General features: G+C 42.2%; 7 protein-coding genes across 12 annotated transcripts; 1 reads left to right on the top strand and 6 right to left on the bottom strand.

Annotated features, from left to right (window-relative positions):
- Positions 1 to 2,153: 2,153 nt before the first annotated feature.
- pgap6 (post-glycosylphosphatidylinositol attachment to proteins 6) lies at positions 2,154 to 13,299 on the bottom strand. Its single transcript, XM_030074670.1, has 13 exons — positions 13,236 to 13,299; positions 12,703 to 12,886; positions 12,172 to 12,373; positions 11,501 to 11,628; positions 11,083 to 11,348; positions 10,637 to 10,980; positions 10,396 to 10,492; positions 9,789 to 9,903; positions 8,579 to 8,721; positions 7,551 to 7,729; positions 6,178 to 6,324; positions 5,936 to 6,052; positions 2,154 to 5,220 (listed from the first exon to the last, which is right to left on the bottom strand). Exons 1-13 carry the CDS (start codon positions 13,297 to 13,299, stop codon positions 4,903 to 4,905), a joined length of 2,304 nt encoding a protein of 767 aa, XP_029930530.1. The 3' UTR covers positions 2,154 to 4,902.
- Positions 13,300 to 14,230: 931 nt separating this feature from the next.
- LOC115375441 (leucine rich adaptor protein 1-like) lies at positions 14,231 to 17,554 on the bottom strand. Its single transcript, XM_030074829.1, has 3 exons — positions 16,969 to 17,554; positions 16,082 to 16,266; positions 14,231 to 15,323 (listed from the first exon to the last, which is right to left on the bottom strand). Exons 1-3 carry the CDS (start codon positions 17,179 to 17,181, stop codon positions 14,771 to 14,773), a joined length of 951 nt encoding a protein of 316 aa, XP_029930689.1. The 5' UTR covers positions 17,182 to 17,554; the 3' UTR covers positions 14,231 to 14,770.
- A 12,608-nt stretch (positions 17,555 to 30,162) lies between these two features.
- LOC115375546 (phospholipid phosphatase 3-like) lies at positions 30,163 to 45,314 on the bottom strand. Of its 2 annotated transcripts, none has more exons than XM_030074987.1 (6): positions 44,856 to 45,314; positions 38,592 to 38,746; positions 34,016 to 34,296; positions 33,738 to 33,795; positions 33,439 to 33,615; positions 30,163 to 32,666 (listed from the first exon to the last, which is right to left on the bottom strand). In XM_030074987.1, the coding sequence occupies exons 1-6, from the start codon at positions 44,995 to 44,997 to the stop codon at positions 32,538 to 32,540; spliced, it is 942 nt and encodes a 313-aa protein (XP_029930847.1). In that variant the 5' UTR covers positions 44,998 to 45,314; the 3' UTR covers positions 30,163 to 32,537. The 2 variants fall into 2 exon arrangements, with proteins under 2 accessions (XP_029930847.1, XP_029930846.1); XM_030074986.1 differs by lacking the exon at positions 38,592 to 38,746 and adding an exon at positions 37,936 to 38,093 and having other exon boundaries at positions 44,856 to 45,305.
- Positions 45,315 to 46,034: 720 nt separating this feature from the next.
- Positions 46,035 to 55,589, bottom strand: LOC115374572 (FYN-binding protein 1). 2 transcript variants are annotated; one of them, XM_030073546.1, is made up of 20 exons: positions 55,411 to 55,589; positions 54,174 to 55,113; positions 53,804 to 53,995; positions 53,018 to 53,546; positions 52,785 to 52,897; positions 52,656 to 52,681; positions 52,469 to 52,509; positions 52,311 to 52,361; positions 51,954 to 52,071; positions 51,126 to 51,285; positions 49,938 to 50,061; positions 49,796 to 49,827; positions 49,291 to 49,354; positions 49,064 to 49,098; positions 48,737 to 48,800; positions 47,166 to 47,255; positions 46,986 to 46,999; positions 46,676 to 46,709; positions 46,419 to 46,510; positions 46,035 to 46,333 (listed from the first exon to the last, which is right to left on the bottom strand). In XM_030073546.1, exons 1-19 carry the CDS (start codon positions 55,417 to 55,419, stop codon positions 46,441 to 46,443), a joined length of 2,706 nt encoding a protein of 901 aa, XP_029929406.1. In that variant the 5' UTR covers positions 55,420 to 55,589; the 3' UTR covers positions 46,035 to 46,333; positions 46,419 to 46,440. The 2 variants fall into 2 exon arrangements, with proteins under 2 accessions (XP_029929406.1, XP_029929405.1); XM_030073545.1 differs by having other exon boundaries at positions 49,064 to 49,101.
- c8a (complement component 8, alpha polypeptide) lies at positions 55,149 to 60,792 on the top strand. Of its 2 annotated transcripts, XM_030073548.1 has the most exons (12): positions 55,149 to 55,158; positions 56,105 to 56,138; positions 56,236 to 56,350; positions 56,846 to 56,993; positions 57,092 to 57,239; positions 57,671 to 57,860; positions 57,946 to 58,128; positions 58,363 to 58,603; positions 58,760 to 58,891; positions 59,209 to 59,366; positions 59,614 to 59,839; positions 60,379 to 60,792. In XM_030073548.1, the coding sequence occupies exons 3-12, from the start codon at positions 56,252 to 56,254 to the stop codon at positions 60,528 to 60,530; spliced, it is 1,677 nt and encodes a 558-aa protein (XP_029929408.1). In that variant the 5' UTR covers positions 55,149 to 55,158; positions 56,105 to 56,138; positions 56,236 to 56,251; the 3' UTR covers positions 60,531 to 60,792. The 2 variants fall into 2 exon arrangements, with proteins under 2 accessions (XP_029929408.1, XP_029929407.1); XM_030073547.1 differs by lacking the exon at positions 55,149 to 55,158 and having other exon boundaries at positions 55,611 to 56,138.
- Positions 60,793 to 61,160: 368 nt separating this feature from the next.
- On the bottom strand, positions 61,161 to 70,802 carry c8b (complement component 8, beta polypeptide). The gene is made up of 12 exons (XM_030074715.1): positions 70,720 to 70,802; positions 70,202 to 70,349; positions 69,041 to 69,188; positions 67,269 to 67,410; positions 64,982 to 65,114; positions 64,610 to 64,807; positions 64,108 to 64,348; positions 63,411 to 63,539; positions 63,095 to 63,258; positions 62,266 to 62,419; positions 61,717 to 61,788; positions 61,161 to 61,484 (listed from the first exon to the last, which is right to left on the bottom strand). Exons 1-12 carry the CDS (start codon positions 70,800 to 70,802, stop codon positions 61,330 to 61,332), a joined length of 1,767 nt encoding a protein of 588 aa, XP_029930575.1. The 3' UTR covers positions 61,161 to 61,329.
- Positions 70,803 to 72,940: 2,138 nt separating this feature from the next.
- On the bottom strand, positions 72,941 to 114,029 carry dab1b (DAB adaptor protein 1b). Of its 3 annotated transcripts, none has more exons than XM_030075261.1 (15): positions 113,711 to 114,029; positions 97,694 to 98,308; positions 90,895 to 91,034; positions 87,452 to 87,550; positions 85,137 to 85,268; positions 84,456 to 84,575; positions 83,853 to 83,891; positions 82,668 to 82,733; positions 81,371 to 81,430; positions 79,290 to 79,337; positions 78,822 to 78,930; positions 76,763 to 77,422; positions 75,918 to 76,045; positions 75,206 to 75,312; positions 72,941 to 74,696 (listed from the first exon to the last, which is right to left on the bottom strand). In XM_030075261.1, the coding sequence occupies exons 2-14, from the start codon at positions 97,761 to 97,763 to the stop codon at positions 75,223 to 75,225; spliced, it is 1,761 nt and encodes a 586-aa protein (XP_029931121.1). In that variant the 5' UTR covers positions 97,764 to 98,308; positions 113,711 to 114,029; the 3' UTR covers positions 72,941 to 74,696; positions 75,206 to 75,222. The 3 variants fall into 3 exon arrangements, with proteins under 3 accessions (XP_029931121.1, XP_029931120.1, XP_029931122.1); XM_030075260.1 differs by having other exon boundaries at positions 73,471 to 74,696; positions 75,210 to 75,312; XM_030075262.1 differs by lacking the exons at positions 81,371 to 81,430; positions 82,668 to 82,733 and having other exon boundaries at positions 73,471 to 74,696; positions 75,210 to 75,312.
- Between the last annotated feature and the right edge of the window lie 15,785 nt (positions 114,030 to 129,814).

Raw genomic sequence — 129,814 nt, forward strand, 5'->3', positions numbered from 1 at the left:
AAGACTTAATGGACAGACAGACAGACATGGGCAACTTTTGGATCTTTCCCACAGTGCAGAACCTGTTATCCCTCTCCAAACACACCCAGCTGCACTTCCTTACATCCCAGTCCTGATCAATAATTTAGCTGATCCTGATGGCTTGTTTATCCCTGGTGTTTGGGTTATAAAGGAAAGTCTGGAACTTTTCCTCACTATTTCATGAGGTTTGCCAAAGACAACAGTCGACATTTATGGGATTCTCCAAAATGTGGTTATGGTAACATTTGTGCATAGTGTAGGGACGCAATTGTTTTAGGCTGTGTCAGCATTCACCATCCCAAAGTCTTTTAATTACCAGTCACTCAATCTGCTTTGTCTTCCAACAGGGATGGCCTCTAATTGTGGGCCAAATGAAAAAGCGTAATGAAACAGCACTGTGGCCCATTCCTCACCGATAACAAATGGACGGTGGCCACAGAGAGGGAAAGAGAGTGCAAGGTGTTGAAAATATTCCATTCTTTGGCTTGAGTGGCAGTTATGATTTGTCAGTGATTTCTGCTCAGATTCTAGTGGTTATTTCTCTTTAAGAAGACCGGAAGCATTAAAAAGCCAGTGACTGGGAAAATCAGTATGGCCCGACTGACTATACAGGCATGAAAATGAATTCTGCTGCAGAGATAATTGAACAATTTTGACATAATCTGGAATCTCCTCTTCACACAGTTGCTTCTTGGGGTACAATCAGAAAAACAGTGCCTGACGAGTGTGTGTTTATGTTGCAGTGAAGACAGATTTGACAGGCTGTGTGACCTGCCAGTGGTGGACAGATACGTGTGTTTGAGCGTCCAGAAGACAATGGTTTAGGAGGCTCCTGGATGACTGAGGCCTCCCAAATTAGATCAGATGTTATTGTAAGTGTGAGGACCTGGCTATAATTCAGTTTGGAGAGAACATCAGGCCTGCATCACCCAGGGAAAGTTCACGCTTGGCATTCTGGTTCGCATGAGGCAAACAATATCAGTGTGTAGGACGTACAATGATATTATATATACAGATTATATTCTAATGTCATGTTTTTTGTCCCCTGCTACAATCCTCACAGCAGAGTCTGCAAACCTTGATCACTTGATCACCCACATTTTGCTGCCACCGTCTGGCTGTGTTTAGAGGGGGATGTTTGTGGTGGTGATGGTGTCTTTTTTGTGCTGGTTGGTGGCTACAGTTAAAAAGGAGCTGCTGCCTGAAGGCCTTGTCCAGCAGCCTGAGAGCCTTCCTGTCCTCGTGGTTGACAGGCAGGTAAGCCCACAACCCCCCTCTCTGTTCTCCAGTTCACAATGACAAAATGTATTTTCTAAACGTGATTTTCTGGAGAAGTCTCATAGACCTCTATTCATTTTACTCCAATAAGTCCAGTTTTAACACTCATAGATGCCTCTTGGAGGTGGCCTGAGATGTTTTTATATGTGGACTACCTCCATAAATGAACTTTGGGTAAAACTGACTCGAATTGTACCAGTGTCAAGTTTAATATTATTGTGCAAATTAGGCCTTTTGCTGATGCTCACAACCTAACAAGGTCACCATTCTTTAGGTGGGCTGTTCACCACTCTGCACATACAGCCTGTGACAGAGTTGTGTGAAGCCTTTGCTTTATTTTATGGGGTCATGAAAAAGTTGGAAAATCACTGCACAAAGCTACCCTGTTGCACAAAATGACATCCCAGCTAGACTGTCTGCGTCTCATCAGAGCATTTTAAACTTTGGATCTAGATTTCCTCACCCTGAACTCAGAAAAAGATACTGCCACTCGTGTAGCCTTTTAGTCTACTGAAATGTCAAGCACACATAACAGTAATAAGCAGTTGGCTTGATGTTGTGTGACCTGTAGCACTCAGCTTTGCAGGACCCGAGAGACCAACAAATTTACTAATAGTGGTAAGCAGCATGTGGGGACAGAGATTCACAAACACACACACATGCACACAGGGATATGTGTATTTGAACACTCAGGATGAGCACTTTGTATATTTCTGAGGATTATGATAATCCGCTTCCATATCCTCTCTCACATGTAGCTGTGTTCGTGCGTGTGTGTGTGAGGAAAGAGGGACAGAGCGAGATTGTTTGTGTGCACACAAACTCCACCGACAATATTAGACAAAAACCTCCTCTCTATATACCACAGATTTATTTTTGGTATGATAAATTTTGTTTGGATTTTGAACAGATTTCAAAGTAATTGTACATTATATCGATGTATAATAGAGTAATCTAACAAACATCTCTAAGTCCCTCTGCTCATGGAGTGCTGAGTTCTAGTTTGTTCAGCAATGCCTTTTCAGACACCAAAGTACAGTGCTACAACAAAATAAGACAGAAAAGACTCTCCCACACACACAGGATAAAACAATATTTCAACAATTAACAGAGGGCTAACAATAGCAAAATCTGTAGTTGTGCAAAATCACAGAGAGAGAAAGAAAAAAATCAGAACGGTGCTGGATATGGAAATCACAGACAGCATTAGCAGCTCAACTACAACATGAGTCTTAAATAAAACAAGGGATGTGCAGTAGCTTTACTGGTACGAGAGATGACACACACACACACACACACCCACAAACAGTTAACGCTCATACATGCATTCACAAAAAGACATAAGAGGAGGAGGCACTGGACACAGTGATCTGAATATACATTCATCAAGTGCCCATTCACACACATATGGGCTATGCACATTACATTACATAAGTGGAAAATGTTTTTCTAGTGATCAATACTTAATCACATAAGCGCTTTCACAACAAATCATGGTAAGAATTGGTAAGGTTTACAACATAAGCTCAAGTGCCATTTCAACTGAACGGAATTAAAGGAACAGTTAATATAAAATACAAATACAAATAATAACGATGGTAATGCTAAAAAAATCCCACTCATGACTAGTGCAATCTGAATTGGGGATGGTAGATACAGTTCCAAAGAAGCTATGAATTATGTATGGTATCTGTCATTGTTTTTGGAAAGAACTGTTGCTGTTGAGGTTTTTTTTTTTTTTTTTTTCATGTACAGTTTGACTGTTTGAGCCGTACAAACAAATACAAGTGTGTTGGTGTGTGTGCTGAGAGACAGGGAAGACTGTGGCAGACGGAGAACCGTCACAAAATCACATCGAAACTATCAGGATGGACAGACTATACTAGCAATAAGTGGGGATTATATATATATATATATATATATATATATATATAGATATATATATATATATATATAGATATATATATATATATATATAGAGTGGACTGTTCCTTTAATGTAATGCCAGCAGTGAAAAACCAGTGGTCCTTTTAAAGGAATGAAGAGGCACCCTGCATCCCAACCCAGTATACTTTCACTTGTACACTTCTTTATGTGCACATTTGACTAAAAGCCACTTAATTGCAGTGGGTCTGGGTGCAGTTTACAGTCATAGGAAAGAAATGTACTTTGAACTTTACAAAACAGACTTTGGCAAAAGACTTGTCAACATGTTTCAAATAGTTGATGTTTTCTTTTGAGTTGAACATAATTATTTAACTCTACTGGACATTTTATAGTTAGGTTTGGGCGGTATCAAGATATTTCGATATACTAGAGTATTGAGAAATCCTGTAGGTATGATTTTCAATTCAGTAAAAACAGACACATTTTTCTATTAAACTGATACAGAGATGCTGCATTGAGGTGATGTATTATAGTGCAGTCCTGATGATAAAGGTGATTCAGTCAACACAGACGAAGCTGTGTGCACAATTTGCCTCAAAAACGTTGCAGCTAACACGTCGGACCTCCACTCACACCTCAAAGTGCATCACCAAATCCAAATCCATCATCCAACTACAAAACCAGTTTATTAGCCACATGATTTCATTCAACTGCCACCACCAGTTACCATTCATCTCTGTTCAGCCTGCTGATTTGCTGGTATATGCTGAAACACAAATATAATGTCATATACCATATATCCTGGTGAAATGTCAGAGGTCTGAAAAAATTGATACCACCCAAGCCTAATTACAGTCAGTGAGCTTTGCACTGAAGGCTGTTTCACATATCTGCCAGGTAAAAATCAAACACACCTCAAATGGGTCATTGGTTGAAAACATTGTCAACCTTTGCCCAGGCCTGTATGGATAAGGAAAAGAAAAAAAACATAAAAACAAACAGGACATAACAATGAGGAATATTTACATCTACTATAAATATAGTATCCCTTATCAGTAGACTCAATAAGAGACTCAGTATAAAGATTTAAAATAGCTCCGTATAGCTTAGCATTCTTTATAAATATGCGTGACATTCATATCCTATCCAAGTACAATATGTACAAAGTCCTGGTATTCCATCATGAGGTCAAAGGTAAAGTGGTCTGCTACCAGGAAGTAATGCTGTTCACACCTGAGCTGGCATATAAGGTAGTGCAACGGGCCACCTTGGAAGTTCAACTGGATTGGTTTGGGTCAAAGATGTGTGGATGTGGGCGTGTGACTTTCAGGGTGTCTGCAATTTTCCTCATGTGAAATTTAAAATTTTTGAAGACCTCTCTTCATGTCACTTAAAATTAAATATAATGCCAATTTCACAATTGAAAAAAAAATGTTAAAATGAAAACAGGTCTGCTTGACTGGGCTGATTTCTCACTGGAAAAAACAGCACACCAAGAAACCACAGAATGTCTAATACAAAAATGCAATATTTAACTGTATTCACCTTGATTCTAAATAACATGAGCTCTGTCAGGAGCAGCAGACACCCTGTGCTTGTGTATGTCTTTAACAGATGTGCATGTCTGCAGTGTTTATATAAATGTCCAGCCCACAATGCCCAGTCATTTTTCTTCTCTTTAGCATCCCAGTCCATCATTTCCATGTGTGTGTCCTACTACGTGACAGTGTAGAGCTCATCCTTGCTGCTCTGACACAGTGTGTATCCACACACTCTGGGGCTCCAGCTCAGGCTCCAGCCCCTGGTCCAGCTCCACGTCTCCCTGTTCTTTTCCTTGGGCGGCAGCAGGAACACCACGCTGCTGGCCACCAGAACGTGCCACAGCGAGTGTGTGTAGTAGTAATTATCCTCTGTCTCAGCAAAAATGTAAACACACACCCCGATAAGGGCGCATGTTATTCCTGGGATCAAGTAGAAAACCCAACGCTGCCAGGAGGGTGGGTAGCAATGCCGCCGCTTCACACCGCGGTACACCTGTGCACAGAAGAGAGGAGGTGAAGGTGGTCAGAAGATAAAGGGATCTGATCAACTCCAAGTCAACAGTTCTTCTGTTTCTCTTATCCTAGCTTGGGCTTTAGTTGCACACTTTTAATTAGATGTGTGGATGATCAGAAATAACTTCCAAAACTGAGACATACTTGATGCCACAAAGCATCACATTTTCACATATACAAATTATATGCGACACCGACGGGGAAATTTCAGGATCTCACATGCTACCCTTCTAAATGCATTCCAATCAAGAAAAATGCAGACCAAATAATGCATAACACAATGTAATGATAATGCAAAAACAAGCCTATTTTATCAGTCTGCTATTCTGGGGGTGAAACAGATGTGCTCCTTTCCACCAGATTTATCCTATTTGACCAAATTAAATGGTAGTGTTAAGTCTGGACATAAAAAAAACTTCAGAGTGAAATACAAACACAGTCCAGAGAAAGCTGGCCATTTGGTATTTGTTCCAAAAGTGACACAGACTGGTAAACCTATATGTTTTGTGTGCAGTTTACTAATGCTACATGACAAGATTTCTCTTCTTTTTTCAAACAGTTATGTCTCACTGCCATTTATAGCTTGCCAGTAGGCCAAGTTATTTAGCATAGTGTTAAATACACAAATTCTGTAGCAGATACACCATAGGACTGCAATTTATTCAATCGCTGTATGATCGCGGCATGTCTCTTACCCAGACAGTGACCATGCCCAGAACTGCACAGAGGACGGGGCCCAGCATGTTCCACAGGCCTCTGCGGTCCAGCTGCATCGACATGGCTATCAGCAGGGCCCCGAGCATGAACAGAGTCTACACAAGGAAAGTACAAGGAAAGTACACGGAAACCAACGTGCACAGAGAAAACACAATTAAACAAACAGCAGTGACATTAAACATCTAATAATTTGTGCTTCATCAGGAAGTCAGTGTCTTACATATTTGAAGACGTCTTTGACGCGGGCCATGCACAGAATGGTGACCCAGATGGAGCAGACTGAACCCAGGAAGTCACAGTACTGCAGGGTATCGTAGTCCATGATGCATAGCACTGCTACACCCGGCTGGTCACACGCATGGTAGAACTACACATGGGAACAAACACACAGAGATTGTCTATTTAAAGATGAATCACTCAATGCACAATAGTGGCCTACCTTCCAGTCTGTTAAAGTGAACACTGATCCTCATGCATGTGCTACTGTCCTCTACTACTGGCATACCCATACCTGTTTCCATAGTGATGGATCAGGTAAATTTTTGTAATTAGCAGTTGCTGGGGATAACACCTTTGCTTTTTTTTTTTTTTTTTAAAGGAATAGTCCAACCAAAATACACAAAAAGTTATTATCCTATATACCCCTTGTGCAATCTACTGCATCCATCCAGAGGAGCAACAGCAAGCTTTGAGGTTTGAGGTCCACAAACAAATAATCAACCATCCCCATTGTACTGATGTTAATGGAGGGAAAGGAAAACCATGACAGGCTGGAAAATGTTCAAATGTAATCTTGTAAAATTTTGTTTTTGGAGAGAAACTTGGACATAATCAGTTTGAGGGAGAAACTGATTTTTGCTTTCACACAGAGAGGGAATTCTGACCAGTTTAACTCCCTAACACTAATTCTGAAGATTATTTTTTGGCATTTCTGTATTATTTTATGGGGACAATGGAGAGAGACAGGAAAGGTAGGTGAGAGAGAGGGGATAACGTGCAGTAAAGGGCCGGATTCAAACCCAAGACGCTGTGGTAGGGACATAACCTTGATATATGGTATATGCTCTACCAGGTGAGCTACCAGGGCACGCTTAAAACAAACCAGTATCTCTTAATAAGTGAATGCATTAACCAGGTTTTGTCTGGAAAGAGAATGTTTTGTATCATTAAAATATACAATAAAAAAAAATGACGTCTGAACCGAACCATGAATTTGGAGAATCATTACATTTCTACTTGCCAACACTTGTCAACACACATAGAGGGGACCAGAGGGAGAGCTTTGGGGTTTCATCAGTCAGTGCAGCTGTGAGGTCGGCTGGGCTCACTGGAAATATGTTAACACAATCTAAAACTTGCTAGCTTTGCACTCTCTAGTGTTCAAACAATGTAAAACAGAAATGACCCTACAGAATATCTTTATTTTCATATATCTGGCTGCAGCTGAAAACAGAGTATTAGCATGCAGGAGTACTAACAGTTCACCATGGGTCTAATTTTTGAACACCTTACTAGTATAATGTTGGTTATCTAGCTTTTTTCACACTGTCAGCACATACAGTCTGTAAGAAAGTGTGTGTTTCTGTGTGTTACCGTGGAGAAGAACATGGTGAAGAGGTAGACGGAGGCCTCAGTGATGTAGCAGCGTTTGACAGCCACCACAATGGGAGGCAGGAAGAGCAGGTTACTGAGTGTGAGCAGCAGAGCGGCTGTCACCTGGCGACCATACGACTGAGCTGTGGAGTCATCGGTGCAGCCCCACCCACTCCAGCCTACACACACACACACACACACACACACACACACACACACACACACAGAGAGAGAGAGAGAGAGAAAGCAAAACATGCAAATGAAGATGTGACAGAAAGAATGAACCAGTTACTATGAAAAAAGAATGCAGACTGCACTGAGGAGGACATAATATAGAAAACAAATTTAGATGCATAAATAAAGATATTTAAAAGGTCTTTTTATGAGCATACTTTTAAAAATGTGTCTGTCTACTATCATAAAATCCAAGTGTTATGACTTGAGAAAGACTTTATTTTTTAAAATCATTCAAGAAATATCATGAAAGGTCATGAAGCATCTCATTATTCTCATATGCTGGCAACTTGTACATTTGAAAATAAACTATGATAATGATACAAGACATTGTAATCTGATTAAAGGGTAGAAAAAAATGTTCACACAGTAATCTGGCTTCCATACAAAAAATTAATCAGGGTTCTTACAAATCTACATTTCAAAATGGTGCATACCTCCTCATGCAGACCTTAATATTTTAGTTGGGATTTAGGATAATATATAATGTTTTTCACTTCTTTTTTCTTACTTTTCAAATCATTTCATATATTTTTTCCCAAACTTTCTCTATCCACTGAAACATACACAGTGACAGTGGCGGAGATGTCAGTCCCTCGCTGCATACTGTATTCAACAATGCTATAAAATAAGTGGTGTGATTAATTTTTTTATAGGCACTGGGGCATTTTTAGAGTGAGCTGTGGTTTAGGGTCTGATCACTGTTTGAAATCTTGTGGAAGTAATGTAAATTGAAGGAAGGTCGTCAACAGTGCAGTAATATCTGTGTGCGCCTGTGTGTGTCTGTTACGCACCAGCCTTGCAGACACAGGCAGAGTAGAGGTAGCTGTAGGATCTCAGTAGTCTACATTCCCCGTATGTCCCACAATCCTCCACACAGGCACTGATATACACCTCTGGTACCACAGAGACTACTGACACATTACCACAGTCACTGCTGCACGACACACACACACACACACACACACACACACACACACACACACACACACACACACACACACACACACACACACACACATGCACACACACATACACACCCAGGTAAAACAACCACACAAAACAGTGAACAAGACAAAGAAATCTGATCAGATCAAAGTCCAGGTCAAATAGGATAATAAGATCAGATGAAAGTTTAATCACCCTTGAGAGGAAATTGGGTAATTGGAGCAAGAAAACTAATAGGATACAGTAATATCAATAAATAGATATATACATAAAAACTGATTATAAAAATATGAGATTGTAAAAATACACAAATGAAAATTTTAACACATTGTAAATGCTGTAAAAATTAGGCAGCTAAATATAAAACAAATGCTTTATATTTGTATGTGTATATTAAGTGTCTGGAAACATAACATTACATAAAATGTAACATTACAAATATTGTTAATACATGATAAATCCGTTGTGAAACACAAATGAATATGTAGTATGTAATATGTAATAAGAAGACTGATAGAGGAATTTATAATACATATGGTCTGCAAATGTGCATGGTGTTTATATTAATAAATCTACAGATGGGCATTGTACAGATAGTGCTAGGGCATGTACATATGCACTGCAAAAAGGTGCATTACTGTGTGCACAGTATTGGCATCAACACAGAAAGAGGTAGCAATGTTACAGAAAATGGAAAAATCTGAATGTGACCACTATGTATAGATGAATTTATATGCAGCAGTAATAGAAGTTAAGAAACTGTGCACTGCTCTCTACTTGCTGTGACTTTTATTCATTGCTCTTATTCATTCCAAACTACAGTATATTGCTGTCAGGTGTGTTGAAATGCTGCGGTGTGATGTACACAGTTCCAGGAAGAACAGAGTGCTGTGCAACTTGATCACTTTTTCAGTTTATTTCCTGACAGTCACTTCATTGCATGTCAGTGTGTTCTACTGTTTTCTCCACATGTACATTCCAATGTGTGTTTGTGTGTGTGTGTGTGTGTGTGTGTGTGTCTGTTTGTGTGTGTGTGTGTGTGTCTGTCTGTGTTACCTGTTGCAGGTGAGCTGTAGTGTGAGGTACCATGTTGTTGAATGAGGAAAAGGCAGCCTGATCACAGCCTTAGGAACGCTGGTGTTCACATGAACACCATAGCCTAAGAACAAAGCTACAAGAATGCACAATGAGCACATGCGCATGTGCATGCACACACACACACAGTTTCTCCAAATTTTGTTGATATGACACCAAGCGTTGTGCATACATTTGCTGTGCACCAATGAACTGCTATGTGAAATGATATGTCTCTTAAAGGCTCTTAAACCCGCTTTAAAAAAGAGAATTCATTGCAAAATATCAAGATACTAACAGTCGGTCAAGTCTACTCATGTCTGTCCTTATGGTAAATGTCACTGTAACTTATAATGCTTCTCTACTGGATAATATTTATCCAGTAGAGAGGCATTATGTAATACTGTAGAATTAGGCAAAGCCAATTTGAAACCTATGAGGTAATTAAATATTGCATTGAATTAACTGTTTCTACTAAGGTACATTCTGCAAGACAAATTACCTACATTAAACAAATTAATGAAATTAAAAGCAAAAATTCCCTAATGACCTGTAGATATGAATATATGATACCAGTTATCTGTGCTACCTGTGCGGCAGGGCTGAGAATGGTTGAGGCCAAGGACTGGAGCCCAGGGAGAGAGACAGGCCACCACGCTGCTGCTGTTCCCCAGGGTTATATTAGTCTACATGCACGCACATGCGCACACACACACACACACACACACACACACACAAAAGCATGATGTCAAAATTACAGCTTTGAGATGTTGAGCTCTGATGAGATGTTGTGAGAATATTTGGTATATTTGTAATTTGGTATTCCTCACAGTGTTGAGGGTCAGCTGTAGGTTGAGTGTGCCACCGCTGGCGTGTGAGTGCACGGGGTAACTCAGCAAGGTGGGGTGGATGTGTGTAACGCTGACATTGGGCCCGTTGACAGGGGTGAAGCGGAGTGACAGAACATCCAGCTCCTCAGAGAGCACCGGGACGCTCCACACACACCCCGGCGACAACACAGGTGTTAACAATGATGTTGATGAGTTGCTAAGGTCAACCACCTCTGTAATCACTGAGCTGTTGTCTGCTGACATTGAGTTGCTGCTGCTGTTACCACGGAGCACTTTGAGGTCATCGTCTCCTTTAAGGCCAACACTCTTTGGCTTGCAGTCCACTGAGGCAGACACACACACAGCATATAAAAATATGGCAGACACAGTTAAGCATTACAGCAAAGAGAAAACATGTATATGCAGCCATGTGTTTCATTGCTCACCTATGCTGTCTGATGTGATAGTGAAGGTCACAGTATAGTTATCATGGTTGCTCTCCACGACGACTCGTACCCAGGTCTCCCATGGTGGGGGAGAGAGAGTCGCAGAGCAGCTAACACCTGAGCAATTCACTGTCAATGGGCCGTCCCGCAGAGAGGAGGAGCCAACCCTCAGCACTAATGAACAGCTTCCACTCTCTGGTTCCTCCCTCGACGAGCAGTCAGTCAAAGAAATGGAGAGAGAAGACGCAAACGCTGGAACAAACACCCTAGGCATACAAAGACATGAACACATTTATTGTACTTGTGTAAGCTTACGTGGATTCCCGCCAACTACTGATTAAAGGAGATAACATACAAAGCACAAAAGGCGCTTTATAAAATGCATGCACAAACACGTCCATGCATTTATATTTCTTACTTTAGGCGTACAGCTCTGTCAGGGGCTGCAGTCTGTGAGAGGGGTATGCCCTGCTGTAGAACAGGTGTGTCCACAGCTCTCCTGACTGACAGCTGGGGCTGGAAGAAATAGGAGCAGGATGGAAACCCCTGTTTCAAAGGGAGTGAGAAAGAAAGAAAGAAAGAGAGAGGGTTTGAAAGCCAGCCTTTGGTAAACAACAACGAACAGGGAGTCATAAAAGATAAGCAACAGAGCAATGTGGTCAGGCAACTTTACATAAAATTCAAACAACCTTAACTACCTCTACTCCAGGGGAACAGGTTAGGCTAAACTGCACACTGACAATAATAGCAGCAGCTGCAATCTGTTGACACTATATCTTGGCCGTTCAAAGCAAAATAATGTTCTAATTCAAACATATTGGATATGACTGCATACAATGCAGAAAGCAGAAAGGTAGCCGCTGTTTGCAAGCTATTTACTATTTACACATTGAAAATACTTGTGTCAAGTTTGCCTCAAAACAACCCTTAAACCTAGTTAGTAATCAGCAAAGAAATTGTTTTAACATTAGTCATAAATACTGAGATTGTGAATGACATCTTACCGATGCATGTGCCCACATGCATATCAAAAACAGGAATTATTACTGAGTTAGGACCAATGATATGGTGCGACAGTGCCACACCAACCTTCTGTTCTATGCGCCCGTCATCTCGAGGCAAATGGGCAGCGAGGTACCAGTCTCCAGGTGCAGGGTTGGACAGGTTAAAGGTCATGGAGCTGTGTGATGTCACCATTAGCGTCAGAGACAGAGGGTGGCTCCACAGTGTTGCATTGGGAAACACTAAACCTACTGGGTTTATGACCGGGGGGGCTCCCCATCGAATATGACTGGAAAAAAGAGAGAGACGGGAAGACCAATGAATGACAAAGGACAAAGAGTTACTGGATGTATTCTGGGGCTGCAAGATCTTAAAAGGCCACCTCTAATTTGATTGAAAGAGGCCCCAAAGACATTGCGTAAGAATTTCACAAAACTAACATGGAATAGCAAGGGATTGGTGGAGTGATAAGAGGAAATCAAGCGAAAATGGCAGCACAAAGAAAGACAAGGAAGAAGGTAAGCTGATCACACAAAACTGAGTGCGCACAGACAGAATGAAGGGGAAACTAAAGAGAGAGAGGAAGGTGGGTGCTATCATGTTACGATCATAGCGTACATAGTGACGTTGTGCTGTCCACAGTGGAAGCCTTGACCCCGGGTGACAGAGAACAGCCAGCGAGCCACCGCGGCATCCTCGGGGATGTGGAACCTCTGGAGCCTCACGTTGCCATACCAACCGTATCTCGACAACTTCTGGGCAGGCTTGGACGACAGCTCTGACACAAAGGTCAACTGACCATCTGAAATCACAGGCACAAACATTACCAGTGTTTTCTGCTGGGCAAAGTCGATCCAACTTTATGATAGACACAGCTTAGAGAAAAAATAACCGTCAACATTAGGGACAACGATTTCAAAAACATCAATTATAAAGTAAAACTGTGCAGTTGGCAAGAAAATTGTGCAACTGCAGTTCTTTGGCACTCTAAATGTACGGTAAAAGCAGCATAGCGTGTGCGCCCAGTACCGATAATGTCATTCTGCGGTCCCTTTTTCAATTTGTCCATTCAGCGGAGCTAGCTAGCCGGGTTAGTTAGCAAACATGCTAATGTCAGCTCTGACTTCGCTCCCGGTGCTAGAAAGACTTACCGTCTCCTAAAGTCCCGGCTGTCAGTGCAACGAGAAGAACACTACGAAGAAAATAAACTTCCATGTTTCCCTCTCGCCTCTCTGAATCATTACATCGTCCTTCGTCGACAAGCTGCGAAGTCGCACAAATCTATGAGGCAATAATTCGACCTGCACAACACTTCCTGATTCCTATGTAAATAGATGACGCCAGCGGCGTGCGGGGGATGCTGCGTTCAAGAGCTGGCGGAAATATCAAGGCCACTAATTTTCAGGAACACATGAACGGACATGATTCAACATTTAAGGTTATGTCTAAGGAACTGGTGGTTTGAAAACGTAAGCCATAACGGTATTTAAAGTGATGTATATAACAAATGAGGCATCATATTCCGACTGCATGCACAGAGAGCATTTTCTGTTTTTTACCAAAAGAAGCAGACGGGACAAGTCCTAATTATGCATCTGAAAGCGGAAATAGAGGCTGGCGACGAGCACTTGAACGCAACAAGAGAGCGCTGAAATTATTAATTCTCGAAATTCATACAAGTCTGTTTCTAGTGGTTGTAAATTAATGAATGAAATGGATGACACTCAGGCTGACACTTTACCTTTTAGAAGGACATATACATACGTCAAGGTAGGCTATGCTACTAGGGGCTCACAACGTCTTTTATAATGGCAACCTAAAGAAGATATTCCCTCTGAGGTTTTGTTCCAGGGATCCCATCTAACACAGTTTCTGTTTTCTGTGAAAAGTTGGTGGGGAGGTAGAAGTCACCCACAGAGCTCACTCTCAGCTTTAGATTTCTGTTCCATTTGTGTGAACTGACAACAGGGTAAGTCATTAAATGGATTTTTATGCTGTTTATTACAAAAATGTAAATTTAAGTAATGAAATACAAGCCTCACTATTGCATCACAAATTTGCCTGAAACTACATGAACGAGTGGCATTATATTGCACGTCATCACTCTTTTTGTTGTGTGATAGTTTCTCTGGAGTTGTGGGGAAATAATAACAACCAAGACATCTTTGTGATTATCTTTCTTGCCTCATCAATTAATGATGACATTCTGGAGTGTTACAAAAGGAAATAAGCACTTCAAAGGAAAGAAACTACAGCACAAATTGCCTGAAATTCACCATTCACTCTCTCTAAATTATAAGCATTATTGTTGGTAAAAGCATCATTTTATCAACCAAGGACATAAGTCTCTAATGAAAGAGAACCATGATTTATTTAAATTTTGTGCTTTCTATCATTTTGCAAGGATATGTGTTACTTTAAAATGCACAGTCACAATGAAAATACAGCGAACTAACAGTGTACTGTGTAAACAAAATCAGTGACAGTCCACATTGAGTCTGAATCTGTTTACAGAGTGAGCAGTCATACATTAAACATTGGATATTGCGCTTATTCTTATAAAACAAGATACATTCCATGCCAAACTGTATAATAATTGTAAAGCCCTCTGTAACATTGGCTCCTGAGGGGGATTACTTTCAAACCAAGGATCATAAATTGAAATTGTGCTTTAGAGAATTGTAGATCATAAAAAAGTCACATCATCCTGTGACTCCACCCAGCACCATTGAGCATCGTAGCCCAACAGAGCCTCCTCTCTACTGGGCCTCCTCTGTTCCTCCTGCATTTCACTATTTTTAAAGGCTCCGAGACTCTGCATAGGGAGACTGTGGTGCCCCTGTGTCTCTCCTGTCTGCTTAGGCAGGGCAAAACCACTAGTACCCCCTTTCAGTCCCTTCCTAGATCTGATCAAGGCTCTCCTGATGGGCTCTGCGCCAGTTTTAAAGTGGCGTGACGGAGCTGCTTCTGAAATCTGGGGTTGCAGCTTCAGTGAACTGGCACTAACAGAACTGCTGGCGCTGTCAGGGCTTGTGCCACACCATCCCTGACCATGTCTCTCCTCAGTGGCACAACTGACTTCAGACTTGGAGCTGGAGGGAGTAGGAGGCCTTGCTTTGGTACATGCATGGCCTGGCACGTCGATGTAGCTGTTGTCATTCTCCGGCGCTGGATCTGCTGATTCCTCTCCAACAGCGGTGTCATTTGGATCCTGGAAACAGAGTGGACTTGGGCTTTCCCTGTCGGAGCAACAACATTAATAGACAGCCACATGGTCACAGAGAGAACACGTTCTAAAATCATGCTTTAATTAATCTACTTCCAGTGAATTTAACTTTAAACTAAAGATCTTGCAGGAATCCACTGCATCCAGTTTAAGATCAGTTAGGCCTATTAACCTAAGGTATTAACCTCTTGAACTCTGATTTCCCTTAAAATTCCCCTAAGAAGCTTCAAGTTTGAAACAAAACAAAACATTAAATTATTTTGTGTCTGCTGGTTGCAACACTTCTTTGAAGCTACATCTTGCTTATACTGAGTAAAATATTCAAACCTAAAATGCCAGAATATTATAACTGTTCCACTACATCAAAAGGACAATCTAGGTGTTTTGCACAGAATTTTATACACCTTTCCCTGTAATTCAGCAGAAAATATATGGTATCTTTGGAAACCTAGGTTTCTGCACTACAATTTGAAATGAAGCTCTGTGGATTTGAACAAAGCTCAACCATGCAGCAATGACAAACCCACACACGAAAGCCTCAGAGTTGAAGAGGATAAACTGGTTGAAGGTGGTGAAGTTTATGCATGAGTTTCCTCAGGTTGATTTTAGGGTATCTGGCCCTGTTGTAAATAATCACTTTCAGCTCTGTCCAAAACAGCTGGTCTTAAACAGATGTCTCTCAAGCTGAAAGGAATTATCTCATGAGCTCAAAGTTTGGGTGTGTGTTTGGCTGAATGATGTGACAGTAGCAAATTAGGTGGTAAACAGTACCTGCAGGGGGACATGCAGGGCCCAGACCCCTCCATGGTGACCAGGCTGCACTGGCTGCCCGTCAGGCTGCTGCCACGGCTAGCGAAGGTGCCCCGGTCCTCCATCAGCCAGCGCATGGCCTCGATGCCCTCGTGGACAGCCACCAGCTGACGCAAGATCCTCACATCAGCAGAGCGCAGCCACCTCTGCATGGGGGAGAGGATGGGGGGAAATTCAGTGACTGCAGCAGATGCAACTGGTGCATGTGTGAATGTTTGTGTGTGAGATGGAGTGTGGGGGTGAAAGAGTGTGTACATGCTTGCAAGGAATTCTAGGCGCTGTGACAAGATGTGAGACCAGGTGATGTGTTTGTGGCTGCTTGTGTCCTTATTTCAATTCAGTGTCTGACTAGAGTAAACAGAGTCAGCGGTGCAAAAGAGGGCAAAGAATGAGGGCGGAGTAAAGGTGAACAGACCGGCAGCCAAGAGGAATTCAGTTAGAATGCATGAAATGAATGGAAGTTGAGGCAAACGCCAGCTGAGGGGTGTGGCGGAGAGAGAGGTGACAGGTTCTGTCATTAGAAATAAACGTGGGCAGGTGAAGTGGCTCACTATGGAAATAAGCGCACTACTGATATTGCCAGAAGTGCCAGACAAAACCTGTCGTCAAAATACACAGGTGTGTGATTGCTAGAACAAGTTGTGCAAGTTACTTTGTTACCTAAATATGAAGAGGCGCACGCTCTCGTGCACGCACATCACACACGCAGACGCACAATGACAGCAATAAGAGTAAGAACACAATGGGGGCACTGTTTTGTTCATACAAAATGTTAAAATGTTTACAGGTAATAGGCACATCTATTAAACTAATATTTTTGGTTGCAGTAAAACAGTTTGAATCTTTACCATCTCCTGTTTTAAGTTTCTTATTTTGTCAGAGAAAGTGTCACTGGTGAGAGTGCTGTGGTCTCCTCTATCGACTACATCAGCGCTCCAACAGTCTTCGCAATGCGCAGTATCCCTCATCCAAACTAGAAGGCTCTCCGGTGTTTTCACCCCGATCTTATTTTCCAGCTCTTTCAAATCTGGAATCGAATCGTTCAAGATTTCTTCTGCCATCCCAGCGCGCAGTCCAACTCGTTCAAGCGCTGGTTAGTAAGTCCAGAGACGCTGATCTTGTGCGTAAAGTCGCTTCACCTTCCTCAAAGTGCCGCTGTGAGGATTTAGACGCTCAGAAGATCCACCGGCAAGAAAATCTCACCCCACCGCGACCCTTGGAGTCAATTTGGAAGAGTCCCCATTTGTAGTATTCGTGAACACTCCACAATAAACCTGATCATGAGTGGCAAACTTTCCACAGGATCACAGAACAAGTCCAGTGGAGTAAGAAAAAGCTGGAAGTCAGAGCCAGTAAATCATCTGCTTTGCTCTCACCGTTCATAATGCAGAGTTATTGAACTGAGCGGCTGCTCATGTGGAACCTAGCACATAATGCTGGAAATGCTGCCTCTATAGTACTTGCACAATGGTGGGAATTTAACACAAGCGGTCACATGGGGAGGCTACCTGTGCGCACCGAGCGCCTGTTTGAATAATGAGCGCACACTTCATATTCGTCTATAGCCTACTACACTTTCAAGATTACAGATTACATTATGAGTTGTTGTATTTTTATTGTTAGGCTCATGAGTCATGAGACCAATGCCAACGTGGCCACGAAACGCCCATCAAATTATAAACCTTGGTAACAATAGCATTTAACCAGATGAAAAACAAACAACTGAGGAGCTGTGTTTTCAAAACAGAAATAAATAGGCCATTGAGATTATAACTGACAGTAAGAAAATTTGCAATGATCTGTCAAATGAATTATTTTCATATTGTTATCCTGGGAAATATAAATTTAACTACATTCCATATGAAATGCATTAGATATGCGCACAGCATAAGGACGTGTGTTGCACGTGAAGGTTGTGATGTTGACATTCATTTTTTTCTTCTTAAACTGCTACTTCAGCTCAGTTTTGAGGTTTTATAATATATTTCAAATGAAATAGGCCAACTGAAATACATTGTGAGCTACATACATACATATTGAGCTTAGAGCAGAGAGAGAGAGAGAGAGAGAGAGAGAGAGCGAGAGCAAAGCTAATAATATCCCAAGACATATAAGATCTGTGTTCCTTCAAAATACTCCTATGATGGTATATGGATATGATGTACTGCTTCCATTTCTCTTGTTTAAGTTCACACAGATCTCTGTGCATCTCAGTCCTGAGTCCTTACATTGTTGTATTAAAATTATAAAGACACACTTTATAGTTCTGATGGAAAATCTATTTTTATTAATATGACATACCAATTTTTCATCTGTCTGACCTGACTCCATCAGGGCTGAGACTTACAGGTCCCAATGCCTGGAATTCAAGGGTGAATTTACACAGGTATAGGTGACTGTCAATTTAATTTGTCTCATGCATATGCAGAGATCTGTTCTTTTTAGCTGCCAGTGCCTTTTATTTCTCAAAGAGGATTGTTTCTTATAAACAAGTCAGAAATAACGCAGGGGCATGTTACAGAAATCTACATCTCTGTGACAAAGCTGGATATAGAATTTCACAAGGTTAAGACCCAAAATTGTTAAAAATAAAAGAAAAGAAAGGGAAAAAAAGGTAAAAGAAAAAACTCAATCAAAGTCAAGAGAGAGGGCTGCAGTCTGTGGATCCAAGCTGCCTCTCCCCTCAGCAGCTAAGTATTTAATCTCCATCCTCTTCTTGGTAGAGAGAGCTTTTCATTCCCGACACAACTTGAAGAGGAGAGAGTGGTTAGTCTGTGTAAAGTGAGCAGCAACAAGGTACATCATGTCTTCAGCAAACTGGATTTTTCCTACATCAGCTTTGCCACAAGTTGGTAAATACATAACTCCTTTTCAGTTACATGATATTGCCCCTTTTATAGGTGCCCATTTCCCCATATGTTGGTTTCTACAGTACATCCAATACACTATTTTCCAAAGGAGATTAGAGGGCAGTGGAGGGCACCTCTGATATTTTCAGCTATGAATTGTGATTGTTTATCCATTGTTTATCTATTGTCATTTATTTATTCATTGCTTTGTTTGTCTGTTGGTTTGCTGTTTAGTTGGTTGCTTGCTTTCCATTTATAAGATGCAGCCATTGACTAAAAATATGTATGTCTGTTTCCAGCGTCACTGTCATCTATAATGGAGCGGAATGGATACTACATTTTGTTTGCAGTATCTTTTCGACAAGCGCATTTAATGAGGACACTAGAGCTATGCTGGATATGTTTACAGCTATGTTTCAAAATATACAAAAATAAGTGAACTGATTCTCCTTTGAAATGTAGTATGAATGTCTAAAATATGTTTTGGGTAAAACTGCAGATGTTGCCAACACCACAAGAAAATGTGTTTCTGATGTCCAAAATATTTGGAGATCTAATATCATTTTCATGTAAAAGAGCATTTTGTCCCTTTTTTGGCTATTTTGAAAAATATTTATAAACACATTAGAACAGTAAGTTAAGTGTTTTTGCAGTATTGGAGTGAAGGGCCTTCCAAAGTTGTTGTGTGTGGAAGAGGAAAGAGGAGAAGCTCTGTGGGCCTGGATACCCCACTTTCAGAGACACGTGGCAGCCAGCATCTGCCAGTCACTCAAATAGATTGCATATTTTTGTTTTCTTGTCATCCTGCCCCATATTGATGAAGTAACATCTTTCAAAACCAGGGTGACAGCTCAGAGTTTCCTGCTTTTTCTAGGCCAAGCTTATTGCAAGTGTTTGATGTCAGATAACCAGTGCACTGAAGAATGACTTTGTAAATGCACACTGTTGAAACAGTGGCGATCTAAGAACAGATAAAACCGTTTGTAGGATCCCTGATAGCGGCAACTTCCATAATGCTTCATCATCTGTACAGAAAACTGAGCTGTGCCCTTGGAAAAATGATTTTTAGGTCTATGTTGAGCTCCAGAGAATTACAAAGCAGAGTGAGGGGACTTTATGACAGCTGGGAAAAGATTTTCCGAGGTTTTTTTTTTTTTTTTTTTTTTTTATCACTGGCCACTGTAAGAGGGAGACAAATACTAATACATGAGACCTGTAATGGAACAAACACAAGCAGATGGTTTAACTATAGACTTTAAAGTAGAGTAGCTATGTCTGAGTATCTGTAAGCTCCAACTTTGGTATGTAGCAATCAAATTTACTTAGATCCTCAGTGCTCATCTGACATTCATTGGACATGGTAGATATTATCACAAATATAGGACTGATTCTCTCTCTTCTTCTTCTTCTTCTTCTTCTTCTTCTTCTTCTTCTTCTTCTTCTTTTTTAAAGATTGTTGTTATCATCATTATTAGTACTATTATTTGGCATTTCTGCTTCATTTGATGGTGACAGTAGGTAGTGACAAGAGAGGCAGGGGATAGAGAGGGGATGCCATTATGCCACATTACAGGCAGATGAGTGTCAACACTGGACTAATTACATCTAAATAAAGTAAAGAGTGGCCAGACTTGCACATACAGAAGGATGATAACAAAACCAATCAGCCACCAGTTCACCACTTGGTCGCCATGGCCTGATCCCTCTAGCATTTCAGCAAAAAACAAGACACCGAGTACATTCTGTCAAATAGTATGATACATAGTCAGTGGGAAAACATAGCAGGCTCCTACAAATGCGCAGAAAGCATTTGAATAATGAGAAAGAGGGAACAATGGCAGGGAGTCTGTATTGATGTGTGTACTGATGCATTTTTCTATGTGGTTTGGGAAAGTTAGCAGACTATAATTATTGTTCCTTTTAGTATTTTAGAATAATTAGGTTCAGTACAGTAGGCAATACAAAAGTCACAGTTATGCCAGTACTTTTCCACGCTCTAATAACCTGCATACTTGCACTTTGTTTTTTTGTTTTTTTGTTTTTTTTTTCTCCAGACAGCTCTCATTCATCGCAGTCTGATGGTGTTCTTGCTGTAAAGTGCTGTGCGGTCTATACTTCAGTTTGCATATTTAACCCACAGTAGGGGCAAGGCCTGGAGACTGCATGTCACTTAACTGACTAACTGACCTGTGGTGTGTTCACATCTGAATTCAGTCCACGGATACATTTTGCACAAGACAACCTGGATGTGAGTTCTGGATGTGAGTTCAAGTGCGTGCGAATAGGAAAATTTTTGAGTGGCAACAGCTGCCATAGCTTCCCTCCATATCTCCTCCTCTTCATAGCTCGATGGAGACCTAGAATGTCTTAAAGTTTAAAGCCCTGATTTGGTCTTTATAGAGCTGATAAATGACAATTCAGGAAATCAGGAAGTAACTCTTAAAAATACTGATTGACTGAGTTTAAAAATGATTTGCCATTTTTTTTGCATCAGAATTTCACCAAAATTAAGAAACATTCAAACATTCATTCAAACAAAAATTCTCAGTCTACACTGATCATGTTTTTGGAGAATCGGTGAAAGGATTTTTTTTTACCCTGTACTTCCAAGATTCTGTGGCCCAGATCCTATTGCTTGTCATATCTCAAAAGGCCTGTAGATGGCAGCAAATGTTTGCGTTTGATGATATTCTCAAGTGCCAAACAGTCAGGCCTTTTTTGCACATGTGGGATTGCATTCATAAGGTCTGCTATGCTAAGAGTGCTGATCAAGTTTCATTGATGTGGTTGTCTAACCCATATAAAAATCTCTACAAGTGAAAACTGAGCCTAAGTCAACAGTCTGAGGTCATCTCATCCACTTAAGAATATTAAAGTATATGTTTTCTTTATATAGGAGACTGTTAGCCATAACATGTCCAGATACCATGACAAAAAAACTGCTATAAACAGCTTTAGTGATTTCATCAGAGGAAAGTATGACACTGAATCAAACAATATCATCAGACTTGACACAACATTGCTGTCATTTCCTTAGAATGAGAAAAAAGACAGGGAAGTTGAAGTCACGAGTGGATAAAAAATTCGGTTTACCATTTCCCTTGGGGAGAATATAAAATACTACCTACGTTTTAGGGAGTTTTTGCAAGGCAGTTCAGTATGACCCTGAGTTCAGCATTACATGAGGCAGGGGGTAATCATAAAAAAATGTTGCACACAGAAAGAGTTATGTTTTTTACGAGTCAGGGCCTCCAACTTCCAGTTTTAGGGAAATCATAAACTTAAACAAACATTTAAAATGCTCTAAATGTTGATGTCATTGAAAGGCCAGCATTATGAATAGATAAGGTTTTTACTGCAACTGTCAGTGCAATTAAGTGTGATTTACTATGAATCATAAAGAGGATGTGTGGCTTATTAGGGAGTTGTCCTACATTTTAGCCAAACCACCTGAAACATGGAGAATAGCTGAGAAGTGAGCATGCAACCGCACTCGGATTCAGGATACCACTAAGGCAGAATGAATGTGTCCTGCAGTCACTTACTCATACATGTTTGCTTGAAAAGAATTACAGATATTTCTGGGTCCTTGTGGTGTAACCTGATTTCCCAGTGATGTAGCCTGAAGCATGGAGTGCGTCTGTGCATGCATCAGAGTCAAGGGTCAGAAAAATGTAGCATTACAAATGAGGCCACTGGGCCAGGAAGTCCTCCAGGTTCACATGATTTGTAGGAGGCCCTCGCATGCAAACAAAGCCAATTAGGGAGGGCGGGAACCCCTGGACTTTTATAGCACAATTAGGCCACAGAACACTGCGTCGCTCAGGTTACCTAAGAAAAATAAGCGCTCAAGTGTTGAAATGTTGTCATGTAAAATGTACAGTATGCCACGTATTGCAGCACGTCTTGTTCCTTATGCAAAAACAAAGAGCAAATTAGCTGTGTTTACACCAAACCTGGTGAGATTCCTTTAAGAATCCAGCAGCCACATGCAAGAGCAAAGTAAACAGACACGAGATTAAGAGAGAAACATTATTTAATGAGTCCCTGCTGCTCATGAATTTTTAGTTAGATGGATCACGCAGTTCTGTGCATCTGTTTCCATTTAGGAGCCTACAGAGAGATTAAATGAGTGTAAAAAGTAATGGATCTCATATGTATGGAGAGGCCTATTTACATCCTGTAATTGTGTTGCGCTTATTCATGCCGTGACATAAAACACGGACCCTTGAGTGGAGGAAGATGATGAGGAAGATACATAAATATTTACAGCACAGGAGATGCATAGTAAGGACTTCCAAAATTAAAACACATCAACTTCCACTGCATTCACTGCAGTGTAAAATTGAGGCAAAATACATATACAAATATGCATAAAGGCAGGTTTTTGCACAAATGCAGAGAGATAGAACCTCTCCTCCTCTGCCTCACCATATACCAACCTCTGCACTGTGCAGGGTCATCAATACATTACTACTGCATCAATCCTTGTTGTTTAACCAGATGGCAGAAGCACACCAAAGAGCTTGTGGTGAGCCTGATCAAATGCTTGATAGGAAAACCCAAAGGACCCCGTGTCGGAGGCCACAGGGGCCAGCAGATTCTAAGCACATTAACATTCCTGAATAAATAACCCCAGGGAATGTTATTGTGGAGACGTTAAACAGGATTTTCCTCCTAGAGCCCAGGAGAACGGCCAGGCATCACTCTGGCGTCTCCATCGCCCCGGGTTAGGAGGAGCTGAAGGGGTTCTTCATGCCAAAAAGGAGATTTCTAAACCCCTTATGTCCCTTCCCCATCCCATGATACACAAAAAGAAAAAGAAATGGATAGAAAATTCACATGAAATAGAGAGGGAGACTGATCAAAGTAAAGAAAATGCCAAGCAGGTCCACATCGAAGAGTTCTGGTGGTTTTGCAGTGGATTGATGTGTCTTCTCTGATTTGGTTTATTTCTCAATATGCCTTCGTGCGGTTAGTGCATTTGCTCATTACTGCTAACACGTCAGTTCTAACACATTATTTTGAGGTTTGATGTCTTTATTTCAGTGTATTAACATAACTCAAGTATAAACTGCAAATATTTAATGCATTAAAAACAAATTCTTAAGGAACACCATGAAAATTTCCTTCTATTTTTCCCTAGTAAAAAAAAAAAAAAGCTTTGTCAAACTGAGTGTTCTGATGTTTACATTACATTAATTATTCTGATGCATTCATATTATTATCCCTTTTTAGGGCAGTAGTCACCAGATTACCCCAAAACATCCACCTTTCTTTTATCTCATGTGCAAAATGCTGAAAACTCTGAAAATACCTCTTTTGACATGCTTTATTTGCCAAATTAAGTTCCCTCTTCGGTTATTGCCCTGTTATATGTAAAGGTACTTTCACAGTGTTAATGTGTTTTCACTGTGCAATGGATTTTTCTGGCTTAATCCACAGGTTAATATACTGGCCATTGTACTGATTTTTTCCCCCTGCTGCTGTAACAACTGCCCACATGTCCGCAGCCCAAGTCATTACCTTGTAATTTGAATATCACGATAATAACGAGAGCTGGTAGCTGGAGCCTCTTACCACATAAAATGCAGAATCAGCACTGAGAATGGCATTTTCCACCACATTGTGAGTTATGAAGGTCTTTATGATCAATCTGAATCACAGTTAGCTGTGATAAGTGTTGGTTTTGCCCTTTAGCTAATGAGTGGGCAAAGCCATGATATGAATTAGTAAGTGTTCTGGCACAGTTTCACCCACTTGCAAGCGCATGGGAAGGGCAGGAGAACTGAGAATCAAAGGATTTTCATCACACTTGCAGTAGTGGGAACATTGTAAGTGTGACTGGCATATTTTGATTCTCAATAAACCCCTGATGTGAAAATCACTCAACGCTAAGAGCTACTGTTGCAGAGGGAGGTGCTTACACTACCAAGGATTTTCATGACTTTGATTGTACTGTGTTTATGCACAAACACGCCTGGCCACACACTTGCACAAAAACGTGTTAAATTGTGAGTGAGTGTGCCGATGAGCAAAAACCACTGGGGTTATCTTTTGCACTCAAGAATGCTGGACACGAGAGCCAACCAACCATTCACACGGTTCTACAGTTCTCCAAGTTTATGTTGATTGTTGGAGCTGTCAGATTCCTAATTCTCCTTTCTAATCACCATGAAACACACTGTGAAACCAGAACCTGGTGAGTCCACCCAAATGGAATGCTACACAATAATTTAATGGCTGCATCTCTTCTGTTTCTCTGTAAGGTTGTTATTGCCAAATCCTTGACCTTCCCTCCCCTACTCTTCTCTGAGCATGTTGTGGTGTTAGAGATGGCTGGGGAGGAGGCAGAGTCCATTGACAAGATTCTTCTGTGGCCGTGGCTGTGGCTCTGTTCTACTGCAGCTTGGAGCTCGCTAGATAGGAGTCGAGTCCACCCTACGCTCCTCCAATGAATCAGACATTCCTGATGTTGGAGGTCAGCAGCGAGGGAGGACTACAGTTACAGACACATTGATGATTGTATGAAATATGGCTGGACTTGATTAGGTGATTTTTCTCCTAGTGTCCCGTGAGGGTTTTCTGTAAGTGATGTTTCTCCAGAGGCACATCGCCCGAACGGTTGCCACCGAGTGCCTGCTAAATGACATGAGAAAGAAAGCAAATGAGGTCAAAATCCTTTGGCAAGAACCCAAATGAAATACAGATTTGAGCAGTAATGAGTGTGGTACCTGAGATTTAAAGTTAACCACACAAGGAAAGTTATATCCTGTCTACCTCACTTTTTTTTAAGCTGTTTTTTTTTTCTTTGCCATTTTTCTATCCGGTCTCACACTTCCCACTCTGCCCTTTCTCTGATTGCAGGTTGAAAACACAAGGGGACCCGCTACTTACTGCCATTAGGTTGTTCACACAAACCATCAACATTTGCTCAACACTGCAAGTTGCATTAGCATTTTGTTATCTCTCTATTACTTCATCCCAAAGCCTGAGGAAACGTGAACCTTCCTCTGACGTTTTCTTTTAATTGTTGATAGTGCCAAGCGCAGCCAACCTCCACCTCTTCATCTCAGATGCCAAACAACATGTGGCATGGGAAGATAAAAAGCCCCGCTGGTGAGATGCAGCCATGCTGTCAGCAAATGGCTGCCAGTGCCAGGTGAGCATATGGAGAGCATCAGAACACGCTGTCTGCAATGTTTGATGAAGTCAATGTTTGTGTTCCGTCAGCAGTATATTCTTCTTGGCCCCTATCCCATGGGGCTCCTTCACACACATATGGAGGTAATTTGTTCAAATTCTTCAGCAGAGAAAGAAAAGAGGAGGGAAAAATGGCCTTGGGATTTTGGGGTTGGAAGTCAGTCTGAGAGGTTGCGGGACTGGGTGGGGGTGTGGAAGTGGTGGTGGTGGGGGGCAGGGGGAGTGGGGGGCTGCTGTGAGAAATGGCTTTTAAAGAGCTTTGAGTGAAATGTTACAGTGCGCATGGAGGATTTGTAGCCGGTACATGACTGTGACATCAAATGAAAAAGTGAAAAATATTTACAAAAACATGAAATATTGAAGTTGAAATATTTAAAGGGACAATTTGCCCAAAATACAAAACAGAAAGAAAGAAAGAAAGAAAGAAAGAAAGAAAGAAGAGGGTGTTTTCCCACATTCTCCTTGTGCAATCTATCCATCTAGTTTCTGTGTGAGGCTCAAAAAAGAAAAATGGATGTTTTTCTGTTTTGCATAGACTTGCACAAGAAGAAGCAGATTCCAAAAATGAGAGGTCTCAGGGATTCATTACCAGTTAATCACTGGCAAGTATGTAAAAACATTTTACAACAACAGGCTGTGCAAATATGCTCTAGCTCTATCAAGCCTTCATCAGGGTTAGCTGAGGAAGAAGAAGAAGACGAAGCAGCAGAAGCTCACCCTGACCTGAGACCACAAGAAAACTGTATCTCTTCCTTAAATTGAGGGCAGATAAATCCAGTTTGCCAGTATGTTCTTCAGCAGAAAATAGTTCCCAGCAAAATACTTCACTCCCAAAGACTGTTGGGTATTCATGTCATTGCTGTTTAGTGTTTTTTACTGGAAACATTACCAAATCACACAACTATCTGGATAGACAAATTCCAGGGTTATAAGTTAGGAGACATCTTTATTTTGCATTTTGGGTGAACTGTTCCTTTAATCTATGACCATGGGCACGGCACAAGAAGGCGTTTTGACTATTAGATGCGGTTCCATATCACAGCAGATATGTGTGACGTTGGGTCTCCATCCAGTTGGTTTTAGTCGCTGTGGCCAAACGGCAAGTGACTCTCCACATGGGGGAAGATGGTTGGAGGGTTTACTCTGAGCTGGAAGGGCTTAAGTTCAGCAAGGGGTTAATTCATCTTGCACCATTACAATCAAGCTTATCACTCTTTGCTCTCTGTGTGCACTTGGCTGGTTAGGGCTCAGTTTCACGGTCAGTGTAGCCCTTTCTAGGTCGGGCGTATCAGCGGCATGGAAGGCTGTGATGGCAGAGATTCGGCCTCCCTCTTGGTGTTGACATTCTCCAGACACAGGGGAGGGCAGAGAGAGAGAGAGAGAGAGAGAGAGAGAGAGAGAGAGAGAGAGAGAGAGAGAGAGAAAGAGAATGACTTACAGCTGTACTGCCAGATCCCCAAGTTACAAGGTCCTCCATGATTAAGGAGGTCTGGGCATTCATACAAAGCATAGTGAGTCAAAACTTTATGGCTATCATTAGATTTAGAGTTGCTCATATGAAATCATGCAGGGCGGTTACGTGTATTGTGCGGGGATGAGTGAAGGGCAAAGAAAGGGGACTTGCATAACACATCTATGGCTCGCTGTCTCCTCCTTGCTTTTGTTTCAAACCCGTTCAAATAAAACATTTACAATGACCAAACAGCCTCGTGAAACAAGAACAGCGAGGGATGGCAGATGTGGTGTGGGTTCATGTGTGTGTGTGTGTGTGTGGGTGTGTTTTCAGCCTGATGATGTCTGACACCTCTAGGGACCGTTTGACAGCGTGCCAAGACAAGAAAAACTCTCTGAAAGTCCACGAACTTGGCACGGCTCGCAGCCAGAGGTCTGCGGGGAACACCAGCCCTCATCATGGTGCCCTGTGAATAAAAAAAAAAACAAGTCCAGCAGAGTTGTAATGAGGTCAGTTATCAGCCAGTGCATGTGTGGGTGTGCCTCGCTTCCCCTCGACATCCCCCATCCGTCATGGAGTGCAGAATGACCTCAGCAACTACTGGCAGTAATGTCATGTGGCGTCAGGCTTTGTGAGAGGTACCGAGTCGAGTGAAAGGAGCTGACAGGCAAATCTTTCTGATCTATAGACTCTCTGGAGCGGTGAACTTTCCCCTTATTCCTCCCATTTTATGTTCTCCTCCGGTTCTTGTTCTTTTTCTTCTCCTTCTACTTCTTGTTCATCTTGTTCTTGCTCATGTTCACCTTGTTTTTCTCCTTCTTCCTCTTCTACATCACTCTTCCACATCTGCTTCTTCTTCTTGTCCTCTTCTTTTTTCTTCTTTCCCTTGTTCTTGTTGTATTTCCTCTCCTTCCGCTTCCTCTTCTTCAACTTGTGCATGTTCTTCTCCTCTGCCCTTATCACAACCCAGTTTTCCCAGCAAACATCAGAAATTAAAGATTACTGCTCTCACATAATCACTACAATACTACAGCGCCACAAAACTGCCAAAAACAACTTGCACACTGTAAAAACAGGCATCTCAAAGGATGCATCAAACCCACGCAGTAAGCCGTCTAATTTGCTGGTTTTATCTCAAAATACACCAGATTTAGTTATTTAACTGATGACAGTTGTGCCTCAACACAATCTTAGTGGCAGTGGTGGTGGGATGCAAGGTAGACAAGAAAGAGAAACCATTGCTGTCACTTCAGAGAAACCACAAGAGTGCTACAGAGCGATGTGCATGAGAAGAATTTGTAAATCACAGAAGGCAAGAACTCAACACACATAATTGGGGCTAAATTGCTGTGGGAAAACACAACATTTTTTTTTTCAAACCACATGAAAAGGATTTCATTATTTGAATGCTAAGTGCGGGTGATCAAGGAAGTCTTTCTTCATCTCAGTGAAGGAAAAGTTTTAGAGTTGTAAAATCTGCGAGTCTCTGCCATTTGTTGGTCTGGTGCATACTAAAAATATACTTGGCATTCAGCCCCTATTGCTTTCAATTACAGCGGAGGATATCTTTGAGAAAATCTCGTGCCATTGAGTTAGAGTGGAGTGGGTCAGTGCTGGTTCACAAAGATAAACATGATGTCAAACCTTTGGCTCTAGACATGAACATTTTTCCGAGGAGAGCAAATGCCATCGGCTTTAAAGGCACTGCCATGTTTGGTAGTGCCTTTAATTTTACTTTTAATTCTCACCTTTATTTAATCGCTTAGATCACAACTGCTGCGTGTTTGCTTTGGCGCTGGAACGGGAAAGAAAGAGATGGAAAGGATCTACCCGGGAATACTGTGGGTGGGCAACAAGTGGGCAAAAGGTTAATAGCCCAAACATATGCCACAGTGTACACATACTCTGTAGGGTGTTGTCTTGTGGCCAATTAAGACAACAGCAACACGGGAAACAGTCATTTGTCAGAACTAGTCATAACACAAGGCAACTGCATTGTACATGCTAGTTTAGTGGCATATCACCCCTGGTGTGGTCATAAAAACAAAACACATTTCGTAGCTTATTAAACTAATCAAGTCTAAGCTGCTTCTGGGCACCGTGCCTGATCCACAGTGAAATCAATCAGCTTAAAGGATACCATGTGAATGTACTGGCCCAAAGCACAGCTCATGATATTCTGGCATATAACACTGATTTGGAGCAACCTGTAAAAGATTTATATAGCGCAGAGACGAAAGTGTTGTATTAAGATAATACACACACACTGCTTCTAAGCCTGCCACTCTGGCATAGTCGGTATGCATGGTCTATATTATTCCAGTTGGCCATTGGGGAGAGGGGTTAAAACCTGGAATGCACACTATTTCCCCACAGGAAACTGAGTATGGAAGTTAGCCCCACACCCAGATCGCTCCATCACACGCAGAGTCTGCCAGCTCGTGAATTATAGTTTAAACGTTTGAGATTCTCCTCTATTATATATGACACCTTTCAAAGATATGAAACACTCCCCTAAAAAAAACTTCACAATATGCTGGTCTTCATCTTTTAAGTTTTATTACGACACTTCATCTTTGATACATGTCTTACATGTTCATTGTACAAAACTTCACACAAGACAATACAAAAATACTGAAAGACATTTTTTTAATAAAAATGTAATGGAGCTGTTTGCCTTGAGAACTTTTTTTTTCTTCATAAAACATTTAATATTCACAAGTTGTCACTTCACTGCATGACATCTGCCAAGCATTGCCTCTTCAAGCAGCACGTTTGACATTTACACAGGTCTCAAACACATTGAAGTCATAGTGGACATTTCTTCAAGAGATAGATATACATGATACAGTATTGTAAATGATATTGTAGCACACAGAGTTCACGGATGCTGTATATAAATTTCTATGACAGTTATGGAGAAAGAGCAGGGCTAGGTTCCCTTGTGAGCATCTTCAAACTAAGACCATCTTTTGTCTGCATGAGTTACAACTGTGTTGAGATGATCTTGGCGCCTAGATGCTTTTGAGCAGTGGTTTTTAACCAGCACAATGAGATACTCAGGCCTTCCAAGATTTTGCTGAAAGGATGAGAATGATGATTTCATGCAAACAATGAACTGAATAATTTTTCAGACACAATAAAGTAGCAACTCATTGCAAGACCTCTTGTATTGTCATACAAATCTTTGTCAGACAGGCCTTGTTCAGACTATCAGCCTAAATCTGATTTTTGCCATTTATTCAGAATGGAGACATATTGAACAAAAAACTTAGAAGCTCGCAACTCAGCTTATGTCCGATGTGTACGTAGATTGATTTCTACTGATGTGTCTCAATCTGACCGCTCTGGCTACTTCAGACTGTCCTTAGTGTCTCTTGCAACACGATGCACAACAGTGTTATCAAGTACGGAGTATGAGAATAAAAAATGGAAACCCGACCATATATCCTTCACTGCTGATATTGCCTGCTGTGAGATGAATTCTGCACTGTGGTTTGACACATATAAGGTGTGCATTTCCATGTTGCGACTTTCCGTTTTACTCCAGTCAGTCAGTCCAACAGATTGACTGCCAGATCGGATTTGAGAAACAAAACAGATTTTCCTGCAGTCTGAACAAAGCCTTTGTCGAGCGAATCAGTCTTTCAACGTGCCAGAAAGCTACATTGGCATTTTATTGTTCTGCAAAATTGTGCACTGACTTAAAAAAGCTAGGCAACCACTGCTTCAGGAGGTCCCTGTCTTGATGGTGAGACTACATAAGTGGCTGTGTAGAATATATCACAGCGATCTCTCAGTGAAAAGAATCATCAATATGATTAGTAACAGTATAAGAATAATGATCAGCTATTTTCCACAGTGTTCCTCTCTTGGGGTTTATGTGTCTGTTGGAGCAGGTGCACAATCTCTGTTTGAAGGAAGGCACACTTGCAGGCTTTAAAACACTGAAACATAGACACAACATTAAGACACACTGGCACATGGACAGAAAGGCCTATGTACCCACCCAAACCCACACACACACACTCACATATGTCTGCAAATCCACACACACACAAGCACTCACACAGACACACACACAAGCAGTCACTCTCACCTAACACTTGTGAGCACCCGTCTGGTACATATAACAGACAGTTATTTCATTAAATGGCTCAGTGGGGGCTCGTCCTAGCCAGCAGAAAGAGGCCCTCATCCAACATATACGCCCTCACTGTTTTTTCCCCCACCTACTGTAACTTCTCTATGTATTTTCTACGCTAAACTACATTGTGGACAGACTAAATACAAGAGGACTGCTTACAAAGCTTTCCAAAAGCTTCACTTTAAGGTCATTCAAGTGGTGACAATCAGTACTGAGTTTGGATAAAATAGTGCTATAAATCAAACATAAAATGCTTACTTATCTTAATAAAACCAAAAATAAAACAAAAGGAAACATCCTTCCTGAAATCAAGGAATTTGTTCTGTCGTTCATGATTTTGACGTATCAGACGCACAGTGAGTGAGTGGTGGTAATTTTAGTGCAACCTCCATGTTGGCTGCAGTTGTTGCGAGACGCATGGGCAGCTTCACACCTCATTATGTTTCAGACTTGTCCATGGATTAACCTAGACTGGACATCTGCAATTAGGAGAATCTCCACGACGGATTTCATAGCAACTGCAGTAGAGGGACAGATATTCCTGGAGTTAAAAAATACAAGAGGAGAAGCATCCTCTCTTTTCCACATTAAAATGTCTGAGAATAAAAATGAACATTTCCATTGAGATTGTGAAACCTGCTCATGTGCGTTCATGCCTTCTGCCGTCCTCCCTCCTGCTCTCTGGAGCTCATCCAGTCTCGGTCAGTGGGTGTAGCAGTGATTCAAATGGCACAGGTCAGGATATATACAGTATGCAGTTCTACTTTATGCCATGATGAGATGGTTGCTCCGTTCTCTCATGTCCGCTGAAGGAATGAGATCTTTCTTGACTGGAGTTGGCAATATAGTGGAACGTCTGCCTTTGGGTTTGAACAAGTCTGATACAAAGAAAACCTGTGGGAGGGATAGGAAGAATCAGATTCAGTAAGCCTCAGTAAGAATCTGCATGAACAACTGAATTACAGGATTACAGAATTACAAAATTATCAGTCTTCTGCTGCCAACAACTATACATATATAGAAATTTGTCTTCAGAGATTAATAGCATCCACAGTGTAGGACAAACTCACATATACTGCAACATATAAAGGACTACTTTACTTTTCTCTTGCCTGCATAAACAGGAAACAAGAGTTTTATTACATGTTTTAATGTCCAGTTTTATTATACACTCTTTTATGTTTTCCCCCAGGTTGTCTTGACGTACTGCATTGCCCCGTCAAAAAGAGAGCTCATAATCTCAATGACACTCATGTTACTATGGACCAAACACTAAACACATGACTCCACATAGTTATACTGAAGATTCAATATTCAGTAATGAGGAGCACGTTTGTCCTTTAAATCAGGCCAGGTTAAAAAAAAAAAAAAAAAAAAAAAAAAAAAAACATTACATACAATACATTTTTTTTTTTTGTTTTGAGGATATTCATTAACACTGTAGTCTTGATGGGGACCATACAAAACAAACACAGTATGTAACACCAATCCAATGCAGCAGATTTGCACAACAGATCAAACTGAATAATGGCTGATCAAGAGCTCCATTTACAAAATATTTCCCTTTTACATGAGGGCAAATGACAGTTTCCGAGATCATTTATTCAGATGCTAAAATTCTTTGATCTTGCACAATATAATATTGCAACATAATCAGACTACTCACTATGCAGTAGGCCACCAGGGCTCCCTGTGCAAAACCTGCCAGGACATCAGTGGGGTGGTGCTTGTGGTCGGAGACACGGGACAAGCCGGTATAGAAAGACATCATAATGAGCGTGAACTGGGTCAGGGGGCGCAGCAGGCGGGCACCATGCCAAGTGAAACGAGACTGCAGGTAAAACTGAAGAAGAGACACAATGCCATGTTAAATATATGGGTTTTTATAGTGTGTACTCATGTATAGTACCGTGGAAGATACAGTATGTGTCCATGATTTAAAAAAAAACAACAGCGGCAACTTACCACCAGATAAAGCATCGTGTACATGGAGAAAGATGCATGTCCAGAGAAGAAAGACTTTCTGTGGGGAACAGAGGACAATCACCATTTTTCACTTAACTTATTGAATTGAGTAAAAATACATCTTCAAACTACATTTTTTAAAATGTATTTTTGAGAAAGTTAAAGGTCAGTTCAGCAAGCTCTTGAATGACACAAGTGGAATAGCCACTGAGGCTTGCAAGTATTTGATCTCATATATTTTAAACATTTTGAGAAGTTTTGGAGATTTATTGCCATACCTTGCCTCCTGAACTTTGCTCTCTGAGCCCTGACACTGGTAGTCAGTGATGTAGCCCAAGGAACAATTAATGGTGGAGAAGTCCGGCTTGCACACATCGAGGAAGTGGGGACGCAGGCGACCCACCGACACCTTGGCAATGTCGGTGAAGGACTGGCTGATGGCACAGCCGAAGATGAACACTCCCACCTGCTTGTAGAAGGCAGAAATGTAGGGGTTCCCCACAAAAGACTTGGACCCCTCGTTCAGAAAGTGAATCCTGTAGCTCTCTCCAATGATGATCTGATAGGACAGAGGGGACAATGAGGTAAATGCCATGAAATGTTAGACAGGAAACTTTAATATCAGGTGAACATAGCTGACTGAAGACACAACTGTTTTTCATATTAAACAACGCAAGGTTCAGAAAATTATAATGTGTCACAAGTGATAATTCTCTTAGAAGAGGTAATTTATGTTTGTATGCAATTATCTGTGCCATTTTACTTTTTTGACAATTAAAAAACAGCAAAGAAATGTGGGCAAATGTGTTCACCATGCAAAGTTTTGTGAATGTGGGTAAATAAAACACTGTCTGGCGCTGCCGATTGACGTGAACAGTGCACTTTGGGGGATGTGGATAGCAATAACTCACTACAGCTGTTCAAGCTCAAAATCCCTTCCCAACCCCCCCTCCGTAGTCTTCCAGCCACTGACAAATGAAAGTGGGGGAAAGAGCAGAGAGAAGGGGGGTATGGAGGAGTGAGGGGAGGGGGATTAGAGGGGAGCGGGAAGAAGGCAGGTTGGAGAGTAAGGGGAGTATGGGAACAAGGAGAGAGTAAGAAAGGGACAGAGAAACAGAAGAGGAGGAGGAGGGTAAGTGAGCGGACAGGATGGGGAGGGAGAAAGAGGAGTGGAGTAAGTGGGAGGGAGAGCACAGCGAGCGGGGGAGGCACCGCTGGTTCTAATCAGCAGAAACGCTGAGCTAGGCGACGTGTCTGATTTTGGTGGCCAGACTCCGCCAGGCGCACATCGGGGGCACGTTTGTTTTTCACCATGTCGACTGGGTGTTTTCGTGCTAGTATCTCAGGTTCATCAGTCATTCTTGTGAGGAGCGCAGGAGTAAGTTTGAGAAACACATTCTGCGAGGGGAAAAGTCCTCGGCGAGATTTAACAAGCTGATAGAGAGTGAGTTGTTTCCCCCATTCAGGCCTTTAGAGCCAGCCTGATCCAACCCAGCTGCCTTCACGGGAGAAAGAGAAAGGGAGAAACACATCTGGTTTCCCTTGTGTGAGAAGATTAACTGTGTGAATGAATGAACTGGCATTGTAGGACATGTAGCTGTTATACCGTAACCTCAGATATAATCACTGCTGAACAGGGTGTCTTGCGGCTTTATCATAGAAGTCTAATCTAAAAAATGATAGCATGTAAACCCAAACACTCTCAAGAGAGGGTGTTTACTTCCCTCTAAAAGAAAAGAATCAATCAACATAATGGCAATTATAAGGGTTGTGGCCTCTGGTGCCCATGTTTCTCAGCTTCAGTCAGTGGGAAATGAAGCACTAAACAATCTAATGTTGGTGTTTCCTGGTTCAGAAAACACAACGTTGGGCCAAAAAGCTCAAGGAGGGGGTGGATGGATTTTAAAGTCACATACGGCCAGGGGAAAATGAGAGCTCTGGCAAAGTCGTCTTGTTTTGGGCCCTCACCACAATTCCACCCCACCAATTACAGTATTTGACCGAACAACCATTGCGTCAACCATAATTACACAGGGCCAGAGCTCCTTCTCACCAAGAAAACCCTTGTGGCCCCAAGCCCTCATAGTAGTCTGCTCTCCAGGAGGAGGGCATTACAGGCTACAGGAGAGCTGATATAGAATTTCCTCAATGGGCTCTTGGGCAAGGCACCTTCCCTCTATTATGGTGCAAAGGGGCTGACCAGGTGACAACTGCACAAACCACTGTAATGGAGAGCAGCTGCATGGACGAGCTACACACTTAAATTGAATCTGCAAATGAGGTTGACCCTTAACAGATAGAGCCACAAATATGCAGAGGTTCTACTTTTTAAATGATCACTTCGCTGTTGCCCTTTTGATTGATCCTGAATTGGAATTATATGTAAAATGGCACAGTATTAATCAAGCCCTGCTGCAGGGTGTGTGCAGCTCCTAAAAGAGCTGTTGTGCTCGATGTTGACATCTCAACACATGAGACAAGCAGTGTTATGGGGTGCGGTTGTAAAAAGCATATTCTAGCAATAGATCCTCACTGTTCTCCCTGTGGATTATAACAATCTGAGGCAATCAACACTTAACCCCTGCTCAAGTGCCTTGATCAGCTGAAGCATTTTAAGCTCCCAGTGGAAAGCCTCTGAAAAAGGCAAACTGGGGAATGCTGCTGACTGGCTAAAATGAGGTGTAAACACTTGGACGGGCTGATAGGACAGGTATGGGTGGATCTATGTAAGATAAACTCAGTTTGAGTTAAAGGTCAGAGAAGGAAATGGTGACTGTATTTGTGTGTTTCCAGTGCATGAATTCATTTGTGTGCTTGTGCTTGTTTTGGGTGCATAGGGAATAAGAAAACAGACTGTAACTCTAACTTAGATGGATACATTTTTCATAATTGAAAAGTGCTGTGTGCAACGTTTTAACACCAATAAGGCAGTATAATATTCATTTTGAAACAATATGTTATTAGCTGAGAACAACCATGGCAGGAGATAATATGTGGTGTGTAATTATGGAATAGATTAGCAATGGAGTTAAAGCAATGTTAAACATGACCCAGTTTTAAAAAAAATGTACAAACACATGATATTCACGAGGTACAGGGATGAAGAAGGGGTCTGACAGTCAGCAGGCATTCACAGGGATTATTGTGTTTGTCTGTAAATAACAACTGGAAATATGTAAACAGTTAGATATTGGTATGTGGGTGTATTTATTTATGTGGGGGTATAAACATATACTGTATACTACATAATATCATATATTTATATATATAAAAGAATAACTACTTATTATGGCTATGATAAGTAATAAGGTTATGTATGATACTATCACTTACATTCTATTTAAACAAAGTTAAGAATCTCTAGTCTGTATAAATAATAGGAAGCTGAATAATTATTCATCATTAACTGATGGAGAAGGGGTGGGATTCAACAAATTTGCGAATTTCTCCCCACTCCTTTTCGAATATGTATGTGTTCTGATAATTTCATTTTCCTTCTTCTTTTCTTTCTGTTTGAGCTGTTCATGGTTGGAAACTATTTCATTTTCTCTCTCTGCTTGTTTTTTTTTTTAATATTCTCTTTCCTTTTACATGTTTGAAATAAAAATAAATAAAGATAAAATAAATTACCATAAAGAAATGAAACCTGGCCGCTAAACTGTGTTGCAAACCACTGGGTTGGATTTCATGTGATTTCTGCTGCACTGCTTTAACGCAGAAAGCAGCATTGCTTTACGACACAAACAGGAAGAGAGTACTGCTCTTCCTTTGCAGATGGAGTATCTTGGAATAAAACTTCCTCCAACATGTTTTCACCTTATGGGACAAGAAGTAACAGGGGATTTATGGGAAATGTGGTCTTAAAAGCACGTACACCGGCATGAGACAGAAGATATCAATCATCTCCATGTGCGGATTTGTTTACAGTAGTTATAGCAGGGTAACACAATTAATTGGACATACCGATGTTTAAAAATGCTGCACATAGCACCTTTAAAAGTCATATCAACAAATTAAAGGCTAAATTACCAGCACAGCATTTCTATAACCCCAGTCACATTATCATTAGTATACCAAGAGGATGGGAACCACTGTGGTCGGTATCTAGCATGTGCTGTCAGTATTGGTGCTGGTAGTGATCGTGAAGCCCACTGAAACGTGGGAGGTGATGATGGCATTAGTGAGTGAGGTGACTTACAGACAGGATGGTGATAAGAATGCCAGCAGCGCAAAGCACACCATCGCTAATGGTGTCTCCATTTTTGGCCGGGTACTTGATGGACTCGTCATCGCAGTAAAACCCTCGACGGTAAGGCTGAACAGCGCTAGTCTCAATGACCAGGAAAGGCAGGCCGGCTAGTGTGAAGAAGCGGTGGGGCACAGAGGAAAAGAAGGGAGTGGGGTTGGGTGAGGGAGAAAGATAGAGGTGCGGGTTAATAGGCAATCTTAGAGATCGAAGGTACGAGCGAGAGGCAACAAGGGAGCGATTGTGACTAACTCAATCCATTCTGTGGCTTTTCTTTGTATTTCATGGTTTGTTCTCAAGTCAGTGGTGCTGATGTCTTTTGAGCAGACCTTTGACATTCCCTGAGGGGCTTCCAGAGTCCTCAGCAAAATGAGGGATGGGTGAATTTCATTATAATCGAGTTCACAAGAAACTACTAAGGTCTTCAGTTCAAAGAAGGTCAAATTGGGGTTCCAGAGTATAATAAAGTTTGAAAACCTGTGCCTTAGTGTCTTTTCAACAGTGTGTTTGGAATCTACAAAGCAACCATGTAATTCAGCCTTTGAATGGATGGAGAGCACCCCAAAGCATCATCCCAGGTTCCCTTGCTGTACCATGCCAGGACTTACTGAGGCCACGGGCACAGTGAAGCCCACGGCGGCAAGAACGGTGTTGGACACTGTGCTGCCCTTATAGGGAAGCCTGATGGTGCTGTCATCACAGAAGAACCCTCTCCGGTAAGGCGGGAAGGGAGATTTATGCAAAAACACAGCAACAAGCAGCACTGTACAATTGGGACACACACGGACACATTTCAGATCGCTCTTCAACTCAACAGACACATCAACAGGCAGACAGAGCACAGGATGGACATTGACTTCAAATACATAATACATTGTGTGAATTAAGACAGCTTCAGAGTTACTAGGGTTTTTTTTTTTACTTTGACAGAGCAAGGCTAATGACTCCCATAGACTTCAAGTCTTTATGCTAAGCTAGCACAGAATGCTACCCATAGGAACTGAACCACTGGATGTACAGAGGTGAAAATGGCATCAAACATTGTGTCTCAGTCTGGGTAAGTCAGAAAAAGGGTATCCATGACTGAGGGTCGACTAAAGTGAGGACCCTTAAGAATTAGCTGACAAAAACTGTGGGATAACATGGCGACATCATGGTGAAAGACACTAATGACACTTAATTTGATGGCTGAGTGTACATGATTTGCATCGTTGGACCAACTCACTGATGTGCTTTTAACACGTTTTTTTTTTTTTTTTTTTTTTTTTTTTTTTCAGTTGGGTCTAAATATTTTCGCTTCAAATGACCCATGGAAATGACCCACCTTTACTCAGTTACCAAAAATGAGACTAGCTGTTGAGATAAGAAAATGAGCATATCTCCCTGAAAAAATACTAAATTAAATTTGTGGAAATAAAAAAGCAAAAATCAATCACTGTTTGACTTCAGTGAACCATTCATGCTCAGAAGAGCATAAACTGACTTCAAACAGGCCGAGTTAGCAGTAAAAGGGTTGGATGTGTCATGTTCATAAGGGAATCCATTGCAGATAACTAACACTGAGAAAAAACATCACCCTATCAGTATCTTCTTCTCCTTTCCTGCAGAGGCTTTCAACAGCACTTAAAAGGCCCACTTTAAGATGCCTGGAGGGTGTCTGTGTCCGATCAATTTTGTGTCTTTCGCCACTTTAAGTGGTATAAAGATCTGATTTATCTCCTTAACAACACAGAGTGGGAGCAAATAAGATGCAAGCCAAAAGGACAGCTTATTTTCATTCACACCAAAGACACCAAAGGATGACTTAGAAATTGGAGCGTTGAAGTGGTACCCAGGAGAGGCCTCAACCCTCTGACAGAATTTGGAAAACATACTTTCAAATCACTTCAAAGCAGCATTTAACTGATGCTGGCGCTTTGAAGTTGGTCTTTGAATAATTCTGCGATGTGAGAATACAAAGAAAAACAAACATCTGCGATCTCTCTTTCCTACACACTTTGTTTCTCCCTCTGTCTCTCGGGGGTAAAAAACCGCTGGGGTGTGGAGGTCAGCGCCGGGTGGGTGCTGCTGAGAGGGGCATGATTCCTCAGACCAAATGTCAACACAAGCCCCAGTTGCTGAGCCCCCCAACCCCTTACAACCACATACACACTCATACACAAACACAGCAGACTGGCCTTTGAAGGTCCAGCTGGGTTAAGATCAGGTTACAGTCTAGCACTGCTGTCTGATGGGAACTCCAGAGCGCTGGCTTTCCCCTCACATCCAGCAGGATTCACATTAGTTTTCATTCTCATTCTCCAAACAAATCAGCTCCGAGGCATCTTTGGTGGGAAGAGAAACAGCAGGGCGATACTTGTTAGAATTCTGAAATTGTGAAAATATACTTTCAAGTGCGCTAAATCCCGGCTGTCTGATCCGGGCAGTTTGCTTGGCCCCAGCCACGAAGGAACCCATACAGGCATTCCAACACACAACACTGGGCTTGGCAACTTTGGCTGCTCTAAATGCTGATGCAAGGCAGTGGAAATTAAAAAAAAAAAAAAAAAAAAAAAATAGAAAAATACAGATGGCTCTCACTGCAGGGGCTGAAGGCGGTGAATGTGAAATACGTTAACCCCAGAGACCTGACCCCAGTGACCGCCTCTAAACACATTCACAGACGCAAGACTAACTGAGGGGCCTGGAAGGACAGAGAAAGGGAAAGAGAGAGTTGGCAAAGGGGGGAGTGACAAAATAAAGTGCAGATGTCCAAAGCCTTTAAGGAAGCTGCACGGGTCAGGTGCCTCCAACAGCTGATAGGAAGGCCAGAAATAAACAAAACAAAACAAAAAAAAAAACCTTGCTGAGAGCTGTGACCACAACGAGACACTGTCAGGTCCTGTTTTCCAGACATTCAGCTGGTTTTTTCTTCTCCTCCACGCCCCAATCGCCTCCCCTCAGCCCTCCGACCCCTTTCCATCCGTCGAAACCGTGCAGCATCAGCACTGAGAAAAGCATCTTGGGATTTCCCCTCCTACCCTCTTCCTCCCTTCCCGCTTCTGACAGCCTGAAGAGGAGGGGGAGGAAAAAAACGAACCCAATTGTGTCTTTCTGCCAACAATGCGGGTCAGGAGGCGTGGGCGTGTCTCGGGTTGATGTTTAGCTCGACATCAACCTGAAGACAGAAGAAGCTGTAAACAAAATGTCTGGAGAGAGATGAACAAGTGAGTTTTCTCTCACTAATATCAATATCAGGTGTTTCCTACTCTGCTCTGCCCTGAAGTTGTTTGCTGAACAATCAGCTAGGGAACACTACCAGGCCTTTTATATGGAATAATAAAACACTCTAAATAGAAAAAGATGTTGACTTTGTCAGCAAATACTTGAGCGTCGCCTCACATCAAACTATAGCACGAAACTTATTATTAAGAACCGTTAGCTACAATTTCCAAAGGCTTTCCCCTTTTGCATTTCTTCCAGTTTAACATTGGCAGTGTCATGTAGCTGCATACGCGGAAACTAGAACCAATGTATAACCCTCACGTGGAATTACATCCCACCGTATTTTGGAGGCATTTGTCAAAACACCGAGTGTGACTATTAAAATAAACAGACGCACATTTTCCACTTGCTGGCATTGCTCTGTCTCTCTGTCGCTGGCGTACAAATGTATACATGTCTGAGGCAGTTGGGGTGTACACACATACACACACACGCAGTTGTTTTCACTCGCACCCGCATGAGCATGGCAGCAGCGCCCACACAACCTACTCCCTGTCTGTCTGTCAGTCTGGGCTACAGCAAAAGTCAATTCCTATGCTCTCATAGTTCCACTTGGGAAGGGAAACCAGGTCAGCCTGCTTGGGGTAAAGAAATCCCATTTGCATTGAATCATTGCTGCCTAAAACTCCTACTGAAATTCAAGCCTTTATGTACCTATCATCAGTAATCCTTAGTACTCGGGAGCGATTTTTTTTTTTATTATTCCCTCTATTATTTTAATTTTTTAAAAGAAAAAGAGCTACATATGGGGCAGTCTGCAGATCAAATTCAGTACACATGCTGTATATGTTCCTCTTCCACTCATGCAGCCTATAATAAACAACCCCAAACATATGAATATTTCATTTAAACTCATAAACATGGCTGTGCATGCTCACACATGCATATGTATTAGTAGTGGCAGTTCATCTAAATTTCACTTCCCTTAATAACTGAGAGGGTCGCTCGGAATACCTGTTTTCCAATCTCTCAACTTTCTTAAAAAAAAAAAAAAAAAAAAAAAAAGTTAAATCTGTGTATTTCAGTCAACATTTGGTTGACATTATTTCATATGAAACTGTCTTTAGTGATATAATAAAATGTAAAATGTCCTCCATCTCTGTCAGTTTCTTTTGTTTGGATCATGGTGAAAGATTTGAGTTGTGTTTTACAAAGGGAATGTTTTTGTTTTATCTGTCAAGTTTTTGTGATGAATTTTTGTTTCTCCAATGAAAGCATATATTTTGTGACTTACACATCAAGGTGGGGTGGGCACTTTTCTGTGACACAAAAATAATCAGTTAAAAATCTCAGCATCAGCTTCTGCTCCTTGCATACTGCATCCTTGGTAAGGGCTGCCCAGTGCTGTCTTATTTGCACTGTAAAGCTCTGACCCAATATTGCTGTTTTACATGGCACAGCACCTGTTTCAAGTTGAGATTGTGCTTGTATTTATAATTTATAATTTATAATCTCCCAAAATGTTAAGAAAACCTACTCCCACATTGTTTTTTCAGTTTCCTGGCTCAAAATGGAGATCAAAAAGAGGTCTGTGTTACACCATTCCTTGAAAAAAATATATAGGTGCTAGTGTGGCTGATTAAGCCCTCCCTCCCCCTCCTTCATGTTCAACCAGGGAAAAACCACATGGAAACATGATAAGACGATTAACTTGAAAACCTGAAAGCCACCTGAAATGGCTTAATGGCAAACTGACCCTGGTTACTTTGCGAGAGTTCAAGCAACAAGCACAATCACAGCTTTCCACTTCCCTCGGCACTTAGCCTCAGCAATAATGTGACTGAGTTGCATCAAACATAAAATCAGGCTGAAATTCTGTTTTCTGTGGCACTGATGGTCTATTGGGAGAGATGGAGAGAGAGAGAGAGAGAGAGAGAGAGAGAGAGAGAGAGAGAGAGAGAGAGGGAGAGAGAGATTCCAGGGAGAAGCAATACTACAAGTGCAATCAGTGTGTGAGAATGGAGGAGTTGTTGTTATTACCAGAAAGTGCCCACCATTTCCTCCTTGTGGTCACTCCCCTCTAACCACATCTTCAGCCAGAAAAAACACCGCTGGTTTGTTGACAAGCTTTCTCTGTGGGCATACACGCACACACCGGCCAAAACATGGGGCTTTACCCTCCACATGGATCCCCAAGACGGCTCACTGCTGGTTTTGTTTGTAGACTGTATTATATCATTCGTTTCTATGATTGACTGTTGATTACGGCCCTTTGATAAATGCTTGTGATGAAGCAGGAAGGGGCTGTATGAAAGGCTAGGTATCCTCTGGGAGTTTGATATCATGGTATGGCTTATCTGCTGTTTTTTCCTGGGTTTAAAGACTGCACTACAGCAGAGGGATGCAGTTTTTTTCTTTATTTACTCATTTGCCTGTTATGTTATTTACCTCTACATAATTACTCATCATATCCAAATTATGTGTGTATATATCCTATAAACGCACCAATGGTCAGGTCATCCTTACAATATTGACGTATCTGGTCAAAGTTTTGATTTTGTCCATAGAGCAAAGAGCTACTTGGCTCATCAGAAAATGTCACCTACAGGCGTGTGTTAACATAACTTGGTTTCAAATTGCTAATTGCATTGCTTACACGGCCTTAAACAAGAATGTCTAAAGTGGCACCAAACTGATTGGAAAGATATAGTAACACTAGAGAAAAAATAACAATCAAAGAAGAAGTGAGCTGTCAAAACATCAAAGGTTTAGTTTGGCCCCAAGAACCAGAGGACCTTCAGCATGACAGTTTTTTTTTTTTTTCCCCCACTCTCAATAATTCACCAGCCCAGTGTTGTGGCTTAAGAACAACACGAGAACCCCCAATACACACACACACACACACACACACACACACACACACACATACACACACGTCTGACCTTTTCACCACTTTCCTTTAATTACTCCACACATGCAAATATATTATGCCAGATGTCACTTCAAGAGAATTCCTGGCTGGTGTGAGGAATGCTTGACATGCTGGAAAATATAATAAGGAGTCAAAGGGAGAGGTACAGGTGTGGGTGGCGGCCCATGAAATACATCCCTCCTTGGGGCAATTTATTAATTACAATTTCCCCTTTGGCAGCACATTTTTTAAGTTGTACCTTATGTAAGCCCATGAGAGGGGATGAGAAACTGTTAACTTAGAATAGAAATGTGGTTTAAGAACATTTGCACAGCTGCAAACGCCATTATTTGTTCCTTTTTTTTAGCTGTGGAGTGAGTTTGTGAGCATTTAATACATCTGAGTGCTTAAAATGTTGGGCCAATAAAGGCGCTTTAACAGCAGATAAATTCCCTAGAAAAAGAACTATATTAGCTTGTAATACACTTTATAAGGATACAATATAAATGTGACAGAAAAACAGCAGGGAATAGGCTGTGCAATATTATACAGCATGAATTGATACCATAAAACTTCCATAAAGTATTAAATTAACACTATTGATTACCACAGAGATGATGAAACCAGAGATAAAAGATAAAATAAGTGAATTAAACTTGCCACTGCGCTTCAAAAGTCACTGGAGGAACATTACAGAGTGCATAGTAAGTAAGTGCACACGCTGCAGACTGTAGATGGCATGCAGTGGGACTCTTACCGAGGAACAAGCAGAACAGATCCACTCCGACCAGCAACTTTCTCCTGCTGTTGTCTTTACAGTTATTGTTGTTCAGTGAACTCCCGCCGTTCCTCGTCTCTGCTGCCATCGTTTTCTCACAGGATATCAAACAGCGTTGCATTTAAAAATATGTTACTTTTCCCGAGTCTAAGGAAAGAAAAACACGGTAACAAATAACAAACAGCGCTCTGTTGGTGTCTGCCTAATGTCAGAGCGCCTGTTACTGCGTGAATCCCCACTTGTGAGGAGTAGTCGTGCAAGGCAGTGGTCTGCTATCGGAGAGATGATGCTTAATGAAAATGTACAAACTCCACTAAGTCCTGTCTTTTCTCACACAATCACTGCTCCCTTTCCTCTAACTTCTAAGTGATCCTTGCGCGTTTCTTGGGGCAGCAAAGTGTGTGGCTCCTAAGACACCCTTCCAAGAAGACCACTCCTCCAGCTCCTCCTCTTTGGCTCTTTCAATTAATGCCATATGTAAAGCTCCTCCGTGTTTAGTGAAGTTCACGTTCCCACACACAGCTCTTGATGCTGGAGGTTGTCCACAACAAAGCGCACAGTAGCAGATACAGCTGGGTCCAAGCTCATCATGTAAACACACGATCCGGGCCGCGGCCATGTGAGCAACAAGTCACTTACATGTGGATTCCCCCTCCCACGTGAAATACTCGGCCCTAATGATGGTATAGCATCCTGTTCTCTAAATGTTTTTTCACATCGGAAAAGTTGTGAGAGTAAACAATCTGGTTTCCATTACAGTTGGCCATTATGTCGAGAAAAACAACTGCAAACCTCCATTTAATGCAACCAATGTGCGAAACAAGTTGTAAAAACTAATGGTAGGCTACACTCCTGTAAACTAAACCATTTGTAAAGCCCCTCTGTACGGAATAAATCCCAGAAGTCCCTGAACATTTGGGAGCACTGACAGAAGAATAATCCTCATTTCCTATATCACCAACATTACAAGCAACTTAAATAAATAAATCGATCTATTGATAAAACAGAGGTGAGAAATGTAATCTTAACCAGGGCTGTAAGAGATAAGAGCAAAGGCTAAGACATAAATTAAAACCAAAACTATCAGGGATTTTTTTGCAGTTAGCTGTAGATGTCATATGTGCACCAGTCTATATGAAACAAGAGAGTGGCAAGAGCATTGATGTGAAAAACATTTATTTGACATTTGAACATATTTACAAACAATACACAAACAAAAGAAAGTTATGCTCAAACATAAGCTACCTCAAGTGATCAGTTGAGTGCCAACTTTATGTCACTGCACTTTGGACAAAGGGCAGTGATTCAGTTAGTGCATTGTTTAGACTTAACAGAAACACATTACTCCAAAACATGAAAAAACAAAGTGAAAAAGTAACAAACTCAACAAAAAGGTGTTAACTAAATTATAGCAGTCAGAACAGAGGCTCCACTTCTTGATGCTTTCTTCAGCGTCACTGTAGAGTGTGAAAAATAGGACTTTTAAATACATGGCAAGTGGGTAATTATGATATGTTTCACATGAGTTTAAGTTTCTCATACTGGGTTTTGTTGTTTTAGCTGATCAGAAGGTGTCAGCATATAGAGGAGGGGGAGGAAGGAGTTCCAAGTCTGTGAAGTCAACTTCCTGGTCACTATCATAAAAAAAAAGAAAAAGACATAATGAGTCCCTGTCTCAGCTAATGGGACAAGACAGCCAAAGATTTCAAAGTAAAACTATGAGAAAGCCTGTTCCAATACAAACAAAGACCAGACAGAGTATTTCATATGCTGATAAGATGCACACTGTCAACACTTACGGATACAGGGGCTCCTCGACAACACACAAGAATCCTAAACAGACACAAACAGATGCCACGTTAACACTGAACAGCTGTATCTGCAATCTGTCCAACACGATAAGATAACTAGGTGTTACAGGAATCTGATGCAAGTTTCCCAACAAGATATTTTCCCATCACGCTCAAGACTCGACCAGCGGTGAAATTATAGTGCCTTTAAAGTGTGTAGAGTAAGTGTTCTGCTCTCAGCTTTAACCGTAATCAGTGAGAGTGACATGAGCGCTGACAACAAGTAGTGTCACGGAAAGAGTCAGCTCTGCAAATTTACCTGGCGGCTCAGTGCTTCACACCGGAGAGAATGGATGACAGGGAGGAAAACAGTCATAAATTCAGAGACATTTCTTTAACAATGAATGGAATATATACAGGATTATATTAAGGACTCCAGAGTACTCAAATAAGATAACCTTGGATGAAGTAATGGTTGAAGGACAAGAGAATACTGTACTTTGTTGGGGTTGACTCGCCATTGTCACTGAATTCATCTTTGTTGTGCTGGAGGAAGATGGCGAGTTTCTGCAGAGCTTCATGTCTGGTCCTAAAGGTTTGAGATAAATAGCTACTATGGAAAGTGATAACAATGACCGGTCATTGTGTAAGCATCAGTAGCCTTTGTTACAAGGCCCAAGTAAACGCAGTGATAGAGAAACTGAGGCAATCCTCATCAATACAATCCTGAGGCAGCTCACTGGATTACATGGAGACTTCCTACTGCCATGAACTTTTGAACAGACTTTTGCTTTGTTGTTGTTGGGAACAGTGTTCTCTAAAACGGCTGTATGTTTAACCATCCTGAGGCTGATCCATAATTTAGGAAAGTTCAGAGAGTTCAGAAAAAGTATCAGAATGAGAATACAGCGGGTAAGTGTGTCACCAAATGTGCCAACTACTAGAGCTGGCCTTTATTGTAATCATACAGAGCAGTAAGCATGTGGTGGACTGAATAAAAGTCAGTTACTGCACCATATTTGTACTATGATCTAGGTGAATACTCCTTTCTGACTGGCCTGCAGGTGAGTGTTAAAACCCATGTATTGCACATGTAGTTCAGCTCAAGTTTAATCACCGCTCTAAATTCATCCACCACCAACTTGTAACCATAGTAACATTAAAAAGCACAGCTGTAAAAACGTACTTGTTACCAAATGCGGTGGCACAGCTGAGTTATCGGCTTGAAAAACTAACGACCTGGAAGGAAAACACACCAGTGGAATTTTTTTTTTTTTAGCATTGTTTCCTCCTCTTTCCTTTATATTGTTGGCAAATGACCATGGTATAAGCAGGATAGTCACCTCATAGTTGTGTGTCAAAAAATGTGAAAACACCCTCTGCCCTCTGTTTTAACACACGCCTACTTGTTGATTATCCCTTACATAACCTCCATCCACTGCAAACTCTCAATAGCCTAATAAATGTAGTCCATTAACAATTTGTTCAGCTCTCAGCATTATTTTCTCTTGTCTCCCGTCTTCAATACCGGGCTATGTGTGAAGATTAACAAATCTTTTACCTTATCTACACTGGTGCACACAATAAGAAATGTAAAAATATGTACATATAGCTTAGGAATATGTACCACGATTCCCATTATATGGCACGTGTAAAATTCTCTGCCTTTTCCATGACTAAAATTAATTTCTATGACTGATATAAACACTGACATTTTACTTTTAAAACACACTTCAGATTCACTCATCGTATTAAAATTATTCTTCTGGTTCATTGTGCAGGGGAAGTTAATGCAAGGCGAACACAATGTAAATACATATGTACTAAAACTGATAAATAAGTAGTTTGTCATTTTTTAAGTTAAGGATAACAAAATTCTATGATAATCCATCATTTTCCCCCCAGGGATTTATTAACCTCACTGACTATCCACGCCTGTAATAGGCTTTTCAAAATTCCAGTACTTTCCAGAATTTCCATGACCCCAGGGAACCATGATGGACTGGCTCACACACTCCAGAGAAGAGGTGAATGCCACTGTGTTAATATGCATGTGTGCTTGAGACTTACTGTGTGTGTAGGTCCTCTGGGTTGGCATCGCTGAGAGTGTGCAGGGCACTGGTATGGCCGCTCGCTGTTAGAGGGAACACAAGATGACAGATGTGGGTGGGAGAGGGATGGGTGAGTTACATAAGGACCGTAAGAGGGGAAGTGTGTGAGGAGAAGGCATGTTAAACTGGACATTAAAGGCATGTTATGGTCTGTGATATGTCAATGGTCAGCACAAAAATCACCACAGGCACAGCTTGCATCTGGTTTTGAACCAGAGGGTTGGAAAAACAAGAAAAAAAATCTTGTTTTTTCACTTCAAAAGGCTTGGATATAAAATGTACTCACACATCTCAGGCATTGAATCAGTCCGCTGCTGAAAGCTACTCCATAGAATAAAGAAAAACAAAATAAACTGCATGTTACCGCCACACAAATTCAGTAACATCTTTGATGGGAGAGATCTAAAGAAAATGTAGAGAGTAAACTAAAAATTAACTTAATTAACTTGACTATAACTGAAAAAGAGAGTCCCTGGTTGCTAACACTATGGCCAGTTATCATGTCAGTCTTACTGGCTGTCAGCAGAGGGAGAGATGGTCTCGTCTTCATATGCCCACTCCTCGCTATCATCTGTGACTGAAGAACACACCAATCTGATTATACGCAGTGCATGTGCTAATGATAGATCTGGCAGGATAACAGACAAACCCTCAGCATGCATGGAATTGCTTAATAATAATAAAGTAACACATGGCTGTCAAGCCAGCAGATGACAATTGCTCTGAGACATAAGTTATGTAAACTACCTCTTTTGTTGTGTGATTTTACAGGCTGATTTCAAATATTTCTCTGTATAAGTCAGTCTGCAAATTGTGTCAACCAGGTTCACCTTTGTAAATTTCATATTTGTGAAGCTACAGTGCTTTTCAAGTTTACAAAAAGCTAGCTTGTGCCAAAAGTTAACCTTGGATATAGAGGTGAAACTATAACAAACAGCCTTGCCACATAATAGTAAACTGAATTATTTGCTGGTAAATCTGCATAGTCCTTGTATTGTGTGAAAAGTTTGTCACTTACAGCTGCTTGTCATTATGGGATGGCTGGAGGATCTGCAAAACATGAAAGACAGCTGTAGATGAATGACTCTCAGTGATGGGTGAGAAACCAAATGTTTTTTAATTGAGAAATCAAAGAATGTTATCAACGAGCTACTCCATACCTGCTGCCAATGCTGATGGTATCTCCCTCCATGTTGCCTCCTCTCCCAGCTGCTTGGGCCTTTTTTCCAAGCTCCAGCATCTCCTTGATGTTTAGCTCCACATTCATCACTGAAATATAACCATCTACAAAGGCCGGGATAGTGCAGTGGTTGAAAACACAAGAAGTAATGATAAAATTTAAAGGTGAACAGTGCAGTGAAAACCGCATAGTAAACACTAATGGATAATTTCATGAACTTTGAGTCTTTAGCCTGCGTGTGGTACAGATCAACAAAAATAGATAAATAAATAAAATAAAAGTGCAATTACTGGTCAATTTACATGGCTTTTAAACAACGAAAGCATGACGTTTTATGTTAAATGATGATGATTTTGGTTGCCCTGTACACCAAGCATTAGTGACTTAGTGATTATGAAGCTTCACATTGGTTAAGGCAGGATACTTCTGGCATAGTTCTTATTACTTTAGTTTTGTTTTCTAGTCAATTATACACAATAACAACAAAGTGCATGGGCTTATTGTACCTACTTATAATGCTTAACAGAGCATTACCTTTACTCTACCAAAAAAGGAGTGAAACAAAACAAAATGAAATATAGTAAAAACACACCATCAAAAAGCAGAGACGGAAACAAAACCAGAGACAATTCAAAATTATCACTCAATTCTAAGTTGGTCACACATTTAGTATCTCTCAAATATATATATTTTTTTCAGGTCATTGTTACAACTATTCCATAATTTGACCCATCTAACTGTCACACATCTAATTTTCCACATTTGTCAATAAAAACATAATTTCCCCTGATTTGAATAGATACCTGCTCTCCCTCACTGAAAACAACCCTCTGACCCAGTCATGTATTACTCATGTTAAATCAATATGCTTGCAAAGATAATTTATGTATGCCTGTCTTTTCAAATAATCCATATTCCATATCTGGCACTCCATGAGGAATACTTAACATGCTGCTTTTATTCATATGGAGACATCCTGAAGGACAGAACCTGTACCACCAAGCGTAAAATCAATGAAAATATACTGGTTTTAAATTTATTTTGTGTGTATTTCTGAATAAATCATATATGACTGCAGTTTCTCAGCTTCAGAAAACAAATATCTCATGACAATAAACTGAATTGGCCTCTACATTTCATGGTGAAACACCAACAGGACCAAACTCACACTTATGGTTGGCATCTCGGGCCAGCCATTTGCCTTTGGGGCAGTTAGTGGTGCGGATAATGCTCACTGTGTCCCCGCTCTTCACAGGCAGGTCGTTCTTACGAACTTTACTGGCCACCATCACCTTGGCATGGTACATGGGCTCCTCCTCACCAGTTACCTGAAGAGTCAAACCTTAGAAATGAGCCATGATAGACTGTGGTTTACAGAAGTAAGAGTTTTGTTTGGGTGCCACATAGGGCCATGATGGTAAATCACGGTCTCAAGTGGTTTACATAATGGCATGAACTCACCACTGTAATGGGAAAAAAAGGTAAATGTTGTATTTCCAGTTGAAAATGACTATATTATAACAAATTATTTCACCTGCATAGCACATTTGAAAATGGGCTCCTTATCCTGCCTATCACGTGGGATAGGAAAAATGATCCCTATTATGATAATGTGATACAATATTGATCCCTGAGGGAACATTATAACTGTGCTTACCCCGTTCCACAAGGAGGTCAGAGGTCAGCTACAGAACAGCATGCACAGAGCACTTAAGCAGAGGTGAATTTTAAATAGAGGGTGTAATGATTTGGTTAAAAGCTGAGATTATCAGTTACTGGACCAGTGTTATTTGTATTTAGATTTATCAATACAGACAGAGATTAGGAAATATGTTATGTTTTCTTAGACTTCAACATACCATTTTGCAGACAACTTTCAATCAAGTCAAACAATGGCTCAAGAAAAGCCAAATTAATCTTTGAATTGAACTTCAAATATTTGAGAGTCAGCAAATCATCAAGCAATCATTTCAAGCAATGCATTTGTCCAACTTACTTTGAACTTCTTTTTCATCTCATTTTCCTTCTTCTCCCTTTCCTTTAGCTCTTTCTTCTCCTTCTCTAGTCGTTGCTTCTCTTTCTTTTTCTGTTCTTTATAGTCAGCAGTGTCAGGGCTTTGGAATAAAAACAACATGGTTTGGTCAGTGGTAGAAAAATGTATTTTCTCTCAAAATTAAAATGTTTGAAATCAACACGGAACCATATACTGGTTAAAAAAAAAAATCTATAAATATTAACATAAACCATATTCAGTGTCAAAACAGAGGATAAAGGGTTGTTAGGTTCAAATAAATGGCTGACTCATTTCTACTAAAACAACATGGAGACGACAAACATGAGATGTCAAACATACCTGTGGACACGAGTGTGGGTTGAATGATTATGTTCCCCTGATATACTGCCCCTACAATTTGGCAACCATAACAAATCAAATCAGTGTCTGCCCACCATCTGGCAAAAATCAGTGTCAATAATAAAATGCAAGACTTCTATCTTTGAAAACGTACATACCATGGATTCCGGGGCCATATGTTAAGACGCGCCTCCTCCCTCTTGAAACAAACAGAGAATTTTTTTTTTTAATTTGTCACAGATGATTAACCAGAGTGGAGACTGTAAGCACATAATGCACTCATTGTACAGAATGGTAAGTTTAAGATTTAAAACATATTCAATAAGGTTTAAAAATGAAAGTTACCACTGGGTGGTTGTCAGCATATGGATCTGTAAAAAATGGTTAAGGGAGTTAATTAGGGCAAATGGATGATAAAGTTTGTAAGAGCTGTTACTCTGAGACATAAAACTGTATGAAAGCAATTATTCTTACTCTTTGGTCCACCTTTACATTTACGTGAGTTCAGGCCAGAAATGAATTTGTTGATGTTTTCGACATCCTCATACACATTACATGCTTCGTAGCAGCTGTCCTGCTGACAGACACTAGAAGAGAGAAAAACAAAGAGTCAAACTGTGTATCTTACAGCTGGGCATTTTGACTGATGAATTTGGGGCAAACTGTGATTACAGTTACTGTCTGGTCTTGACTTTGAGGCAACTCACTCTGACTGTGGCTGAGTGTCATTCAATGCTGCATGGTTACCATGGTCTGTTTCCTCTGTGACAGACTGCAGCTCAGAAGCCGCCAAATCAGTTTGAGGTTCAGGAGGAGGAGGAGGAGGAGGTACAATCCCCTCTTCGCTCCGAGACCAAAGCTCTGGTACCACTGGCTCTGGCAGCTCAGATAGGTTTAGTGGGTCAGGGAGGCCAGCTGGATCTGGTGGTATTAAGCTCTGACTGTCGAGGTTCAAGCTAAAGCTAGTGGACTCTGGAGGCTCAGATACTTGCAAGTCAGGCTGCAGGTCTCCAAAATGTGAAACCCCAAAGTCAGCTGGGCCAGGATGTTCAAAGCTGACCAAGTCGAAGGCCTCCAGCTCCAGAGCAGCGATATCAATAGCTTCTCCCTCTGCAGTTTCCACCTCTGAATTCTCAAAGTCTGGAAACTCTGGAGCATCCAGTACAGGGTTGGAGATGGACGTTTGCTCAGAAGCTGGCTCCTCACTTGGTGCATGGCTAAGGCCTGGTGACACCTCTGCAAAAGGAAACCAAAATCAGTACTTGAACAGATGTTAAACCCCACAAATAAGTACACCACAAGTAAGCATAATGTAAACTGCAGTACGGATAATATACAGTCATTGATGTCCAAGTAAAATAAATATAAAACTTGTCTACCCACAGAAAAACATTCTTCAGTGTGCGGCCACAAAAGGGGCAAAGAAAAAGTGAAAAAATTGAAGCTACACAAATGGAAAAGAAAAGGGAAAAAGTGAAAGGAAGTGAACATACTCTGAATGGCGGCTTGACGGTGACAACTCAGATCTACCCGTGGAGGTCTAGGGGGCTTTACTGGCGAGGGTCCGATTGCACTGAGGTCAGGTAGAGGCTTCTTGGGAGGAGTAGAAGGTCGAAGAGGTTCATCACATCTCACAGAGGGAAGTTCAACTCTGTCTTTGCAAAACTGTTTATCCAATGTAGACGCTGGCCGTTGAGAGAGAAAAGAACAAATGCTTGACAAATGCTTCTTTTGTTAACATCAGAGATTTACACAAACACATGCACTGCCAAAAATCCTAAATTAGATGTTGTTGTTGTTTTTTTACATGATGTGGACCAAAAATCCTTTGTAAAAGTTTGAGAGGAAACACACATCACTTACTGCGCGCAGAGCCATTTGCTTTGAAGAAGGGACGGGCTGAAATACAAGCAAGGTGTGGAAGACAGACTGGTGGGGGCATGGAGACCTCAGGCTCAGTGCTTTGAACATCCTTTGGTGGTGAAGCGGCTGCCTTGTCAGTGGAGTTCTTATCAGTGGAACGAAAACTCTTGGGTTTGGCGTAGATCAACAACTGCCGACGTGAGAACTTCTTCTTGGCTCGCTCCAAGGTGCTACTAATTCGGTTGTCAGACTCCCCACTTTCTGTTGAAGGAGGGGTGATGGGGATATCTGGGCTGGATGGGGGACGCTCCATGGTTGAACTGTCTCCTTGGAGAGAAATCCCATCTTCTGGCCTCTGTCTGTCCATGGAGGGCAACTCCCCAGGAGCACTTGCAGGTCTAATGGTCAAATCAGCATAGGTGGGCTCTTCTCTACTTTCAACAGTGACCTTTGTCGCTTTGGTTGACTTGAAGGGAAGCAGCAAACCTTTCTTCTTGATTTTGGTTTGTGGCAGGACTTCTCTCTGAGGCTCTGGTTCTGGTTTGTGCTCTTTGGCAGCTGGTGGCTCTGTGTTCTGCTCTTTTACAGGCGGAACTGGAAGCACCAAAGGCATGTGTCTGTCTTTGAGGGACTGCTTTGTTGTGCCGTCTCCACCACCAAGCCGGGACGGTGGGGAGATCTGCTGAAGTTGTGGTGGATAGGAAATTGGGCGCTTGCCCTCTGATGCCCGTAACCCATCCCTGAAGATGACCCGGGGAACTACCGGTGTCTTGTTTTCCACTGCAATGTTGATGCCGCTAACCACAGAGCTGCAATGGCCTCCAGGAGGAGGGAGGTGTTTGGGCTTCTCAGCAACAGCTGGTCGGCTGGTTTTGGTTTGAGCCAGAATGGCTTCCTCCTGAAACTTTGCCCTCAGAGCTTTGAAGTTGATTGGTCCCTCCTTGAATAAATCATTAGCCATTAACCAGCAAGACCAATGCAAGTGGTAAGTACTCACACAGGGGGAAAGAAAAGCCATTTCACTTAAAATATTTTTGATTTTCACCTAATTTATACTCTGTGGGATATCTGTAACGGTGGTAACTCTAAGCCATAAACTTTTTTTGTGGTGTCTAAAACTAAATAAATCTAAACCACACATATAAAACAACATGACACTGAGGTTGTCCTTTTTCAGGTTCATCTTGTTGCAGCCAACATATAAACTAAACTACTCAGAAAAATCTTAAAGCTTTACCTCTTCCATTGTAGCTCGTTTTCTTCATCCACTGACATTCAGTTTTCGGTGGCTGGAACATTTGTAAATCATAACGACGTTATTGAGAAAACGGTGGCTAACGTTATGGGATTAATCAAACCAGTCTCTCATTTGAGTGCTGCTACAAACAATTGAAACGTGCCGCCGCGTGACGCACCTGCGTGCTTAGCGTTATCCGGTACGTGCGCGCTCGTGTTTACGCGATTGGCCAGTTGGAAGCCAGAATTACCAAAAGTTTTTATTATTACTGTTGACACCATGCACTGTTGCCACATTCACGTTTCAGTGTGTGTGTTGCTTTGATGGAGTAATATGTGGTTTATTGGCTTGACTCTGTGTTTTCTGATGCACTGTGAGAGGAGGACATTTAAAATGAACTTATGTTTGCTGACTGGACATGAGTGTGTGGCTGGTGGTGGGATGTGGGGTTAGATCATTACGAGAAATAACTTTCCCAACCCATGAGCATGTGTTTACCTTTGATCAATCATTCACTCCAGTTGTTCTGACTGCATTGGTGTAAGTCCTGTTCTGAACGACAGCAGCCACTGTGTGTTTTCTGATGTGACATTTTAGTCTCCATAAAGAGTTATACCCATCCTCAATATGGGTAGAATAATTCCTATGTTGCTGGGCTTATTCACTCTCCATCTGCTTTCCACTGTTGTGAAAGCATCAAGCAACCCATGGGCCACAGCTGAAAACAGGTGTAGTATTTTCTCCTTGACCATCTTTCACATTCACTACAGATGATTCAGTACTTGCGTATTTGAAGTGTACTGGTAATACATATTTTTGGTTCAGCGGGCCATTGCCTGTTATGAGGAGGGCCAGAGCTGCAAACAAGCCAACACCCATGAACTGTAAGGTGGGGACTTGGTCATCTTGGAGTCCGTGTAACTCCTGCACAGACAAAAAGGTAATGGCGGCTTTCTGATTTATTTTTTGTTTCTGCACATCAGTTATTTTCAAATGAAAGCTTTGCCAAAACCCATCTTTGACAAGGTTTTATGAATGGCTTGTGTAGTAGGGTAATGCTGAATAAACTTGAGATCTCACCAAAACATGCTGCTTTGGAAGCTGAACAGTATTTTGTCAGTCATGTCAGATGAAAAGTGTCGATTTGTAAACGGCTTTTAGTTCATTATGGATGAGGTGATCAATGGGTCCATGGGAGCACTGATACTCCTGGATCAGCACTATTGTCCTGAGGAGTTCAATGAAAGTGAGCCTTGACTCTACCATGTTACTGACATTTTAGCCATTGAATTTTAGCCAATCTGTCAAATTATACACCACACACAACCCCGGGGACCATTTATAGATACAATATATGTGATGTTAATAGATTCCTATCAATACATATATGCTGTTCTAATTACTGAAACTTTTTTTCGCACACCATCCATCTCAGTTCCGCTTCCGATACATGGAGCAGCCCTCTCAGTTTGGTGGGTCAGAGTGTATTGATAAACTCTGGGACAGGCTGGCATGTCCAACAGCAACCACACAGTGTCTGGAGCCAGATTACTGTGGAGAGAGCTTCACCTGTCAAGCAACAGGCAAGCGCCATCAACAGCCCCACACAACATAAGCTGTGTAAGAAAACTCTTTTGTCTGTAAGTGTGTGTGTGAGTGTGATGTTTTCCTGTCTTTCTAGGGCGCTGCATCAAGCCATCTCTTCGCTGTAATGGAGAGCCAGACTGTGAAGATTTCTCTGACGAGGAAAACTGTGAACAGATCACCTCCAGAGATGACAAGTGTTCCACCTTCATGCCTATCCCTGGTGCGGAGCGTGGCACTCAGGGGTAAATATTGCATTACCTATGCATCGCTTTACCTCGCTGACTAATGATCTCCATTAGCAACAGCGGCCTCCAAGTGAGAGTCAAAGGTCAAAAGGCTATGCAAAGCCATGCATTATGCGTACAACAGTACTAATCAATACAGTCTCTCATTGACAGACATTGACACAACACATTCACATAGGATAAAGCAATCGATATCAAGGCAACCTCCTGTTCTAAGATACTTTTCTTGTATTCAGGGATTGATCAGTAATCTAGTTGGATTGTTGCAAAATCAGAATGAGGGTGATTAGCATTACTCTTAGGTTAGCAATTTGCTTTGAAGTCATGGGAATGCAGCCCCCAGACTGAACTATCTATTATTGACTTCATCATTTACTCATCTTAATGCCTTGAATAAATGCTAAATTAGATTTTTTCCCCTTGGCTAGCTACAATGTCTTGACTGGCGAGTTTGTGGATCAGGTTCTTGACTCGAAGTACTTCGGTGGACAGTGTGAATATGTCTACAACGGTGACTGGAGGAAATTCACCTATGACCTATTCTGTGAGAGTCTGCAGTACAGGGAAGATGAGAAAAACTACAGAAAACCTTACAACTACCATGCCTATCGTTTTATGGTATTGTAAAGTCATTTTTTTGTGCTGCTAATTAAGTGGGTTGCCAGAAGTCAGACACTTTGACAGACACTTTGAATCCTTGCAGGCTGAAGCCACTTCGGAGGGCTCTCATGAATACTATGAGGATATGGTAAAGCTACTGGATGCAATGAAAACTGAGGGTTCCTCCAATGCCGGTTTCACAGTTGGGATCAATTATGTTGAAGTGGGGCTGCATGGAAGTGATGACTTCAAGTTTCTCACAAACATAACACAACATGCAAGCCAGGTAAAATGAATCTCATGGCACTGCACATATACACAGTTCAATAATAGAAGTATTCAGGATTTCAACAAACACTGTTCAAAATGTGCAAAAACCTCACTATCTGATATTGTGCAATTTTTGTTTGAAAGAAACTCTGTGCATTATAGTAGCTGCTTTTTAAGTTTAACTTGAATAATTCTTACACAAGTGGTAAGTAATTGTAATTGTATTTGAGTATTCGTATTTGGTCTGCAGGAGCTGGGATTCATTAGGCTTTCATCTAAAGTGCAAACAGCGCGGTTCAAGATGAGGAGTGATAAGCTGATGCTGCATGAAGATTTATACGTGTCACTCATGGAGCTCCCAGAGCAGTATGACTTTGGGATGTATTCCCGTTTCCTCAACACATTTGGCACCCACTATGTCACTGAGGGAACAATGGGAGGGACCCTGGAATATATTGTGGTTGTCAACAAAACATCCATGGCACACTCAGGTACTGTGGGAATACTGTGTTTTTAATCCCTGCTATCTCCTTGCATTTTTGTGTGGTCGTATTGTGTCCACAAGTCCTAAGTTATACAATTACAGAGGTTATATACGATATATCATGTGTCTGTACTTGCAAATAAGTCTTCTTATTCTTTTGCAGAGGCCAAAGGTGAACAAGTTGGTAGTTGCTTTGGTGGCTCCCTTGGTTTAGGCAGTCCCCTTGGCAAGATGGCATCAGTAGATCTCACTGTGAGCGGCCAGAACTGTAAAAGAACTGGGTCTTATGGAGATGGTGAGACATTGCGAACCTACTAGTAGTGAGTGTTATAGTCAAATAAGCCAAAGAAAATCAATGAAATTGAAGATTACTGTATAAAATAATGAGAGTCAAATCATTTTCCAATAATAGGAAATTCCCTGTATTATTGTAACAGATCATTGATCATTTTCATATTGTCTTTATTGTCTAAGCTGCGCAAATGGTAATATAATTATGCATGCTTGACTCATCAGTTTAGCAAACTTTTTTGAAACAAAAATTTGTCAAATTTATGTTCAACTGAGAGTGTATGTGCAGATGTTAGAGTATACTTTTTTTCTTCAATTTAGATGGATGGGCTAGTTCGAGTGTTATTGAAGATATTGTCACTCGAGTAAAGGGGGGCATCACAGAAACCAGCAGTGGCCTGATGGCTGTCAGGAATCCTGAAACCTACAGGAGATGGGGAACAACCCTCAAATACAACCCAGTACTCATCGAATATGAGGTGACATATCAGCGAAAGAATTTGTTAATTTATATAATTTGATGTAAAACCACTGATGACTTGCTCTTAAATAGAAGAAAAAGTTGTAATGGTTAACTCCTTGACCTAAATTATCCCCCATGATGACCTCTTGTCCAATCTTTTTGCTTGTCTTTTGCCTGGTGTGCTGGTCTATCACCTTCACGTGCATGCCTTTATCTACCCTTCACTCTCCCCTCTGTCTTTCCTCCCTTCTTCCATCACCCAGACCATGCCGATCTATGAGCTAGTTCGTCTCAGCACGGCCGCTGACCATGTAGGTGAAAGACTGGCCAACCTGCGGAGGGCCTGGGATGAGTATCTGCTCGAATTCAACTCCTGTCGCTGTGCTCCCTGCAAACACAATGGGATCCCTATCCTCATGGGTACCTCCTGTCAATGCATTTGCAAGTCTGGCTACAGGGGACAGGCCTGCGAAGACACCCTCAGAGAAGGTGAAATATTAACTATTATCTGTTCACACATGAAAATACAATACAAATGTTAATGTTAATGGAGTAACTAGTGTTACTCCACAGTTTTACCTGTTTGTGAGTTAAGAAAAACAGCTGTAGGTGTGCAGCTACACTTTTGGCATGAGCGGATAGGAAATCCACACTATGAACAGTTTGGTTTACATTTAAATCTTGATCAGCGTTTAAGATCTGAACCTTGACAGTGGCACATGCCCCCTGGATTTGATATCAAATTGTGTGGAGCCTGTCATGCATGGTGGCAGCATTTTCCTGCTCGAGACCTAAAAGCCTTATAAATATCTTTGATGCATTTGTCTTTTCTGAGTGATAAGGTGATTCTGAACATATTTCACTCAGTCTGTTTTACTTTATCATGCTCTTTGGGTCAAAGCATGTCACTGAATTCTGACAGTATCCACACATACTGAATACTGAATCAAAACCTTTGAGTTATTTAGGTTAAAACAGGATGTTTATTGTTTCTAAGGGTCTTAAAATCACCGCTCTTCACTTGACAGATACCAGGACTGATGGGTCCTGGTCCTGCTGGGGGGCGTGGTCACCCTGTGTGTCAGCCAGGAAGACTCGCACAAGAACCTGTGACAACCCCCCACCAGAGGGAGGCGGAGCAAACTGCTTGGGCTCCTCCTCTCAGACCCAGGGCTGTTGAAGTGAAGTCTCTCCCTCATAGATTATAGGGTGAAGACGAGTGGATCAGCTTCCTCGCTCCCAAAGCAAGCCCAACTTAAGCTATGTCAACCTAATCCACTTGTGGGAAAATTGCAGAACTGCTCTGAGAAGAGCTTACACAGACAGCCTCATCCTAACCTTTAAGACCTTTAAGAGTTTTTTTTTTTTCAGTGAAAACTCCTCTTGAACTTTTCCTTTGTAAATGCTCAAACTCTTAAAGAATAAAATGAAATATACCTACAGTATACAATATCTGTGTGTATGTTGTTCATACAGTCATTTATGCAGCATCTTTGTGTCCTTAAAAAGTTCAATGTATTATTGTTATTATTATGTAAACATTATATGCAGACTATTGCTTGTGATGATGTTTTACCACCTAAGTGATGTTTCCTAACAACAGTATTACATTAAGTTATCTTTAGAAACTTATGTAGGCCAATTTTGTAACTTCTCTCTGATGTGAAGGTTAATATTTGGGTAGGTGAAGCTGAATCCAGGTCAGTGCTCAGGGGTAAACCCAGTTAAACCTGTTGCTACAGCAACAGTGTAGGAGGACTTACCTAGATAGCAACACACTGGGTTTGTAATCATGCATTGTATAAATATTTATTGCAGATAGACCACCATAAAGTTTAATTTGTTATTGTTTACAAGTCCAAATGTGAATCATACTTCAGTTACCTCCCACTGGGAAGTCTAGAGACAAAACATCACAGACTTGTCTTCTATTTTTGAGGCGGTTTTGCCATGTGTTATCAGGTGTAGCCATACAGATGTTAAAAGCACTCAGTAGACTCTTGCTGCAGTCCTCTGCATGCCATGCCTCCGTTGCTGGGTGCAGGGTTGTTACACTGGCGACTCCTCGTTACTCTTCCATTACTGCAGGCTGACCATGCACCCCAGCAGCTCCAACTGCCATCAATGGCTAAATCTGGCAAGGTCAAATCTCTCATTAGTCCACAAAAAATAGAGCAAATAATATCCAATGAAGATTATTTATTTACATGTTCCATGATCATTAAATGGAGGAATAATAACTGCAGTGTAAAATTAAATAACATAGAATAAAATAATAAAATGATATAGAATACAATGAGAACAAAAGAGGTTAAAGGAAAACATCATGTAGTAGGTAATGCCTGGTGGGGCTCGAAGGTGCTTACCTTTTGGCCTCTGAGTGATCTCACAGCCCCGCCCACTGTAGCCATTTGGACACACACAGTCACACCTGGTGCCTGTTGAGGGGAAAAATACATCGTCATCACCATCATCATCATGAGCATCGTCATCTTCATTTCATTATCATCATTCATCAGTATCAACATTAAAACACACCAGTAACACTGGAGTTGCATTCAGATTGTACATGTAAAAGCAGCCTTAAGATTTCATCATATCCCAGACACTCCATGACCAGTGGCAACTCTGTTTTTAATGATCTAATGGATTTGAAATATTAATCTATGATGAGTTTGGTAACAGGGCAAAATGAAAAGTTTCAGTTTTCAATAAATTTTGAGGTAAATGTTGATGTAATTTGGGGATTATTTCAGAGAAATTTCACATACGTTCCCTGCTGATTATCACCTACTTACCATGAAATTCACAGCCCACTACTAAGTGTGACCAACACACCCTCTGCCAAGTACTTTTTGCTTGTCACAAGTTACTCAAAAAAACAAAACAAAACAAAACAAAATCCTGCGATGTACCTTTGAGAACAGCCACTCCATTGTTGTGGCAGGGGGCACATCGACACGAGCTGGCCTCCCCCAGGTACTCTGACAGGGCTCTTTTCAGGTTATTCTTCAGGCTGATGTAATTGGCAAAGTCTCTGGAGGTCACCAGCTCATACAGCGGCCGTGTCTGATCAGAAATACACAAAAAAAAAAAAAAAAAAAAAAAAAATCAATATAAACCATATTCACATTACAGTCGAATTAGTTACTTCTCTAGTATTGGTCGTGTTTTCTATGGCAGAAGCAATTTGATTACCCCACACACTCAAAGCTCTTGCCATGTTGCAAGCCTTTCAGGCTTGCATCCTCCTATCAGTTCAGGTGTACTTTGGCACATTTGCCATTTGGGCATATTTTGCTGTTCATTTTCCAGCCAACTATTGATCAACCTAGTTGTACTTAGCACATCTGTGATTATGCCAGTGCTGCTACCAACTATCTGCCAAGCCCCTTGTACACCATTGTACTTAAAGCTGCATGATGAAGTGATCCTGACTGTAGTCAAGACAAAATGCTATCAGTGGCTGAGAGGACTAATAAGGAGATTATCCACCCACGGGATGGAGATGTATTGATCTATAGGACCGGCAAAAAGAGGTCCAATAAAATATGTTACTATGGGAAAAAGGAAAATAAGAGAGACAAGACATAGAGGAGGAAGAAAAAGAGTAAGGCTCATAGAGGATCAGAGGAAATAAGGTCAAAGGAAGGTGAGAGCATGAATGAGAAAAGAGAGGGGGGAAGTGAGTGAGCAAAAAACAGAAAGAGGGAGGGAAAGATAGAAAGACAGACACGTTCTCACTGTGCGGTGAATGAATTCAGGGTTGTAATGCACGGCGTCACCCCACAGCCTCATCAGCTGCGGAGTGGGGAGCTTCTTTGACACCAGAGCAGTGATGGATTCACTATTGCCACCCCTTACGACAGCAACAAAGTCCTCTACCACACTGCCAAGCGCTGTGTCCTCTGCAGAGACGGAGAGAGATGGAGAGAGAGAGAGCAGCATTTAAGCAATTTCAGAGTGTCAACATGGGTCACATCTTGTGCCAGGAAAATAATGTTCTATTCTATTCTATTCTATTCTATTCATCAAACCAAACCAATCAAAGGGCTCTCACCTCCCATCTCATTCAGCAAACCATCACAGGATCCACCTTCTACACCCACTGATACATAGACACCTTTTATGTTGGCTCCCAACTTGAGGCCCATCTGCACACAATTCTTGTACTGTTCCAAAGAATAATCTACAAGAAAAAAAAAAACAGTTGGAGAGAGATTATTTTATTGCCATATCCTTCCTAGCATGAAACTATATGCAGGACACCACACCAGCTTGCCAGTGAGCCTCACTAGCAATGTGTAGCTTGTCTGTGGAAGAGATAAGACTGTGTAAGTCATGTCACTGCCACTGGCAATTCCCTCATACATCATTAATGAGAAATGACAAACCTACATTCACACATTCAAAACAGCAATCATTCTTGGATTTAAAATGGACAATAGGAGCATAACTCATGTCAAGGGTCCACAGACATGCTTTTAGACAAGGGCACAGTCTCCCATTTGATAAAGGTTTTGTTCCCAGGCTCCATGTGAAAAGATTTTTGTTGTCTGTGTATATACCATAACTCCGCATGGACATAGTCGGCTAACTTCTACTAAATGAAACAGTAAACTGAACCAGTCCGACTTTGCTTGAAATCCCAAGTAATGTGTAGTATCAATTACTCTTCTCTGGGCTCCAATAAACAGCATCCAGGGTTTAATACTGGAAATACATCAGTAGAGGCTGAAGCCCAGTGTTCAGACTACCTGTATTTTCAAGCTTCTCCTTATTGAGGATGATGGTGTGCTCATAGTCTCCTCCAAGGGTAGCCTCCGTGACGTAGTGAGTGCCGTAGTCTCTGTAGATCTGCCGATATTCCCCATAAACGTAGGCCTGTGGCAGGGAGCGCAGGCGCTGCAGGAACTCAGGGTGCAGCATCAAACCATCTGACTTCAGGATGTACTGGGCCAGCTCCAGCTTGGCTGTGGCCTGCACAAAGCTGTTAGTCTGTGAAGAAAATTAATTGAACAGGGGTGAAGCCTTTCTTCATGTTTTGGTCCAGTTTAATACCTTTTATTGTTCTGGGTTCTGTTGTCCTGGGTTTCTAGGAATAATTTAAAATTAGAGTACTGCTGGAGTTCAGGACAGGTTTTGGGTTTGGGTTTGGGTTTTGGGTTTTTTTTTTTTTTTTTTTTTTTTTTTGAGTTGGGGTACACATGCAGACACTAACGTAGCTGAGAGATGAGTGGAAAAAAAAAAAAAAATCACCTTTCCAGAAGCACGGCGAATCTTTTTCTCTGACTTGCTATATTTGTTATCATTATAGTTGAAGCCAAACTCAGCGATGCCTGGAATGGCAAATCCAAAGGAAATACTGGTTTTGGAGGTGCGCTCTTCTATGGTGTGGTCCATGAATTCACTGTAGGATTCGTAGGATTCCAGAGCGAAATCGTAAGAGCCTTTTGTCTGCATGTGGATGGAAAGCAAAATTTGCGTTAGCAGAGCCCAAAGAATCCTCACACTCCTGCCTATTGGGAAAGAGTCCTTATCAGTGATAAGGAATCTGTGATAAGTTATCACAGAGGAACAGAAATACTGATCACACAAAGAATGTCAAGGTCTTGAGTCGGCCGGCTCCACCTGTAGCGTGTACTGCTGCAAGTTGTAAGGCTTCCTAAATCTCACATCCTGGATGTAGTGAGGCAAGCAGCTGCCAGCATAGTATCTGTTATCAAGCACTACTCCCTCCAGATTACTGTTCAAGATGTTGATTCTGAAATGAGAAAAAATGATCAATGTTCAGCAGATTAATTTTAGAATAGCAACATGTCTGCGTATCTACATACAGTGGTGTGAAAAAGTGTTTGCCCCCTCCCTGATTTCTTATTTTTTTGCATGTTTGTCACACTTAAATGTTTCAGATCGTCAGACAAATTTAAATATAAGACAGAGATAACACAAGTAAACACAAAATGCAGTTTTTAAATGAAGGTTTTTATTATTAAGGTGGAAAAAAAATCCACACCTAAATGGCCCTGTGTGAAAAAGTGTTTGCCCCCTAAACCTAATAAGTGGTTGGGCCACCCTTAGCAGCAACAACTGCAATCAAGTGTTTGCGATAACTTGTAATGAGTCTCTTACAGTGCTGTGCAGGAATTTTGGCCCACTCATCTTTGCAGAATTGTTGTAATTCAGCTACATTGTAGGGTTTTCAAACATGAACCGCCTTTTGAAGGTCATGCCACAGCATTTCAATAGGATTCAGGTCAGGACTTGGACTAGGCCACTCCAAAGTCTTCATTTTGTTTTTCTTCAGCCATTCAGAGGTGGACTTGCTGGTGTGTTTTGGATCATTGTCCTGCTGCATAACCCAAGTGCGCTTGAGTTTGAGGTCATGAACTGATGGCCGGACATTGTCCTTCAGGATTTTCTGGTAGAGAGCAGAATTCATGGTTCCATCAATTATGGCAAGTCGTCCAGGTCCTGAAGCAGCAAAGCAGCCCCAGACCATCACACTACCACCACCATGTTTGACTGTTGGTATGATGTTCTTTTCATGAAATGCTGTGTTAGTTTTATGCCAGATGTAACGGGACACACACCTTCCAAAAAGTTCAATGTTTGTCTCGTCAGTCCACAGAATATTTTCCCAAAAGTCTTGGGGATCATCAAGATGTTTTCTGGCAAAACTGAGACAAGCCTTTCCCTGCGTTCCAATACTTATACTACCATACTATTTAGTAGGAGAAAAAAAGATTTACTATGTCCCAATACATAGTATGTCAGATGCAGTATGCCAAGAGTACCAGGATGTTCTACTATATCCGGTCAGATTTCGCAGTATGGATTTCAGCATGCTGCTCTGGCCATTCTGACCCACAATCCTATGCGCAGCGGACATTACGTCGCACTGACTGAGTTGCGTGTACAAGCCACGCCCACATATGGACGACAACAAAGCACACATATCGCACAAAACTCGCTCAGTGACAGCAGAAGCGACAGGAAGACAGAAGATAAGAAATATGACAGACGACAGCGCAGTATGAAACAGCACCGGCATTTTGACAACAACATTCAAATTTGCCGCTACAGACGGCAGCGGAAGTGAGCGAGAGGGGCGGACTTCAGGGACGATGTATGTAGTGTGTCCCAATAGTATGCATATGCATGCATATTTCATACTAAACTACATACTTTGTAAGGGCACCTGCAGTACATACTAAAAGTAAAAAGTATAAGTATGCGATTTGGAACGCAGGGTCTATGTTCTTTTTGCTCAGCAGTGGTTTTCGCCTTGGAACTCTCCCATGGATGCCATTTTTGCCCAGTCTCGTTCTTATTGTTGAATCATGGACACTGACCTTCACTGAGGCAAGTGAGGCCTGCAGTTCTTTAGATGTTGTTCTGGCTTCTTTTGTGACCTCTTGGATGAGTCGTAGCTGCACTCTTGGGGTAATTTTGGTCGGCCGGCCACTCCTGGGAAGGTTCACCACTGTTCCATGTTTTCGCCATTTGTGCATAATGGCTCTCGCTGTGGTTCACTAGAGTGCCAAAGCTTTAGAAATGGCTTTGTAACCTTTTCCAGACTGATAGATCTCAATAACTTTCTTTCCCATTTGTTCCTGAATTTCTTTGGATCTCAGCATGGTGTCTAGCTTTTGTCAGAGAGGTCCTATTTAAGTGATTTCTTGATTGTGAACAGGTATGGCAGTAATCAGGCCCGGTTGTGGCTAGAGAAATTGAACTCAGCTGTGATAAACCACAGTGAAGTTATGTTTTAACAGGGGGGCAAACACTTTTTCACACCACTGTACATATCCTGTTAAGCTGGTGATCCTGTTCCAGATTCCAGGTAAAACACTGTGTTAGATTTTTTACTGTGTTAATTAGTGTCTCAAAATTGCTTAAAGGGAAGGTAGGTCACCCTTTGGCAAGGTTCTCGATTCCCCAGTACTCTTCAGCCTCGTGCCTGCATGCTTTGTGGACGTTACGACAGCCCACTTCATCTGACATGTCTCCACAGTCATCTTCCCCATTGCACTGCAGAGTTCGAGGAATACAGCGACCTGGAAAAAAAGAAGTTCATGGATGGTGCTTAGTCATAATTTCTTGTTATTGAAACAATAAATATACACCATCAGGACTATAAAACTACTAATTCTGTCAGACAAGCGCTTATAGGACCATCCCAGTGATTTTGAATGTTTGGCCCATTTAATACAACTCACCCACATTTTACAGGCATACTTAAGATTTCATTCATTCATTCATTCATTCATCTTCTTAACCGCTTATCCTCACTAGGGTCGCGGGGGGGTGCTGGAGCCTATCCCAGCGCACATAGGGCGAAGGCAGTGAAACACCCTGGACAGGTCGCCAGTCCATCACAGGGCAGACAGACAAACACTGACATTCACACACACAATCATACCTAGGGGCAATTTAGCTTCTCCAATTCACCTGACCTGCATGTCTTTGGACGGTGGGAGGAAACCGGAGTGCCCGGAGGAAACCCACGCAGACACGGGGAGAACATGCAAACTCCACACAGAAAGGACCTTGGGTGGGAATCGAACCCAGGACCTTCTCACTGTGAGGCGACAGTGCTAACCACTGCACCACCGTGCCGCCCGTTACTTAAGATTTCACAACATATAATCAAAATCAAAATCCCTTGATTTTCAAATTTGAATTTTTGGTTCAAACACGCACCTTATAATGTTCTGCTTCTGATGCTAATAACGTCATCACCATTCATAAACCACAGAACTGATAATTGGCTGCGGAAGGCAAACGTTTCCCTAGGGACTATTTTCCCTGGTGGAGGGACCGTTTCACTCCGCCCAATTTCAAGTCATCAAAACACAACAGTGCTGCTGCTTTTAGGAAAAATAATGTGGACGACTTTATTATGGTGATGGAATACTGGTGTGAAGAGAGTTCGAAGCCTCTGAAAGTACATTTTCATATCATAGTGGAATGAAAATTAAATTGAAATGAATGGCTGGATAAAAGGGAGGAAAATGGTATCAGAGTTCTAAAATATGACTGCTTGCTGTGGGAATAGATGAGCAGACATGCATAGTATATACAGTTTGCAGATATGACAATAAACTAGCATAGTCACCAGTGTGTTTTTTAAGTTCCATAATTTGTTGGGCAAATGGTGAATACCTGGTTTTAGAGCAAAAACTCTTCAAATGCGAAGTCAGAATTTTCTTGAACAAAATGAAGAGATAGGCCACTCTCCTCAAAGCCACACGTCAACACTTTTTTGAGACTTGCATTCTTCTTGCATCATTCCTTGACTCGTGCTGTGCGGTTGTCAAATCTGTGGCTTAATAATGCAAGAGGGTTTTCCAGAACATCTTACCATAAAATAATTCACTAAAGTTGAAACTAATGGAGCAAAGAGAAATTTATTGCCTAGATGCTCAGGGAAATCAAAGCCCTGGTTTTCAGTCTTGCAGTGTATTTAATTGCTTGAATGTAAACCCTGGACAAAGTAGTAGTTCAGACACAAACCCCTCACAGCTGGTGATGTCTAACATCTTAAACAGGAAGACCTCACGTTCTAGCAAATATATATGTCTATATGGCCTCAGTATGGGACAACAGATCATTGTGTGGTGTAGGTTTTACACCATAATGTATAGGAGGGCAGATTGTATGTAGATGAGCATAGGGAGGAGATACCTGTTTGGGTGCAGAGGAATCCCTCACACAGAGGAATGTTGTCACAGGTGTAGCGGTCTGGAACGGTGCAGGGCTCCTCTTCCCTGCCATGAAAATTACATGGCTCCCCGCCAAACTGAGATGGCTGGGTGAGTTTAGCATAGCGGTACTGCAGGGTTGGGGGAGGCAAATACACAAACAGTCAGAGAAACACAGAGGGAGGTTTGCCACTATACCCAATAAAGGCTGTGGAAGAGGGAGAAATCTGATCCAGGGAATTACAACAGCTGAAATCATATTAGGTGTTTTCATTTTGTTGTGCCAAGGTTATTTATCCTCCTCTATATCAACAGGATTAGATGAAGCACTCCTGTACATCAGCAGAAACCTTTGCCAGCAGAAATAGATTGAACAGTGAACTACCATGTCCTACAAGGGTCAAAAAGTTGAATGCCAGATTGCTCTTTCTGTATGCACAGTAAACCACTGTAGACATCCTACTTTTTAAGGCATGCTTGCAAGATAAATACATGCTGGGGAATGGCTTTTTACAGTGGCTATCAGTATATCTACATCTTTTTTCATTCTTCTGGACAGTTAAAATAGCCCGGTCTGGTTACATCAACATATCAGGCTGATATGGTCCTTTTATAAAATATCAGATAACTGCTAGTCATGTTATTCACTGTTCATATGATGGAAGTTCTTCACAGACCAAAGCTGTCAAAACAGTCCCTGAAGCTTGCAATTAAATTCAATTTTTTTTCAACAATTATCATTATTATTATTATTATTATTATTATTATTATTACAGCTAAGTGCTGTTATTTGTAAACTCCTCCATTTAAAGACAGAAATATATCCCACAGTTTCCTCTACCACTGAATAGGTGTGGTAGGTTGCCCCATGTTAAGGACCCACCCACCTAGAGTAACTGAATTAATATGGGTTTCAATGGAGTGTTTTCCCAAGCTGATATAATGGTGGTCCACCGACTTTTCCACACTGCTATGAATGTGTCATGAATAATTACCATTTTTGGCATGAAAATTTTATATTAAAACACACTGGATGTTATCACAAACTATCATCTATCAGTGGTTTCAGTCTTGCAATATTAGCCTTCAAAAACCTGGTGGAGTCACGGTCCCTGTTTGTGTCTGGCATCGTCGTCCTGCTCACCCTCTTTTTCTGACAGGTGTCACAGCGTGTCCATCGACTCCACTCCGATAAAACACAGTCCACTGGTTGCACTACCACCTGATTACCCACCGACCGAGCTTCACGAACACTGGGCTCCTCATGGCTGGCTCTTGTGATGGCAATACTACTGTAGGTTGTAAATACAAATCCAAACAAAGCAACAAAAAAATCCCTTATTTCTTCAATTATTTCTTTGAAACACATTTCTAAAGCGTTGCAGGATTATATGGCTGCTGACAGAAGCGCTGGGAGATCTTATAATCAGGTGAGAGGCATGGCAGATCTGGTAGTAAATGTAAGATAAATCATGCTCAGGATGAAATTAGAAGTCAACACACTACCCACAAAGACATTTTTTACACTTCTTCACAGAGACTGTATCTTTAACTGCAGGTAATCTATAGTTACCAGTTACAGTGCAGTATCTATCAGCTGACAAATGACACCCAACAAAGCTTGGATTCATTGTATTAAATACAGACCAGTGAATCTCCTACCTTAGCAGCACCAGGCTCAAAGCAACCTGGAAGAGACGGTGATGCACACTGATCGTGCTCCTATGCATTACTGCAGAAAGCATGGCGGTGTATTATGACTGACAGTGAGCAAGGAGACAGCAGAGTGTTCAGCTGTCTATGTAAACACACACTGGTCAACACTGTTCAGGGCATGAACTCTGTGCTGCCATTACTGCCTAAAGCTGAGATCCAGAGGTAGAGCTGAATCAATAGCATTATTAGCCCACTGAAGCCCAAAATGGTGTGTTGTATCGGCAGCAACACGTCCACGAGCCCACTGGACGCAGACTTAAGGAAGATTTACTGGCAACAAGTTCAGCAACAAGCATTTTGTCAAAACAATCCCTGACTAAGAGGAATCCACTGCCTTATAAGAATGTGTGGATTTTTTTTTTTTTTTTTTTTTTTTTTTTTTTTACCTAGAGTATTTAGCAATTCTACTTCACTTTTCAGCATTTTATGGAATTGAATAATTTCCAGATGTACATGCATAATGAATTGAATAGTACAGATAACATTTATTATATATGAGACATGTTTATTCTGTTGCAAACCACAGAATAAACACGCCATCATTTCCCATCCATTCCCATTCCCAAGCTCCAGTTCCTGTAACAGGCTTGGTCAAATCAAGCTGTGTTTGTGCACTTATGACCTTTGAACTTAATTTACCAACAATGATTTTGGACTCTACAGAATGACACAACTCCTTGCTAGGACACACATTCAGCAAAAAAAAAAAAAAAAAAAAAAATCATTTTGTTTAAATGAGTCATTCAGTTCTTCTTTTCTTGCCTTAATGCTGGTCCTTTGCACATTTACTCTTTGACATACTAAACCTTTGTGTATATCCATTTTCTTAGACCTTATATTTTCACTGCACTGCCATTATCTGAATGCTGTAGTTACTGGGTGTTTGCATAACCAGCTTTTCCACGCAAAACATAAATTCTGATGCATTTTTAGATTCTAACCTAGCCAACAGTATATGGAACAATTAGAGCTACAATATTAAAATACTTCTTACAAGTTAATGCATAAATAACTAAATACCCTGAAAGTACATTCTTAACAATGGCCGCTTCTACTTTTCATATATAGCAACATTTCATTGCTAATACCTCTCTATTTCAAAAGCGTTTCAACATTTTCAGTGCAAGACTCTTATTTGTATGTATGTTGTATGTAGTATGTTTCCATGATATATTCTTACTTTTGGTACTCTGAAGGATTTTTAGCACTTTTCCTGCCTTTGATTTGTCATTTCAAAAGTGAGGGGGGTGGACCTTTTTTTTTTTTTTTTTTTCAGTTAACCTTAGTTGTGTGTATACAAAGCCTTTGAAAGATTACCAAATTCACTTGATTTTTTCAAAAACGTTTTTATGATTAAATTAGGAGCACTAGGAGCAAAAGTACACAAACATTTGAAAAGTGAAATTGTGATAAAATTAGCCCAAAATTCATGCAATTTAATTCTAAATCTATGTTTTTATATTTTTATAGTTTTGAGATTTTTTAAAAATAATCTTGTAATTTTTTGCAAATGTTTTAAAAACTTTTTTTTTTTTTAAAACTAATTTTAACTATAGACAGTTTGTCATTTTTTTTCAGGTAATTTTTCAGTAATTTGCTTATCATCTTTGCCCCCATGTTTCTGAGAGAAACCAAATGAATTTGCACAGCTTTCAGAAGGGTGAAATGCCTGTGAAAGGTCTCAGAAAGAAAAAAACAAAACAAAACCAAACAAAACAAACAAACAAACAAAAAAATTACTGGTAATTGGATTATTTTGTAGGTGGAATAAAGTGCAGGGGACAGGTTTCAGAAGTGAGAGGGACATGTCCCCCACGTCCCCTGTGTCCACCACCCTTCTGACATGTCATGTGCATATTATTCAATCAGGAGAGACACTGGTAGACGCAGATGCGAGTAAGGACAATAAATCATTATTACACACCTAAATATATCAGGGGCATTGGTCTACACCATGAATGAAAACAATAATTAGGTAACCTAATCTGCACATCTGTATACAAATGTCTACTTTGACCTAACTAGTCATATGACCATGACTACAGAAGCTGTCAAGTATTTGCATGAGGAGAGCAGCCTCTGTTGGCTGCATCTGTTCTGTCCAGTAGACAGATGAGACAGTAATGATACTTGTCTTATGCAAAAGAAAACAAAGCAAACCAAGAAGAAATGTGGGAATCACATGATATTTTATTTGTGACCGAACAGTGGGATGGGTACAGTGTGTGGGGAAGAGATAGACGTACAAAAGTTCTTTTTTTTCTCTCTTTTTCATGACAATTCTCGATTTCATAAATAAAATTTACAAAATATTTTGGACTATTTCTCTTTTTTTTTTCTTACACGAGCAGGGTTACAGTTACCATCTTCATTGTAAGTCTAGAAGTTAATAGTGATATCTCTATCGTTTCATATTATATAAAGTTGCCATCTTTCGGCCATTTTGATTCCATGGAGCAGACCTACAAATATGCCCAAACGCTTTGTTACAACAATGACCTGTTTATTGTATACAATGACTGGACAAGGAGAACAGTGACTGGACAACAGAAAAACCTGTACAACTGATAAGGCATAGAGATGCACTCTAGAGTCTCTGAGCGAACATGAATATGAAGCCGTATCATATCAGAATGGGCTTATTCATTTTATTTGTTCAAGAAACCAAACTGATATGTGAGGTGTGGGTACAGAATTTTAAAGCAAACCATGAACGATGGATTTTGGAAATCGAGAATCTCTACAAACAAGAATACGCAGGGAAATCTGCCTGCCACCCACTAAAAAAAGTGACTGTGACTTTTAAGAAACTGGCCCGTGGATTTTTTTTCTTTTATTTTTGTGTTTGAGGATGCCTTCATTTCTTTCATCTGCCAAGATCAAAACAGGTGAGACAGGTACAGCAGGCTTTACTTTGAATGACTATGCAACACAGATTCACAGTTCATACTGTATGTCACTGACCAAACAGAGACAAAGAGGTTTTTCGAGAAAAAAAAAAAAAAAAATGGCAGCAAAAGCAAAACAAACATCCAGACGTCAAAAAATGGAGGTGCTGGTCGGGCATTGCTTGAGAGAAACACAGGTAGTTGGCATCCAAGAGGCAAGAGAGCTATTCTTATGGCACAGAGGCTCAGGTGTGGGGACGGGGAGGATCTTATTTACAAAATAGATGTTTGGCAAATTTTGATCTCAGTATTGATGCTTAGAAGCCATTTTGTTATATCTAATGACTCGGTGTCATCAACTTAGAATTCACAGCTTAAAAAATAAGAAAAAAAGAAAATCATAATGCGATTTGTTTTAGACTTAAAAGGAAGCTGTAGAGAACAGTTTTGCTCACAGTCGAGTCCGCTGGATCCACATACAAAATCCGTTCATGCAAATGGACAAATCGGTTGATCAACACTATGAGAACATTTGGCAAATCCATCTGTTGTGCGCAGTCTTCGCTGGTGGCAGTTAACAAATTGAAGGTCAGCCACATAGGAATCTGCTCCTCTTGAAAGTTCCTAAAAAATAATTTGCATCATCCATGTCACCGTGGACTATAACTTGTCCTCATTGCTATAAACCCACTGATCCATTAAAGGAGGATGCACTGACTTGCTGTTCTGTGTGTGGGTCAAAGATCAAAGGTCACTTTCTGGTTGAAAGGTTATTTGATTTGACAATAAAGCCAAAAGTCTGGTTGTCTTTGCGAGGAGTGTGTGTCCTCCGGAGGGAAACAGATCCTATTCTAGCCAGGTTATGGTTGAACTGCCGATATTTCCTTTAATGGTTGAAAATACAGAACAATGTCTGTGTAATCCAGCTGTGAGAGATGCTGTTGTCCACAGTCATTCATTCCTCTCCTGTCAAGACTTTCCTGTCCTCTTGTCTTCCTCATGAGCTTCTATCTAGGCCTGGAGAGCTTCCATCTCCTGCAAAAGACAGCAACATTACCTCATTTGCTGCTAATCCTGAATATTGGTGCAGTTATTAACCCTGACCACCAGGTGGCAACATTATGCCTCCCTTATTCTGAACTCAGTAATCCTCCGTTTGGATGACGCAAAGAGGCATAATGACAGAAACATTAAACTAAACGAAGGCTCTTTTCCAACTGGCAGGGAACCACTGAGCCACAAGGAAAAATAAAACACACTAACAAATGAAAATATAAGCTAATAAAAGAACACAGAGCAGAGTTATGAAAAATGCAAGCAGGAGAGTACTTGGACACTGCTTGTGAGATGAATCAGTGAGTAAGCATACAGTAGGGGAGATGAAAAGAGCTGGGAGGGAAGAAAAAACATGAAAAGACATGAAAAGGCACAACATGAAAACAGACTAGAGATAAGGGAGGAAGGAGGGAGGAGAGGAGTGTGTGTGTGGGGTGTGGGGAGTGTGTGTGGAGCTGAAACAGAGGAAGGAGAGAAGAAACACCCACTCACTGTCTGTTGTTCTCTAGCTGTCTTCCTGCGGACAGGTCTGGGTTTGAGGAGGATCAGGAGCTTCACTGGGGCCAGGAGACAGTGACCTCGCACCAACAGAGGCCTGATAGATAAATAGATAGATAGATAGATAGACAATGAATTCAGCGACAGACAGAGGCCATCTTCTAGAAAGCAACCCATTTTCAAGCATCCACAAATACCCACTCCAGGAAGATGTGATTTTTTTTTTATGCAAGATGTTTTTGAAAAATCAGCGCTTTCAAATATTATAAGGACTTACAATTTGTATCTCTTCCTTCACATGTTACACAGAAATACACCGGGCGAATCTTTTGGGGAAAATGACATGGGCCAAAATTTGCATGAAACATAATTTTACCACATTACACGGTGTAATCATAGCACTTGTCAACACATAAATCAACTTTGACCTTTGATGCGCAGCTCTTACTGATTCTTGCACTTGTGCACGGAACATTCTCAATTGCTTTGACATTTTTCAGAAAAAAAAAAAAAAAAAAAAACAGGTAAAATCGTGGCTCTTTGGCTGCATTAATCACAGAAAACTGTGAAGTGCACCCTAGTTGGGAAAAGATCATTCTTTTGGCAACAAGCAGTGATGGATTACAGCATCATGTCAGTCAATTGTTCAATCACTCCATTAATCTTATTGATTGGGGTTATGACCTGGTGGATGGCGCTCACCGATTGTTCCTCCTTGGCGTTGTTGGGGTTGCCCTCTGGGTCTATCGGGGAGTGATCTGTGGGAGGGTCACTGGCCTGGGAGGGGGGGCAGTCTGAAGAGGAGCTCTGCTGGGGGGCCGGAGTGGACGCTGTACACATATAGGAAGCCAGATGCAGTTTTGGTTTAATTCAACAGACTCATTGAAAAAGATATGCAACAGATAAGAGGACAAATGATTTTTTTCCACATGGGAGACTGAGTCTAATGCTAATCAGTTCTGTGAACACACTTTATGCATATATATGCGTGCAATGTACACATCAAGTGCAAGATTACAATTTGGCCCATGATCTTTTTTGCATGTATTCCTTTCCATCTTTCTTTTCACACCTTATCTGTAACTAATTTTTGAAAAAATAATTGTAAAAAATTGCATCTTTTTTGTACTTATGATAACTTTTAAGGCCTGATTGCCAGCATGGTTGGTTAGGTATGTCAGGGCTCATTCCATGATCTAGCCCATGACTTTGGAGCAATATGCATGCAGAATTTAAGCTAGAACAATCAGTGCCATCTGTTAAATAATTTCTTAAAAACACACTTGCTAATTTCATGTATTGTTTAGTTCTTTTGTTATGGTATTTTATTTCACTACTGTTTCATATTTATTGTGTTTTGTTTCTTGTGAGGCGCTGTATACATACTGTTTATGGAAAAATGGATCACCTGAGATATGAGTTTTTCTTAATGCCCTGCTGCTTCTCATGGAAAGTGGACCAGATATGTGTTTAGCCAGAGTAAAAATACACCATGATCCATTACTTTCCGATTATGACATAGTGGTGCGGTACGCAGGACTACTTACGGGAGTCAGAGGACGGTGATGTGGATGTGCCTGGGCTCAAAGTCATCCTGGAGAGGTCAAGGTCACTACAGCTCCCTTCCTCTTCCTGGGTCGCAGCAGGTGAGGGCGGCAGCAACTGGCTGCAGACCAGTGTGTCCGGTATGCTTACTGGGCCTGGGGTCCCGCATCTGCTCGCTGCTGCTGACCCGAGGCCAGCTGCTGCACCTGCACCTCCAGTTGCACCTCCAGCTCCTGATGTGGAGGGGCCCTCGCCTGCATCTGAGTCCCCACCGAGGCCCTCTTTTCCCAGGCTCAGCTGCCTTTGTAGCAGGGTGGGGTCGGCTGTGTGCTGGGGGCTGGTGATGGCCGAGGAGGGAGCTGATAGGTCACAGGCTTGGGGGCACACGGTGGTGATGGGCACCAGGCCCTGTAGCATGGCAGCTGGGATGGCATGGCCCCCTACGCCCACAGCCTGGGCTGGCATGTAGGCTGCCATGGCTGCCCACTGCTGCTGTGTGGCTGGGAAGATGTTCGCCTGGCTCCAGATGACTGGCTGACCACTGGGGAGGACCTGAGCCACCTGGAGCGGCCCCTGCATGGGGAAGGCCAGAGTCTGAGCCTGGGCAGGGAATGGCTGCTGTGCCCACTGGGCAGCCTGCACTGGGCCCATGGTCATGTAACCTGAAGCAGGAGGAAGAGGAAGACAAGGCGGAGGTGTTATCTGAGTGAAAGGGAATATTATGAATTCACCCCAACCACCACTACATCTACAACCAAACAATTGAGTAGCTTTCATTTGAATCTTTTCAAATTTGCTATGCAAATACATTTAGGAAGAGTAAGAAACCTATCAATATTGTTGACTCCAAGACCTTTCCTTTATCACCATACCATCAGGCCACACTTTCAGTTTGCAAATGCAATATTGTTAGCATTAATCTTAGCAAATAGCAAAAGAGGATGTGCAAGATGCTTTGTGGGGAAGACTGGAAGGACCGAATAACTGGAGCACTTGGAGCAGCCTACTTAATACAGTTCTCCATGAGCTGCTCAAACCAGTGAACCAGGAACAGAGACACTAAGTATTATTGAGAATTCAAGCTGTTCCTGGGATGTAGCCTGTTGTCGTTGATGGGCAGCATGCATTATTATTATTATTATTATTATTATTACTACTACTACTACTACTACTACTACTACTACTACTAATAATAATAATAATAATAATAATGACGATAATAATAATAATAATAATAATAATAATAATAATAATATTGTTATTATCAGTAGTAGTAGTAGTAGTAGTACTGTTGGTGTTGTTTCTTTCTCTTGTGATGACAGTAAAGTTCATAAAATGGACACTCCCCAAATGGACAGAGAATGAACGTGCCTGCAGAAGCATGACTTTTTGCCCCAGCCCGGCACTGCAACAGTCCACAAAAGAGTGCACAGCTATACGGGGAGGAGTAGACAAGTGTGCAAGCCAAGTATGAGCCTATGACTCAGAGCACTGTGAAATTCAAGAGAAATATGTGCTGAATAACCTGTGGTCAGGACATCACCTTGAACCAGGCCAGTGTGAATCGCAAAGAAAACCTATAATTTAGCTAGCGTGTGTGTGTGTGTGTGTGTGTGTGTGTGTGTGTGTGTGTTTGTGTGTGGGTGGGTAAGTGGAAAACCAAAACCAAAACATTCATTCATTTTGTTCACTGTTGGCCTCAACTAAAAAGTAAATTTTTAACACTGGTTGAAGAGTGTCCTTTTAGACTGTATTTCACAAAGTGACCTGATAGCTGACAGTTGTGTTTCCCAGCCAAGACTTTTTTTTTTTCCCCAGTATGAAACCTGAATGTAAATACTGTCTCTTTTCTTGGGAGCATCAAATATGTCCATGATGCATTTTGGGCCCTGTCCCTTAGGTTAACAAACTCAGCTTGACTGAATCTCCATGGCTTACAGTACCACAACACTGCTGCTTGATAGTTCTGATCCTATTCAAAAAAATGAGAGGAAATCCATATCCTGCCAAAAGTTGGTGAGGTTTTGTCACAAGAGGCATCATTTCATCCTGGTTGCCTACCTGAGGGCACAGAGGTGGGGCTGAAGGGGGCGTACATCTCGGCAGGGGGGTGTTGCTGCTGGCGGTTGGTCCTGCTGGGGTCCAACGTGTTGGCAGGTGAGGGAGGCATCTGGGAGGAAAGGCACAGAAAGACATGTACACAAACACACACACACACACACACACACACACACACACACAAAGTCACCCAAAAGTCATTGGACACATCTGCAGCACTGTAGGAGATTCAGTTCATTTGTACACTGGTGACTGTGGTGGTGCTACAACTTAAATAAAATTACAGATATGTGATTGTAATACATGAAGATGCATCGTTTTTAAAAATCTATTTGAATGTCCATCCAATCACCAACAGGAATCATGCTTACTGGAAACATGCCGCAACGCAAAATGTAGTTGTATAAACTTCTGTTGGTTGCAAACTATACAAGGCAGGGTTTGCTTTTGTGTGGCAGTGGCGGTACTCACCGAGGGAGGAGTGGACATGTCGCCGAAAAGATCAAAGTGGTTGATATTCTGTGAATCGAACCATGGGATGAGGGAAAGAGAGGGATAAAGTAAAGTGATACATCATGGCAATGAGATTTGTGCTGTCGTGAAACCTTGAATTCATCTCCCAAATAGGGTGCGGTGGTTGTGTGGGTGGGTAGGTGGAGAAGTGAAATCTATTCACATAGGGAGTTGTGTGCCGTGGATGGCAAGAAACAACTACCCCCTTGTTTCATTATCAGAAAATGGATCTAAAATGAATCTTTCATGGCTCGCTATAATTGAGTGGGTAAAAGGCTATTCAGTCCAATAAAACAGGCTCTGATTAGATATTCTTATGTCTGCCAATCAAGAGGGCCCTTGAGAGCCTGTGATGCATTATCATGATGATTCCACTGCGTGAGCAGATATACATGGTGGGCTCGCCGAATGAATGAGGGAGGAAGCTCCTCGAACCACCCAACTGAGACAGTGAGGCCACCTCACCCTATAAGGAGACGTGACCCCTGCTTCAGTCCCCTGTGTCCTCCTCTTGCATTACATTAAAGAGGTGAGGGGGGCACAGCCTCTAAGAGACTATGGAATGGGTAAGTTGCATGAAATGTATGTTAGAGTCTCTGGGGCCATGCACAAGCAGACAATGAATCACAGTGAAGCACGAAAACACGCAGAACACACACAGGATTTGCATGCTATAAATAAATGGATGCATGTACAATAACACACAACACAACAGCAAAAAAAAAAAAAAAAAAAAAAAAAAAAAAAAGAACAGAATAAAAGACTCAAAGGGGGGACATTACAGCAATCGGCGTTGCTGCAAAGGGGGTATACCGCTGTTTATGTCCTCTTTGAATAAGCTGGGACATAAAGGATCTGGCAGTTTGCATGGTGCTTTATAACCATTGAGGGTTACAGAATGACTCAGAGTTTGGAAAAGGTAAACATCAGGATTCTACACAGAGGTCTCCCTGCAGGCACTGACACACATCAGGGGAGCTCTAGGCTCTCAAAAAGCTCCAACTGAATGAACAGACAAGCAGTAACACTTAGAGATATGGAAGCGCTGCTACTTATACTGGCATGGGCTGTTTGGGTGAGATAGCACGGGCCAGTACAGTTTATCTGTTTGATATGCTGAACAACAAGCACACAAACAGTGGAAGAGAGAGGCACTTTGCTAGGGCTGTTTTCAAAAGTTGCGTCAAAAATGTTCTGGGTGAATGTTTGAATAGGCTTGAATATATATGTGTGTATATATATATTAATTTATGATTTGAGAAATGCAATAGCAAGGTCACGGACATGGTGGGGAAGAACTCATAAAATCTACCAGGATGGAGAGGAATATATTTTCAGTTTGCTGAAAGAGGGATAACAAAAGACGCTCTGTACAGTGTGCTAGTATATGGCGAAATCAATTTCCTGTTAGAAATATACCGCTGTCCATTAAGGTACAGTTTTTATGAGTCTTCGGTGGCTTTGATTGTATGTAGCTGTGACTACACTGCATGCAGCTCTACTGAACACCCACTCCACCTACAAACCTCTCGTCTTCATCCTCTGAGGAAGATGGAACAGCCACCCATTGATTCTATACCAGTCAAGAGGGACCAGCAAACAGAATCATCACGGTAACTGATTTTGTCTGGGCCATCTGGTCATGTCATGTGACAAATTCTGCGTAGGATTGGATTTCGACTGTGAAGCCTGCCTCTCTAATGTTCTGTGAAATTGGTGACATGTCTGACTTTGGTTGACCAATCAATTAGTCTTATCACTTTCAGCAGGCTAGGCACGACCAATTTAGCTTTGTTTCGTCATCATCAGAGAAGTCAAAGCAAACGCCGAACACAGGCCCCCTGTCTGGGCTGGTCCTGGCCCAGGAAAATGTTTTTTGCGGGCCTGTAGGCAAAGCCACTGATGCTACACACTGCACAAGTAAAAATACCAAATACAGTAAGACGCAGGCGCTTAAGGCATTCCATTCAGGAGGATCTTAAAGAGAGGTTTGCAAGTAGGAGAGTGAGGAAACAAATAATAAAAACAAAAACACCTACAGTCATGAAATGGCGTTTTGGGACATCATAGATCCCTTCCTTCTGCTGACTGGTAGGGACCTGCATTGGATTGGAGGTCGATTCAAATGAAGAATAAGTAACACAGCAACACCCTTCTGTCTTTTTTTTTTTTTTTTAATAGCTGGGGTATCTACAAACAAGAGCTTACAAGAACTAAAACATTTCTACCGAGCTACACCAAGATGACTACATCAATTTAGATTTAGTCCATACAAACATTTTTTTTTAAAAAATGTATTGTATTCTTTTCGAAGAATGGCGTTATGTAAATTCTACAGTTGTGCTGTTGAATCAATTCTACTTAAATCAATATTGATTGTAAACAGTGCTTGAAGACTGTGCGTGCTGGTTCTTTGGGTATTAAGAAAGCCTATTGTTATTCTGCAACGGTACGTCTCAACTAGCTCATCTGACAACAAGAGAAAGCCACAGCTCTGGTCTTCTTTGTATATTTTTCTCACATTTATCTATTAAGCACGGCGAACCATCTTTTGCTCTCACCCTCTCTCTCTCTCTCTCTCTCTCTCCCTCTCGACTGGTTGACTTGACTTTCCGTTACGTTTTCCCCAAGTCTATTGATCTTGTTTCATTCTGAGATCAAATGGCATGGCAAGTGATTAATCTCTCTCTCTGCATCTTTCATCTTCAGAGAAGCGCACGATACAGAGAGGGGAAAAGAGGAGGAAGAGAGAGACAGAGAGAGGGGGGACAGATAGAGAGAGAGAGAGAGAGAGAGAGAGAGAGAGAAAGGGGGAGAACGAAGGGAGGGGGATAGGATTAAACCATACAACAGGTCCCTGGAGTCCTACACTGGTCCCTCAGATGGTCTGAAGCGAAAGGTCAAAGTGGTAGATATCTAAAAGGAGCCCACCATACACGCTTTTGGTGAATAATCCCAACAAAACAACTGACCTTGACTCTGCTGTGCCTGTTTGAGACACATCGTGAGGCGCCATCCTCTATATAAACTGACTGCCTCTTTATTTTTGACAACTGCACCATGGACTGAGCCCACATTAATAGATCTCAAATCAACGTGCTTTGCCATAAAGCCAAAATACTGGACGTTCATCGTGCAGCCGGGGCGAAATAGTGCAATAACACCTCACACCTATGACCGGCAACTGACTTCCTTTAGTTTAGATCTACAAAACAATTGGCACTTTACAGCTTCATTGAAAAGAGGTGCTATAGTTGAAGTTAGTATTGCTACTATTATCATCTATCACAGGATATGAGGAGGGAGGAAAAGGGGGGGCGATGCTTGTCTTTGTACCTGATAAACGCTCTCCTCTGACTGGGGGCCACGGAGGGGTTCGTGTCCAGCCTCAAACACTATGTACTACAGAACAGAAGTAGTGGGCAAGGCATAGAGGTGTGGAGAATGATGGGATGCAAAGATAAAGACAGGTAGAACCATATAAAATGGAAAGATACAATGAGGAAGGGAGAGATACATGGCGAGGATCAATGAAAGCACAGTGGAGTGAGGGTGAAGTGATATGGAGAACGCAGATCGGGAATATTAAGGGGTAAAAGTGAGGAAGGAAAGGGGAGATGTGGTAATGAGAAGGGGATGGGGAAGAGGAAGAAGAGAAAGAAGTGAGGTGGGAAGAGGAAAGAGCACAAGTATAATAGGTCAGGCAGTAGTTCAAGGCAATGTGGAGGTCTTAGAGGTCTAGAGGTCTCCCTTCACCACCATCAGCAGCGTGATGCTCCACCTCTTCACTAGAATATAGACTCAGAGGTCAGAATATTCACTTGAGATCCATGAGTCCTAAAATCTGTTCCATATCAATGCTTGAGTCTCACTTATGGATCTCAAATTAAGATTCTGGCCACACTTTCTTATGGAGTTTTGTCAACCAACATCAACATAATAAAAAAAAAAAAAACTGCAAATGGAATGTTTTTTTTTTGTTTGTTTTTTTTTAATGCAAACATACTTGCTAATAAAGGCTACAGAGCAAAGGACAGAGATGATTTTGGAGGGTTTGGGCGTATCACTGAACATAGCATGTAAGAGTAAGAGTTAGTGTTGTCTGTATTCAGTGTGAGCAAACAAATAGAAAATAGAAAAATGTTCAGCCAAATGCACGGGGCAAAGGAGGGTAACAACCAGTCAAGGGGCATGTCTTTGGAAGAAATCAGAACATTGACACAGATCAACTTAAAAAATATGGTTTTACAACACTGCACTGGCAAATGGGAGTCGAATGGTTGAACAAAACTGTCCACTAGGATGGTCTACTGTGTATTACTGGAATGGTGGAATATCATGAATCATTAATTCAAGCAGATCGGTGACTGGAGAAGGTATTTACAATAAGGATTAATTGTTTCCGATTCCCAGCTTAAGACTTAATCACAAGTGAAAACAGCGCCAGTGAAGCTCGAAAAGCATCAAGGTCAGCGACGTTTCATTCCTGCTCTGATTCGTCTGTGTGTTTTATGGACGTACCTGGTAAACCGGATCGTCCACCTCGTCCTCCAGAATGGTCTGTGTGGTGGTGGGAGAGAAGTTTTCCATCATAAATACAGCACGGCAGAGGAACACAGAGAGACAACGCACTCAAGGATTTGACTGAATTTACAGTCTCATTAGGAAATAAATAGAGGACGGCGAGGAGGCGAATCAAAACCTGAATTCCTCATAACCTGTTTTCAAAAAGCATTTGCCTCAGTCAATCTTTTCCTGCACACACACACACACACACACACACACACTAATAAACATGATTGCAAGCTGACGGATAGTGTTTCACATTATTGCCCTCTAGTGAAACAGTGATTTGATATATCATCCTCACACATACACACACATGACTCTAGTGAGCAAAAAGCATCAAAATCTGCTACTCTGCCATTATCTTCAGATATTCAAAATCAGGCAGACGCAGGCAAATGCAGTCTGCAATGCACCATCGGCTGCCACTTTAGAAAAAGGTCGACGGTGCTGAGATTTTTGTTATGTGAATGAGTCCCTGGCTGGGTTATACGGTGTGATCTTGTTGTGGAATTGGTAGTTAAGCAGAGATTACGGACGGAGCGGCTCTGATCCTACCTGGTAGACTGCCTGCTCACACTGTTTGTCCTTCTGAGCTTTCTTCTCCATCTCCTCCCGCTGCTTAATATCGTAGATGAGCGTGAAGAGGTCACGCAGGTCGATGATAAGAGGCTCCGCCTGGATGTGAGGAGCAGGAGGGAGATGGAGGAGGAAGTATGGGATGGGGAGGATGCGCAGCGGAGCAGGAAGTGGAAGAGGATTATGAGAATGAGGTATGGGGACAAGGAGGATTTGGAAGAGGGGGATTGAGGAGGGGAAGCAGATGCAGATCAAGAGGAAAACAAGGACAGTCCAGAGGATGCAGAGGGAGAGGAGAAAGAAAATGAGGAAGAGTACTGGGATGAGTCTTGGGCTTATAGCAGAGGCAAGCATTAGAAGCTATAGGGTGCATTTGATTAGGTTAAATGAGTGCTTTCGAGTCAAGATTAGGGTCAGTGAGGCAAAAAACACTAAACAGTTTCCTGAGATATACTAACCTAGACTTTGAAACAGATCTACTTTACCAGACTTTTCATTTTTACTTGAAAACTTCAGGTGTCTCTCCCTTTTCTTGTCCACTTTACTTGTTATTTGTACATAGGCTATTTTCCACCAGACCTCCAAGCCATGGACCATCAACTGTGATTGCCAGGTGATGTGTGATGCAGCTGCGAAGCCTCCATCAGGACACGTACTCACCGATTGTCCCGTCTTGATGGCCACAAACCTGTGGTGGCCTTCCTTCCCACAGACATAGCCGAAGGCCCGGTGGTCCCTGGTGTCCTTGGCAATGTAGCTGATCTCATGGACTGAGTGGTGGTGGAGAAGCACCTAGAGGGCAGAAATGTGGACATGGTGGTACTGCAAAAACCATGCATGCACATGACAGGGTCCACTAAACAATAAGTAAAATGCCAGTGCAAAAAGCTCTCTTATTAAGTGATATGGGCAGGGGTCAAACCCGATTTTAACCCTGCATAATTCAATGTACATAGCAGCAAATCACTCACAGCCAGCACAAGGTGAGCCTAAAAGTGTTGGACAGTGAGGTGGTAACAGTGTTTATTATTGTAAAACTTTCTCAGTTGGGTTCTTCTTCTTCTTCTTCTTCTTCTTCTTCTTCTTCTTCTTCTTCTTCTTCTTCTTCTTCTTCTTCTTCTTCTTCTTCTTCTTCCTCTCCTCCTCCCTCTCCTCCTCCTACTGCTTCTGATTCTGCTTCTTATTCTTTGTTGCGGTGTCCAAGTAGAGTCAGAAATATTATAGTTCTTCACAAGGACTTAACCCAACCAAAATAACCAGCCAATTTGTAATACTTTATTTCCAGCTTTCATTTGTCTCAGCAGGAAACCAGATGCTGTGAATTTGGTGATTGAGTACCGTCAAATTAGACTAGTGAGCCAAATACAGCCCTTTTTTCACAAGATTTGGGATTTTTTTTTTTTTTTTATTCTGAGCTAAAAGTAACTGTGCTTGTGTGTTTTGCGTATATATGAAAAGATACATTTATAATGTGGCAGAGCCATAAGCCAGCCCAGCATCATCAGGCGAGAAATATTCAAAAGAAACACTCATATACACACACACACACACACAAAATATGAACGTACACAGAGCAATTCAGCTGTCACTCAGACACACCCACCTGCTGCTCCACTAATAGCAAGATAAGCTCAAGCATTGGGGTGGAGCTTTCATCTGAATATTAGCCGATATTAGACGTATTCAGCGGGGTGCATCACTAGTAACGCCTCAGATTAATGTGAAATATAAAACTAATGTGACTCCTCTTCTCTGCACGACACAGAATCATGTCAGCCTTACATAAAATATTTCCAATTTCCATCTAAATGCTCACTGACATCGCCTGCACTGCAGCGATCCCCCATTTTAGCCGTAATAACTCAAGAGGCATATTCTGGAGCGTTATTTACTGGGAGTAATCAGTAAATAAAACGAGGAGCATTAGGGGGGACAATTTTCAAAACAACAAATGAGCTTGTCAGATAGTGAGCTGTTTGGAGGGTGGGGTGGGAGATGGGCGGGGTGTGTATGGGAGCTTAATGTTCTATTTCATTACCAGTGAAAGACACGCCGCTATCACCGCCACTCATACTGAAAACGGATGTTATCAAAAATAGGTCTTTTTTGGGATCAATGGCTGTTGGAGGTATGGGGTTCGGCAGCCATGGGACAACCGGCGTTGCATAATTATCAGTTTAGCCCTAACGACAGCTGAGGTGGAGCCATGGTGTAATTAGCATTAGCGGCGATGATCATTAAGGGGTGGAACTGAGCGCTAATTATCGGTTAGTGCTGATGAGCAGAGCAGGCCTATCTAGCCAACAGTACGCCCCAGGACGAGGGAGAGAGGAGCCCCTCGATCATCCTGTAATGGAACAGCAGGCCTCTGAGTCCTCCAGGGGGAAGGAAGCCAGAATGGTGGGGGGAAACAGCCTGTCTCATAACATCACCATAACATTGCTCACTGCACTATCATTAGCGGGCAGCCAGGGTCTGAGTGATCTAAAGTAGGTCCTGCAGCGAAACCCTGCTCTTACTGGGTTAAAAGTCAATACAGTTTATTCGGGGTCAAATATGTAATGTAAAACATGCATTTTGATGTTGCCGAGTTAGGGTCATACGGGTTAAAAGGGCAACCTGCCCTATTTAAAGATAAAAATGTGAAATTGCTTTTACTAGACTGATACGTGAAATTAAACTTGTACTTTGGTTACTGTTGTCACCAAAATAAAAGCATAAAATAGAATGTATTATCTGATACCCCTGTGGACTGTGCCTCCTTTTTCCTCTGAGCAGGTAATGTGGTAGTGATATGTCAACCGTGTGCCATGCCAGCCAGGCTTACAAGATGGCGGCTCTGGCAGTCGCTGTGAACTGAACCGTGTGAGTGTGTCTGCCCTCTGGATGTCCTATACTGTAGGTTCGCAGCAGCAGCTGGCAGGGGCCTCATGGTGGAGCTCTGCCACGGGCCCCATGGCTGACACGATACTCACCCCTGATCTTTCATCGTAAATCTTGATCCCGCCAAAAGAGACTGTCAAGAAGACTCTCTGCTTATGCTCCCCTTTGGAACGTGCCGAGGAAGCCATTCCCTGTAGGAGATTAAAAGAAAAGACATGAGGAGATGAAAGGATATGAGCTCAGCATGAAAGAACAGGGCGCCTTCTTCTCTTCCGACTCAGGTGAGTGTGACAGTAGGAGGTGGGGGAGAGATTAGGAGTCGGGAGGAGAGATGGGGGTGACAGGAGTTACATAAGGTGGAATAGGACGGAGTGTTCTTTCATGTGCTGTTGCTTGAAGCTTCTCTCTCAAAGGAATTCACACGTTGCCTTCTGCAGAGTGCCTTATTATTATTTCTGCCTTTTTTTAACGAATGTTTTTTTCTCTCCCTGCCTTCAAGTCGGTCTGCTGCTGTTCAGCGTGACATACACAAGTGCTAGCTAACAACAATAAGGTGAGATCTGCTGACTGAATGAATCGTGCTGCTGACCGACTTGCTGTGGCAACTTCTCATCCTGCTGACAGAATAACCACCCGAGCCTTTGAAGTACAGTTTTTCCCATGGATCTCAGCTCTTTTTTTTCCATACTCCCTACTCTAATGAAAACAATTAACATTTCCACCGTGTTCTTTTGACGCGTACAAAGGCATGACCCGTGTGCCTGACATGTCTTTTATGTAGTGAAGCCTGTGAAAGAAGACACGAGAGAGAGAGGGGAAGAGGAGATAAGAGGAGAAGAAAAACCTGCCTGCTGTGCTGAATACGTCTGACAAGTCTGAATGCCCAGTTACGTTGACAAGCAGCTCTCCTGTACCCTGCCACCCCCTTAGCTGCAACCAGCTGCATCGAACACGGTCAACCTCTGCCACCGCCACCAGTCTGGGCGAATTGGAAGAGGAAGGGTGTGCTGCAATGCCACATCCAGACATTTCAAATATCTATGCATATGCATGTATTGATATGTATACTTATTTGCATTTATAGTTCTATTTATATTCACATTTTTTCCTCACAGCACTGTGGGGCACTAAGTTTGGATTGATCAGTCATGACATTTTGTGGTCCGATATTTCTGAATAATGATTGTCGTTATGAATAAGTGAGTGTTGCTATGAGCGGCCACTTCACACAGGTTTGATAGCCCATCTCCATGTGCAGAAAGCCCTGTCCATTTATTACCATTAATCAAGCTACTTAATGACACCTGCTGGAGCCATAAAGTTGGTACAACATGAATATCGCTTTAAATTAATTTGGCAACCATGAAACATTTGATGCATGGTTGGTAGGTGAATCATCACCAGAAAATAAATAAATAAATAACTAAATAAAACATCAACAAGGACGATAAGAGAGGTGGACTTTAAGACTGTATGTAGTACGCTTACTAGGACTGGACAATATAGACACTGACATATTGAAAGGTCAACTTGAAGCCTAAGATATTTACTTGCAGGACATTTCTGATATCATTATTAAACAAGTAGGTAGAAAAAAAAACAAAAAAAACAGAACAGCTAGAGCTAAATTGCATCCCTTTGCTTTTAAAGCCAAGAAGATGTTTAGTCTCATATTCTAATGTTGAAATACTATTGATATCACCAAGCCCTAAGGCTAACATAATTGAAATGTTATTAATGCATCAAGACATCCAGGTCTCTATGTGTTATGTATGGAGATAGAATCTATTAGCAGAGTCTTGAAGGTTAATAGAACTATATCAGAATTTTTTTGTGTCAAATAATTATTTTCTTTCACACATAACTGTGTAATAAACAAGACCTTTTCACTTTGTATTGTATTGCACCTTGTCAGGGTTTATTTTGCCATAATACCTAGTTGGCTGTACTTTACCTCTCATGTATATATAAAGAGAGAGAGGGAGAGAGGGAAAGAATAAGGAAGATAGACACCGAGAAAACGCGAGAGAAAGAGGGTTAAGAGAGAAAGGGATGAGTAAGTGAGAGAGAGGCGAGCGGGAGAGAGAGTCGATGGCTATTGTCAATCAGCGATTGGCTTCTCCATTTGGTGGATTAGTCCTCCAGGCAATGAGAGGCAGCTCAATAGAGACCCCGTCCCCTCGTCTATCCCCTGTCCAGATAATAGCAGTCCTGTATTGACCGCTCCATTGACTGTAACTGGCTGGTGGCTGGTGACTATGGGAGTCATATGCAGGACACTGTTGAAATGTCATACCAAGGTAGAAAAAAAAGTTGTTTTACAGGACATATCATTTAGAATGGATACGGGGGATGAAAGGCTTTGCCTGCTGGCTATACTCCGTTGTTCCTCTCAAGGGGCTTCCCACACATTTAAGCCCCAGCAAACTCTGCAAGAAGATACTTTAAAACCAATGCGTACACTCGCTTTTGGAGAGGGATTTATTCCGTACCCACCTACTGCAAAGATGCTTATGAGCCTCTTTTTATCCAACAGAAAGAGTGCTAAGTATGTCCCTGCTGTTATTTTGGAGAGCCTAAACACAGTTGCTGTTTAAGAGGATACAAAATAAATTATGTGATGAGAGGAGTATATTTAAACATCACATTTTAGCGAGCAGAGAAAAGACCTCACATTAGTTTCAAAGTAATAGTTGAACATTTATTGAACATTTTTGATACCCCATATAAAATAAGTTCAAGAACAGTGTTGAGTTTTTTTTCTGTCTCTTCTCACTGAGGGTTGCACATAACCCAATTTACTTCTCGCAAACTTCTGTGAGGAACACTTGCTAAAAATATTATCTGGGTCACATTGTTGCGATTTGTATATGTGTTAGAAATGTATGACATCATGAACTATGTTTTGCTTTATAAATAGAAGGCTGTGACTGACATGATCACAGACGCAAGAGGTAGACTGATGGTGGCTCGCAGTTCTTGAAGTCACGGGGTGGTATGCGCTAAAAAGTGACAATATTTTACCAAAGCTGTTTTTTTCCCCCACTGTTTTTGGGATCTTAAAACAATAAACCAGTTTGCCTCCGAGGTTAAACTGTATAAAGAAGTGTTATGAGTGAATGCAGAGAGCGCTAAACTCCAAGCAATACTAAAAATACAGCACCCTATTAAAGAGAAGCAGTAAAAAGCCTCTTCCATTTGGCAGTGAATATAATACTTTACAGTACTTTTGTACATGACACAGAGCCATGCAATCACAGAGCTGGAGATTGATCTGTTACATTTGGTGAGTTCTTTACATGGGACAAGACAGCTCCAATAACTCATTCAACAAAAGAGACATGTCCAAGCATGCCTTCTCAAAATCTGACTGAGATGAGTGAAGAGGCTCAATGATGTCCGTGCAGGCAGATGGACTCTCTCTCTCTCTCTCTCTCTCTCTCTCTCTCTCTCTCTCTCTCTCTCACACACACACACACACACACACACACACACACACACACACACACACACACACACACACAGAAATCTGCACCTTGAGCTTCATCATGGAGTCCTGGCACAGCTTGTCCCCGCGCGCCGCTGTCACCTCATCAATCCCGATCAGTTTGGCCTTGTAGCGCACGCCATCTCCACGGAAACGCTTAATAAGCCCCGCCTCACTGCGGTCCTGACCTGCAGTGGGAGTGAAAGGGAACGAGGAAGAGAGAAAGAGACATAAGTAAGAGAAAGAGGCATAGAAAGTAATTATAGGCAACAAGGATGTGTGAGCTCAACTGAGTACTACAACTTGAGTAGCACACCCTGCATGAGATATAGAGGCTGCTGATGATGGTGTGTGTGTGTGTGTGTGTGTGTGTGTCTGTGTCTGTGTGTCTGTGTTGATGTGGGTGAATAGGCTGCTGGGATATAAATATTTATAGAATAGGAAATGCAGAACGAATAGGAAATTAGCAGTGGCCAAGATTGAAAGAAAATTGAACTTGAGATTGAAAATGAAGTTGGTTTACAGCTAGAGCAAATGAGAGAACAATTGGAACACTGAAAACACTTGTGCCATCACCTATCCCGGGGAAGTGTGGGGGGCATTCACACACATGGCTGGGGGTAGAAGGTTGTGGGATGGCTGGGTGGGTGGGGGGTCTGTCCTCTACCTCACACCCACGCCCCCAGTTCCCATGGGCGCTATTGGCAGTGACAAACAGCTTGAATGGCCACTATAGAGAGGAATCATCTCGGTCCAGCGCTCACCCACAATCCAACAAGCCCTCCCCGGGTGATGGATGTTGGGTTGTGGGTGGTGGCAGAAAGGTGGTGGGATGGTGGTGGTGTGAGAGCGGGGGGTGTGTGTGTCTGATGCTTGGGGAGGTGCATGTTGTGAGGGGAGATGTCTGAACAGCCTCAGGGTTATTATTTTGATTATTCAGTCTGTGTCTGTCAATCTCTCCAGACACCCTAACTCCACCTTGACACTGACACCTCTCTCATTTTGTCTCTCCGCCGTCCGCCGCCTTGCTGTTTTGATTATGTGGGACCGCCGAGCCACGAGCACTGCCTCCTGTGTCTGCTGAGAATAAACCGCCTCCTTATAACCTGTACGGGGTTTGTCAGTGGAAACACCGGCTCCCTCTGCACTGACACAAAGAGATGGCGTTTCAAATCAAGGTCACCGGCACCTTGGAGAATTTAACACTATTTCAAGCCCCCTTCGCACGCTATTCTAGGTCATGAGCCCATACATCAGTTAGCTGCACATTTAAGTGGCTGCCTAAGCTGTATGTGAGAAGAAGACAAGCTTTAATATCCCTAACAGAAACTGTCAGGCAGCACGCTAAAACCATATTACACCAAATGAGCTTATTCCACCCAGAAACACACGGCATTGCCATCCATGCTACATCTCCCCTAACACAAATGGAATTTCTCCTTCCATCCCTGCATATTCAGATGAAACGGCTTCTCGAGATTTTCGAGGAGGAAACGTGAAGGGGAAAAAATGGACGAAAAATGGCAAATTTAGAAAAGGAGAAAATTAAGTGGCTTGTGCAAATGGGAAAAAAAAAAAAATCTCAGTTCAAACCAGTCTTGGCTGTGCACCCCCTCTCACTAATTCATGAGGGCACAATTCTCTAAAGGGGGAGGAGGGCTTGATGATGCTAAAGTCATTAAAGTCTCTAAGTAAGAGAATGTCAAATCTGGGTCTAATTCAGACTTGTTTCCCTGCCAGAGGATAATGAGCCTTATATACAGCTACTGTGCACCTCTGAACATGAGCCTGGAATGCAACAATGTTGAAAATGAACATGCCCATTTTAAGGATCCATTTTGATCACTCCTGCATAAGCTCACTTAAATGATATACAGATGTTGCCGTGATTGCAACCCCACTTTTTTTTTGCATGCTTTTATCCCTGCTGTTGCACTGTTGCTCCCAGCTGGAAAACACTGCAGCACAGATGCAAGCGAGGCTGAGCTTCTGCAGTTGCTACCACTGCACCTGATACAAACCCTTTTTCATAATTGCAGAATGCTCATACAGTATTCTGCATACTATCCTGATTTTACTGACTCGTACACTCTATAATGTAATGTAAAATGCATGCTGCTCCAATTGCATTTTAAACATCACTGGCCCATTTCAGCGCCCCTCTCTCACACAGCTCTTACCAGATGTTCTGTGCCATTTGTTTCTTTACATACACGGTGTGCCCTCTACTCCGATGATACTTTGGGAGAGATTTAGAGATTTATGCACAGATCCTCAAAAAAAGTAGGCCTTGCGTGCTGAATGATAGACATAACCCCTACATGGGTTCAGATCACAGTGAGTGAGTGCACTGTATTTGGAAACTAAAGAGCTGCGGGGCATTCTGTTTCATGTTGTTATACATTTGAAGAAGGGGGGAGGCAGGGGGTGACATATTCCTCTGGCTTTCTAGACTTACAATTACCCAAGGTTGAGTGGCCCTCATACTGTTCCTTGCCTATAAGCCTGACGTTTATAATCCGTCTGACAGAGCGCTGCTTAAAATATAGACCTCAGAATATTACAAACCTTTACCCAAATATTGTATTCTGGACATAATCATCCCTGTCACAGTCTCAAATTTGAGCTGAGTTTTAGGACTGGATCTACTGAATTCTGCTGCCATTTTCCAAATGAAATGATTATTTTGCTGGTTAGTTAGTTACCATGTCTATGTTTTTTGGGTCAAACAGTTATGTTTAGCCAAGGATAATAACAAAATTAATCAGAGAGGGGAGCATTTCTAAAGCTCATAATAGTGTGAAAAGCAATTTGTTATTTAAAACTACATATACAAACAAATGTCTAAATGTCATCATTTATTTTGAAGGAATTAGGAAAATCCCATTCATCTCTCCAATATTCTTAAATTCTTTTCTCTGATATTTTTTGAACTGAAAGTCTCGAAAATGCTAACAAATCACAGGAAAATGACCTCTGAAGCCTATATTCTACTGTACTTGTACTTACATCTCCTACACAGTATGGTAGCCCTCTAGTTACAGGGCTGAGAATAGACCAGCGAGGATGGCAGAGGAAATCAAACGCTACAGTTTCCCACCTGAGACGCAGGACCTGGACCAGGACCATGGAGAGAACAATTACTGCTAGCCCTGCTCCATACTGTTTAAGGGCTTGCCTCTGATCAGAGTGTTGCACCCTCCTTCTTACCACACTAGAATGGGGACAGGGAAGGGACAGATGGCAACAGATGGAGAGTCAGAAGTGCCCCTCCAGATATGAGGACTTGGCAACAAGAAATTTTTTGTTGGGGAGCTGGGCACTGGGGCAACTTAACCTTTGAACCTTATGAGAGTGTACCCATGTTTGCTTGTCTCTTTCCGTCAATGTCCCTGTCTGCCAGCATGCCATGCATATGCTAATAATTTAGCTGTAATGAGAAGGGTACTGTGATGCCTGTTGAGATATATATTCACCTAAATGTCATGCACAGTATTTGCTATTTTTCCACATCTGTCGCCATAGCAAACGTTTTATTTTGTATCAGGCCATCTCCTGAGTATCCGTCCTATCGGAGAAGGGAGCTGAAGACTTAAAGGAACTGTATAGAGAATGGAGGTCTGAGTGGGGCAAATCTGTCCCCGCCATCTGTCTTCCCCATGTGTACAAAATAACATTCATAAGCCTCAGCAAACACACAGATACACATTTACAAACATTAACAGCAGCACATGTTCCCTTGTCTGACCCGCACTGCTCCAGCATTAGAATTACACCGTGCAACTTTGGTCATACACACGATAGAGGTTTTGGTTAAATGATAAATGATGGATCGTTAAACCAATTACTGAGTTAATGAGGGGTATTGTGCACATCATCAATGCAGTGTATAGAACATCGACTCACAGCAGAGTTACACAGAGTTATCGATGTGCACAGGGCGGAGTTTGGCAAGATCATTCTTTAGGTAGAGCTCAACAACGCTATCATTACATTAATGGTGAACCGGTAGGATAGAACAGTAGGATAAGCATACAATCAAATGATTTGGAACATGTGAAATGGCATTTCACTATTAGCTAATAGCTATCTAAGGAGGATAAGTCTGCCGCTGCTGTACTAGGGTGAAATGGTTGGTATTTGTGGGGCATCGTACAAAGCTACCAACGCAGAGATTTAATGTGCCGTTTCCCTCTTTTTCTCTTTCTGTCTCTTTCTCTTTCAATCTCCTGTCGTTCTTTCCTTCTTCCTGTCTCCGTCTCCCTCTTTCCTCCTTTTCTAGCCTCTCTTTTTGAAATGAATCATTTTTGTGCACAGATTACAGTGGGAGAGCAACAGTTGCTATGGAGATGGAGTAAAGTCACGCATGTAAAGCAATTCCATCGATGGTAGAGGGGAGCTTCGGCTTTTCCATAGCAGACAGACTTTGCTGCAGTGAGGTCAGACTTTTTCCTAATGGCTTGGCAAAGAATGTCGATGGGAGGTGATGAGACATCCCTAAAACAAAAATACTGGCTCGCCCTCTTTGAGCAGGGTTACGTGTCTGTCTGTGTCTAAGAAAATCCCTTATGTTCTATTTTCCTCTGAAAATGAAGAAAAGCATTGTAATATAAAGTGCTATGTAAGAGAGAGCCAGAGAGCCAAAAAAAAAAAATAAAAAAAAAAATAAAAGCAGCATAGCACTCTCTTTAATGTTAATCATCATCACCTACAGCTACTGCTACCCACCCACACGAATGCAGACAGTGTTTTTGTCTAAATGTATATCATCAACCTGATCCTTGAGCGGGTCCTTCACCTGGCTCCAGTACCCCCACTAGCTGGGTTGCATGACAGTGTGCATCCATCTTGATGTTGCCCCATTTCCATTTATATGGATCTAAATAGCATCTTTGGTGATTGTGACAATGGTCCCTGCAGCACATGTGATTAACATGGTAAAGTCAGGGGCTGATAGCCTATGCTGATAGCCCCCTCCGGTGAGCCGCATGGCCACGTGTGTAATAGCCCCCTCATTCTCCTCTCCCCCCTCCACTTAACTCAAATCGATGGGCCCTCCTCCAGCTCAGCCATTTATCTGAGCAAGCCGACAGAGCCAGTGAAACAGCCACAGAGGACCTGGCCCCGCGGCCTCGTTACAGCCAGCCTGGAGAAGCCAGATTTACTGGACTGCTGGAGTGGCTTTATTCATGGATGGAGAAATGAGGAAAAGAGAGGATGAAGAGAGGGAGGGTGGCAGGGAGAGGGGGAGGGAAAGAGGGAGAGCCTCCTCTTTTTGCTCACTCCCTGACTCTCTCACTCTTTCTACCCCTATCTCTCCCTCTTTCTTCCTCTCAGCCAATTCAATCCCATTTCAATCTCCCGGTGAACGTTCTAAGGCTGTCTCGGCCTATTACATCACTTACGCTGTTCATCAAAGCGACAGGGTGTGAATTACCCCGTCCATGACACCTAAATCATGGCACTACCAAACCCTGGGGCTACATGGAATAGCTGTTACTACATCTGGATCCCCGGGATGAGACTGGGCTCCTCTCGGCTGACTGAGTGTACCTTCTTTCCACTTGGGTACAAAACTCGGTACTTTTAAGGGTACTGACTCAACAACATCGGTACTACCAAGTACCTATTCACGTTAGATCAATTGGTGCCAACTTTTGGTGCCCTGATTGTGGGTTGTCTTGTGAAGTCAAATAAATACTCATTAGATTCCTTATGAGCCTTTTGAAAAATTCCTCCTAGTTTACTGCTTGTTGCAAGTGTGCATGTGGATGAGAGAGTATGCATTCAAGAGGAAGAAAGAGTCACCCCCGACCTAAACCTACAGCTTATTCAAGTCCAGCATAGTCAGGGCAGTCGCAAGTGGACTATAGTAACTAACCTCGCTGCTACGACTCCTGAGGGTGACTGTGACAGGCTGGAAGTTGTACAGGGAAAGTTTTGGAAAGGGAGAGAAGGGTAGGGAGGGATTTGTTTGAGCTTATTTTTTTTTAAACTGAAACTGGCTTTTTGTTAATGCAGAGAGAGTAAAGTACCAAATTCCAAGTACTGGTACTGATAAAGGTATTGGTTCAAATGTGAATGGCACTCGACCCTGCTCTCCATGTAGCCCAGCATTACTTAGCTCCATCTGAACATGACTCATTAATACAGTCTGCCAAACATGCAGATGGAGAACACCCTGCCAGCGTCCCTTTTTGTCCTAGCTTCCTTTTGATCTTGATTCTACTTGCCTTTCCTTGATGTGTGGATTTTGTAAGAACACAGGAACTTTCCTCAACAAAATGCATCAGGCTCATATTAATCTCCATGCACACAGTTGCAGACATCATATGAACCCAATCTTTTACATGCATGCTGATTCACTGTCACCACAATTCCATAACTGTTTGGGAGAAGGTACAACAATAATGCAGTACAGAAAGAGAGAAGAGGGAGTTTAGGTTATGAATCATGAAGCCAGTTTTGTAGTTGAACCAAACCTTGAGTACAAGTGGTGCCACAAGTCCTCAATATTCAAATATAAGCCTGAGGTCACCAAGGTCAAGTGTGAAATCATCAGTATTCCAGTCTGAGCCAGTCTGAGTTCATATCTCTCATGCTCGAACAGTCTTCTTCTCAATTCCCCTTACATATTCTTACATATTTTATATTTGACATTTTTCGCACCGGTTAAGGTAAAATCCATATAAGTGAAGATCACTTATCCATGATAAAACCATCATCATCTATCACCTGACGAGTGATATTCTAATGCCCTGGCACCATGTGCTCACTGATATGTTACGTCATCCTCTCAGCGGTTGTGTTGTAAGAGGGACAGCACTTGCAGATTAATCTTACTTACCTTTGATCCTCCTGGACTCCTTTCTCTGGCTGGTTTTGACACCTGGCTGGAGCTCGGCCTCTGCTGACATCCTCCACTGCTGAGTCCGTTGTCCCGCTCACAGTAGATCCACCATGGGTTAGCAGCACACAAGCTAATCCTCCAACTTCAAATGTCCTGTCCGTCCCTCTGGTCCTTCTCAGAGCTGCTCTGGAACGCAGAGAACCTCTTTCAAATCCATGGTGAGACGTATGGTATTCCTCGGTTAATGAAGATCCAGCATAGGTAACTATCCTCCGTCACTGCTGGCCCATGATGTTTCAATATTGCCAAAGAACACATGAAAAGCTGATTGAGTGATAGAGCTGAATGATCCTCTTGAGAGCGGCTTCAGATCAGATTTGACATCTTCTGGAGTGTACCTGAGCTCTCAGTTAAGGTCAAGTATCACATGGTCTACTGTTGCTCTTTACAGAGGGTCCACCTATTGCTCACAAAATAATTCCCCCCAGGGGAGAGCAGAGAAAAGATCGGATCAAGTATTGCTCTTCAGAGGCGGTCAGGAGTGGACATTATTCTTTGGTAGAATATTTTAGATGCAGTCCGACAGCTCATCCCAGTCACTAGCTGTGAGCACTGCAAGGCAAGGAGACAGGGACGACAGTAAATGTTAAGCTGCAGGAGGTTAATAATTAACATGACAAATACATATCATTTGATCACTCATTACAACATTAAATCAACTTGGGAAATGACAGGCGCCAATTTATACAATCAACAAAGGGGTTATTATCTCCTCTGGATCATGAAGCCTTAATCAAAGTGCAACAAACAGACCCACTCATGTAGAGTACATTTCTGTTCCTTGCATGCCTCCTGTTCAGTCTGTATACTGCCCACCCCTGAGGGAGACGAGTGGCAAAATGTTTGGTGCTGTTGTTTTATGTAAATATGAAATACCAAAGCGTGACCAATGCCTCTGTGCATGCAAACGCCTTTCAGACGATGGGCTAACACTCGCTGCTTGGATCAACAGCACGAGAGGAGGGGGAAGTAGCAGAGGGTGATGAATGACAGGCAAACTATGGCGAGAATCCTGGCACAGCTGGCTATGAATTGGATCCCCCACATTGTGCTTTAATGCCCTTGAATCATCTGCTGCTAACATGGGGGCAGTGCCAAGCTGGCACCATGGCTGGCATCCCTTCGGTTGGCATGGTGACGGGCCATTGTTGGAGGAGGAGGAGGCCTTCAGCCCACACTGGCCTGAAAAGAGCTGCCGCACATCACATGCAGTGGGCGCACATCCTCCTGTGTGACATTGCCTGACATTGTGAATGTGTGTGGTGAGAATGTGAGTGAGAAGGGAAGGTAAAGGGTGTGTGTGTGTGTGTGTGTGTGTGTGTGTGTGTGTGTGTGTGTGTGTGTGTGTGTGGCAGTTTGCACATGAGAAGACATTCCTCAAAACATGTCACGTAATCCAGAACAGAGTCTTAAATTTTATTTTAGTTCTGATAAAAATCTTCCACTGGGGTAAGATGATTCTGGCGTAAACCAGTTTTTTTTTTTTTTTTTTTTTTAAATCCCAGCTGACATAGTGAGCGATTTGCCCTATTCCAACAAATTTTCACTTGTTTCAGGGAAATTCATGAAACTTCCAGAAAATTGCACTGAAAACATGTGAAATTACCTCCCAACACTCATAGTGTTTTTTTTTTTTTTTTTTTAATTCAATTGCCTGCAATCATGTGTGTGAGTGTATGCTTTCATGCACACCTGCATGCACAGAAACACACTGGACTATGTGAAAAAGAAAGCAGTCAAACCACAGCAGTATCTCCCTCTCTCTGTGTCCCTCACTCCTTCTGCAGCTGTGATGTTGAGACAATTCATTTCCTTGAACAACAGGTGATTGCAATCGCCTCGTCGTTACTGGCTGTCCTTGTGCATGGATGTCTTGCCCGTGTGTCACCACGCTAGAGCCTGAGGTGAGCTTATAATGCCATGCCAGTCTTGGCAAAGGGGAAATCTCACCATTAGTACATCTAAAACAGAGCCTTGGAGTGTTGGCGATGGGAGAGGTATTTTCCATGTCACAAAGAACCTTATCAGGATGTAATTTTCATTACCAAGGAGGAAGATATGCCTCATTGTATTAGATGGAAGAGCAATTTAATGTGATGTACGCCTGCTTTTCAAAATCAATGCTATCTAGGTCACCCAGACTCCCCAATCTGCTCCGTGTTTTAACAGCTCCCAGTGTCTCTTATGATTTGGGTCAGAGTTAACGAGCATCACTCCTTTCTCCCGCTACTCTGAACGTTAGAGTATGTCAGAAGCCCCTGACAAAAGCCACCCCTTTATTTATTAATTTGCTCATTTTAGTATTGCCTTTCGCAAGTGCAAGGGAAAACTTCCTTGAAAGAAGCCAATTTCATTTCTGCATGCATCTCTTTATTTCCCTCCATGAACCCCACCAATCTTTGTTTGCCTTTCTTTCTCTCTTTCTGTCTCTTTAAAAATGGCACAGAAGAAAAAAATCGGAAATGATCTCAGTCAATGTTTGTTTCCTGCTTGCATTCAAATATGAACCCGTAACCGGGTTATTGAGCAAAAGCAGGCATGCTGTAGGAAAGCTTGATGTAATATGACAACTTTTCTTTCACATTAAGCACATCAATCATGAAGCTATTGATTTTCCAGGAGCTGAGTTGTATTATATACCTTCAGAACGCGAGCTAGACCCCCTGGGCAACTTGCAGCCATATATGCTGTATCTTGCCATGCAGAATAGGCACAGTGAAAATGAAATGTGATCTGAATCTGTACCACATAGGGATTTTTCCCCCTCTCATTTTCATCTTGTTCAATATGTCAGATAGCTCCACATCACCTTGAGCGAGCTGGAATGTAATGCCAATCAAAACATTATTAGTCACACTGTAAAAGGGGCAAGCTCAAAAATCATTAACGCATTAGGTGTTGATACTGCTTTCATTTCATTGATGTAATGAATGCATAAACAATCCAACGAGTAATTAGTTTGTCATAATTAACTTGTTTGCAAGAAATGAAACTGTAATTTTGCTCTGTTTTCACTGTGGATAGATTCAACAAGTCTTATTTTTCTTGTGCTAAAAGGCTTTATTAGGTCAATTAACAAGACTGGTATGTGGAGAGCAGATGGCTAGCTGCAATAACAGTGTCTGTGGATGAAAATGATTCATTAGGTGAGATCAGCCTCTCAGTCATATTTACCATCTTGGAAATATAATGGGCAATCAAAGAGCAGTCGTCGCTTTTTAAATCAGGCCATTCTCGAGTCTCTCTTTAGCTCCAGCATTCCAGTAAGTAACATTTTCTCCCGAGACTGCTGTTTAATAGACTGCACAATCAACCTCATATTGTGAGACAAGCCTCCACGCATCCTGCCGCCGATAAGTAACAAAGGTTGAACAGCCATCTATCACTGGATATGGCCAATTACACCTCTATTCATTCTGGTCCCGACGGAAAGGCACAGTCTGTGCTCTCCAGCTTGCATGTAACTGCTGAGGAGCAGGGAGGCCCAGTCCCCAGATCATCTCAATGAGTTCCTGGCCAAGCCTGGCGTGGCCCGGGGGTGGTGGAACGTTTGTTCGACAGACTGGCTTTGGCACCCTGCGCTGGTCATCTTTGTTACAAAACGCCCCCCAGCTTATATAGTGGGACAGCACTGTCACAACCTGGTCCAGCAAGGCCTGTGTGAATAGCCCTGCTGCTTTACCTTGTGTCACCTATGACAGCGAGGGCCAACTAACAACTGCTCCATACTTAATGCCTTCAAAATGAAAACATCTAGGTCACCACATAAGATCTGGGTTGGCTATATTTTCATTTTTTGCCATTTTAAAGCCAAAATTTTTCACTATATTCACTATTCTACATCAGCCGTTATCAAATCCTCACAACAATAGGTTTTTCTCATGTGGCCATACAAGTGGCAGATAGCCCTTGAATGTACGATAGGGTTAATTTGGTTTTGTCAGACTAATTAGCTTCCAGAAGAGTAAGTGGTTGTCTGGAGCACAGGTCTTTGGGGTAGCACTGCAATCTATTAACACTTCCCACCATATGAATCCATGGGTTAACCATGTTACGCACAGTTATAGCAAGGCTTTCTAATGGTGTGACAAAAGGCCACAGAGAAGAAAACATATTCGCACTAAAACTCAAATGATGACATTTCCATGAATAACAGGGATACTTGAGTAAATACCACAGAGGATGCCTTAATGATAATCAGTGAAAAGACTGAGCAAACAGGCTTTTGTCCACACAAAGGTGTGTTAAAAAATAAAAAAAAATCGAGGGCATATACCCATATTAAAACATTTCTTTTTGACTTGTGCAAGAGCTTATCTGCATGCAACACATCATAGGGATGGGATTTACCAGAAATATGCTGTACAATGCAAAAAGTCTCCCTCTAAACAAACCATTTAATCTCATATTCAGTGATAAAAAATCTTGTTTTTCTTGACAGAAATGAAAAAAAAATCATCAGTGACATGCGATAATCCCACTTGTTTCCAATGCAGTTAAAATATCTTGGAAAAAAAGCGGCAGAATAAGTCAAGTCAGCCCATTAGTATCAAGAAAATGACACGTGCTACAGAATAATTGTGGAAACAGCACTGGAAATAAATGGGATTATCTCATCCCACGGGCAGCTTTTTTCACTATTTGATTTTTTCATGTTTATCAAATCGTGAAACACAATATTAACATTGAATGTGATTTTTTTTTTTTTTTTGCAGTAAATGCAATGTTTGTAGACCAAAAGAAGACACTGACTGCACTTTCCTACGCAAAAAATGTAGCAAATAATACCACAGCAGAGTGTATAAACCAAAAAAAGATGTAACTCAAACACTGTAACCATGAAAGACAGACATTTCTCCTTTCTTCTCCCTTTCATCTGCTTGGCCTTCCAGTGGGAACTGATAGCCCCTGAGCTCAGGCTGTTCAGCCACGGCCCATTAGTTCACCTCATTCTGACAAGATGGAGGGCCTCTGACGACAGAACAATCAAGTGTGTGTGAAGAGAGAGAGAAAAAAAGAAAATATATATAAAAATGCACTTCATGCATCTGAAGTGCTCTCATTTACTTCCTGAGAGAAACAGAGGCCTTATAGTTTCAGGTTCAGCGGCTGCAGCTGGTAAACTAGATAAGCATTGCCACACAGTTGCTTTGCTGAACAGATTTATGTCAAAATCGGCCTCGGAGTGGTGCATCCACTTAGGCGTGGCTCCAGCATGGCCAGGCATTGCTGGGCAGAGGGCAGTGAGGAGCTGCCCTCTGAAGTGCTCCTACATTACCCTTTTTACCAGCTCAGCTGCAGGATAACAGGGCCCAATTTATACAGAAGGAGTGAGGGGCCTGGAGGAGGGTGGAGGGGGTGGATCTGTGTGTGTGTGTGTGTGTGGGGTGTGACATAAATGAACCAGCCCGCTCACACTCACAGAGACAGACAGACACACTGGAAGTCTCAAGAAGCGAATATTAATGCGGTTTTCTTTGAAAGTGTGCATTTCTTCAGCTGTTCTGCCTCTGTAACAGACACATTCAGGCTAATCGAGTGTCACTAGCTCCCTATGGTGGCACTAAACAATAGCGTGAAAACAGGATAGGCTACAATTCCTCTTTTATTTATCTCCTCCTCCCACCAAGCACAGCGGGTCTGGAAATGCAGCCGGCGGGAGACTTCTGGACCCAGCCCGGAACAGTTAATTGGTGGATCTGGCTCTCCAAAACACCTCCTCTGATGTCTCTCTATGGCTTCCCCGAGGAGTCTTTAATTCACTGTTGATTTGGTTTGTTGTTGTGCTCGGCCTCAATGTCTGAGCAGTGTGTTAAAACAGGCTATTTACCACGTTCAGTGGGAGAGAGAACTGGGCAGACTCCATAAGGCCTGGACAAACACCATCTTACCTCACAGCCAATATTTCTCTCTCGCTAATATTACTCCCTCGCTGTCTCTCTCTCTCTCTCTGTCTCACTCTCACTCTCTCTCTCTCTTATCTTCTTTTCCTTTGCTATGTATTTATCACTCGTTTAACCTCTTTTGCCTTTGTCATTTCCAAACATTTCTCTTTTCTATCTCCACCTCTTTTCCCTCTCCCCCCTCCACCCCTGTCCTCCTCTGTCCTCTTTTTCTTTGTCTCTCTCCCCTGCCAACATAATGCCTATTTGTGAAAAGAGGTTGAAGCATGTTTTTTGCCAGCTTTTCCCTCACTGCTTTCCTTTGTAAGTTACAAAAGAACTGCGGATACCTAGGTTTGGTCATTATTTCATGCAGAGAGTAATTAATGAGACAATTAGGCTTATTTTTCTCGCTCTGTGTTCTCTTTGAACTAAATAAATAGCCAAAAGGTGACCTCTTTAATTGCACATGGGTCACGGATATAATTAAGATACGCAAGCAGCCTGTTTTTTTTTTTTTTTTTTTTTTTTTTTCTCAACTCGAACACGAACTGTTTCACTGTTAACTGTTTTGAGTTTATTCATGTCTTGAAAGAGACAAATTTGATTCAGCAGCATTGCGGGCAGGCAATTTGACCATCAAACACACCAGCAACACAGTGCAGTGGAGATAAAAGTCACTGTGATCAAAACCAGTTTGTACAAAAACGTTGCCTTCAGTTTGTGAGACAGCGTTACTGAAGCTACAGGTGAAGAGACGCTCAGAGGCACATTTTTGCTTTTTTTCACTTCATATATCAGCGTTGTCATGTTGTGGCACACAGACACACAGTGTTAAGGACTAAGGTCAAACGTCGATTTTTTAATAGTTTCTTTCTTTTTGAAGCATTGGTTGTGTGGTTATTATATTTAGTCCTTCAGTTGTCAAGGCTGCATGATTCAGAGTTTACTGTACAAAGGCCATTCATCCATCCATCCCTAATCAGGGTCACAGAGGGATGGAGAGCTTCCCAGCATGCACTGGAAGGAGGACAGGGAAGCACCTTGGACAAGCTGCCAATCCATCACAGCGCTAACACACACACAAGTACACTCACACCTATTTAAAGCCATCAGTTAAGCAGAGCTGCATGTCTTTGGACCGTGGGAGGAAGCGAGAGTCATTCATTTATTTAAGTTGATGAGAAACTTCCTTCACCTCTGTTTGTGTCAAACCCAAACTTGGCTGCTTCAGCCTGCTTGGGTTTGAGTTTCTGTCCAAGCTGCAGGCTCTGGCAGACAGATCTCTGAATGACAGACTTGCAAAAACACATTAATATTTGTAGCGCCTCCTCCTGAGATGACAAGCCTGGGTTATTTGGTTTGTGTTTACGTCCGGATGCTGGTTTCTGGCAGGGAGCTGTCAGAGTGTGAGCATTACAAAAACAGAAAACATTCCTTGCACTTCATTTCAAATACACCGGGCTACAACTTTTGTTATCATCCTAATTAGAAGTACTTTCTGCAGGCGCGTGTTATTGTATGTAGGACACTGCACGTTTAGGTATAATCAATTTGACAGCGTACTTTGAGCTTCTAATTCTAAGCAACTTCACAAAACTACATTTCCGTTGGAGGTTAGGTTTGTTGTAGTGCAGCCTCTGTCAATGAGAAGTAACTGGTGTCTTGTAAAACTTAAAAGTAGCCTCTCCAAAATACACACATAAACATACAAGCTGTCTATTCCCCTGACTGCAATACAGTGCGTGTGGGTGTAATTAGTGAATCTCCCACCACACCTCCACGTCTCTCATTAATCGCACATGAGTGATTAGGCTGCCACGACGTATGGAACCGCGGGAGGTGTGAAACTGGGTGTGAAACTGTTGTCATCTCATATGTTATCGCACTCTGGAGACTGGGAGGATTAAACCACACCAGGCACAGCCCATTGGCAGCTAATCATGCTGCTAATGATAAGTGAAATATTCTTCTCCCTCTCGTTACAATGGCATCACAAGGTCAAGATCTCACACAGGCTCACGCACACACACACACACACACACACACACACAAACACAAACATACACACACACACACACACACTGCCGTCTCCCGAGGAGCTTCCTCCTCAGTCGTTCATGTTGTTTTTGTTTAAACCCGCAAACAGATACCGGATACAAATTGAAGTGAAGCCTTGTGAATATGACACTTGATGGCTGATTAGGACAAAACATCGGGGTCGGCTCCAGCTGCGAAGCTCTGATGAGAAATGATCTGAAGGGCCTCGTCAGAAGGCGTCACGCTGACCGCTGTTACTCTGCCAGATGCTTGCAGCTCAGCTCAACGGCGCCGCTAAAAGTCTGGAGCAGCGCTTTCAAAGTGGCAGCCAGAGACCCTCAGGGGTCCTTCAGGGGCTTCCAGGGGCTCCTCAACAAACTGAAGAACAGTTTGATTTCACCATAATTTAATTCACTAGAAAATATTGCAATTGCCAAAAAACATTATGAGTGAAGTTTTTTACCATCAACATGTCAATCTCACTACTTCAAATCTCAGTTAAGGCGTTCAAACATGTCACCTTAACAAGTTACTACTTAAAGGTGCACTGCATATAATTGAAAAGGGTCACTATAAGTTGAGACTCAACTCACAAAAAAACAAACAAAAACAAAACAAAACAATGGAGTAAGCATACAATTTGATGGCTGAGTCTACATGGTCCTCATGCCTCATTCGGCTCACTGATAAATTATGTGCTTATTCAGCGTTTTGAGTCTAACATGTTCTCATTTCAATCAGTTCTTATCACTCCTGCATTGTGCTCCTTTAACCCAATCCAAAATATCCCTCAAGCTGTGGATTAACATGAAAATCAACTTGGAGGACGCGGACAAAAGTTTGAAAACCCCTTGTCAAGAAATATTGTTCTCTGTCTCATTACAATAGCATTGCAAGGTCAAGATATCACACAGGCTCACACACACAAAAAGACACACAAATACACACACATACACACACTGCCATCTAACAAGGAGCTTCCTCCTGACTTGCTCATGTTGTTTTGTTTAACCCCACAACAGACACCGGATGCAAATTGAAGTGAGGCCTTGTGAATATGACACTTGATGGCTGATTAGGACAAAACATCGGGGTCGGCTCCAGCTAGAGAGGGTGTTTGTTTTTTTCCTGACTGCCAGACACCGCAGATCTCGATTTAGCCAAATAAAAAGGTACAAAATAACAATTGCGAACGACTCCAGCTCCTCAACCTGAGCAGATTTTTAGAAAAACAGAAAATGACATCCTATAGTTACAGTACAATATTTACTTGAGATTGTACTTCCCATAATGCTTTTGCTTTGTTGATAGTCACCAAGTTACAAATAACCGTTCCTCATACTTGACCTCATGATGATGCATTTCTTATTGGCAATAAATAACCCAAACCTGGAAGATTTTTGGTTTGTAGTAGCCAAGTGGTTGAGCTTTTCTTCAGTTAGTCTTTAATGAATCAAAGAGATATTTCATTGATGCCTCGAGGGAACTCTGCTTTCATTTGCTCCTGCTGCCCAACCGTCCCCCCGGTGTCTGGCGTGAGTCAGGGATTCATTTTAATTCCTCTTGAAGAATTTTCCAGACAAGAAGTGACTCAGACTTGAAAGGCGTTTAACACAAGTAGCTGCATTTCTGCTCAACCAAAATATTTCAGTACCCTTTCCACCTCTGTGCTTTTGCTATCACTTTAGTCAGGAGCCAGTTTTGTTACAGACAGTGCAGAGGTGGGGTGCCCAGTGGGAAAGCTGACTGTAGGTTTTTGTCTACGAGGAAGTTCAATCCTGTATGTTCAAATCAGGCTTTTGGATCAATGTCAGTGTTATAGTACGGTGTCTTACCGTTCTATTCTATATAGTCTGTTTTCATATATCTTTACTGTGTAGTACCTAATGAATAAATAAATAAAAAAGGTCAAACAGGGTGGACTATTCTGCATCCTCCACAAAAGCAGATGAGTAATCAGAGGATTTAACCCTGGCAGCAGCTGTAGGGAAACCTGCCTATCCTTGCTGGTCTGATAAGGCTGATCCCAGTAATGATAATCGAATGGCTTAATCTAACACACAAAACATGAGAACAAAGAACACAGAATGCAAACGGTTAAGGTTTAATTGCAAACCACAGCAAGTGATCAAAAAGAGCAAATTCACTGCATGCGTTTAGGAAAAAGAGAGAAAAAAAAAGCATGAATCAGATGATACGAAAATATGTGAAGTGAGTTTGATAGCTCCTCTAGGCAGAGCTAAACATTTCAATTTACACCAGGGGTTGAAAAAAGTAATGCAGTGAGAAGATATGGCAGATACAATATTTAAAATGACTGTCAGTGGAAGCGAAACCCCCCTCAGCTTGTATTTGATTACATATTTTATGAAAAAAAGCACACATACACACACACACACAAATGCACGCACGAATGCGTTTCAACTTTTGCCCACTGCTGCCAGCCTGCCACACCATTATAATCATTAGCCACATATGGAGCTCCTGTCCTGCCTGTGGGGAATAGGGTTGTCGAATGGGCCAACGGGATGAAACTGAAGGACCTCACTACTCAGAGGTGATGAATGCTCTGCTGCTTATGGAGCCTCCTGTAGTGCATCTGTGAAAGCAGATGAATGGGGAGGAGTGTTTGATAAATTGGGTCACGCGAACGTAGCATTTCTGGGTAATACGGTGAAAATGCTCCAGGAGTAAGTGCAGTCGGGCTGGGTGCATGCGCCTACAACCGGGACTGAGCAGCTCTACAGTAACTTGACACGATTCCCTTTCTTGGCTCCTTGCACGCTCTTGGCAATATCAAAAAGTTACGCATATATTTCAGGAAAACATGCTTTGCTTTCTCCCATGTCTTTGAATTGCTCGCACAAAACGAGCCACTTAAAATCAAACAAAAATGCACTGATTGTGGGTTTCAACCCATCTGAACGATAGACGTACTTGTTTTCTCTCAATTAAACTAATTGTTTGGTTGGTGGGCTTATTCTAATCTACCAGCACTGATTAAATCTGCAGTGCTGTTTTGGTTTCTTGAATCACAATTACTATGTTGTCCACTGCTGATACGATCGAGGATTTTTCATGACTACAGATTTAAAAAGTAGCAATTTATCCCTGAACTTCCTGCCACAGTGGATCATCCTGCCTTAAAAACCTGCAAGTCCTAACCAAAAGAGTTTCAGTGTCCCATGATACTTTAAATGGCGTTTCACAGGATGTTTTGTCAAGAAAATATTAACAAAAGAAAGCTACTGGAAGATGCTTGAAGATGCCTTGAAAAATCTATGTTGTTTGATATTCCAGTTATCACAAATGGATATGCCGTGCTTCTCATTACATCACATAATATCACCAAGGCAGCACAGGGTTCAGTTCATTCTTTGGTGGGGTTTGATGTTTTTGTTCACCCCATTTTGTTTAGGGCTTCTCTCTGCTCCAGTCTAATTCCATTAATTTTGGGGAAGGGTGTATGCGCGTGTGTGAATGTGTGTGTATGTGTGTGTGTGAGAGAGAGAGAGACAGAGAGAGCAAGTGTGTGTTGGGGGACCTCTAGCTTGGCACAGATAAGAAGACAAAGTAGATTTCAGGACGGATAGATCTTGTCGGCACGCACCGCCTCTTGGCAAGCAGAGTGAAGTCGGTATTGAACCAGCCTTTCTTACCTCCTAAGATTTATCTGGAGCTCCGCAGCCTCATACTTCAATAGATGGATGACTATTTCATATGGTGCCAACTGGCGCAACATGAGTTGAGCTGAAGGTCATTGTGACTCACTTCCAGCTCAGAAACTGGGTGGCTGGAGACGGGGCTGCTAAATCTCTACTATCAACTTGTTTTAATAGTACAAAGAAGGCAGCTCTGTGAAAAAGGACAAGACCCAAGTGGCAGCAGATTGCAGTCCTGTGTGGCCGGTACAGCACTGATGCTGAACACACGCACATATACACACACTGTACACTGTATGACCAGCACAGTCGACTGTACAATTGTAGGGGGGTTGGTACAGATTGCTGTAGAACCTCGAGGCATATGGCAGGCCACCCCATGCCTCCGAGCTAATTGAGTCCTAATGAATCATGGGTTTGGCATGCTACATCTCCCATGTGATGGCTGGTGTCATTGATGCATTGAAGATGCTCAGTACCCTGGAAGTGAAACGGGCAGTGACGGCTGCTCTGGCTGAACATGGGAGGCAGGCGCGTCTGACACAGCCGGCTTCACACCGAACACTTCACCCGCTCAACAGATGTTACAAGCCCGGGCACAAGGACTACTAGCCACCCAGTTCTCCACAATGGAAATAATTGTGTTATGGGCTGGCAATTCACTGCACCATTTGATTCCGGCAATGCGCTTTTACAGTGTTGAGGGTCACTGCCTGATAGTCACATCAGCAGGGTCAATGTGATAAGGGGTATAACTGTGAGAAAACACTTGACGTCAGTGGTGCTTGACAATGCTGTATCTGCAGAATTTACTTGCACATCTACAGCTGACTTCATTACAAGTCCATTGAGTTTAATCATAAAATAAGGCCTGATAGTCATTGCCAATACTTGGAATGACACAATATCAACGTAAAGTTATCCTTTTAGATGAGCTATACTTTAGTTTTATGTAATTCTACATAATATGTAATTTAATACAATAACTTAACAGCACTATGATGAGGCTTAGTGCTTTTGTAAACACAGCTTTTTAGAATGATCCCATTTTACTGGTCTAATGTCTACATGGACATTATAAAGAATTCAGTATATCCTTATGTAACAAGATGTGAATGGAAATAGCATTGCTTTGCTTTTGAGTAATTATACAGATTTGTTCTAGATTAAAAAAAAAAAAAAAAAGCTTTATGTGCAAGATTATATCTTCTATTCTGTGGGGAAAGCATTCTGTCCTACAGACTGTGGGAACTTTTCCAGTTTCAGTACAGAATATGGTTCAGCTAAATATGTTTGAAAATGTGGGAATTTGCATATAAGCATTTTCCAGTTTCATATTTTAAAATTCAATTGACCGCTAGCTGATGAAAGGGAGAGACTGAACAATAACATAATATTGCTTCAGTAAGATTGCCCTTCCTGAGTCCTGTTCAGACAAAACACTGTGCGTGTTTTCTTTAGCTGTCTGGTGGATGCTGAACTTCCCATGTGGTAGATCTTGAATTCCTTTTTTTTTCAGCTGCTTTCACAGCTTGTAGTGTTGAGTCTTCGCCTCTGACACATTTGGCCCACACAAACCTCCCACTTCACTTTAAACTTGAGCTGCACCTGTCGTGACAGTTAGACCCCCGACGGAGCATGTGAATCATTCTGCACCCTACAATGCTCTACTATCTAAGCAATCTCCTCTATTGTTCAACTGATGCAGCCTCGATCACCTCTCACCCATTTTGTACCACATCTTCATTAATGATCAGTTCAGATGTGATAAGGCCCCAGACACCAGCAAAATGAGACCACAACCTTTCATTGGCAAGGGCTTGTTGAGTCAAGTTCTTATTAAAGATTTAGGCTACTGCAGCAATCATGAGTCTTACGACGCTGAAATGCCACATTTATGCCAATCTTTGCCTTGTTCTTAAGATGCATTACCTCAGGACACATGGGAGATCTTAAGGGAGTTCAAGTTGAGGTAATGCTACTGCAATATCGAGAGACACAGCAAATGTGATGATACACTAAGACAAAAGACACAGAGCAACACTGTAGCCAATGGGCTAGACAAAACCCAAGGCTTTTAGAGGAGTGAAAAACAACAACCAGCAGAATATGTTGTTTCTGTTTTGTCATATTTGCAGTGAGAAGACATGAAAAGGGAACGTCCAATCCACTCTCACCATCTTACAGTAATTGCAAAATGGGAAAAGGCATTATAGTCTTAATCGGATAATATAGGTCCCATACCCACTCCCTGGTTTTGCTGTCAGGAGCTAAATTAAGTGTCTTGATTCCACTGGGAGACCAACAAAGAGTTCCTTACTGGAGAAGTTAATGCTCTCTAGTGTTTTGTTCCGTGTTCAGCACCATCTTAAGCTTCACAACTCATATAGGACTGCAAGGAACTGCCATGGGATGACAACTGGGAAAACTGTGTGTGTGTGTGTGTGTGTGTGTGTGTGTGTGTGTGTGTGTGTGTGCGCACATCACATGCGTCCTACAATCTAGTGCAGCTCAGTATCTGTTGCAGGACATCCTCTATAAGGAGATTACTATAGGCAGTTTGGCAGATTTGCAGAAGTCGCCAATGAACTTTGGCACTCATGTCACTTGTGCTGACATTGACCTCTCTCTATCACCAGTCAAGATGCAACAAAAACATGGCATGTGATCCATTTGAGCCAACTGCGCACATTATCACCTGCTGGTTATTTATAGAGGTGTAGGTATGGGCCATTCCTCCAGCAGCCTGTTTTACAGCAGCTGCATTGCCTATTACTGTTTTTCCACTCCAAGACATCACTTCATTTACCACTCAAGGCCATTTCCCATCCAGGCCTCGTCTTAACTGAGCACTCGAGCAGAAACCATGGGGTGCCATGCTAAGCATATGGTCCAATACGGTACAGTGCCATCCATGGAAGGAAACAACTGAGGTGACTGCCACCTACCAGGCTGCAAAAACGTTGATCTGAACAAGTCATTCAGACTTATGTTCAATCCTAAATTCTTGTTTCACTCCAAAAAAAAAAAAAAAAAAAAAAAAGTTAAGGTTGAGGAGTTAAGGTTAGAAATCACTGTTAATTGATACAAAGAACAGTATAAGGCAGATAACCCAACTGTAAGAAAATGAGTCAGAAAATTATCATTTTATCAATTATCAGGCTGTTAGTGTACACCATCTCAAAATAAGATATTTTAAGGTTTATGGGGAAAAAAGAAAGAAAGACTCAGTCGGGGATTAAATGACTTATTTTACAATGCCAACAGAAGAATTGGTGCAGGCCAAAAGCCTGCGATGTTAAACAGACTAAATCTAATGACATATAAAACTTACGGCATGCAAAAATGAATGGAAAACTTTCAGTCACGGATATTATTTCCAAAGGCGCTGAAAAGAGCATCACAGTCCGTCTAACACGGCCCCCTGACAGTGAACCGTTTCTGTGAGAATTAATGAGAATCTTGTGAGAAATGAGAATCCAAAGTGCGTTGGAGGGGCGCAATTGCACGCAGTGACGCAGTACGGACCCCCCCACGCCCAGATGCTCCAATTAACAGGATGTTTCTCACAATGATCCCTAAACTTGAACCTTCATCGGAGAGCCCACATAAGCCTATTCACTGGTGTGTGTATAGTTTGGCACAGCAGTGCCCGTCAGATGCCGGTGCCACTGCGCTGCGCGCTCCCATCCATCCACAGGTACTCAGTCAGGCGAATGCAGCCTGAGCCCTTTTTCGATGAGCATTTTGCCCCCATTTTTGCACCAGAATCAAAATATTCGTTATCCCATACTCCACTCGTTTACTCTCGATTAAAACAGCCTATCCTCTCAAGATGACATGGTTTTGCTGTTGCAGCAGGACAGGCTTCGCCTCATTTGAATATTTGAGGTGGGGGGGCAGAGACCTGGTTGAAAAAGCAAGTGGCTTTCTCTTATATCTTTAAATGACATCTCCTAATGCAGCGTCAACAACTCAGACAGTGTGCATCAAAAAATATGTCGAAACGAAAATTCCCACTATATTCGTGTGCGCAATTCAACATGGGACTGCAGATTATTTGACAGGCAACCGGCGTTTGGGTTTTTAAGAACTCCACATTTGATTCGACCAAAGGAGTATATGGGTGATGCTTACTCTCACCTCCGATTTTATTTTAGCCTACTTCATTTGATATTGTGCGTGACTGCCTTTTAGTCATCCATATAGCAGACTGTTCCGTTCCGCAACCCATTTTCATTCAGCAGCCAACGCATCCTATCCATAAATCTTGACATGTCGTTGAGCTGCCTTGCATCTTTAAACAGCTCCACTTTGCACTTTAAAAGGCGCCCGTTAATAGAGATGCTCATAATTAGGATGGCACTCACCTTTTCTCAACGGATCCTTTTCTGAAGTGTCCCATTTATGCGTTTTAATCCACATCTGTATCCCCTTCATTTGAGCGCTCTATTTCCCCCCCAATGAGAGAGAGCGCGTTTGAAAAAAATCCATTTGTTAATTCCATTTGCCGGACACGGAAGGTAAAATCACATTGCCTTGCTTGTGTATGTTCGAAATTTTTCCACAATTCTGGGATCCCATAAAGCTCTGTCTTCTTTTTTTCCCAGCACTGAAGTTGCCTGGTTACCCCTGTTTCTCATTCAAGGAGGCTGAAGCGCTGCATACAGCGGCCAATCATAGCAGCAGCCGGGGAGATTAACTATTTCTTGGCTCCACTATTCTAGTTTCAGGCTAAAATGAGGAGAGTGGGCGGGGAAAGTGGGCCCCCGGTGACAGAAAAAAAAAATTAAAATGCACAGAGAATAATGTAGAGAGAGAGAAAGGGGGGGGGGGGATCCGTTAGAGGGAGAGTGTGTAGAGGGAGGGGGGAGGGGAAGAAGGGGATTAAACATTTTTTGAAAAATAAAAGAAGGGGGAGGGAGGAGGGGTGGGACCAGTTGCCACTTCTCACAACAACAACATATGAAAGATCTGAGTAAATGATATTCCAGGCCTTGTTGGATGTTATGTAAACTGTGGTGGAGCATTCTGCAGGGTCTCTCCCCACGCCTCTGCCTCTCCCTCAGTGGACAATCAAATCTTTAAAGAGCACATATCCCTCTCATTTCTGAAATCCCCCCAAAAACCAATCCATCAGGGTAATTGATCGCCCCTCTTTAACCAACCATCAGTCAAGCCAAAGCGCTCTCCCTCCCCTCTGTCCCCGTCAAGTTGCCTCATCATAGGCTGTATTGATTTCAATTTCCCCTTCCAGCCGGGGTGAAAGGTGTAGGGGAGCGCACCAGCCTCAATCACTGTTACACGGCGCGTGGGGGCATAATGACCCCCCACCTTCATCCTCTGTTAGTGTGTGTGTGTGTGTGGGGGAGGCACTACATCCAGGTCAAGCCCCCACTGTCCTGACTCGCACACACACATGCACGCACACACACACAGCAGCCCCGGTGCCACTGTCCTGGCCTTGGCCTTTTGGAGTGGACGCCGCCTGCACAGGGAAGGCATGCAGAAATGCTGCTGCATTATGGGTGAACAGTCGGGGGTCCTGATGAGGCCCTCAGAGAGACAGGGCCCCGGCGGGGGGTTGACCGGTGTGGGAGCGTGCACGAGGCCGTCTGCGCCTCATCACAGAGAAAATCCTTCACATTCCGGCAGAACAAAGCGAACACTCCCCCCTTTCTCCGGCTGATCTTCAAACATTTTCCCCGTCTCTACACCTTATATATGCCAAGGTTTTTTGTTTTATACACGCTCCTATCAACACCCACAGTTTGCATTTCTGTATTTCTCCGTTCTGTTGTAGTAGCAGGAGGATGTCAGTCATACCTGATTTATGTTCGGTTCACCTTGAGTGCAAAAACAGAGTTCCTATGGGGGAAAAAAGTTTCTTTCTATTGTTTCAGCGTTTCGCCCATTGTGCTGCAGCCACTGAGTGTGATTGATGTATCACTGGCTCTATTCCATCCCACAGATTACAAATGGAAACAACAGTGGTGGGGTCCTCCCTCCCCCTCTGCTGACGAGATCTGTGTGTGTGTGCGTATTTGTGTGTGTGTATATACTTAACGCACGCACAGACACTCGCCGAAGTGCACACACATACACTTAGTGTTTGATTGACATGTAGCTCTTGGCTTCAGCACAGCCTAATCCTGCTGCTTTCACAGATGGACTCTGAGTCTTTTCCCTTTTTGTCTGGTGTCACCAGCAGTGGCAGTGGCATGTTAGACACAGGCACATACACACACACGTGCACACACACACATAAACACACACACACAGCATCATGCACTTTTGTTTACTGGGGAGGGAGGCTGCTGTGTGGGTCCTAATCCCCTCTGTAACCCCCGTTCCTGGGCCATAAGCTCCAGTGGCCACCCCTACTACTGTACACACACACACACACACACACACACACACACACACACTGGCATATACTCTTTGGCCATTAAAAAAAACAAAGGAGGTCAATGTCAACAGAGGAATCAGGCAGCTGGGTCCTGTGAGGCGAGAGCTAATCCTCGTTTTCAAGGCCCACAGACAAAAGAAGCCTTGCAGATGAAATGTTTCAAGAGACGCACGAGTTACACATGAACACTCCCCTTGCCCATCCATTCATCCACCTTTGCAACGAGTTTGTTGTCATCCGGTCTCTTTGCTCCATCTTTACTAGGTTGCTGCAGTTTATTATTAGCTTGAATCAAGAGGGGGGAGAGATTAGACTTTTTCCCCTCCCTAATCATATTCCACATCTGCAAAGGCTTTGATTTCCATGTAGATGGAGCTGCGTTGATAACAGTAGGGAATTGCCCTGGAGAAATGAGGCAGAGCGATAAGACAGCGCAAGCAGATCCCCATCCAGACAAAAAGACAAAGACGAGAGTCATCACCCCACATGGCTGTTAATCTCCATTCAGCCCAGAGATTAGCGGAGTCAAAAGTCCCATCGCATAGTCATCTCCCTGAGGACAAACGGTGGCTAATGGCCCTCAGCAAAACCTCGAAAAGATGGCGGATCAATAAACACTTCCTGGTTACAGTGACATGGTTAGCAGCTTTGAGGCCCTGACACGTGTGTTTAAACAACAGAAAGCATGATTATTAAATGTGAACATGCGATGCTGATCCGGACAATTGACGCAGCTCCCCAGCAGGACATGACAGTCAGCTTGCCTAAAGACCTGACCAGCGATTAGGCCATTCAAATGTGTTGTTGACACAAGGAGACAGTCACGGGGTGAGCAATGACGTCGGGGAGAGGGGTCTTTTTTGTTAGTTTTGTGTCCGGCACATCGGGTTCTATGCTAATGGACTATTTTAATCAAGTGTAAATGTAACTGAATTGTGGTGGCCGTCTTTGAGGAAGAATAGTGAATGTGATTAGCATTCAGAATGGTGTGGATGGGAGAGGCCTGACGTTGATGAATGACAAGCGACCCTTGACCCTGCTTGCTCCGGCTGCCAAAAAGTTCCCCTGCCTTTATCTTTCTCACCCCAGGCCTCTCCATTTCCTGTAGCTTGGTTCATACACAATGTCCTCTCATGCAGACACCACCGAGACTGGACACTATATCCCTCAGAAGACAAGACTCTGAGGGAGACAGCGCTCCGACCTGCGTTAAGGAACTACACCAAGTTTTTTGGAAACTGGCAGGTCGGTCAACTTACTTGTTAATTCTTCACTCCTGCTAGTCCCACCAGTGGATTTGCTAATTCAAATGCATGCTGCATGGCTGAGCTTTGTTCAAACCCACAATTTTTTTTTTTCTAGTAAACACTCCAAGGTTTCCAAAGATACCAAATATGACCTATTGAATTACAGAGAAACGTGCATAAAATGATGCAAAAGACATCTACATATTTTGTATTTGATATAATGGTGCCGTTGTAAAACCTCAGCATCCTGGGTGTGAATATTTCACTCAAATGTGATATGGCTTTGCTGCTGCATTGCAACCTGCAGATACAGAATATGTATGTTGTACATTGTTGTACAACATGGAACTTCCAAGGGTAAATTTAAGGGGAAATCAATAGGTTATGTAATGAATACATGGACATAAAAATCATCCATCTGTCCCCAGCTGATCAGTCACTGCGGTGCTCCGTCTTAACACATTAGCATAAACTATGTTGAGTGACAGTTGGTGACTAGTATTTTCTCAGAAGTGGGAGATCTTGCAGCAGCTCTGGAGATGAATGGCAGGTAATCCTAAGGTTACGCCATTTTCCATGAAACAGGAAGTGTATTGTTAGCCCCGCCCTCCTCCTCCTCAGGTGGTAAAGTTTGCTACCACTTGTCACTCATTTTGATGAGCTGTCTACCTTGAAACAGCATCTAGCCCGAGGCTGAGGCAAGCCCAAAACAAGCACTGAGGAAGATGATGAGCACAGCAGTGTGCTATAAGGAGATCGCTGATGTTCACACTTGTTTTTGAACGGGTCTTTTTTGCCACACATTTAGTTTTGCCATGTGCCTGTGTCTCGATACTTTCCACCACTATTTCTGTTGGTCTGACTTACCAGAAAATGGTAGTCACAACTCAGCTCATCAGGGGCCATGTCCACAGCAAAGGAAGGCACCATAACATGTCACTGAGAAGCCTATTTAAGGTAAACAGGGTATTTAGGTCTAGACAGACAGGGTCACAGAAAGAAAAGGCAGGAAAACCACTGCACATCGTTAGTTACCTGAGATAGTTGCAACAATTAGCCTGGCTACATCAACTACACCAATATAATGGTCCAATCTCAATTCACTCCTTACCCCTACCACTTAGCCCTGACTCCCTGTTTTGCACATTCACATGTAGGGGTAGGGTGCTAAAGCTATACGGCCCTCCAAATAAAGTTTTTTGAGAGACACACTCTAAACAAAAAAGAAGTGTCTGGAAAGAAGTCCATAAACGTAGTATACATTCACAAATTACCATGCAAAAATTATAAAAAATCTTAGTTTAATGTAGATGCAATGAAATATGTAACTGGTTCTTTATGACAAACATTTCACAAAACTTGCTATTCATGATGTCAACAGAACATCAGTTAAACAACAATTTGTGAACTTCCCCCTCCTCTACACTCAGTGCAGGGCAGTGTGAGTTGCTATGGTTACAGGAACGCTGTCCCGTCCTGTTCTGTGCTTAATACAATAGTCTAAAGAAGTACAGTAGCCTGGTGTCTTGTCTGATTTGTCTTTACCCCGATTCATTGTACAAGGAGGTGTCCCATGTCCTTGGTAAAGAGTTCAACCCCTACCCCTTCGTTTTGAAGGGCCACTACCGAGTCGAGGGCACTCTGAAACTAGCAGTAGAGCCAAGGTAACGGAATTGGGATTGGCCCAACATTTTATTCTTTAAATTTGTTTATCACTGGCCATAGAATGAAATAATGCTTTTTTTGAGTATTAAAGGTCTGCCTTCTTATCATGAATAACTCAACTGCCAGACCCAGCAATTTACAAGATATTCAGTGATAAGTTTGGTGTCTATAGCTCGGCATCCCAGACATACCAGTTTTTTTTTTACCATGTTATTTATTTATTTTTTTTATAACAAAAAACAGTTGATGTGTCAAGAAATGTCTCAACTGAGCTCAAATGTTTTTGGTCTTGCAAGGCTGCATTGTACTTGTTTGAGCACATTAAATGCCAACTGTGGAAGTTATGTTTGATGCATGCTATGTTTTTGACAACACGTTAATGGGCATGTGCAGCTTGCTTCACCATTAGCATGAACTGTTTGGGGATCAGAAGTGTTCATTTTGACAGGTATATGAATTTAAATTTCAGTCTTAGTCATATCTTGAAATATTGTTTGTTTTGGTCAGATTTTAGTCATTTATACTGCATTAGTCTTAGTCAGGTTTTAGTCACAAGCACTTCAAATAATTTTAGCGACTGCCATTTTAGTCAGATTACTCAAATGACAGAACACTTGTCTAAAAATACTGTTGGGCTTCCCGTGAAAGCAGCTTAGTTGTCTGTCAAGTTGTCTGTCTTTGTTGGGCAAATTTGTTTCTTTGTGCGTGTCTATCAGTGTACCTCTGTCATTATTTTTTGTTGGAGCTGAATAAAAAAAGAGCAGAGAGCAACTCATTAACGCCATTGTTTCATCATTGTCATAAACGGTCATTAACGACTATATTTTATCTGAAAATTCATTGGTTATCAAAAGCTGTAGTGCAGACCTGTGCTAAATACAGGTCTATTCAACTCAGTGCAATCATTTGGCCTTGGAGGATTTGCATCATGCTGCACAAACCGTATGGAGTAAGTCTTTTGTCAATTTTTTGCCCTTTTTGCAACTCTATAAAGCTGTACCCACTATCCAGTTACATTGGAGATGAATCCCGCTGGCTACCTCCATGCGTGTTTCAACTGAGCAGACAATGACAAAGTTTTCATTTTTTGGGTAAACTGTTCATTTAACAGGCAAACTGACCAATCTCCCCCCAAAAAACAGCTTCATTTCTTTTAAGTCTGGATGCTCTCTCAGGATGCATGGGAGTGAAATCAGAGAGGTGACACTCTCTTTGCCCACTGAGCAACACCGAGCACACAGAGGCTTACACAGGGTACCATGGAAACACACGACCCCTCTTTCATGTCCAATTTGTCAAAGGGGCCCTTTATTTTAGCGAGTGTAATGGGTATTCAGAAACCCCGGCACACATGCATACACACACACTCATACATACTCACACAAGCACCTATTGTACATGCTCATTGCACCCACACATCCCTGTGATCAAATTGTCACAAGGGCCCTTATGAAAATGTCAGTGTGTGATTCATTGTGTCAGAAAAGAAAGTAAAAAAGGGTAATTGAGGGGTAAGCGGAGGAAACAAAGTTTTCAGGTGTCAGCGTAACTTTGCCTGCCATCAGAAGACTATGATAAATTTATTCATGGGTGGGTGATGCTGCCAAGTCAAGGACAAACACCACATAATTACCCCATAAATTTAGGAAGTGATTAATTTGAAATTCAAGTCATTTAATTAAAATATGCAAATAGACAGCCATCACCACAGTATATGACACACATGCCAAAGTAGGGAAGTTTTGACAAGAGTTCATTCACTCCCTGACATTAGCTACATGCCTACGAAGAGAGATCAGACCAGGCTGGTGCTGTGCACCAAAAACAGACTCACACACATACACACACACACACACACACACACACACACACACACACACACCATATCCACACTCCACTGCGCACTGATTTACCGCACACATTTAGGTTCAACAGCGGTGACTCAAGCAAGCTGGCCCCTTCAAAGCAAAAGAAGAGTTGGAGTGCCATTACAAATATAATTGGATTTCATTTCAACCATGTGAAAGAAAAAAATACTCATCACCACTCTGGAGAAAACGGAGCCAAAATACAGTCAGTGTATTTACTGCACTGCTCAGAATGGCGTGTTCTGTATGTGCGTGTGTGTGTGTGTGTGTGTGTGTGTGTGTGTGTGTGTGCGTGTGCAACAGAGTGTGTGATTTTTCAGCATGCCAGTATGCATGTGTGTGCACTGCACATTTCGATGCACAACATCCCAAGACACATGTATGTGCAGCGATTTTTCTAGCAGAACCCAAAGTGTCAAATGAAACCAGAGAGAGACAGAGAGGTTGCTGTGATGTTCCTCAGCACGATGCATCAAACACAGACAAACTGGAAGCGAGAGCCACACCATCAAACATACCACTTCGCTCTCGGAAATAAGTCCAAAACATTATATGTCACGTCTGTCATCACTGCACGGCAGAAGATATCCATCTCAACAAGTCATTTAGTGTAGCATTGAGTCACAAAATTGTCTCTTTTTTTAAATGGGTGGTAACCCAGTTAAAAATAGGGATTTTCTTATTTGGTATTATTTTTGTGTACAATCCATATTATCCCGTAGGATTTAAGAGCTCCTTAAAGTCAATAACTGTAAATAAAATGGAGTTTTAGGGGATGCATCTTCTGCAGTAATACATTCCAGATAGGGCTTGGTGGGCATGCCCTGGTAGGGTAACAACGGGTGTTTCTTAAAATGCGTTCTTGACTGTAGTTGTGCTCTTGTGAAATGTCATTTTTTGCGGCCCAAGTCCTGTTCCAAAATCTAGTTTACATTTAGCCAAGAGTGGATAAAATTGGCACTGTTCTGTGCAGCCACTGTACCAAGGACTTGTGTGAACTTGGCAATACAAACATCCCAGCATTCAACAACTGTGATTTTTTAAAAAATATATTTTTCTATATTTAACAATTAAATAACAACTTTGATTTTTTTTTTTTTTTTTTTTTTTTTTTTTTTTTGCCTTATTTCCAGATTATCTGCCATCATCCTCAGATGTAGAGACCATCATTTCACCAGCTGCTTCAGTGTTGAGCCCGATATTGATGTGCTACTGGCTCACGCTCGGCTACAAAAGCAGTCAATGAGTCAATTGTAACTGGCTTTGAAAAAATAAGATAACATTGCTTTTCCTGAAATGGAAAGCTCAGTGTGTACTCTTATTGATCCCAGAATGTTCTCCCCAAAAAGGCACCAAAAAACCAAGCATTTTGTCAATAGTTATGGGTTTGGGCAATGGTATTCTTTTTGGGCTTTTTGGCTGCCTCTACACAGGACGCTGCCGGCTGGAGAGAGTCTAGCTGCAGTGTGGAAGTGTACAGTTTGAAAAGGTACTGCTTGGTTTGTGAAAATAAGCAGTTCTGTTCCAAATGGAGCAATTCTGTTGATTTAATGACCAGTTTACAAACCCTTTTTTCAGGAAAACATTTTGAGAGTAAACCCCAAGCTTCCCATTTCGGCAAAGTAATGTTATCTTAGAAATAAGAGCTTATGTGGTCCAGTCGCAGAAACCCAATTACGGCCAGTAGTCAGGTTTTTTCCAGCAGAAATCTAGCTGGAGAAACTGGGTTCTGTGAATCCCTTAACCTCATGATGGCAACTGCATACATTAATGAAATTAAAGTAAAATTATGAAATTACCGTCCATGGGAAATACCCTGATTACTACAGTGCATAGTATAGTATAGTAAGAAGCACAGAGGAAGCAATATACCACAAAAGTAGTAACTAATGGTAAATTACCAAGAGCAGCCATCTTCTCCTATAAATGATATGTAATCTGGTCATGTTTGATTTGCTTTGCATTTAAAATGGCAGAACGGTTCACACAATTTGAGGGCACTCAAAAGCCAACAATAAAAAAAATAAACCTCAAACTCAGTTTTCCCCAGGTAACTGCATTTTGAGGCATAACTAGCTACAGGCTAATGGTGATTCATGTAACACGGGAACCTGAGAAGGCTACAGTTGATTTAAATTGATGGGGAAGGCAGAGGTCAGAGGTCATACTCAGTGTTCAGGTTCTGCATGATGAAGAAAATGAGACTATTGGATCCAATGTAGAGTGAGTGCAGTTGAAAATCCCTCCTGTCCCTCCTGGAAGCAGGGTCACTATAGGCTACTAAAAGCTACAATTACATTGGGCCACCATGCAATTTAGTAATCAAGGCACTGGATGGCAGTTACATCATTTCTGAAATCCAATGTCCATCATCAAGTTAAGTGATTAAGAGAACCTGGTTTCTCCAGCTCGATTTCTGCTGGAGAGACATGACTTCTGGAGGTATTGTGTTTCTGCTACTGGACCACATAAGCTCTTAAGTTAATGTCAAGTGTCCTGCATTAGCCTATTAAAGTAGCGGCAGCCATAAAGTTCATTCAGTAGCTATAAAGTTCAATCAGCAGCTATAAAGTTCAATCAATCTGCCGTCATACTACAGTAGGTAGCTGAGGTTAGTACTTTAGATAACTATTCATGACATAGACAGCAACGCTAGTAATTGTGATAATATGTTGGTCAATGTATTATTCTAGAGTTGTTAATGTAAAGTTCCCATTAACCAATTATTAATTACACATCTGTCAACAGATGTTATTAAATAGAGAATATGTTGGTTGGAAATAAGCTACAGTAGTTACCCACAAATTACCTATTAGTTAGGGAACCATATTGTTAAAGTGTGACCAATTTAAAAATTCAGTTCTAGGCTAAATGGCTTTTTGAGGTGAACATTTTTTTTTCAGTGTAGAACCTACATAGAGGTAGCGTATGAAATGTAGAAATGTAGAGCTCTGCACGGGGAGCCGGAGCAAGGGAGGAGGAAGGTGGGGAGTGTTTGATTTTCCATCAAGAGCATCCAAATGCCTTCAGACCTCCCCTTCACAGTCCTGACAGGCGAACCTACATCTTCGCATCATCACACTCCCATGCACATGCAGACAGATGGGTGCAGCTGCCGCACACCTCCCTGAGCCTAACTGACATATATATTTAACTGCTTGCACATACTTTACATGACACACACAGTCACACACAGACACAGATGCAAATTCGAGCAAACAAACATACATGTTTGCACATCGGCATTTGCTTACAAATCCACACGGCTGCCCCCAGGTATCCACTGCCCATATTTGGAAGTTAAAGTGGTCTATAGGGCCCATATTGTTGAATATAGCTTGTTTAGTCTCTAAAAAAAAGCCGGAGCATACTTTGGACACATGAATACACACACAAACACACACATTTTTACCACAGAAACTGTTTCTATGACAGCTGGAGCCTGGGTATCCCTCTCCTCCCACAGTCTCCCCATCTCCCTCCAACATGTGCAGGCCTATTGTTGCACGAGTTTTTGTCTGCTAGACTATGAAGCTTAACAATACACAGAAATTATAATGAAGCTCTTCTGATATTTTGAGGCTCTGACCCAGTTTTGATTTGTTCCACAGGGGGCGTTACTGTGATACATCCTTTTCAAAACACAACTCCAAAGCCTGAAACATAAACAGCGAATCCACTGAATAATTACACCACAAACTTTCCCCGGCATGAACAAGTGAACGCCGTGAACTTATATTTGATGATGGATAGCTGGATTTCATATGTGCCGGCCAGCCAAGCAGCTTGAGATTTACGACCTACTTGCAATAGAGAGAGAATGAATTGCAGGTATGAAGAATTGTGTGTCTGAGGGAGGGAGGAAAAAAGAGAGAGAAAAAGAAAAAGACTGAGGGTGACAACGAGGGAGAGAGAGAGAGAGAGAGAGAGAGAGAGAGAGAGAGAGAGAGAGAGGGTAGTCAGAAGAAAATGAAAGATAGATTCAGAAAGATGTACATGTTGATGAATTCTGTATGAATATGAATATTCTGTCTGAATAATCTGCTAACTGCCTTCCCCTACATATAGCGCGGCGTGAAACTGTCGCTGTAACCCGCATGAAAAAGAATGATCCAGATGCGTAATGGTGTAGGAGAGGAAGTCAAATGTCAGTTGGTAATGGCAGCCTGTTATATTAATCACAGTCAGGAGCCTCCTTAAGGCTTCAACATCCTTGGGGAGGAGTGTCATAAAAAATAACGCAGTAAAGAGAACTGTGTAGCAATGCAGCATGAAAAATGCCCTCCATCTGCAGTGACTCAGCCAGTGAATCCAAGGTAAAGAGGAATATGTTTGCCCTCTCCCTTTCTCCCCTCGTCTCTGTCCTCCTATCTCTCTTACTCTCTCTCTCTCCCGCATATACACACATGCTTGAATTCACAAGCTCATCTGCATACGTGCACACAGGCGTGAACACACACACACACACACACACACACACACACACATGCACACATGCAGACCTCTGGAAAAAAGCAGCAAAGGGAGACACTTGCTAAGGCACATTATCAAGTCCTGCTTACATTCATCAGGTGCATACGATTTTAGTCATTATCCTCAAATAGACATATGAATTCATACATGCTTGCTCAAACAATCTCGACTGTCTTTCCTTTTCTAAATCAAACAGCAGATGCAGGCATATTCTCCCCCCTGGTCGGCTAATCTGTTAATTCTACATTCCCTGGGTGAGACAGACAATAAAGACGATGGGCTTCAACGTTAAAACCTCTGGCTATCGGATCTACATGGTGAGACTGGCTATTGTTACGGGGCTTTCTAATGTAAATAGGCTGTGTAAACAACAATCACTACATGCTATTGTCCTGGAAAGATACTAGTGTGCTGTGTAAGTGCTGTGCCCATTTTTGAGGTGCATTCCAGCACCATTAAGCACAAAGACATATTTATGCATGGCTGAGTACGTAGGTCGTACGCAGAATGAGGGTAACACATGCATACACAAGCATGTACTCACATATAGATAGTATTCAAGCAGACAAGGGCTGGACAAAGTAATGGAAACTCTTGACAGTGTATGAATACCAAGTGCATAATGAGGATCAGAGCCACTCTTTGCCTTCAGAAGAGCCTCAGTCCTCGCTGGCTGCTGTCATACATGTCTTGGACTGTGTGAAAGCCTCCGTTTCTTTGAGGCATGAAAGAGGAGGAAATCTACTCCCAATAAAAGATCAATGATGTTCATGAAACCAGTCTTGAATTTCTTTATGAGTGTGGATGAAAGCAGTATCCCCACTTCCTCTTTGCCAAAGCAGTTTGCCCACGATTGGCATGATGTTGTCAGGGTTTTCAAGACCCCTGTTAGTCCTTGCCACGCTCAGTAATTTTCAGTTTTTGCACCTGCACTACAGGCAGTGGCTACTCTGTCTCCTGAAACCTCATATGAAAGAGGTGATGGTTAAAATAAGCTTACATTCAATTTAAAACCTCTTCAACTCTGCCAGTCCCATCAATAGATTCATCAGAATAAATACTGATACACAATACAAGCATAAATGCACATACTGTGCATATGCACACACATGCTTGCACATAAATTACATGCTTGGAGGGGCTAATGTAACTAATGCTGAACATGAGGAAATTATATTTTTCTACCACTGTCTGACATATTGACACCCTTCCTGACATAAAAATAAATCCACACCCACGCACGTCTCTGTCATTTCTCTCTTTTTTTTTACACACACACATACACACACAGGGAAGACACACAGAGAGCAGGAGAGCTTCTGTCGTGGCCTCAGTCATCCGTGGCCTGCTCTGATGCAGATGTGCTCTCTACCTCGTTAACCTCGACCAATGGGAGCTGCCCGCACGCAGCTGCGCAGCCGACAGGCCGCTCTGCCTCACCAGACTGCAGTGCTGGCACGAGAAACCCACTGGCACCAAATCAACACACATACACACATACACATACATGCTTACTTGCATACACACACATATGCATACATGTTCACACATATACACAAACACACACTCATACACACGCCTTGCACATTACTACCAGAGACACTGGCCAGACATGACTGTGTTTTTAAAGAGGATCGCCCACAACACCTCTGCTCTTTTCTCAGATTACCACACTGCACAACGCACCGGCTCGTATTACATGCAGTCACCTTGTTCAAGGCCAGAAATAAATAGGTGATTTATTGACAGGGGCAGGTTTCTTGGGTACATTCAATTGCACATCGCAAGGGGCTTGTACAAATTTATATCTGGTCCTATAATCTTCGCAGCGGCTCTGCATCCTGCGGGGATGCAACTACTACTACCCTGACTTACGGTAACCATAGCAACTACTTGGGACTACTAGGGCTGCAAGGGGAGGCAGGTCAAGGGTTGAGTACTGTTCAGTGGAGAAATCAAATCCGCTCTTTGCCGAGATGGCAGCTCTAAAGATTGGCGTCCAGCAGGAGAGGAATCTGTGGGACGAGCTGCTTTGCGGGTCTGGGCTGGTCTGACCTGGACCTCAATCCGCTGCCCATCCCCGCTGTCACGGGGCCCCTATCTGACTGATCCAGAGACTGGGCTTAGGGCACCGATGCCATGATTCCTATCTATGTACTGAATCAAGATGTTGGCTATCTGTCTGCGTGCGTGTCATGAGACATCAGAGGATGTCTCATCTGAAACCTTGGATTTATTCCAAAGTAGTCTCAGTCTATCAGTCTGTGCTCTGGTGATTTGTCTCTTTTTTTCCTCTTTCATTTTTTTCTCCTATACATCAGAAGCAAGCCCACAGGTGGTCGCTTACTTACCGTAGCCATGGCAACTGCCCACGGAAAGCCAAGAGTGTTTGGAAGAGAAGAAAAAAATGTTTTGGGGCCCTGATGGATCTCTGACTCATTAATATGAACCGGAACAAAATGGACACAGTATCAGGGCTGCAGTCAGCCCAGGTGGGCCCTGTTTCCCCTCAAGGCCAGAACACAGATGGGCTGAGCCAAGAGGGGCAAGTTGCGGGGATGGAGGGAAACTGGGCACAGTTCTGGCACGGAGGAGCTGAGCCATCTGCCTGTCAGGACTGCTCCATTTCAGACCCCTGCTCTGGCTCTCCGGTGTTCCCACCACAGATGGACAGCCTTCAGAAAGGTGTTAGTCATGCCTGGACTGCATCACAGTGACACTAGGAGGGCCGCGCTGTGTGGCTATCATTAAAGCAAATCTGAGGCAGCGCTGACTGGAGAAGAAGCGAAGGTGGAGCAAAGCAGGAGTAAATCGGTCTTGGATTGACAGGGTGTATTTGAACAGGCTGAGAAGGGTTAAGTGGCGGAGTGGGGCTGTGTCAATAAGTGATATTTGCACACATTAGGTAAACTCGGTCTGGATACAAGATGTTACCGTGACCTGCCCCACCTCCTTCCTCGACCCACACAGCACCACCATCTCGCTCTCCATGTTCTCCCTTTTGTCCTTGTTTTCTTGCTAACACCCTTCCGCCTTCCCATGTCATTTTCCTTTTCACTTGTCTCTTGTGTGTTCCCACATATGTATGAGCAAACACACACACACATTTACACACTTTTTTTTACTCTCTCTCTCTCTCTCTCGCTCTCTCTGTGTCTCTCTCTTTCTCCCTTTTGTCCTCCATCCCTTCCTCACCCTCTTCAGCTCTGTCCACCCACCTCTTTCCTTTCCTCTATCACCCTCTCCTCCCTCTCATATTCCATCACTCCCCTTTCCAAACTCACACCTTCCTCTCACCTTTCCATCTGTCTTTTTCTCATCTCTCTTCCCTCATCATCCCTTCACCCCCTGCCACCCCCCACCCCCCACCCCCACCCCCACCCCCCTCCTCCTCTCCTCTACTCCCTCCCACCCTCCTCCTCTCCTCCCCTTTGCAGTCCTCCTGTCGGTGGTAGCCCCACACTAATCCTTTGGGATGCGGTGCGGCATCACCGCCGGGGTTTCTGGAAGTGGATTTGTAAGAGAAACACCAGTAAGCCCTTCTCTCCCCCTGTCTTAATGGCAGATTAGAGCCTTGCTCCAACGTTAAGTCGACAAACACACAGAGCCGTCGCTGGGCGCCTCGTAGGCAGGTACAGGAGTAAGGTGGAGCACAGCACTGCTCGGGGAGAGACTCAACATCCGTCAGAAGACAGGAAAGTAGGGGAGAGAAAAAAGAGGGGGGGAGGGAGATAATCATAAACTAAACATAAGCTGCTTAATGTACCACCTGCTAATTCAATTTTTCACAGATGAAAAAACAGGTATGATGAAAAGGACACATGAACACCCACATGTTTACCTATCCACGTAGATTTGCACTGATGTTGGGAGAGGTTGACCTTTTTTGAGACATTGAGTTGAAGGGTATTTTTGGCACCTGTACAACAAATATAGACAATAAAGAGAGTGTTTTTCAGACATTTCTTTTATTCGGGTACTGTTTTTGTTTGTTTGTTTGTTTTTAAACATAAATGATAGTAAGATTTATAATCAGAATTTCTATCAAGGTCATGATAATTCAACTTAAACATATGAAACATATGAGATATACGGTCTATGTGTATAAAAATATCAAAATACAACAAGAGTAACTGACATACTGAATATCTGCCAGTTAGCTGGGTGATAATTTAATATTGTTTTTCTTTCAGTTGAATGTCACCATATTAAGGCATGGTGTTTATGGGATGACACAATTCATTTTTTTTGTCTATACTGATGACTGAATTTTTATTTAAAAACTTAAATTTAAAACCCACCCTTACTGCCCATACAGCCATTTTTCAGTGGCTTTGAGTTGCAAGTTTGAAAAATGACACTGGTAAAATGGTTTGGCACAGTTTACATGTTACGGGACTCCAAGAATAAAATGAAAACAATACCATCATATACTGGGAGTGTAAGTGGAACTGCATCACATTATTGTGCATTGTGTTCATTTCCATTTTTTCCCTGTGCCTTTCATCTTTAAAGTTATAATCCTCACGAGCTCCAGCTTTTTTGTTTGTTTGTTTTCCCGATAAACAGTCATTTCTTTGGTGTTATGCACTGCATTTCCCAGCAATCACTTTGTAACTTTGCTAGTACCTTGATGTCACTCAAATGACAGCAGCTCCCAAACCAGAGCGCATTAGCTGTTCTGCTGAGACTAATGAAGCAACTACAAATAAGGAAACAACAGAACTTCAGTGAGCAACAATGTCTGCAGAGACTGTATTATCTGCACTATGATGTTATTATAATAAACATGTGTCATAAAGCAGTGCAATA

This window comes from Myripristis murdjan, chromosome 17 (genome assembly GCF_902150065.1).
Source record: "Myripristis murdjan chromosome 17, fMyrMur1.1, whole genome shotgun sequence".
Lineage (NCBI taxonomy): Eukaryota > Metazoa > Chordata > Actinopteri > Holocentriformes > Holocentridae > Myripristis > Myripristis murdjan.

Bases quoted from the DNA above. Each gene is read 5' to 3' on its own strand.
- pgap6 (XM_030074670.1), bottom strand. From the start codon at position 13,299: ATGGAAGTTTATTTTCTTCGTAGTGTTCTTCTCGTTGCACTGACAGCC. The intron at 12,374-12,702 runs GTACGCTATGAT...TCTTTTTTCCAG, and splicing joins GGACAGCACAACGTCACTAT to TCATATTCGATGGGGAGCCC. The intron at 8,722-9,788 runs GTAACACAGACA...TGTGTCGTGCAG, and splicing joins CTACAGCTCACCTGCAACAG to CAGTGACTGTGGTAATGTGT.
- LOC115375441 (XM_030074829.1), bottom strand. From the start codon at position 17,181: ATGGCAGAAGAAATCTTGAACGATTCGATTCCAGATTTGAAAGAGCTG. The intron at 16,267-16,968 runs GTAAAGATTCAA...TCCCCCATGCAG, and splicing joins GAAACTTAAAACAGGAGATG to AGGTGGCTGCGCTCTGCTGA. The intron at 15,324-16,081 runs GTACTGTTTACC...TTGCTCCGACAG, and splicing joins CCCTGCATGTCCCCCTGCAG to GGAAAGCCCAAGTCCACTCT.
- LOC115375546 (XM_030074986.1), bottom strand. From the start codon at position 44,997: ATGCAACGCTGTTTGATATCCTGTGAGAAAACGATGGCAGCAGAGACG. The intron at 34,297-37,935 runs GTAAGTCACCTC...CTGTCCTATCAG, and splicing joins TTCTTATCACCATCCTGTCT to ATCATCATTGGAGAGAGCTA. The intron at 32,667-33,438 runs GTGAGTAGTCTG...TCCCTCCCACAG, and splicing joins CCCTGGTGGCCTACTGCATA to GTTTTCTTTGTATCAGACTT.
- LOC115374572 (XM_030073545.1), bottom strand. The intron at 52,898-53,017 runs GTGAGTTGCCTC...TCTCTCTTCTAG, and splicing joins GACACTCAGCCACAGTCAGA to TGTCTGTCAGCAGGACAGCT. The intron at 51,286-51,953 runs GTAAGTTGGACA...TTGACTCTTCAG, and splicing joins AGATGAAAAAGAAGTTCAAA to GTAACTGGTGAGGAGGAGCC.
- c8a (XM_030073547.1), top strand. From the start codon at position 56,038: ATGGGTAGAATAATTCCTATGTTGCTGGGCTTATTCACTCTCCATCTG. The intron at 58,129-58,362 runs GTAAAATGAATC...TTTGGTCTGCAG, and splicing joins TAACACAACATGCAAGCCAG to GAGCTGGGATTCATTAGGCT. The intron at 59,367-59,613 runs GTGACATATCAG...TCCATCACCCAG, and splicing joins CAGTACTCATCGAATATGAG to ACCATGCCGATCTATGAGCT.
- c8b (XM_030074715.1), bottom strand. From the start codon at position 70,802: ATGCTTTCTGCAGTAATGCATAGGAGCACGATCAGTGTGCATCACCGT. The intron at 67,411-69,040 runs GTATCTCCTCCC...CTTTTTTTCCAG, and splicing joins ATTCCTCTGCACCCAAACAG to GTCGCTGTATTCCTCGAACT. The intron at 65,115-67,268 runs GTGACCTACCTT...TTCTCATTTCAG, and splicing joins ATCGAGAACCTTGCCAAAGG to AATCAACATCTTGAACAGTA.
- dab1b (XM_030075261.1), bottom strand. From the start codon at position 97,763: ATGTCAGCAGAGGCCGAGCTCCAGCCAGGTGTCAAAACCAGCCAGAGA. The intron at 91,035-97,693 runs GTAAGTAAGATT...CTCCCACTGCAG, and splicing joins GGAGTCCAGGAGGATCAAAG to GTCAGGACCGCAGTGAGGCG. The intron at 78,931-79,289 runs GTGAGTACCGCC...CTTTCCTCCCAG, and splicing joins ACATGTCCACTCCTCCCTCG to ATGCCTCCCTCACCTGCCAA.